The 123632-nt window shown below is 38.3% G+C and overlaps 4 protein-coding genes and 1 long non-coding RNA gene across 13 annotated transcripts in view; 3 read left to right on the top strand and 2 right to left on the bottom strand.

Moving 5' to 3' along the window:
• Window positions 1-1948: 1948 nt before the first annotated feature.
• On the top strand, window positions 1949-24676 carry PCF11 (PCF11 cleavage and polyadenylation factor subunit). 2 transcript variants are annotated; one of them, XM_019752544.3, is made up of 16 exons: window positions 1949-2455; window positions 6126-6251; window positions 8110-8298; window positions 8628-8825; window positions 9745-10856; window positions 11261-11441; window positions 11545-11635; window positions 12561-14122; window positions 16015-16114; window positions 18734-18853; window positions 19310-19415; window positions 20921-21104; window positions 21577-21732; window positions 22090-22182; window positions 22651-22686; window positions 23573-24676. In XM_019752544.3, exons 1-16 carry the CDS (start codon window positions 2264-2266, stop codon window positions 23786-23788), a joined length of 4662 nt encoding a protein of 1553 aa, XP_019608103.3. In that variant the 5' UTR covers window positions 1949-2263; the 3' UTR covers window positions 23789-24676. The 2 variants fall into 2 exon arrangements, with proteins under 2 accessions (XP_019608103.3, XP_019608102.3); XM_019752543.3 differs by having other exon boundaries at window positions 11545-12028.
• Window positions 24677-24997: 321 nt separating this feature from the next.
• On the bottom strand, window positions 24998-32193 carry LOC148755821 (uncharacterized). The gene is made up of 3 exons (XM_088789882.1): window positions 31753-32193; window positions 30094-30137; window positions 24998-29997 (listed from the first exon to the last, which is right to left on the bottom strand). The coding sequence occupies exons 1-3, from the start codon at window positions 32191-32193 to the stop codon at window positions 29970-29972; spliced, it is 513 nt and encodes a 170-aa protein (XP_088646008.1). The 3' UTR covers window positions 24998-29969.
• ANKRD42 (ankyrin repeat domain 42) lies at window positions 32033-81379 on the top strand. 4 transcript variants are annotated; one of them, XM_074335683.2, is made up of 13 exons: window positions 32033-33016; window positions 36884-37050; window positions 43271-43378; window positions 46277-46396; window positions 47258-47393; window positions 50646-50846; window positions 54427-54552; window positions 59055-59160; window positions 63997-64172; window positions 70856-70982; window positions 74185-74308; window positions 80106-80188; window positions 80278-81379. In XM_074335683.2, the coding sequence occupies exons 1-13, from the start codon at window positions 32959-32961 to the stop codon at window positions 80381-80383; spliced, it is 1638 nt and encodes a 545-aa protein (XP_074191784.2). In that variant the 5' UTR covers window positions 32033-32958; the 3' UTR covers window positions 80384-81379. The 4 variants fall into 4 exon arrangements, with proteins under 4 accessions (XP_074191784.2, XP_074191783.2, XP_074191786.2 ...); XM_074335682.2 differs by having other exon boundaries at window positions 32034-33016; window positions 74185-74329; XM_074335687.2 differs by having other exon boundaries at window positions 32051-33016; window positions 36887-37050; window positions 74185-74329; window positions 80106-81379.
• Window positions 81380-86616: 5237 nt separating this feature from the next.
• On the bottom strand, window positions 86617-101435 carry CCDC90B (coiled-coil domain containing 90B). Of its 5 annotated transcripts, none has more exons than XM_088791546.1 (9): window positions 101194-101435; window positions 98849-98968; window positions 97500-97603; window positions 94060-94161; window positions 93369-93410; window positions 93200-93271; window positions 93059-93112; window positions 91391-91505; window positions 86617-87168 (listed from the first exon to the last, which is right to left on the bottom strand). In XM_088791546.1, the coding sequence occupies exons 1-9, from the start codon at window positions 101255-101257 to the stop codon at window positions 87113-87115; spliced, it is 729 nt and encodes a 242-aa protein (XP_088647672.1). In that variant the 5' UTR covers window positions 101258-101435; the 3' UTR covers window positions 86617-87112. The 5 variants fall into 5 exon arrangements, with proteins under 5 accessions (XP_088647672.1, XP_019608110.2, XP_074191782.1 ...); XM_019752551.3 differs by having other exon boundaries at window positions 100955-101415; XM_074335681.2 differs by lacking the exon at window positions 101194-101435 and adding an exon at window positions 100955-101191 and having other exon boundaries at window positions 93059-93105.
• LOC148755820 (uncharacterized) overlaps window positions 101382-123632 on the top strand; it is a 95223-nt gene continuing 72972 nt past the window's right edge. The window contains exon 1 of the long non-coding RNA XR_016018736.1: window positions 101382-101510. This is a non-coding gene — a long non-coding RNA (uncharacterized LOC148755820). The remainder of the gene's footprint in view (window positions 101511-123632) is intronic.

The raw sequence follows: 123632 nt of genomic DNA, 5'->3' as shown, positions 1-123632 counted from the left end.
ATTGGCCCACGTGGGAATCCAACTGGCAGCCTTCGATATTAGGAGCCGGGAGCTCCAACTGCCTGAGCCACCAGGCTGGCCAGGGAGAAGTTTTATACATTCATTTGTATATTTAAAACTACGGATTATCTAGTCTGTCCTGAGGATATGAAGACAAAATATTTTTGTAGTATAGCACATGAATCGATTAAGATTGCTATCTCACTCGTGAGTTTTCCACATCCTTTGTGGGTACATAGATTTATCGATTTATATGCTAAGCATATATTGTTTACTCTGTGTGTAGTCTGAGGGTTACAAACAGAAGCTAAATCAGAGCTTTGAAAACTTTTTTTTTTTTAAGTGCACTTGGTGTTAAAAGGATTTAAAAATGACAGGCCGATATTTTCTATAATGAAGTTTAGCAAATTCACCTTTAAAATTATAACGAAAACTGTTAGAGGACTATTTTACCCCACCTATTTCCCTCCTTTATCTTAACTGAATAACTGAATATTATATCTGAATACCACCGTTAAAAATGGTATGAAATTATAGAGATCAATAATTCGACAACATTTTTTAGATTTAAATGATAAAAGACTAGTTTTCTTCCCCTGGCTTTAGTTCTCATTCATATGCAATATCACCTTAAGAAATGAAAGATACATGTCAAAATAATCTTGTATACTTTATGTGCAGTTTATTATACATCAATTAGCATCATTTAGCAGGTTCAATAAAGCTGCTAAAAAACCTAGAACAAAACAAAAATAGATTAAAGTTCTACTTTATATGGGAGAAATAAAGAATTGCTTCATTTAATTAAGAGCGGTTACTTCTGGGGAAGAAAGTATTTCTACAGAGCCTCGTAGTCTAAAAGGACAATGGTGAAGCAAATTTTATATAATTAATACCTATTTTATTTTAGCCTACACTTAGGTTACTCTCTCTACTCAATGCAAAAAGAAAAATCTTTATTGTGTTCCGCTGCAGCTCCACGGCAGAACTATTTGACTGCTTTGAGGACTATTTCCAGCTTCCAAATAGGCTTTCAGAAGCCTGGGAAAAGAGCCTTACAAATCAAATACACATTTCCTCGTCCCCCAAACAGCGTATTCGAAGGCTGTTTCTAAGGGCACAAGATTGAGAGAGGAGCTATCAGGTTGGGGGCTGGGTGTGGCTGTTGTGAAAAACCTGTCCAGAGATCTGAGTGGGCTTCCCAAAGATCTCCAAAACCCCAGGGAAAAGCCCCCCCACCCCCCACCCCCCGACACACAACCCCCAAATAAAGACATTTTCCTGGGAATTCAATTCAAAAAAGCCGGCCTAGGTGTTTATGTTCGTGAATGTGGGAAGCAGCGCGTTAGAGTCGACTCTAGCAGCTCTTGCCAAGGTGATGGGTAAATTCGGCATCTCCCTCCCGGTCTTGGTTCCGGGAGGGACAGTGGGCCCGGCAGTTGGACCCGCCCAGGCTCTCGGGAGCACCTGAGGCTCCACACGCGACGTGGTTGGGAAAGGCCCAAAGCCTCAGCTCCCATTAGAGCCCCCCCGCTCCCTCCTGGCCGCGGCGGCGGGAGGTAGGATGATTGACGGAGCCTCTCAGTGGCTACGGCATTGCAGAGGGAGGGGCGAAGAGGGGACGACTGAGCTTTCCCCTTAAACTGGTTGGGTTGGGCCTCGGGTCCAGCCTCTCCCAGGCCTATTGGCCTCTCTGAATGGGTTGTTATGGTAACAAATGACCGAACAGTCCCTTATGAATTGACCAATGAGAGGGGCCGTCTTTTCTACCGCACCTCTGAGCGGTAGGTGTTGCGAAAGCACGGGTAGGGCCCCGAGAAGAAGGCGGTGCCAGGATGTCCTGCGGAAGAGCTGGAGGAGGGGCTCGTGACGTTACCGGAGGAGCCAATCACGCCTGCTGTTTTTCAACGGCCCCGCCCTTTTACCGCACATTTCCCCTCCCCTAGCTCATTTCGCACGACGCAGCGGTTGGGAACACAGACATTTTCGGAGCTGGAGCCGCCACTGCCGCCGCCATTTTGTGTCTGTGGAGAAAGAAGCTTCTGTAGCGGCTGGAAGTGGACGGAGAACACCCGTGAGACGGCGGCGTTTCATACCCGAGGTCCCCCCGGTGTCGTCCCCCAACCCCCCTCCGCGGTCAGCATGTGGTGAAGCCGGAGCCGCGAGAGATCCGGGGAGAGGAAGAGGAGTCGGCAGGGAGGCGGGGTATCGAGAGCGGCTTCAGCTTCAGCTGCGGCGGACCTCGGAGGGGGGCCGCGGCGCAATGTCAGAGCAGACGCCGGCCGAGGCCGGTACTGCGGGGGCCCGGGAGGACGCCTGTCGGGATTATCAGTCGTCACTCGAAGACCTGACCTTCAATAGCAAACCGCACATCAATATGCTGACCATTCTAGCCGAGGAGAACCTGCCCTTCGCCAAGGAGATCGTCTCTCTCATCGAGGCCCAAACCGCCAAGGTTTTTATACACCCCGCAGCCTCCTATTCTTCTAATACTCCCTGATTTTAGGGTCAGCCTCATCCCAGGTCTCGCTTCCATCCAAAGGGGGGACAGTGTTCCTCCTCTCCAACCCTCCCCCTCCAACTCTGGCTCGGTCTTTGGCCCAGGCTTCGAGCGTGGGCCTCTCGGGGGGGGAGGGAGTGGGGAAGATAAAGGGTGGAGTCCCACTTCCGCTCACCAACTCCTTATTTAGGCCACCGCATTGTATATCCCGACACACACGCTTTGAATAGATCCCTTTGGGGAGGGGGGACTTAAAGGCAGTTTGTGGTGTGGGGAAGTAAGAGTTAATACCATTTTAACCCCCTGGGAAGGTGGGGAGTGGTTCTTCGCCCCTTTCCCCCCCAGTACCCTTTTGGGTAATTGTGTTTTGTGGGTTGGAAGGAGGTGAAGGGGGACCTGGGAGCGAGCTGTTGGTGGGTGGGAATAGGGAATTGGCCCCGAGTGGAGCAGCCGCTTGTTAGGAGCCCAACATGGCGCCTGAAAAGCACATGATGCAAAAGGGAAGAGAGAAGAATCCATTCCCTGCCAGCCAGGCAGCTGCTCACACCCGTCAGCCCCGTTTTGGGGTGGGGGCGGCTAGATACAACTTTTATTCTCCTATCGGAGTGTCTTAATTTGTCCCAAAATACGGGCAATTGGGGTCGAGGGTGGGGTTTGGGTGTGTGGGGGGGAGGAGATCTTATACAACCTGTAGGTGGAGAACTGGCCCACTGGGTAACAAGTACGTGTAGCTTTTTTTTTTGAAAAGTTCAGTCCCTCCTCTTCCTTTTCTCTTTTTTCCTCCCCTCCCTGATAGTGAAGACGTGCTTTCTTCACCCCTTAACAGAAGTGGTCCTCTGCCACCCTATATTTCCCTGTAGTCCTCTTCTGTGGATTCATGTGGGAGTAATATGTCACTTAAGTTACTGTTAAACTTACGTAGTTATCATAATGAGTTTTCATAGCTTTCCAGCACTACGTTTTATTTTTCAAGCTTGTACCTATGGTTTAGTTTTTTCTAGTTGTTAGTGTTTGAAATTATCAGGATGAGCCTCCTTTTAGTAGAGTGAACCCCTTTTAAAAGGCCACTTTAACAACAACCACCGGTATACTGTTTAGAGGCGGTTTCTGTCTAGTGTAAAACTGAGTGGTCTGACTCTAATAAATGGTTTTGAAATGTGTGACTGGTATTATAAAATTTGTGAATAAAACATATAAAATATGTATTTGTCTTTTTTATTTACCTTTGTAAGGTGTAGAATCTGCTTCCAAGTCTTATTTTTATCTACGTGGTTGTGTGTTTTAAACAAAAGTCTTTAAGTGACTTGGGTTCATTCTTTAGGTTCCATCCACTCTTGGGTTAATCTGTTCACAAGATACACGGTTTCAGGTGGTCCTTTCAAACCTTACTGTAAAGAGGACAAAAAGTTTCTTTCTTTTTTTTTTTTTTTTTTTAAGGGCCCAACAAGTTTGTCATGCTCAGTCTGACAGCTGAAATACAAGTCTTCATTCTCCTTTTCCTGTGAATGTCTGTGTGAAACAGCTATTGTTCTTTTTTTAAAGTATGAGATATTTAAAAAGGAAGCATTCCTCATACGCAACATCCTTTTTATTGCTACCACAAACATTGGACATGAAAACTTAGTTTTTTGCCTTGTTAAGGCTTAACTTGACATTGAATGCCTTTTTTAAAAAAACAAAACCACTTTTGTTTTTAAAAAAATAACATTGATTTTTAAAATAATTGCCTAGTATTTGGGGGATTACTAATGTTTCACAGAGCCTAATTTAGTAGCTCAGGTTGTCACTCAAAAGTTTCTTTGCTGGGTTTTAATGGATCCGGAAGACCTTCGAGAAGTGAAAAGTAAATGCTGAATATAGTGACCACATTAAAACTTGTATTTGTGTATGGCTACACAGAGTGGTGAAAATAGATGGACTATTGGCTGATAAAAGACAGCTGAAGTTTTTTGGCACACGTTTCCTGGTTATTTTTGTAAAGCCAGATTGTGGGAAAGATGTAAAAGTCACTTTGGGGAAATAACCAGGGTTGGGGTTGAGGGTGAGGGGAGGGATTTTCTGTTATTTGGTAGCAAACTGGCTGGCTTGGTTTTGTGTTTCTGGAGGTGAATGTTTGTGTCCTTATTCTCTAGCATCTCAATCAAGCATTACTAAACTTAAGGATTCACACCTATGTTGACTCTTCCCATGAGGCAGTAGTAGCGAAAAAAATAATTACAAGGATTCACTTGTACAATAAAAACTTAGCCTACTGAACAGATTTTGGTTTTAAAGAGCCTTTTCATAAGTACAACAATGACTAAAATGGTGTAAAACACGACATGGTAAGATAAAGACACAGCAATAAAGCATTTGACATAATATTTTCCCACATGCAGTGGCCTTGTGACCCGTTTTACTAGATAGTAGCGTAAAAAATTTTTCCTACAAGGTTATTCAAAGGTTTCCTTAGCCAACTTTGGTTGTTAGTAAAGGTGTTATCAGAATTAAGAGCACTTCCACACACTTGTATGGGCAATTGGTTTTGTGAAATACGGCATTGTGTACTGCAGAACTGAGCCTACCCTAGCTACAGATAGCTGGGTAAGTGTTGTTCAGGGTTAACATTCCTGTACACATGGGATGGGTAAATGGGGGTAATTTTTTTTGTTTTTGTTTTTAAATCATGGTTGCTCCTGTGGAGTCGGATTTAACACTTAGTTTTATTTATATGGTGTGTCTTAATGCTCCTCAGCAAGTCTGAACCTGCTGATGCTTTCTGGAAACTTGCTGTGCCTTCTAAAAGCCAGTGATGGGTAGGCGTTGCCGTTGAACTGGGGCAACATTTCTTTGCTTTGGAAAGGGCCACCTGTATCAGCACCACCACACTGGCTCTGCACAAATTTAGAACCCCTGGTTTGTGCATGGCAGAGGAAAAATATTTCGATTTCGACGGAGAGTCCGTGCTGTGAAGAAAATCTTCAGGACAAATCCTGGTTTCCAGAGTCAAGTTCAACCTGATTTACATGACTCAGCGGCTGTTCCATCCAGTTTTTCTTGTATCAGTAACAACTTGCACCTTCCTGCATGTTCATGTGCAAGTTTACAAGTGTTTTTTGCCATTAACTTCTTATGTGAAGTGTACTTAACTTTCTTTATTCATTGGATTATAGAGAAGTAATCCTAATGATTTTACAGGTAACAACTTCATAGACTTTAACATATAAAATATGCTTATGGAAATTAGGGTTTCTGCCAGAAGTCTGAAAACTACTTCATTGAGTGTAGGCACATTATAAGTTAATGTGGGTCACAAAGCTTAAACTTGGATTATAGAAAATAGCCCTTCCTGCCCCTTTTGGTCACTTAAAACAGGTCTTTAACCATATGAACCTGAAAATCCATTTGAGTGTTAAGTGAGTGTACTAAAGATTAAGGTTTTTCTTAATGGTGATTATGAGCTGCTTTTATATGCTCAATAAAGATCATTGTAAGTAATTGAACACTTAAAAGTTTCATAAAAGTTAATATTTAAAAGTATCAACAAAAATAGAGGTCTGTATTTTAGCTTTAAAAACTCACTTTAAAAAAGTAATTCTTTGGTGGCAATTCATTATACTAAACTTGTCAGTTTCTTTTTATTCAGGCTCCTTCCTCAGAGAAGCTTCCTGTTATGTACCTTATGGATTCTATCGTGAAAAACGTTGGACGAGAGTATCTCACTGCCTTTACTAAAAATCTAGTTGCAACATTTATTTGTGTGTTTGAAAAGGTATATATGCATTTAGAAACATTCGAATTTTTAAAAAATGTGTTCCTGATTAAATAAATACTTGTTTTTGTGTTGGGTTTTCTTGGGTGGTGAAATGTTTTATTTCTTTTGGACATTTATCAAGTATGGTAAAGTTAGTGTTTTATGTTAGATTTTGAATGCAGACTCTAGGGTTTTTACATTATCCATTCAAAAATAGATGCCTTTGTTTCTAGAATAATTTTTTTTCCTTGAGTTGGTTCATTTGATTGCAGATATGTTCCATCACTGGAATATGGGCAAAAAGATCTGAAGCTATCCAATTTCATTGTTTAGGTTTCTGGTATTAGGATGTTGGCTATTCCTATCTGGGAAAAAAGGCATAATCCTCCAGTGTGTCTCAACCTGTGATTGATGCTTGACACTTTTCTGTTTTTTTGCTGGAAGTGTTTCCTCTTGTTACTTTGTTCAAGTATGTTTTATAGGTATGTTCTAGGTATGTGTGAATGGTGGACCAGTTAATTGCCTTAGGTTATACTGGAAATATTTCTTAACCCCCTTAGTGTTTAGAAGAAAGGCTTGTTTATTTTCTATACCTAGCGATTGTACATTCCTTCCATGATGTACTGGAAATTTGGTACAGTATTATGTTGGGGAAGACAGGATTTGGTGGATTATCTTCCTCTCAGGCATTGTCTTTCACACTGAGCAAAAGGGCATTTATGAGATACTTAGGTTGAAAGATTGTTTCCTAACATAAAACATTGGTAGTTCTTATATTCTATAGATAATACCTGTTGTGTTTGGAGAAATCTTACAGTTGTCAGGCTTGGAGAATTGGGATTATTTTGAAAGAACTAGTATCAGATTCTGTTTGTTAGAACAGAAAATGTGTAGCTGCTACTTGAATAATTTTTTTTCATTTAAGTTATTTGAGAAAAGAAATACCAAGTAAGTATATGTAGAAGAAATTTGGAAAGCTATGTTTCAAATATAGGAGCTTGTTAATTAGTATATTGTAGACCCTTGCTAAATACTGATTACCTGAGGCTGTAGTCTTAAGAAGTTCACTTTGCATTATAGAAGTTGGGGAGCTAAACCAATCTCTTGGTTTCAGTTTGTCAGTATGTTCAAATGTGACTGGGCCTCAACACTACAGTTGATGAAAATGACCTTGTAGTAAATATAGTTATCTAAATACTTGAATACAGTCAAGGCTTTATTATCCTAAAGTTAAAATATCTAATAAAGTTTTCCTAAGTACTAGGTTTCTCTGATGGGTAATTTTAAAAATACTGTTCATATTATGCTCATTATACGTGTAAGCAGATAAGTTATCTAATACTAAAGCTCATCAGTGGGTAAAATTTTGTGAATTTTAGTTAGGGTGCCTTCCATGCCACAAATACCTTGTTCATAGGTACCAACTATATTGAATTGCAGAGGATTGGTTAGTGGTCTAGTTTTGCCTTAATTTTAACTTTGTACTGCCATGTAAATAACTTTAAAATTTAAGCCATCAGGTAAACTTTTCTAGTTTTATATTTTTGTCCAGAGTAAGAGTGACATTAGGAATGCTATACGAAGCCCTAAAATTTGGAAATATTTTGTACTTTTTTTAAAAGTACAGACTGGCCTAGTTGTTGACTTTCATGAAGACTAGGTGATACTGACTTTAATTTTTCTAAATTTTTTTTTTGAGGGAGAAATTTATTAATTTTGCAAACCAAATATATCTTGAATAAATTATTACTGTTGTATATGAATGAGCAGAATGTGTTATATGTGAAGTAGAACAGAGATTGATGTAGCTTTATATTTAATATCTAAAACATTCTATAGTAACTTAACAAGCCATAGAACTGTTCTGTTGTTCTAGGTGGATGAAAATACTAGAAAAAGTTTATTTAAGTTACGTTCCACATGGGATGAAATATTCCCATTGAAGAAACTTTATGCCCTGGATGTCAGAGTCAATTCGTTAGATCCTGCTTGGCCTATTAAACCTCTACCCCCCAATGTGAATACATCTAGCATCCATGTGAATCCTAAATTTTTAAATAAATCGGTAAGTTTTACATGAATGGTGTATAACTAATACTTTTAACTATCAAATTTCTTGCCAGAAAGAAATACCAAGAATAATACCCTGTGCTAAATCAGTTAAAAATTTTTTTCCTTCGGGTTCACGGTGCATTTAAAAATACATTCTCCTTGTTTAGGTGTTACATAATATACTTAATTTTGATTTTAAATTCCTGAAAAATTTGTGTGTTTAACTATGGTCCATTTAAAATTACGGATAGTATTTATAAAGAGATAAGCTAATAATTTTTAGTTCCCTCTTAGCTTCCTTTTTAGCTGTGATATTTTTTAACAAATTACTTTCTTTTATAGCCCGAAGAGCCTTCAACGCCTGGCACAGTGGTCAGTTCCCCTAGCATCTCCACTCCGAGTCCAATTGTTCCTGATATACAAAAGAATCTTACCCAAGAACAACTAATAAGGCAGCAGTTACTGGCAAAACAAAAACAGTTGTTAGAACTTCAGCAGAAAAAGCTGGAGCTTGAACTAGAGCAAGCTAAGGCACAACTGGTAAGTAGAGGAAATTTGCATTTTAAATATTTTAAACCTGTTCTTCCCATAGAGAAGTAATTATTTTGTCTTTCAATTGTATTGACATGTTGATTTTATTCAGTGTGTTTTCCCACTTGTATTTTGCAAATTATGGTGTTTATTAGCAAATTTTTGTATTGTAAAACTCACTTGAATGTAAACTACACTATTTTCTTTCAAATACTTTTCTGTGGGATTGCTATCTTATAAGATAGTACCTTAGTTTTGTTAACAATTATGTGCAGTTAATATCAGTCCCAGTAATGTCGGTGTGTTGTGAATGATTTTGCAGAGTCTTGAAACTTTTTTGTGCTTATGCTTCAAGAGCAGAAATCAGGTTCCTAGAAACCTACAAAAGAAAAGCCATCACAAACTGAAGGAGTCTAGGAAGATTACACATTGATATGCATGAATGACCTTATACCAAGTTATTTTCCGTAGCACTTGAACTTATTTGAGAGTGAAGGAGGTATAGGCAGGTTGAGTTTTATAAGTCATTAACAGTGCCACTTTAGGAGTAACTAAATTTTATAACAGAATTTAGCTGAAATAACTGACTGTTGTGCAGCTGGAGCACAGTGATTTATTTAGCAGTTTCTTAGTAGTAATCTGGCTAGAATCCTAAATAATTGGGAAGAGGGAGGATTTTTTTTTTTCATTCTACGTAGAGATTATATTATAAACCCCCAAAATAAAAAACTAAGAAATAACGGGCCACATCATGAACTTTCTCTTTTCACTTTAATCTTCACTTAACCATGAGAAGTATGCAATGCATATACAGTATTGAATAAATGGATTTCATTCAGTTTAATAAAGCATTATATTCTTTAGGTTTCAGCTTCTGACAATCTGCATATTTTACAGCATTAACATGAGCGTTTATTTTGTATTTCAGGCAGTTTCTCTTAGTGTTCAGCAGGAGACATCCAACTTAGGTCCTGGATCTGCACCATCCAAATTACATGTTTCACAAATTCCCCCTATGGCGGTTAAAGCTCCCCATCAGGTTCCTGTGCAACCCGAGAAAAGCCGTCCAGGTCCATCCTTACAAATGCAAGATTTGAAAGGTACTAACCGGGATCCCCGTCTTAATAGGATGAGTCAGCATTCTTCTCATGGAAAAGATCAGAGTCACAGAAAAGAATTCCTAATGAACACATTGAACCAATCTGATACTAAAACAAGTAAAACTGTACCCTCTGAAAAACTGAATTCCTCCAAACAAGAAAAAAGTAAATCAGGTGAAAAAATAACCAAGAAAGAACTTGACCAATTAGATTCTAAATCTAAATCTAAATCACCATCACCTTTAAAAAACAAATTATCCCACACAAAAGACTTGAAAAATCAAGAATCTGAAAGCACGAGGGTGTCTGATATGAGCAAGAGAGATCCAAGATTAAAAAAACATCTTCAGGATAAAACCGATAGCAAAGAAGATGATATAAAAGAGAAGAGAAAAACTGCAGAGAAAAAGGATAAAGATGAGCATATGAAATCATCTGAACACAGACTGGTTGGAAGTAGAAATAAAATCATTAATGGCATTGTACAAAAACAGGATTCAATACCAGAAGAATTGGAAAAACAGGGAACAAAACCAGGAAGATCGAGTAATAGAAAGCGATCAAGATCGCGATCACCCAAATCTCGATCACCAATTATACATTCTCCAAAGAGAAGAGATAGGCGGTCACCCAAACGAAGGCAAAGGAGTATGTCTCCAACCTCGACACCCAAAGTTGGGAAGATTCGCCAATCAGGAATTAAGCAGTCACATATGGAAGAATTTGTGCCACCTTCCAGGGATGAAAGAAATGCTAAGAGAAGTACTAAACAGGATGTTCGAGATCCAAGGCGAATAAAAAAGAGTGAAGAGGAACGACCACAAGAAACTGCAAATCAGCATTCTACAAAGTCAGGCTCTGAACCAAAGGAGAATGTAGAAAATTGGCCAAGTTCCAAGTCTAGTAAACGATGGAAACCTGGTTGGGAAGAAAATAAAAGGTAGGATGTTCACATTTTTAATCAAGTAGAATAATGTTTACATTTTAAAATATAGCGTAAACTTAAAAATTGGGTAATGCTCATTGGGTGCTATGATTAATGTTTTATTTCTCCATTTAATTCTTATAACCCCATATGTTAAATACCATTATTATTTCTATTTGACAGATAAGGAAACAAGTTTCAAAAGCTTAACTAATCTACCTTAGGCTATATAACCAGGATGTGTAAGAAGCAGAATTTATATCTGATTTTCCTGACTTCAGATCTTGTGTTCTTAAGCATTTAATTAACTTTTATGATTATATAGATTCATTTTAACCAGATGCTTTGAAAAGGATCCTTAAATATGGTCCTGAGTATTTAAAAAAATTTGAAATAACATACTGCTTTTATGGTTTCAGCTTACAACAGGGTGATGAACATAGTAAATCTCCTCATCTAAGGCATAGGGAAAGCTGGTCAAGCTCTAAAGGAATATTGTCGCCACGAACCCCAAAGCAACAGCATCGATTAAGTGTAGATGCCAATCTTCAGATTCCTAAAGAGTTAACTCATGCAAACAAAAGAGAATTACTTCAAAAGGTAGTTACCCACGATCCCATGTAATCATTATTCTCCTTTGTCTAAGTTCTGTAAGTACTTTTTATATTTAAAATACTTGATTTCTTTTTATCATCCTATGCAGACGAGTGAACGTTTAGCATCTGGTGAAATTACACAGGATGAGTTCCTTGTTGTTGTGCATCAAATTCGACAGCTATTTCAGTATCAAGAAGGTAAACATAGATGCAATGTACGGGATAGTCCTACAGAAGAAAATAAAGGTGGATTAAAAAAGAAACCTCTCTTATCTGATGCTGAATTAACCTACTATGAACATAAAGCAAAACTGAAAAGGACACAGGTTCAGCATTCATTTCCAAGACTTGATCTCTTAGATCCTGATATTTTTGACTACCCTTTGACTGATGCCTTGTTGTCTGGAATAGAATGTGAGCCATCCAAAAGTAAACATGCAAGTAGGAATAGTGGAGCGCAGTTTGACAGAAAAGAACAATTTAGTGAAAGAGCAAGACGTCTTTCTCCTATATCTGGGAGTCGTACTTATGCTGAGAATCTTGCACCCCATGAGGGCCGGAGAAGACATGACGAGCAAGTCTCTGCTAAAGGTAGAAAGTTAAATCAGATTATGCCTATTGAATCACACAGCAGTGAAGGGAAAATGAACAAGCTAAGTGGGGATGTAACTTTGTTACTGTTCAGACTACCTTTTTGTTTGTTTAGATTTGTTTTTTTCCCTCAGAGGGAAGGGAGCCAATATTTATAAGGCCAACTGTGTGTCAGGTACTTTACTAGGTCCTTTATATATGTAATCTGATTTAATTCTCACAACAACCCAATGAAATGTGTATTATCGCCATTTTACAGATAGGAAACAAGACCAGAGAGGTTAAATAACTTGCTCTCAAAGTCAAATAAGTTGGCAAAATGGGGATTTTTTTTTTTTAACCCGAGTGTGTCTACCCTAGAGGGCATCCTCTTTCTTACCTGCTGCTTGATGCTGTCTTTTCCTTCCCCTCTAGTAAAGTGAGATAGTTATGGACATTTTTTGGATAAACATTTACATGAATATAGAAAGATTTTAAGATAATTTGATATAAATTCAGATTCTGGGAAAATAATTTTTTTTCTTTTTAAAAGGTGTACGAGAAGAGCAGAGATCACCATTCAATGATCGTTTTCCACTTAAGCGACCTAGATACGAAGATTCAGATAAACCATTTGTAGATAGCCCTGCTTCACGATTCGCCGGCCTTGATACAAATCAGCGACTTACAGCTTTAGCTGAAGACAGACCATTATTTGATGGACCTAGTAGGCCTTCAGTACCAAGAGATGGCCCAACCAAGATGATTTTTGAAGGACCTAATAAATTAAGCCCTAGAATTGATGGACCTCCCACACCAGGTTCTCATCGGTTTGATGGGTCACCTGGACAAATGGGGGGAGGTGGCCCTTTGAGATTTGAAGGGCCACAAGGTCAGCTAGGAGGTGGGTGTCCTTTGAGATTTGAAGGTCCTCCAGGACCAGTAGGGACACCTCTGCGGTTTGAGGGGCCAATTGGTCAAGCAGGAGGAGGTGGTTTTCGGTTTGAAGGTTCCCCTGGTCTGAGGTTTGAGGGATCTGCAGGTGGTCTGCGATTTGAAGGACCAGGGGGCCAGTCTGTGGGTGGTCTCAGATTTGAGGGACATCGGGGTCAACCTGTGGGTGGTCTCAGGTTTGAGGGACCTCATGGTCAGCCTGTGGGTGGACTTAGATTTGATAATCCCCGAGGTCAGCCTGTAGGTGGACTTAGATTTGAGGGGGGTCATGGTCCATCAGGGGCTGCAATTAGGTTTGATGGACCTCATGGTCAGCCAGCAGGTGGGATCAGATTTGAGGGCCCTTTGCTACAGCAGGGAGTTGGAATGAGGTTTGAGGGCCCGCATGGTCAGTCAGTAGCTGGTCTAAGGTTTGAAGGACAACATAACCAACTTGGTGGGAACCTTAGGTTTGAGGGTCCACATGGTCAACCAGGGGTTGGGATCAGGTTTGAGGGACCTTTAGTCCAGCAAGGAGGTGGAATGAGGTTTGAGGGTCCTGTACCAGGAGGTGGCCTGAGAATTGAAGGGCCCCTAGGTCAAGGTGGTCCAAGATTTGAAGGCTGTCATGGTTTAAGGTTCGATGGACAGCCAGGTCAGCCATCACTCTTGCCAAGATTTGATGGATTACATGGTCAGCCAGGTCCTAGATTTGAAAGAACTGGTCAGCCGGGCCCACAGAGATTTGATGGACCTCCTGGACAGCAGGTTCAACCAAGATTTGATGGTGTACCTCAAAGATTTGATGGTCCACAACACCAGCAAGCATCAAGGTTTGATATTCCTCTCGGTCTTCAAGGCGCACGATTTGACAATCATCCTTCACAAAGGCTTGAATCAGTTTCTTTCAATCAGACTGGTCCATATAATGAGCCACCTGGCAATGCTTTTAATGCCCCATCCCAAGGACTGCAGTTCCAAAGACATGAACAAATATTTGATTCACCTCAAGGACCAAATTTTAATGGACCACATGGCCATGGAAACCAGAGTTTCTCAAATCCCCTTAACAGAGCTTCTGGACACTATTTTGATGAAAAGAATCTTCAGAGTTCTCAATTTGGAAACTTTGGCAATTTACCTGCTCCAATAACAGTAGGCAATATTCAGGCATCTCAACAGGTAAGTCTGTTACATTTATTCTGTTACGTTGTGTGGCGATATGAACCATTTTTAATATTACTTACTAGTGTTTGAGGAAGGTTTTTCAGGAGGTAGTTTACAGATTGGAAAGTTTTTAATGTACTCCAAAATCCCACATGCTACGGAAGTGGGAAGAGAGTCTTGGGGCTAAAAATTGCCCTTTAAATCCAAAATTGATTTGAGCTCTTCCAGGATCTAGAGAAGTCTGAATTTCTCCCCTCCTTCCTTCTCCCCCCTCTTAGCATACACACAGACTATTTTTTTAGTTCACTTTATTTTTTATTTTTTAGAGTAATTTTAAGTTCACAGCAAAATTGAGCTGCACGGTACAGAAGTTTCCCATATACTACTTGCTTCGCACATGTATAACCTCCCCATTGTTTTTTTTTGTTTTTGGCTTCAAAGCTCAAAGTGTTACACAATTGTGAGTGTGTTTTATAGATCTCTGCTACATGTAGAACTGTTGAGTCCTGATAAGCTTTAAAGTAACCAGAGAGCTTATTTTTTAGACTTTGTTTTTTAAAGAACTTTCTTAGTCTGAGTTGAACAAAGAAGAAAATCAGGTTGCCCATGCTTTTATAGTCTGTGATTCTTTTTTTCCCTCTCTTCTGACCGACTTTTCACCTCCTTTCCAGTCACTCCAGTCAAATAGAATTGTTTTGATACTAATGTCAATACAGCAAACCTATGAATTGCCTTCCAAATATATTCATTATATCACCTAAACATGTACAGTCACCTGTTGATACTCTTTTGCACTTGTTCTACATACATTTTAAAAGGCGTATGAAATAATTTTAAGCAACGTGCTTACAATTTGTCATTAATTCAGTTGATATTTATTTAATGACTACTACTGTTTGCCTGCTGAAATTCTCCTGGGATAAATTTAAATTTTTTCAGGTGCTGACACTTTTTTATTAGAACATGTTCATTTTATGCTAGTAACATTGCATGGAAGAAAATGTAAAACAAGAAGAAAGATTTTTTAAAACAAGAAAAACTGCTTTAGAAAGCAGTCTTCTGTTGATACCAATAATTTGAAAAAATAATTGTCCTGCCTAGTGAGATTTACTCTCTTGTATGTCCTTAAAAGAAGTGGTGGTGTTATTGACAGATACTCTATAATGGGACTTAATCATGTTTCCGACATAATACAGAATTGATGGGGTTTTTATTATGTACATACCACCAAAAGTTCACATGGATACTGAACCAGGCTTATAAATAGATACTTGTTTACACAGCAGCAATATGCACAAGTCTTACCTCACCCTGGGTCTGGACTGCAAATACAGTATTTGTATGCCTGTACAGTACTTGTTTCACAACTGTTTTATTTTTCAACATTTACTTGGTATCTTTTGCAACTCAAAATCTGATGGCCAAGCAGGATGATCACAAAGGAGTTCAGATTGCTGATGAAAATAGGCTTTTGACATCTGTGGTCTGGTCAGTTCTGATTTCATCACTGCTGTATACTAGCCATTATGACTATGTCCAGGTCACAGCTCTGGATGTCACGGCTTCTATTTGTAAAATAAGGCAAAGCACCAGCAGTGTAAAGTGATTTGCGTAAGGGCACACAACTAGTTGTTGGCTACCATATGCTTGCATGGTATCTGAAACTTTTCAAAGAAGCTTCACATCCATTCTCAGTGCCTTATAATTCTATGAAACGGATAAGGGAATGTATTCTTGTTTCTTTTTGTAGAAAGCTTAGAAGTGAAGTGACCCAGTCAAGTTACACTAGCAAGTCTTTATTATCATAAAAACCAGGCATTATCTCTGTGAATATTTTTATATGATTAGAATGTTAAAATTTTCCTTAAATGGAAAGGATGTTCTTAAAACCAAGGTTTCTCTTAAAGGTTATGACTGGTGTTGCTCAGCCAGTACCATTTGGCCAAGGACAGCAGTTTTTACCAGTTCATCCACAAAATCCAGGAGCATTTGTTCAGAATCCTTCAGGTATGTACTTTCTGAAGTTTATGTTTTTCAAAATACAAATAATTATTGTCTTGTTGAATAGCTACCTTGTTAATTTTAGAAAATGACAGTTTTGAGAGGGTATGTATAATTTAGAGAAATTTAATCTGGGTGAAATGTTTTGTTCTCTTTCTGGGTTTGTTTACATTGTTGATAATGTGTTCACATTGATCCTATTACCACTACAGATAGTTAGCCAGGACTAGGACACCATAAAAAAGAGGGAGAATGAAACCTATTGGGTGGATGCTGGAGGGTGGGGTATGACTGACATTTGTGTTGAAGTGAAATAAATGACAAATCTCAGAAATCTCATTTTGATATTTTGAGTTTTTGTTTTGAGTGTGTGTGTGTGTGATGATCTAATAAACATTAAGTAGATAAACTTAATGGGGATATTACCTTATAAAATTGATTCATTCATATGTCTTTGTGAGCACTCAAATAATAATTGTACCCAACGTGTTGAATAGAAAAAAACTTCTGTGATTCTGTAGCCAGGATCCCTGATAAACATCTTTGTTACTGTGGGGTGAGGCATAACAATATTGTTATAGGGGATGTGAGGGCTTGAAAAATGAATTTTAGTTTTAATATGTGAAAAATGGGAAATATATAAATTATGGCGATTTATAAAATGACTGCAAAGTTAATTTATCGAGAACTAGCCTAGCCCAACCAAATAATAGCGGTACTTGCTTTATTTCTGAATCTTCAGAAACATGCTCTAGCGTGGCACTCACTGTTCAGTTTACAAAGTTACCAAATAATAGCGGTACTTGCTTTATTTCTGAATCTTCAGAAACATGCTCTAGCATGGCACTCACTGTTCAGTTTACAAAGTTAGGGAGTTGTCCAAAACTTCCGAAGTAATGAGGTCCTAGCCACGCCCCAGTTTATGCATTAGTGCTTAAACTGTGTCATCATAAGTAATTCAGTTAATATGACAGCTTTTTATTTTTAATTTCTAGGTTGACAATTAGGATTAATTATTTTTTATGTTTTTATCATTGTAATGAAAAGGGAAGGAAAGAATTTGGGATCTAAAGTCAGAAGACCAGGGTTAGAATCTTTACTCTGTTGCTTTATAGGTGGGCAGGATATAAGCAGATACACTTTCTGGGGTTCAGTTTCTTCCTCTGTAGATAGAATATGCTAAAAGTCAGTATTTGCCTGGGAATTTTTTTTTAAAGAGAATCAAATGAGATCGTATATGCAAAAGTGCTTTGTATCTTGTAAAGTGCTATATTAATGGACTTTCCTTTAGGATTCACTTTTTCTTTTTGAGAGGATTTGTTGTAATGGGGTTGGTGGCATGAGATAGTGTGCAAATACTGCAAATTTTCTTTTTCTAAACATTGTATATAGTGCCAAATACCTCAGTGCCTTACAAATACCCATTTAATCCTCATAATAACCTTAGATAGGAACAATTATTACCCTTTTACAGGTAAAGGAAACTGAGGCACAGAGAAGCAACTTGATCATGTCACACAACTAGAACAATTTTTAATTAGAATCCTAGGAATCTGGTTCCATAGTTCATGCTTTTGATCACTAAATTTGGCTATCTCCGCAGACATGTGAATAGCTAGTTATGATTCTTAATTAAGACATATAAATAGCTAATTGTACTGAAATGTAAATGTTAAACTAATGGTGAAATACGATTATAATTGACTATTGAGGTTTGATTTGTTCGTTCATTCGTGTGTTCAGACACTTCAGCAGACATTAATTAGCCTACTGTGTCCAAGGCACTGTGCTAAGTGTAAAGAGTGTGCGGTGGTTAAAGGCAGGGATTATGTGTATTGTGGATGCAAATTGAATTTCTGCCATGAAGAGGAATTTTTTGTGGTTCAGGACTTTTTCTAGAGGTGTGCTGAGATGCATAATAGTGACATACAAATCATTGAAAATAGTATTTTTATAATTGAGTTAATGAATTATAAGATTAGTGCTTAGCAAAATATGCAATTGGATTGATTCCTCACCAGTGAGTTTAAGGACAAGATTGTTATCCTTGCCTCACGTATTCAAATTACTGATGCTTTAGTAAACCTCACACCTGTTCAGCAATAGCCTGAGCTGCTTTGCAAGGGCAATAATTCAGCAAAGGTCAGAGGGGCAGGTATACTGTGAGCCACATGGCTCATCTCCCTGCATTTGGGGGCAGTTATAGGAGAAGTACTTCCACTTAGGCTTTAGGTATTTATTTTCCTAGAAATCTGTACTAAGAGATGGTGATCTACTTCATCTATACAAAACTGCCTTTTCCAATATGGTTAGAAGATGAGGAATAGAAAATTAGAAAGGTAGAGAGTTGAACTAGAGGTGGTGTGCTGCTTCACATAGAAGGGAGTACGAGTGTAAAGTATCAGTGTTTCCAATTATTTGTCCTCGAATGTAATTTTTAATAGATGGTTTGTTTACCTGAACAGTTCATTTTAGTAGCTTTTGAGATAATTTACACTCATCCTGAACAAAAGTTTGTAAAATTTCTTGTTGATAGGGTATCTTGAATAAAAACTTTGGAAAATGCTTAATATAATTTGTATCTTTAAGTTCTACTTTCACTTTAAGAGTGTTATTTTTTTAAAGGAGCTCTTCCGAAGCCATACCCTGATAATCATCTCAGTCAGGTGGATGTAAATGAATTATTTTCAAAACTGCTAAAAACAGGAATTCTCAAATTGTCCCAACCTGATTCAGCTACAACACGTAAGTATGTTTCCATACTTCATGTCAACAAAGCTCTGTTAAATTATGAAAATATATGATATGATACAGTGATGTAAGTATGGTAAAAGTTCTTAGGATAATTGAATTCATAGGTATCCATTTTTTTTTTTTGAAAATCTCATAATTGGTTTATAATGAAATTCTTTTTAAATTTTCTAAGATGGAATTATTACTTCTGTAGTGGACATTGTTTCAATTGACTAACATTCCTGCAAATATCATGTGTGGCCGTTTTACTAGTTTTACTCTTAAGAGATCAGACCTCACATTACTCATCAAAGTAAAGAATTGCGTTAGGTTCTTTGGCCAGTAAATGTAAGATTAGAAGCACTGAATAGACAAGGTGGGGTTCTCTGTATGCTGTTAACACATTCCCCTATAAAGAATACATGGAGAATGGTTCTGAGAAATGGGTATGTTTCTTTTCAATTAAAGAAATAAATGAAGTTGCTGCTCAGCCTCCCCCCGAGGAGGAGGAAGATCAAAATGAAGATCAGGATGTTCCAGATCTTACCAATTTTACAATTGAAGAATTGAAACAGTATGTAATCTAATTTTCTTTCTAATTTTCTAATTTTCAAAGACTTTACTAACATTAGACATTAGTGTGGTAGTCATTTTACTCCTCTAAACTGTTTTTAAAATTTAGGAAGCCTGTTTTTTTTTAATGTAAAATACATATAATATAACGTAAACTTTAGGAGAGTTAAGAAAATTAGATTTTCCTAGTTTTTAAAAATTTTTAAAAAAATCTATTTTCACTTTATAAGTAATGCATGTTCATTGTGGAAAATTGGAAAATACAAATAAAATCAAGAAAATAAAATTACCTATAATTCCTACTTTACTGATAACCACTGTTAACATTTGATATATATCTTTTTGTAATTTTGTATTGCCTGTATAACAGTAAAAAACAAAAACATTTAAAGCTGCTTTATGGATTCATTATAACCTTGAGTACTTTCATAAAAAATAGAACAGCTAATGTTTTTCACCCTTTTAAAATCTTTTTTCAAAGTAATATTTTCACATAAAGCTTTATAATGAAAGTCTTATAATAAAGGCTTATAATAAAAAAAGATGGCATTCCTTTTCCTAGTACTACTCCTCACTCAGAGGCAAGTATTTTTTAACTCTTTTCTTTGGTTCCTGACATTTATTTCACTATTTCTTAAGATACATATTTTTCTAATTTATCATGCTTCTTGATTTATCACGTTTAGAAGTCTCTTGACTTTCTGAAAGTGATTTAGCTACCTCTACTGTTCTACTGACTTCCCCCATATAGTTATGTAGCCATTTTTCATTATATCATTATTCAGTATTCGTATTATGAATCTAAATACTTGTTTGCTGTTAATAAAAAGTACTAGTGTACTGTCCTTTGCTTTATTCTGTGTAAAAAGTCATTTTGGAGTTAACAACTGCCCTATTTGTTGATTTACTTGGTCTATACAATTTTTCCAAATAAGGAGCCTAGATTTTTAAAAAAATGTTTATTGCTGACCTCGATTTCCCATTAGTCTTCTAATTTTTCTTTTTAGTTATCCATACAATTATTTCTTCTTCTGTACTTCTTTCACTGTTCTTTAGACCAGGACGGGATAATTGAGTTATTGAGAACTGCAAAGATCTGGAGAGGTGAAATCTAATTATCTGCCATATCCACCTGCTGTGTCCACCTTGATATTGACACTAGTCTAAGAACAGGCCAACTATTACCTTATTAGTTAGCAGATGGTCATTCCATTTTTAGCTGGGAGGAAGTAAGTAACTGGGCCAGGCCTGTCAATAAGAGGACAGACTTTATGTTCAACATTTACCAAAGTTCGGGAAAAGAGGGTCAATGATATACTATTAGAGAATAATATTGATCTTTGGGTATTGATAGCCAGCTCTTGGCTAAAACATTATTTTGTCACATAATAATGGCTTCCCCTTTATTAAAATGGGGAAAATTGAAATGTTTGTAACTGCCTTTTTTTGTTTATTAAGCCATGTTATCAAAACTAAAGATTATTTCTTTTTTTTTTCTCAAAATAGACGTTATGACAGTGTTATAAATCGACTGTACACTGGTATTCAGTGTTACTCTTGTGGAATGAGGTTTACAACATCACAGACAGATGTATACGCAGATCACTTGGACTGGCATTATCGGCAAAATAGAACTGAAAAAGATGTTAGCAGAAAAGTCACTCATAGACGTTGGTACTACAGTTTAACAGTACGTAATCCCTATGCCTCTGAACTGGCTTTTAGCTTTTAAATTACATCATTCTAAAAGTGTAGTAAATAATTGCTGAGAGCTAACTTGTGAGTTTTTTGAATAAAATTTGATTCCTAGAAAATAAATTTGCACAGTATGTATTTGCTTTTTGTTGAGATTAGAGTAGGACACAGGTATTCTTCTAGGTCTAAAATTCCAAGTTGCTATGACTGACTTTTTAAAAAAAATTATACATAAAATTTATCTTGTTTAAATTAGTTGTGACTGTAGAGGTAATGGAAAATTAAGATTTTAATTGTTAATTCGTTGCTTTATGTTGTCTGTTAAGGGGCTCAAAGAGGAACGTATAGTTTTAAATAATAAATTATATTGTATAAGAATGTACCTTTACCTTTAAATGACTATATTGAAGATATGCAGTATAAGTTTAGAAACAAGTGAAAATATTCTTCTTGAAACAACTTTTCAGGACTGGATAGAATTTGAGGAAATAGCAGATCTTGAAGAACGCGCCAAGAGTCAGTTTTTTGAAAAGGTGCACGAAGAAGTTGTGCTCAAAACGCAGGAGGCTGCTAAAGAAAAGGAGTTCCAGAGTGTGCCTGCAGGGCCAGCGGGCGCAGTTGAGGTAAGAGAAGAATGTTAAATATTCTATACCCGTCATGTCCTTCACTTTATTTACATCCCTCTTTCAGTGAGTTTAAGATCTCTTATAAGCTCTGTTCTTCAGTTGTACTCTATGATCTGGCTATGGGTTTTATAACCATTTAGTTACGTAATACTGGTGATCAACAGCAGTGAAATGTTAACTATTTTTACAATGTAAGAATGCAAAATCCTTAGGACTTATTTTTTATCTGTATATAATGAACAGTTTAACCTTTTGAAAAACTCTTAAGCCTTCTTACACTTCACAAAATGTTTTAACTTATTGGGATTAAATGTGTTCTATTATTAAATTTCATTTTATATGATTCTATTTTAGAGTTGTGAAATCTGTCAAGAACAATTTGAACAATACTGGGACGAAGAAGAGGAGGAATGGCATTTAAAAAACGCTATCAGAGTAGATGGAAAGGTAATTTTCAGTCTTTATAAGGAAGTTTTAAGATTAGTTTTTTTTTTCCTCCACTCTGAAAATGTTTTTGTTTCTTGGTTTTAATAAAAAAAAAAGATATTTCTAAGGTATTGGAATTTAGAGTCAGTGTTTGAGTTGGAAGGGATCTTAGTAGTCATCTGGTTCTGTACTCATTTTATGTAAGAGGTTGCATAACTAGTTAATGATAAACCCAGAACTAGGTCTTCTGCATCTAGTCTTCTTTCTGCCTAACCACACTATTTTGATTCTGAATTTATATGTCATCATCAAAAATGTTACTGTCTTGAAAACATACATTATCTACTTAAATGTAGAAAGCCAAGTTCAAAGAAGAATCGGAATGAAAAATTTTTATCCAGTTTTGTGACCAAATGATTTTCGTCTCCTTTCTAAAGATTAGAAATAAATATGCATGAATATGTACTTACTTTTTTCTTTTTACTTCAGATTTATCATCCATCATGTTATGAAGATTATCAAAATGTAAGTTTTTGGGTCACTGTTGTCATTTACATTAATAAATTTTGTTATTGTAATCTTGATATTGAGCTGTTTTTGTTTTGATACAGCATTTAGGTTCACTAAATATTGGTGCTAGATTGGTAGACTGATTTAAATTTTGAAATTACTGTATTATTTGCGTTCTATTCACTTGAAACTAGAGCACTAGTCCTACAGAAATGTGAAGGAAACTGAAAAAGATGAGAAGGATCATGATGGGAATAGGTTCAGGAGTTATGGGTAGCATTTACTGCTTTTTTTCCCCTTACATACGCCACTTAGCCATGTAATATAGGAGTAATTTTTAAATGATCACACATGAAATCTGAAAAAGACATCAGTCTGTTGCCCTTAGAAATTCAAATTTTCTATTTGTAGTGACCTTTTTTTTTTTTTTTAAAACCAAACAATGGAACACAATGCCTTTCAAAGAATGTTTCATGGGTTCAAGAGGCAGTTTGGTAGATATATTTAGGTCATCAAAAGACTAAACTTTCTAGGATGTTTTGAGGGTTTGTGGGGATTTTTAAAAATCCTCAGAGAATTTGAAATTAGTCACAAAAATCCCAGGATATATGTAGGGATTACCATCTAGGTGGGCTTAAATATAGAAGCAGTCTAATCAACTTCTTTTGGCCTTTTTTTGGTTGCTGCTGTTCTTAGCTTAGCTCATTGCTGAGTACACATTAAATGCTTAATATACATTTTATTACTTGGCAGCCTTTATGGCATGTTGTGTAGGGAAGCAGGTATTTTAGTTGCACTTGGCATGCTTCTTTGCCCATACAGTGGTCTTACAAAATTAAATGTATTTAATGTGATAACTTTTGAACTTTAATCAGTACTTATAGGGCTTTTCATTTTGTAGACATCTTCATTTGATTGTACACCATCTCCCAGCAAGACACCAGTTGAAAACCCCTTGAACGTTATGTTGAACATTGTCAAAAACGAATTGCAGGAACCTTGCGAAAGTCCCAAAGTTAAGGAAGAACAAGTTGATAACCCACCATCTTGTACAGAGGAAAGCATAGCAACACCCACTGAAATTAAAACAGAAAATGATACAGTCAAGTCAGTTTAAATAAAGTGAGAAAGGTATGTTTTTCTTTTTTAAAAAAGCTGCTGTTGGATCTAGAAAGTGAAGAATTTTTTATGTATATATAGACATATATCTATATAAATTGTCTAGCTGAGGCAGGGCCTTCAGCTATCATTTGGTTAATAAATACATTTTAGTATTTGCATTTCCTACTGCCTGCACAGTTTCAGGTGCTTGTTGTGTGAAAGTTCTGTAGATGTGTGCAAATTTAACAAAATGAAATTGTAAGTGTAAAAATGTACGATTTTCACTTGTGAAACTGTAAATTATAAATAAAAATATTTTTGCTATCCATGGAGTGTAATATTTATGCACACCATCAAATACAGTGTTTCTGTACTTTTTATTGGGTGAAAATGGAATTTAACAGCAACCTCAACATAATATTTTTTTCCTAGTAGTTTCCCATGATTAAAGCAAAGTCTGAAGTTAGTTTAATCCTTCAAAAGAGGGTTGTGAGAGTGCTGTAGCACTTTGCTCAAATAGAAAAGCCAGATTTGAAAAAATTTTAAAAACAAAATAGGACATATTTGCATATATATATCTCCAGCTATAGAGAACCATTTAGATGTCCATTTTTGAAAAAGTATCTAATGAAGCAACTTTTATTCTTGAACTTGAGACACTGATGGCATCAAACGATTAACAAATATATTTAAGTACTAAAAGTGATTTTTTTTTTAATGACATTTTTCAAATTTGTCATGATTTATTGCAGATGAACATACTTCTATCTTAAGTTACAGGGGATCTGTAAGAATGTTCATTTGAAACATGGTTAATCTTTTTCATTTGTTGGTTTTGACTGAATTAGATGGATACCATGAGATGTTAATATTCATACATGTAATAAATAGAATGAAGAAGAAACTTTCAGTTTGTGTCTCTTTATTTCTTGAATGGCTTTAGATTGTGACTTTTTTCTTTCACCTCTTTAAAATATGAACATGGCACCTGCTATGAGCCAGGCACTCTGAGATAATCTTTTCTGCCATCTACTGGAGAAGATAGGCATATAAAACAATGAAAATCATAGTCTGCTGAGCACTTACCATGTGGGTAGGCATTGGCAAACTTTTTACATCTATTTTCTCTGGTATTTACCAATAATCCTCCATGGTAGATGGCACCACCAATTTATAGGTGAAATCAAATCACCTACTTAGAAAATCACAGAACAAGAATGTGAAATGTGGCTTTGCTTCCTTTTATTCCATACTATTTCTACAATTTAAAAAAGCACCCTAAGATAAATGCTTGGCTAGAAAGAGGCACACCAAACTACCTGAAGATTGGTTAAGCAAGACTATAGAAGTGGCAATATATGAGTATTGGAAGATAACTAGGAGTGGAGTCCACATTGGTGGCAAGGGCATCTAGAGAAGGAATGAACAGCAAATGTAAAGGCTTAAAAATACTTCATGTTTTCAAACATTTTTATGTTTAAAACCCAGTAACTTGGAATAGATTATGGAGTCATCTTGGTCATGCTAAGGAGTTTGTATTACACTGATGACCATGGGAGCCACTAGAAATTTTAAACAAGTAATAGCCTATCTGCATCTAAGGTTGACCTTTTTTTAAAAAAATAATAAATTTTGCAGAAATCAGCAAATGCTAGAAAGCTCCAGTAAGAAAACTGGTTGTGTCCAATGGATTTGAGTTATAAACACATGTGATAGCTGAACTTATGAATATATATATATAGTTACGGAAGAAATGCTGGGGTCTGAATCCAAAAATGTAGAAAAAATTGCCTGTTGTGCTTTTGGGGGAGACCATCCATAGTTTTTATCAAATGCTTAGAAGTATGTGACAATCAAAAGAAAGGTGACATTCAAACCTACTAGTACACCAAGAAATCTGTATAGAGGAAGAAACCAAGCACAGGTCCCTGGGGAATAAACATTTAGTCATAGGTGGGACGGCAAGAAAACACTACGGAAGTAAAATAGGAAAACCAGCAACATAGGGTAGTCAAAATACGGAAGATTGAGAAACATCCCTTGTTGACTGAAGTTAGTTTTGAGTATGGGTGCGAACACCAGTTGCAATGGGTTATGTGAGTGGTAGGTGACAAAAAAGTAAGAGCTAGAGCTACTCTTAACAAAATTTAACTGGAGAGATTTAATTGTAGTTGAGATGAATAGAGAAGTCACCATGTTAAAAGCTCACTGGAAAGAGGTTGGAGATGACAGACAGCTGGAAAGACTTAATAGCATAAGAATTAGCTGAGGAATAGAGGGTCACAGGTATTGGACCTGGAGGTTCGATGTCATGTAGTGATTTACATGTGTGGCCTCCAAATTTGGCTGTGCATTAGAATCACTGAATGTTAACAACAGATTCCTTGAGTCATTTGGCAGGTTCTCATTTAGAGACACCTGTATTTAAGACACACCACAGTTAAACATTTGAAACTACTTATCAACTTTATCAATAAAAAAAGTTCCATACTTGATTCTAATGAACAGCCAGATCTTGTAACTGATTTAGAAATCAGAAACGCTGAATTTTAACCCCAAAAGATGGTACAGTTATAGTCCACACATAACACTGGGAACCAGAACTAGGCATCTGTACTGCAAATGGCAAGGAGAGCTGAAGGGAGCATGAGAGAAGATGGAGCACTGTCTTTTGAAGTAAGAATTGAGTGTGTGAGAACAAAAAGGAATACTGTATTTCCTGAAAACTACAAATTTCATTGTTTATACCCTTTTCAATGTTGGCATTTCAACATAACTTACCTACTTAAAACTTCCGTGGTCTCAAAAAGACTACAAAGTAACATTATTTACCGAAAAATAAACTTCAGGGAGAAAATAAGGATATAATTACATATTAAAAATTTAAAGCTTCTCACATGACAGCTTAACCTAAAACAGAGAATTCTAGATTCTATTTTCCTGGCTGGCTTTCTTTACAGCCTATTTTAGTGCCTAATAAATGCTCTGAAAGGTTTCTACAAAATAGTCAGGAAAAGGTGAGGAGGCATCTAACCATGTCTTCCAAGTGGAAGATTTAGCTGAATCAAGAGGTTAACTTGGAGGTAGAAATGGAAAAGCAGGCTATTGTCAGGGACTGAACTTCTACTGGAGAAGCAGTTTTCTCCTAATCTTACATGGATAGGGGCAGCTCCCTGTGTTGGGCAGGTGGGAAAGAGCAAAAAATGAGAGGCAAAAAGCACCAGTGAGGTGCCCTGGTGAGGGTTTGGAGGCGTGTACCAAAGGGAGAGCAATGCCTGGAAAGCGGAGAGTACGTAGTTGGCAGAAAGTAGAGATGGTTACCAAATCTATTTAGTTCAAGTTTTGGCCTAGGGTCAGCCCTGCTCCCTTTGGAACTAGATGCAAACAGTTGATTTATGGGGGATTATGAGGACAACCGATTTATAACCCACTTTGGAAAACCTGAGGTAGAGGTGGAGGACTAGCCATTTTTACTAATTGGAATCATAAGCTTCCTACTTATAAAGGGTTCCAATTCTTTGGCATGCCGATATACCCACCTCAGTGTGTGTTCTAAAACTTGGTTCACTTGAGAAAATGTCAGTCCCTCACTTACCTTGAAATCCTGTGCAATCTGGTTGTTACATTTTGACTATTTCATTAAAATTGCTTTCCAGAGTATTAACCAATGACTCCTTGCCAAAACCAGTGTGCTTTTCTTAGCCTCTTAATATCTCCTGGCCCCATATATTCCTTAAAAGTATACTCTTTTGCTCTACGTGACAGTGCATGTTTTCCTGTGCTTCTATTTTCACTTAGAAAGAACTTTAAAAATCAAATACACGAAGTATAGAAAACAGTCTTTCACATCTTTTTCTATAAAGTAACCAGTTTGGTTAAGTTTGGTATAGATCTTTCCTCAACTGACAAAAATTCTTTTACAAAGTAATTTTCAGAAATTGAGACCACATATGTATTGTTTTGCCTTTTTCTGTATCTGCAATTCTTTCCATGTTGATTAATGCATGTAGATCTGCATTTCTCTCACTGTGTAATATTTCATATTATGCATGGAACATAATTGAGCCATTCTTTCACTGATGTATATTTACAAAGTGTTGCAATGACTATCCTAGTACATACATCTAAGCAAGTGATTTTGAAGACTTTACAACTGGATAATTGCTGGTTCAAGAGTATATTTAGAACTTTGATAGATACTGCCAAATTGTCCTTCTTGGGTCACATCACTCTAAGTCTTTCACCATCAGGGTCTTCAGAGTGCTTTGTTGAGACTTCTTCTGACACTAATTATCCATAATCTTTTGGTTTTTATCATTGATGTGCAGTCTTTGAGTACCCTTTTGTTAATCTGCTCTTGATATCTTTATCATGGTTTTTGCTCATTAATTATTCTATTTAGTCTTTCTCACTTAAATTTTTAGAATAAACATTAAGTCTTCTCTGATCTCGACTTGTGTAGCCTTTTAAATGTTTACATATTACACTTTTTCCTCTCTGGTCTCGGGGGCTTGTCTTGCTTAGGACGGCCTTCCTAAGATTTGTAGAACAAATTTTCTGCATTGTCTTCTAATACTTTATGTTAATATCTTGAATTCTGAAGATTTTGTATATGAAAATAGTGAAGAGCCTATATTTCTCTATTTGAAAAATTCCACCTCTATAATAAACAAATACATAGGGTTATTTCTGGACTCTAGTTTGGTTCCACTAATCTACTTGTCTAGTCCTGTTCCAATACCACAGCTCTATAGTTCTAATATGTATTTGGGTAAGTCCTCATTAATTCTTCTTTTCAAAAATGTTTTGGTTAATCTTACACATTTAATCTTCCAGATAAACTTTAAAATCATCTTGCCAATGTCCACTAAAAATTACATTAGAATTTTTACTTGAAATGCACAAATTTAGTCTCAGGAGAATCCTATCTTTACAATACTGTGCTTTCTCACACAGGGACATAGCATATTTTTCCATTTATTTTGATCTTCTGTAACATCCATAAAGGAAGTTTTATGGGTTTTTTTTAAATGTAGGTTTTGCTCACTTACTAGGTTTATTCCTAGAATATTTCACCACTGTTGCTGCTAATATGAATGACCTCTTCCTTTACATTTAAAAATTGATTCCATCTAGTTTATAGGAAGTCTTCTGTATGTTGCTATGATAGTTTACCATCTTACTGAACTCTTAATTCTAATATTTCAGTTTCTTTGGTTTTCCAGCTAAACAATGATATCATTTGTCTTAATTTCTTCTTTTCCAATTTCATACCTTATTTATCTCATTACACTGCGTCCAAAATGCTTAGGATGATGCTGAATTATAGGAATGATAGCAGATAACCTGGACCATGACATTAAGTGTGCTGTTTATTTGTTCATCTAGTTAAGCAAGCTTCCTTTTATTACCTAATATGAATTTTATTTTCTTCTTTTTGAATCAGTAATAGACGCTAATTTTTCAAGTGCTTTTTCAGTTATCAATTAAGAACGTAGTTTTTCTCCTTTATTAAATTAGGAAATTTTCATTACTATACTATCTAGTGTTGTTAACCCATCCTTGCACTGGTAGGATAAACCTAACTTGGTTATGGCATTAATTCTCTAAATGCACTGCTGGCTTCAGTTTCCTTAGGATTTTTGCAGGTACATTTACAGACTGAGCTGTTGTTTGGTTTTTTTTTTTTCACTATCCTTGTTTAAATTCTATTAGGGTTATGCTACCTTCATAGTTGGGAAGTATCCCATTATTTTCTATGCTTTGTTCCTGGTGACTTCTGTCAGGGACACAAGTCACTCTTTTATGACTATCAGTTTAAGATATTCTAACTCTTGAGGCCAGTTTTTTGACATTTGTATTTTCCTAGAAAATTGTGCAAATCAATTTTCATGATTAGTATCAGTTTACACTAAATCATTAGATTTTCAAATACTCCATCCCCCACCCCAGTATCTGTACTGTATTCCCTTTGTTTCCAATATTGTTTTTTCTCCTTTTCGTCCTCAGATTTGCTAAGTGTCTATTTATTATTTTTAAATACCAGCTTTTATCATTTTTACTTTCTATTTCATTAATTTGTTTTTTATTTTTAAACCCTTTGACATTTATTTTGGGAGATTTTACTTTTTCTGCTTGTCTGCTGTTTGTTTCCTTTTCTGATGCTTCCCGCCATGCATGTATTCTTTAATGATGTGTTATCTCATTCCCTCAGTGAGTTTATCCCTACAACATAGCAAAAAAATAAAGCCTTTACCATTATAACTGGCTACAAGCACTGTATTAATTTGGAGTCACTTATAGTAGATTCTAATTCCCCACCTCCTAATTAGGTGATCTTGGCCAAATCTCAGTGGTTTCTTTATCTGTAAAAATAGAAATAATACAGATTACATTTGAAACTATTTGCAAATCATTTAGCACAGAAACCGCCCCATATAAATGAATTAATTCAACAGATGTCTGGTGAAAGGACTCAGTTGCCCTATTTCTGAAAATGAGGGAATTGGGATGACTAATCCCCAAATCCCTTCCAACTATAAAAAACTTTACTTTCAGTCTATCAGTTCATGCACCCCACAATCACTCAGTCAACCTACCCACTCATCTACACAATAGTTACTAAGCCCTTCCCCCTGAACTAAGTATTTTAGATATCAGAAATTCCAAGATGAATAATGAAATAGTCCCTACCTCCCAGGAGCTCAGAGTCCTTGGGGGATAGGGGTGAGGACAGTTAACACACTGTTTGTGGGAAACGAGTAAACTCGTCATATCGCCTCTGGTTGGAACCGGCAAAAATTTTGCAAAGTAAATAGAGACCTCTTTGTAAACTAAAACACTGAAAGTTTCATAGAAAAATATCAAATAGATCGAAAGATATGAATATTTTACGGAAAGTCTAATTTTGGCGAGAAAATGTCAAAACCCCGCGTTACGACGCGATTTGGCGGGAAAATGCCCGCATACAAAGTGTTAAAAAACGTAATTATAATGCAATGTGAAAAGTTGTCTAATATAAATGTTGTGGGAATTCAGACTTTGAGAAGTATGTGCAGCAAAATCAAAGATCTAGGTAGAAACCCTAATTTAGGTAGTTACTACTTACTAGCTGTATTTTCAGGCTCTTTACTTGGCACTTTATTTGTAAAAAGAATAGTAATACTGTCCTGGTAGGTTATATTAAGGATCAAATAATAAGATTAATATAAAGTACTTAGTACAGTGCCAGACTCATAATATGAACTCAACAAATGACTGCTATTAACATTACAAGAGGTTATGAAGTTAAAGAAAGGCAATTTACTGTATTTCAAGAGAGGAAAGGTAGGGTCACCGGAATTTCCCAAATGTGTTCACAGCACAAAACCTATGGCAAAGCAATAAAGATGGAAAAAAACAGGGTGAGAGGGGAATCAAGGTGGGTGATGCCCTTGGAGGGCAGAGAATTCTAATTTCTGTATTCTCAGCTGCTAGCACAAAACCTGACCCATACCTTTGCAACAAACAGTGAATGGAAAAATACAGCTTAAGCAATAAGGTTGGAGAAAAATACTTGGGCCAAACTGTTGAAAGCAAACATTTTTACAGCGAAAGGAACCTTCAATTTGAAGTCAGGAGACCTGGAGTAGTCTTTTGACTAATGACCTGTGTTTTTATACTGGCTCTACAACTTACCTGTTCTTGGCCTTACCAAATTACTGATACCTTGAATCTCCTCACCTGTAAAATGGGGATTACACCTACCTTACAAAATTACTGAGAATTAAGTACCAAGCGATTATCAAAGGGCCGGGCACTAACAAGCACTCAATAACGATAGCGGCTGCAGCTGCTATCTTCTCCTTCAGGCCTTTTTCCATACTTGTGATAAGATAGGGTAAGAATATCTCTCCTCCAACGTTCGGACCAGCACTGAGAAATACTAGGTTTGCCAAGGACGAGAGGCCCCGCCCGGCCCGCGCCACACAGGTCACCTACGCAGACTGCAGTCCCGGAAGCCTCCACCTGCGCGCTGAGCCGTGGGGGGCGCGACCGCTGCCAGCCGTTACAGACACGGGGCCTAGATAAGGCTGGGCGTAAGGACGAGCGGAACTTCACCGAAACCCGGTCCCTACCACCATCCGATTCCTCTAGAGGCGAAGCCTTGGAAAAGGTGGAGGAAGGGGAGCCGGAAGTGACGCCAAGGCGTAAGGAACTGGAAATGACCATAACACGCCGGAAGTTTATTCGTTTCCAAGGCGACGGCTCCGCCACTGCTCCAACCAGGTGGTGGGAGTCGGGACGCTGGAAAGCGACTCCGAGAAGAAGGTACTCGTCCACGGCGGCCGCCGCCACAGCGACTCGCGGGGAGTAGCAGCCGAAGACGGCGGCCGCCGCACTGGCCCTCACGCGTGGAGGATAAACAGCCGACATAACCATCGCGGCAGCCAGTCAAGGGAAAGAGGTAGCGAAGACAGGGCAAAAATCCGTGGAAACGACGACCACTGCTGCAGCGTCTCTACGGGCAGCGTAAGTGAGGACCTCAGCTTCTCCCGCAGGGACTCGAGGAGGGTCAGTGAAGACCTGGGCCTCCGCCGCAGTGGTTTTCCGGACAGAGTTAAGGGACATGGTGGCGGCCACGGTCACAGCAGTTCCTGGGAGAGACTAAGGGGATACCATGGCTTTCGCAGCAGCATCGTCAGTTTAAGTGAAGTCGGCGGCCACCAAACTAGTGACTCGGTGGGAACCGTCAGAGAAGCCCGCGGCCTCCGCCTCGGTGGTACTTGGGAGGAAGTCAGGGGAGTCGGCGGCCGCGGAACCAGCCACTCGGGGGAGAGGGGCAGTGACGACCGCAGCCGCCACCTCAGTGGCTCTTGGGAGGGAGGGAGTGTCGATGGCGGCCACAGCCTCAGTAGTGGGTGGGAAGGAGTAAGCGACGACGGCGGCTACACGGCCAGCGAATCCTCCGCGGTGAGCGTCAGCCAAGATTCCAGCCCCCACCTCAGTGGCTTCTGGGAGAGGGAAAGTGAAGACGCGGGTTCTGGCTGCAGGGGCTCTTGGCAGAGAGCAAGGGAGGACGGCGGCCCTGGCCGGAGTGAAGACGAAGACGGCCGCTGCAGTGGCTCGTGGGTGACGGCAAGTGAAGACCGCCGCAGCAGCGGGGGCCTGGATTCAACTCCTCCTGGGAGCCCGAGAGATCGCACCATGCCCGGGGTGCCCCATTCAGGCCCCTCCACCTCCTCTACGGAGACTGCAACCCCTTGTGAGTCAGATTACATCCACGGTCCTTGTCTCTGCCACACTACTTTTCTCACTTCTGTCCCCATCAGTCTTATCCGTGCTGGCAGGTCCCTTTCTCAGCTGTCACTCATTTCCCCTAATTGACCTATTTTCAGTGGGTCTCAAAGCTGTTCACCTGTGCCCTATCCTCCCTCAGTTTAGCTTTCCCTCCGTTCTTCCCATCGCCATTCCTGAGACTTGTTGCCCAGACTGACATCAACCCTTGTTAAATCTTATGGACCCTTTTAAGTTTTTACTTGGTTTCTCTGCCGCATTGGACCCTGTGGAAATGACACTAGACTTACCTATTTTTTTCCTTCCACTCTATCGACTCCCTTTTCTTTGGTGACTTTTCTTCCATCTTCTCCTTAAGTGTTTCTTGTTTTTGTTTTTGCTGACTAGTGCTGTCACTGGTGCTTTTTTTCTTGTCATGTACTATGACTTCAACTCTACTGAGAACCCCCAGATCTGTGTTATTCATTCAACCATCCAGTAAATATTTATTGAGTGCCTAATATGTGCTGCATATTAAGGATATCAATAAAGAAGACAGGCACATTACTTTCCTTCTAGTGGGGAAGATAAATACTGAGCATATAATCACTAATGTGATTAATATTATACAGAAGAGAAGAGTGCCATTGGCTCCGGTATGAGGTGAGGATGGGTGTCTGATAAAACTATCAAATACTGAGATATACTTAGCCCTGAGATCTGAATTCCAGATCTCTCCTCTGAGCTGCAGACTCATATGTACAAGTGCCTTCTGGAATTCTTCCTTGGGCACCTCAGCATCAACATGTTGAAATATAATTTTGTACCCATATGCCCGCTCTGCCCGTCAGTGTTCACTCTCTCAGTGGCATCACACCACTCGGGGAACTAAGCCAGATTCCTTGAAGTTATCCCGTTACTCTTCCCTTATTTCACCCACTGTATCCATCCAAGTTCAGTTCAACCTCTTTCCATAATATTTGTTGAATCTGTCTCCTTTTCTGTTCCTAATGCCATTCTCTTAATTGGGAGGTCTCAATGTTTCTGGTATTGACTCCTGTAGCTATTTTCTTACATGGTCTCCCTGAATCGCTAGTGTTGCATTTTTGCTCCTAAATGAATTCCCCTCACTGCAGGCCAACCCTGTAAACTCAGCATTACAAATCTGATCATTCTTCTTCTGTTTAAAATCCCTCAGTGACTCCCCATTCTCTGCTCTAGCCAACCAAGTTCTACCATAGCCTATCTCTTGTCTAATTCTAGCCTCTTTTCCTTCCAGTTCAGCAATAGGGTGCATTTTTTTTTTCTTTTTTTGTGGTTTCTTGATCACATCCTACTGTTAATGCTGTCCAGAATGCCTTTCCCTGCTCCCATTTTTTTTTTGTACAGATTTTTTTCTTTTTGTATTGGGGAAGGCTAACAGGACTTTATTGGGGAATAGTGTGTACTTCCAGGTCCAAGTCAGGTTGTTGTCCTTTCAGTCTTAGCTGTGGAGGGTGCAGCTCAGCTCCAGGTCCAGTTGCTATTGTTAGTTGCAGGGGGCGCAGCCCACCATCCCTTGTGGGAGTCGAACCCCCAACTTTGTGGTTGAGAGGATGTGCTCCAACCAACTGAGCCATCCGGGAGCTCAGCTCAAGGTTCCCGTGTTCAATCTTAGTTGAGATTGCAGGGGGTGCACAGCCCATCATCCCTTGCAGGAGTCGAGGAGTCAAACCAGCAACCTTGTTGTTGAGAGCCTGCGCTCCAACCAACTGAGCCATCTGGCCACTTGGGAGCTGAGTGGCAGCTCATTGAGTTCATTCTAGTTGGGGAGGGCGCAGTTCTCTGGCCCATGTGGGAATTGAACCGGCAGCCTCGTTGTCCAGAGCTTGTGCTCTAACCAACAGAGCCACCCGTCCGCCCCCTCCCTACTCCCATTTTACCTGGCCAGCTCCTGCTAGTCCTTGAAGATTCGTCTTAGATGTTACCTCCCCCAGAAATCATTTTTTGTTTCTCTTCCCTCCTGCCCCAGCTGAGTTAGAAGTCTTCTGTGCTTCTATAAGTTCTTACGAATATTTTGTCATTGCTCTTGTCATATTATTGTATAATTTGTGTTTGTATCTCTCTGTGACTTCCTTGAGGATTGAGACCATGTCTCCTTCATCTTTTTATCTTTTTGATCGACACCAAATTAATTTTGGGTGGATGGATGGGTAGATGAATGAATGAATTGGCATGGAATGTGGTGAGAAAAAAAGGCCATAAAATTAGATGGAGCCAAATTATGGGCGGGCTTAGACTGTCATACTGAGGGTTTGGACTTTGTGCTCTCTACTAGCGGACTTGGTTCTCTATACTAGTGGTGGATAACTAGAAGCAGTTTGGTCTAGAGGCATGAAGTGCTCAGGATTGTCTCTCTGTTTATATGGGTAGAACACCATTTGTAGATCTTGCTGTACTGGTTTAAAGGAGAAGAATGAAGGTTAACCTAGGGGGTTGACATCATTAAACATATTAAGTGGTGTGGTTTATATTTTGGTGCCTTTCTTGCTCCTTTCCCGGTATGCATATATCTTTTAATTGTTTTTCCAGGTCTTGCTCAAATGTTTCCTCCTCCTCAATTTTACCTGTACTCTCTTAGGACAGTACTGTCAGGTTTTTTGTTTCATTGAATTTCTCCACATAGATTTTATAAGTTTTAAAGTGTTGGCGGAAAGAAAATGTGTTAATTCCGTGTCCATTTCCCATTATGTTATCATAGTCCTGGCACATGGTAGATACTCATAAAAGATTTTTGGGTAAAATGTATAGCATTTTGCTAAGAGTTGGTGTAAGATATGATTCCAGTGTAAAATATGGTACCAGCCCTCAAGAAGTTAACATTCTAATTATGGAAAGAGGATATATTTGTACATAAACGGTAGTACGAGATTGCATAGATTGTCTGCCAGAAGTGTTGGTGAGTTCTTTTCAAAACAATTTGAGGTCAGGAATCGTGCCTGTCTGTTTTGTTTAGGAAATATTTTGATTGAATTCTTCTTATCCCGTCCACTGTCTGTTCATGCTTAGATACCTGTATTGCTTCTGGTTCTCAACGCACATTAAAATATCTTACAGTACAGTGAGCCTGGCAATGCAGTCTTTATGTTTGGTATGTTAAATTATAAAATATAAGACACTAACTAGAGTGTGTGAAGTACAAATTGTGACCTGCCCTTCCTTTCTTAGTGTCGGACATATGAGAAAGATAAGAAAAATATTGATAAACTATGTCTGCCAATGTGAGATAAGGCTCTAGTAAAGTCTTTTTCACTGGAGAGTAGTCCTTTGTTAAAGAGTATGCACTGGGTATTTTTCAGAATGGTTACTTTTCCCCTCCCCTCACCAAAAACACGAGTTGATTTTTCTTGGTGTTTCGCAGTGATAACCTGGTGGTGTTCTGAAGGTAAAATCTATGAAAATGTGGGGTTCTCTTAGCAATTTGTCAAAATTATCATTTAAGTGCTTCTTGCTGTTTATGGCTCCAGTAGCTTCTGCTCCAGGGAAGCTGAACTTGACTGTATTTCTCTGTATTTGCCTCTCTTTCCAGATTCATGGTGGCAATTTGTCCTGAGGCCTCAATTCTTTGATCAGTCCAAGAAAACGCATTGATTTTGAGTTTGTTGAGCTTTTCTCCTGTAGGTATGGGAATCACAGCTTCCATGCTCTTTGCGTGTTAGAACTGAAATGGAAGTCTGATAAGATGTTAATCACAAACATCTCTGTCATAAATTATTTGGAAAGCCAAAGTGATTTTGTGTTTTCCGTTGAATCATTGCTTTAGTGTTTTGTTTTGTTTTCAGTTTTATAATATATTTTAAGCAAATTGGTTTTTCAGTAGGTGCCAGGAAGAAGGTACATTTTGGGAGCATACATGATGCAGTGCGAGCTGGAGATGTAAAGCAGCTTTCAGAAATGGTAGAACGTGGAGCCAGCATTAATGAAGTTGACATTCTCCATAAATTTACCCCTTTACATTGGGCAGCACATTCTGGAAGTTTGGAGGTAAGAAGCTATATAAATGATCAAACTGGGGTAAGTTTACAGATGTTAGCAGTTTTATAAATTTAACAAACAGGATGGAGGCCTTATGCTAGGCACTGCAAATATAATATTTTCCTTTTCAGTTCAGTCTAATATTGGGTGTTTTGGTTATCTCAAAACCTAGTGGCCTAAAATAACTGTTTATTTGTGCTCAGGAGTGAACCAGAAATTTGGATCTCAAGGACAGCTTGTCTCTGCTCCACGATGTCTGGGGTTTCAGCTAGAAGATTGAAAAGCTGGGGCTGGAATCTTCTGAAGGCTTATTCATGCAGATATCTTGTGATAGAGGCTGGCTGTAGGCTTGGCATCTTAATTCTTCTCCATGCAGGCCTGTTTGTGAGTTTTCTCCCCCTGGGCTAGTTTGTGCTTCCTTACAATGAGGAGACTGGGTTCCAAAGGCAAGCATCAAGGGTAACTTACAGAGGACAGCATAATGGATACCTAGCTCTATGCAATCCTAACACTTTTGCTGTAGTTGCTTCAGATTTTTAGAAAACAAATGGAATATTACTGGTACAGTTGAAGTCTCTGAGCACCCGTCCCAGGTGCCATTTCTCTCCTTCCAACTCCAGAGATAAATTTACCCTAAATTTGGTGTTTATTATTCCCGTCTGTTATATACTGTTATTACATATGATTATATCATTGTTTTATTTGACATATTTTATATAAATGACATCATATTATATGGATTGCCCTGCAGCTTGATACATGTGGTTATATATAGGTACTCTAGTTCATTTCTTTCAGCCATCTGGTAATAGTCTATGCTTAGACTAATATCAGAATTTATTCATTGTTTTAAATTGAGGGTATTTAATTGGTTTCAATTGTTAGCTAATACAAGCAGTGCTTAGTGAATATTTTTATGCAAAACTTCTTATTCTTGGGCTGTGTGCAATGCCAACTGGAATTCTTCTCATGATTTAAGATTGTGTGCGGGGAATTTATTTTAGCTGCTACGTTTCCCCAGGCTGTAGGCTGCAGTAGGTCTAGTCACTATGCAGTCTCGTTTTTCAATCCCCTGCCACACAGACTGCTTCCTATGAATATGGCTTCTCTGTATGATTTCTTGTTTGGGCTTCTCTGCCTCTTGGAACCGAATCTCATTTAGAGACTCTCTCTCCACCAGTTTGTGTGCCCCACTTGTAAACAATGATTTTCCCTTTGGCCTTTTAGTGACTTCCTCTCACCTGGAAGAAATGTGCCTTGACAGGTATTTCTACACATGTAGCCCTGGGTGGGTATTTTCTCTGCTGTTTCCTCCCATATCACTGTTTGATCTATACTTGGGCAGCTTGCCAATCTGTTTTGTGGTTTGTGGTTTAAGTTTCAGATGACTCAGTTTCATCAAAGATAAGGTTTTCTTCCTGTTTTCCTTCCTCTCTCTCTCTCTCTCTCTCTCTCTCTCTCTCTCTCTCTCTCTCTCTCCCCCTCCCTCCCTCTCTCCCCCTCCCTCCCTCCCTCCCTCCCTCCCTCCCTCTCTCTCCCTCTCTCTCCCTCTCTCTCCCCGCCCCCGGATGATTTTGAAGAGATGAAATACTGATTTTTACTCTGCCCTATTCCAATAGGATAGTACTTCTTGATATGATGTTTATTTCATCTCTTTCCTGGTATCCTTTCCTGAAACCTGTCTATTCGATAACTATAGGTATTGTTTATACTTCTGCCAGTGGTCTTCTCTCTCCTACTTTACACTTGCTTTCCAGGCAGTCTTTTAGACTTACGTGGCTTTATCAATTCTGGATAATAATTCATGAATTTGCTTTTTCTCCTGAATTCTGGCGTATGCGTCAGGTGCTTGGTCAACAACTCATGCATATCTCACCAGCATCTCAAATTTAATTGCTCTAAAACTAAACCATTATTCTTTTCTATCTCTTTCTTAGTTTTCCAGGCTAATGGCCTTTGAATCATTATTGAGTTGTCTCAATTGTTTTCACCATCTAAAGTATTTGTTTAATAACAACAACAGAAAAAAAACCCCACAGAACTATTGTAAAACAGTATTTTCAGTTAGTGATCATTGTAATATACAATACAAAGCAATTAATTTCCTCAGAAATCTGACAAGCACCAACCATGACCATTTTTAAAAATGTCTGCTTGAGTTGTCTCAATTTTTTACAGAAGCAAAACACATTATCAACATTTGTCAGGATGAAGGTGCACATCGATGCAGTAAGAACTGATCACTGGGTCAGTTGATTCCAGTCCATCTTTGCCTTTCAAATTTATCTTCTTCATCCTCAGAGCCACTGCTTTCGATCTAATTGATTTCCTTCTTTTCCTGTCTCATCTGTGTCTGGTTCATAATCTGTATACAAGGTTACCACTCTAATACTAAAATCTGTTATTACTTAAAACCCTCAAGTCCCCATAGTGACTATCCCCTACAGGGTAAAGTTTAAACTACTTAATATGGTAGCCTTATCTCTCCAAGCTCATCTCTCATCATGAGTGTTTTTCCCTGCAGTACTGGTGACTGCTATCCCAAATTAGTCTACTGTTTCATAGTACCATAGACTTTGCATGTGCTGTTTTATCTGCCTGGTCTCACTTCTTTCCCGCTGGTTACTTGGTTGAAATCCAGATCAGGCAGCAGCTGTTTAGTAAAGCCTTCTGTGTTTCCTCTCTCAATATCCTCCAACTAGCTACTTCCTCCTCTGATACTTCTACATCTGATTCATAAATTTTTATTGTACTTATCACATTGAATTGTATTCTATATTAGATTTTGAGCTCTTTGAATGTACTATTTGAGTCTGATTCATCTTTTTTCCCTCAGTGTCTAGTATAGTGTCTGGCATAGTGGAGTCACTTTGTATGTTCTCAATAAATGTGTTTGTTGAATTGCTGAATTTGTTGTTAAATTTAATTTATATTTTTAGTGTCTAACAGTGCATAGCAGATGTTCAAGAAATGTTTGTTGAATTTTAACAAACACAAATCTAAACCAAAAGATTTTAGTGCATTTCTCCCTTCTCCTTTAAAGATCATGTAATTCTCTGAGTACTGCATTAGCGCCCTTACATTTTGTTTTCCTTTCTGAAGTTTCTTATGACTTCTGGTACTTATGTTAGTTGTGTGAAATAGTCACTAAATTAACACTATATTAACAACTTGTGAAAAGCATGCTTTATTAGATTTTGTTTTTTTCTTCTGTCAGATGAAGTTAGCTATTGAGCCCCCGTAGTGAACTTTTTATTTCAGATACACTTTTCACCTTCAGAATTTCCATTTGGCGCTTTCTTTTTTTTTTTAAATATAATTTCTATCTCTTTATAGTTTCTATTTGATGGTCATTGTCATCGTACTTTTCTTTAGTTTTTTGAACATAAATTCCTTAAAAAATAGTTTCTTTTAGTTCTCGGAAGCAATTTATCATAGCTGCTTTTTGAAGTCTTGCTAAGTCCAACATCTGAGCCCTTGCAAAGATAGTTTCTATTGATTACTCTTATTTTCCTGTGTGTGGGTTACACATTCTTATTTTCTTTGTATGTCTCACAATTTTTTAGTTTGACTGGACATTTTGGAAACTGGACATTTTAGATCACATATTATAGCAACTCTGGAGTCTGTCCTACTCCCTCACCCATGCCCAGGGGTGGTTGTTGGTTGTTGCTGTATATTTGTTGACTTGCCTGAACTAATTGTGTGGAGTCTGTTTTCCTCACAATGTGGGGCCACTGCTCAGTTCTTATACTTTTAACTCTTATTTTCATTTTTAAGCCTGGCTTCCTAGGGGTCCCCCCGGGTCAGCATAGCTTAGTGGTCAGCCAGTGACTTATCAGAGCATGTGCTTAAATACCCTGAGCCAATAAGGAATAAGGATTTCATCTTTTACTGATGGGTCTGTATGTGGCTTGGGGAATATTTTCAAAATCCAAGCAGCTTACAAGTCAGCCTAACTTTTTTAAAAATACGTTTGCAAGGCCTCATGTTTAGCAATGGATGTCTAGCTAACTTGGGCCCTCTTCAGTCTTTCCTGGGTATCGGCAGCCTTGTACATGAGCATAGCCTTTTAAATCACAAAGGATAAGTGGAATCTTACTGAGGTCCACTTTGGCCATCTCATTTCTAGGATTTTCCTATTAATTTTCTAGGTGGTCTTTAATTTTGTTTCTTGCCGCAACCAGTATCATGACTTCAGGCTAGCTCTGATGTTGGCTTTCTCAGAGAGTTGGCCACCGAGGAGTGGGATTGTTTTTGACAATGTGCCTGAGCATGGAATTTTCTGTGTTCAACTCCAAATAAAGTCCATCCTTCTAGCAGGGCGATGGTGCTGTCTGCCCAAGGAGAACTTCTGCACCATGCAACTGGGAAAGGGATTGTTGTACCAGTCTCCTTCTTGTTACTGAGATCCAGTAGATTTTCTTGAATAAATGCCTCTCATTTTGTTATATGCCTTTGGTCAATTTCCAGAGTCTTTAAATTGTTGTTTTTGACAACTTGGTCTAGTTTTATTATTGTTTCTTGGAGAGGATTTGCCATGCTCCTTACTTAGCCATTTCTGAATTCCCGCTTATTTGTAAATTGATGTTTGACAAAAATGCAAATGCAGTGTAGTGGAGAACAGATATTGTTTTAATTAAATGGTACTGGCACAATTGGACATTCATATGTAAAAAATAAACCTTGAGCCATACCTGGCACCATATGCAAAAATGTACTGAAAACAGATTATAGGCAAATGTGAAACTTAACCGTATCAAACCTATAGAAGAAAACAGAGGGGAAAATATTTGCAAATCATATTTGATTAAGAACTTGTAAATAGGATATATGAGACTCTTACAATTCAGTAGTAAGTAAACAAACACAACTTAAAAATGGGCAAGTGACTTCAATAGACACTTTCTCAAAGATGATGTGGATGGCAATTGAGCACATGAAAAGATACTCAACATCATGAGCCATTAGGGAAATGCAAATTAAAACCACAATGAGATGCTATTACACATATATTAAAATGGAAAAAAAAAAAAAAAAAATCCAACCAAGAAACTAAACAAATGACAACATGGAGTATTGGCAAAGCTGTGGAGCAACTGAAACGCTCATATTAGGTTGGTGCAAAAGTAATTGTGGTTTTTGCAATTATTTTTAACCTTTTAAACCACAATTACTTTTGCACCAACCTAATACATTGCTGGTAGAAGTGTAAAATGATACAGCCACATTGGAAAACAGTTTGGCAGTTTCTTATAAAGTTAAACATTACCTATGTTCCAGCAGTCTTACTTCTACATATTTAACTAGGACAAATAAGAAAACCTGTACATGAATGCTTATACTGGTTTTATTTTTATGTTCAGTACCTGATCGGTGATAGTATGTAGTAGTCTCTCCCTAAATATTTGTTGAATGAATGAATGACTCACTGTAATATTAGTGAGGTTGAGCTTTTAAAGAAGTATATTATTGGTCACTAATCTCTCTGAGAGGCAGGTGATACCTAAATGGTAAGCCTTTTCAACAAATGACATTGGTGTGACTGATTTCATGGTGTGTCCCAATGATACAATCCTTTTTTTTTTTAAAAAAAAGCAACTTCTTGAAGGTAGAGTCTACCATATGTGACACAGACCTCTAAGTACTATATAATAATGAGACTGAGGATAATTTTTAAAAATCTTAAGTGAAGATGCATTTGATTTCCACTCATCCCCCTTTTTTATATAAACCACTTGTTTGTTTGTTTTTTTTAGACACTACCATCAGAATAACAATGTTTGCTTTTATACAGAAGTTTCTGGGCCCATTTAGAAATCTGTGGCAGAGGCTGCAAACTGGCAGCCCTTCAATAAATTTGGCTCACAGATGTGTGTTGTTTGGTTTGTACGGTATTGGTCAAACATAAGATTTGGATTAGCATTGCCCTCACAGCCACAGCTGGCTGGGATTGAATAACATCTGTACCTTATTGACAAGAAATATGGTCTCCAGTTTGCCACAGTTCCCACTGCTCCCTATTGTTTACCCAACAGTAAGCCCAAATGTTGGTTACTATCAACTGTGCTTGTGCTTTTGTTTTTCTTACACCTGGCCCCCTTGTGCACTTGTGATGCTTCTCAGGCTGCAGTGAGTATTTCATGATGATGGACTAAATTTAAAAGATATAAAAATATTGAAAATAGTTGCTTTATCACTTGTTAACATGGCTATTTTCTTAATTTAGTGTCTTCATTGGCTCCTCTGGCATGGAGCTGATATTACACAAGTAACTACGAGAGGTTGGACAGCAGCTCATATAACTGCAATCAGGGGTCAAGATGCTTGTATGCAGGTAATAATAACTTTAATTTTTAAAAATTCAATAAGTTTAATTACTTTGGCACAGTTCTGTTAAGCTATTGTTTTTGTTCTAATAATTTGATCCCCATAGATTTACTTCTATATTCTAAACAAGAATTTACTGGATTCCATGACTTAGATATTTTGGTATCAACTATCTATTTAAATAAATGATATAAGAGACCCTTTTCTCTTTGAAGTAGTTGGTTATCGTTGTTTTAAAGAATATCAGTCATCTCCTTTTTAGCTTGCCATGCCTAAAATTTATTATTTAATACATTTCTTGGCCAGAATAACACATTCATATGTGGCAGGATCTACTTTATTAGAGTAACTGGATTTAATTAATGTATTAAAATAGACTGGTATTTGGAGAAATACAAAAATAAGCGAACAGTTCCTGCCTGTAAGAAGCCTGAGATCTATTTGGAGTGACAGGGGCTCTACCCCGTGAGTTAGAAAACAATACAAAGCACAGTTTATGATTAAGGTTCTAATGAAAAGTATAGATGAGAAGAATTATAGAATTTAGGAGGAGGTAGAAGAATCATAAATGGAAGAAATTAGATTTTATCTAAGCCTGAAAGAATGAGTTGATTTCAAGGAGGTAAGTAGTAAGGAAGCATTGCAGGCAGGGAATATGTGAGGAGCAAATAAAAATAATGATTATCATTCGTTGAACCTTTTTAATGTGTCAATCACAGTCTCCCATGCATCACCTCATTTAATGCAACAATCTTATGAGTTCCCCTTTTTACAGATTAGGAAACATATTCAGAGAGTTAAGTACTTTGCTAAGTAAGTAACAAAGCAAGGATTTGAACCTAGACTTTGTCCTGTTAACCTCTATGCTATAATTTTTTGTGAAGTCCCTGAAGTAGAAAAATAAGGTGAGTTCAGAGGGTATGCTATTATAAATTTGACTGAGTGTAGATAGTTTGTTGTGTGGACCGTTATGAAGTTTGGATGAACTAGATTTGTAAAGTGTCTTTGAAGTAGAATAAAGATTTTAAATTTACTTGTATAGGAAAGAGAGGTTTTATATACATACTACATATATAGATATACCTATATACATACATGTACACACACATACCTACATGCATATAGACATTAACAGGAGAATGAGGTAATGAAAGGAGTATTGCAGGAAATTATTCTAGTGAAATGTATCCAGGACTACCTAGAACGAAGAGAGAGTTTGGAAGCAAGAAGGCCAGTAAGACACTTTTGGTATAATCACTAACCACAGAAGGTCAACTTAGGTAGTGGCAGTAGGAAAGCAAAAATGATTCAGGACGTCTTCCAAAGCAGTCATTGACAGATTGTAGTGAGAATTTAAAGTTCTGAGCCAGAATGACAGATAATTTTGAAACTATAACTAGGGGAATCTGAAAGGCCGGGGAGACTTGGGAGGAAAGATGTTTAATTTGGCACATTTTGAGTTGATGGGGCCTGTAGGTCATTCATGTGCCAGAGGTCCAGGCTGTTGAAAGGGGGCTGGAGACAAAGATTTCAGGAGCAATAAAGTATAGAGAAGAGTATAGAGTACTGAGGATTGAATGTTGAAGAATGTTGCTAGTAAGGGTGAGAGGAGGCAGAGAAATGAGTAAAGCATTTGGAAGAGGAATTCAGAAAAGAGAGCCAGGATCCATTAGGGCTGTGCAAGGAAGAAATTTAAGAATTAGGCAGAGTATTAGTTACAGGATACAACTGAGGGGAATAAAGCTTAAGGAAATGCCACTGAACTTGAGATCTCACTCTAGGGGGAGGTTGGCTGTATTTCTATGTAATGGTGGGGATGGCACCCAGTTTGCAGTTGGATGTGAAGTTGAGGTGTTAATTTGAGAAGTAGGCAGTGAAAGGAAGGAGAAAATACAATAGTAAATTTAGGGGACAAATGAATCTTTACGTGATGCTTTCCTTCCTTTAAGCATTAGTTCAAGACGTTTTCTCTGCCTTGATTGTCCTTTCTCACAAAGTGATCTCTTTCTTCTCAGAGCAGTTGTGGTGCTGTTTTGGTATTATACTGTGTAGTCGTTGCTTATCAAAGACAGCTTTGTATAGTTGATTGTCTTTGTCTCTACAATGTCTAATTCCCTTAGCTGATATGTCTTCATATTTTTTGTAGTGACTTTTGAAACACAGTAAGCACTTAATATATGATTTGTGATGATAATTAAGTAATTTGTCAGACAAAATCATGGAGACTGTTCTTCCTAAAATAGGAATTATGACTGAGTAAACTTTTGCTGATAAACGTGGGCTGGTTAAAAATGAAAAAAGCCTGCGGTAGAAAGAAACCAAAAAAAAAAAAAATCAACTCGTAATTCTTTTAAAGCAATTACTCTGTATATTATATAAAGGGTTGTGCTGTATATATGGTGTAACCCATATACGGAAATTGGGCCAGTTGTAAATTCAGATGGAATCTCCTCAGATGCAATTAGAAATTTGATTTGGAGCTTAGAACTAGTTACTTTAATAATGAAATCCTTTTATTGTATTCAAAACCCAGTTAATAAAAGATTCTGCTTTTGAAGTAATGGAAATTTAAATTTCAGTTTTATTAGTTTAGCATTAAAGTAGTTAGTGGTTGTTGAAGATTAGTGGTTATTAATCAGTGCTCATGAGAAGTGTGCCTTATAAATTGTATATACATGCTCAAATCAGAATATGAAATCAGGTGTTATAAATGTCTCCTAGGCAATGTTAAAAAGGATCGCAAACATTTTCTTAGGATTAGCTAAGAATTTCTCACACTTTGCCTGTGGCACATATATAAGAACATATATAATAATTTAGTTAGGGTAATAAATTGCTTGCCACAGATAATCTGCATTTATGATTTAACATCTATAGTCATGTAAACTCATTTCTCTATTTTTAGGCTCTTATAATCAATGGAGCAAATCTGGCAGCTCAAGATGACTGGGGTTGCACACCTTTGCACCTTGCTGCAACACACGGACATTCTTTCACCTTACAAATAATGCTTCGAAGTGGAGTGGTGAGGGGTTCCTCTTGAGATGTGAGAGTGTGTAATCATATAGATGGAATAGCATTTGATAGTCTGGTTATCTCTTCCTGACTTTTTAAATCCCTTTTATGACTTTGGGGAAGTCTTTTGATCTCTGTCTTTAGCTTTTCCATCTTTAAACATAGGGGCAATAATTTACATAAACCTTCAAAAAAAAACCAGTTTAGTAATACAAACTATTTGAGAGACTCTGGGTTCTTCATGTCAGCGCAGAGTTTAACTGGAGGCTTCCAAACATATTGACCAGTGATTATAAATCTTTCTGAATTTCTGTGTGTAACTCTTATTTCATATAATAATGTAGAAGGTGATTTATATCTCCAGACATTTCATTTATTATGATATTTATTTTTAATATTATCCCGTGGTTATAAAAATTATCTTCTTATCTGAAAAGAACTACCTATGCTGAAGACAACACTATGGTTAAGAGTTGGTGTTTCTATAGTTAGAGAAAACGTGAAAAATCTTATTAAATATTTTTTTATTAACTCCTTATGCTTCTAAGGATATGATTGGATCATTTGAGTCCATTCCTTTCATTTTATTGGTCAGGAGCCTGTGACTAGTAAAATGAGTAGTTAGGTTTCTTTTTAAAAACTATTTTTATGTGACTAGTTATATTCTTTTTAAAAAGACTGTTTTAGAAAATTTCATTAGGGTGTTATTAACTTGTATGTTCAAATCAGTGGTTGCAGTACATTTTTCTATTATATTTAGTATTTGCCCTATAGTTTTAAGAACAACTTCCAAGTCTCATTTGCAGAATTAAGCTTAGTGTTTCCCCTACAAAAGGGAAAGAAACTGAGTCCTTGTGAATGTTACCTCTAGGATCCCAGTGTGACTGATAAGAGAGAATGGAAACCTGTGCATTATGCAGCTTTTCATGGACGGCTTGGTTGTTTGCAACTTCTAGTTAAATGGGGATGTGGCATAGAAGATGTAGACTGCAATGGAAACCTTCCAGGTATTCACAAAAGCAAATATTTTGGTTTTTCATTAATGTAAACTCTTCAAATGTTGGTCATGCTTAAGAAATTTAAACCGTCAATATTCTAACAGTCCTGCACAAAACTTTAAGTTTGACATGAACATTTTCATCTTATGCCTATATTACGTACCTGTCATGTGATTGATTTTTTTTTTCTGGAACTATATCAGCAAAAGAAATTAGCAGTAAACTTGCATTTGCTTTTCCAGCCAGATGTTTCCTTCATCTGTCTAGTGTTATTATTTTTTAAATTCATACATTTCTGTCCCACAGTCTACTTTAAAAAATAATAGTATAAATAGTGGACACTAGTGTACTTGAGTTAAGTTGCTAACTGCAGTTGTCTAGCCTGTAATCAACTGGCCAGTTGAGATCTATACTCTAAATATCCCGTCTTCTAAGAGGTGCTGTAGAAATTCAGAAAAGGGATAGATCACAGTGAGATTGGGGTGAGGGTCACTGAAAATGATACTTGAATTATGTCTTAAGGGAATCTTCAGCAGCAAACAAATGAATGAGAAGTCGAGGCAGAATGGTATGAACAGGTTTGATCAAATCACTTTTCTGCTTAGAAACTTCCTAGATCCCTGTGGAGTTCTGTTCCCTTAGCTTCATTATTTGGCTCTTACCTACCTCCCTGGTCTCACCTTCCACTCTGTTACACTGCTATCTGGGATTGTTTTGCTTCTTTCTGAAGTACATCCTTTAGTGTTCATTTAGTGACGGTCTGTTAGAATGAACTTTTTCAATATTTGTGTAGCTGGAAATGACTATTGTGTTCTCATTCTTTTTTTAAAAATACACTTTTGAGTTTATTTTTGTATATGGTGTAAGAAAGTGGTCCAGTTTCCCCAACACCGTTTATTGAAGAGATTGTCCTTTCCCCATTGTATATTCTTGGCTCCTTTGTCATAGATTAATTAGCCATATAAGTGTGGGTTTATTTCTGGGCTCTCTGTTCCATTGATATAGTAATATGTGTCTGTTTTTGTGCCAGTACCATACTGTTTTATGACTATAGCTTAGTAGTATAGTTTGAGATCAGAGCGTGTGATACCTCCAACTTTGGTTTTCTTTTTCAAGATTGTTTTGGCTATTTGGCGTCTTTTGTGGTTCCAGATAAATTTTAGGATTGTTTGTTCTAGTTCGATGAAAAATGCCATTGGCATTTTGGTAGAAATTGCATTGAATCTATAGCTTTCTTTGGGTAATGTAGACATTTTAATGATATTAATCCTTCCAATCCATGAGCATAGTATATCCTTACATTTATTTGTGTTGTCTTCAGTTTCCTTCATCAAAGTCTTACAGTTTTCTGAGTATAGTCTTTTACCTCCTAAGTTAAATTTATTTGTAGCATTTTATTTTTTTTTTATGCAATTGTTTTCTTAATTTCTCTTTCTGGTAGTTTGTTATTTGTAAAGTCTTAATTTAAATGTAAGACCTGAAACCATAAAACTCCTAGAGGAAAACATAGGCAGTAAACTCTTTGACATTTGTCTCAGCAGTATTTTTTTTTAAAATATGTCTCCCTGGGCAAGGGCAACAGAAGCGAAAATAAACAAATGGGACTACATCAAACTAAAAAGCTTTTGCACAATGAAGGAAATCATTAACAAAACAAAAAGACAACCTATTGAATAGGAGAAGATATTTGCAAATGATATATATGATAAAGGGGTAATATCCAAAAGAGCTCATAAAAGTCAACATCAAAAAACCCCCAAACAATCCAATTAAAAAATGGGCAGAGGACTGCAGTAGACATTTCTCCAAAAGTACATACACAGATGACCAATAGACAAATGAAAAGATACTCTCTCTGACTCACTAATCATCAGGGAAATGCACAATGAGATGTCACCTCAGATCATCTGTCAGAATGGCTATTATCAAAAAGTCAACAAATAAATGTTGGTAAGGATTGTACACTGTTGGTGGGATTGCAAATTGGTGCAGCTACTGTGGAAAACAGTGTGGAGGTTCCTCAATATATTAAAATAGAACTATCGTACGACCCAGCAATTCCACTTCTGTGTATTCATCCGAAGAAAAGAAAAACACTAATTTGAAAAGACATATGTATCCCTATGTTCATTACAGCATTATTTACAATAGCCATGATACAGAAGCATCCTAGTCTATCGACAGCTGAATGAATAAAAAGAATGTGGTATACATATAACAGAATATTACTCAAAGAGGATAAAAATGGTACATGTAACCATATGATAAGTAAGCAGTAGTGGAGTCTGAAGTTTCAGGGAGAGTTTTTCAGTGGAAGGTTCAGCTGAGAAAGTGTAGAGTAGCGTGTGCCAGCAACTTATCTTTTGGGCATTGTGACTTCTTGTTTTTCCAGAGTTATACTGGTCACTTGGGCACTGCCCTACTTCTCCAGAGGCAAGATTTGTACATTGATTGGGCTATTTCCCAAATAGTCACTTCTCAAGAGATTTTAAAGGCTCTCTTGTTCTTTGTAATAATTGCCTCTAAGCTTGTAATACCCTAGAACCATCCCTATTTTTTGCAGATTTTGGGTGTGGCTCTCTCTCAGTCTGAGTCAATGCATTATCTTTCAGGGATTCCTTAACATTTCTTGTCCATTCATGGTGTTCTTATTTGTTTTCTAGTCCTGTAAGGCTTTAAAAAATATCTTTTCTATTATTTTCAAGGATTTAGAATAGAAATGGTGAGGTAGTGTGTGTGCTTAGTCTGCAGTTTTGATCCAATTTTCTTGTTTATAATAAAAATAATGTTTATGGAAAATAACATAGTGATAAAAATAATATTCGTATTTACATAGTGACTATTTTTGTTTTTTCTTTCACTTTTTCCCCCAAAATATTAAACTTATCTATATGTCTGTCATCTATCTATCTTACATAGCAATATTTTCTCATGTAATAATAAGCTGAATAATTGGGATTTCACTTTCCAAGAACATTTTCTGGGGCCCGCTCCTTGGTGACTCTTATCTGGCCTTTCTACATTCACAGTAAGTGTCTAACTAATCAACCATTTAGTCTATTGCTTTGGCACGACTAGAAGGCTGAGTAAGGACATGTAGGCTGAAAAAAAGGTCTGTTATTCTTGCTGAGAGTACGTCCTGGTATAGGGCAGGGATAGTCAACTCCCTGTGAGGATTAGAGACAGTGTCTTATTTCTTTTTTTTGATTATTTTATTGTCAATTGAAAAAATTAAGTTCCTTTTTTTTGTCTCATCTATAGTTCACTTAGCAGCCATGGAAGGCCACCTTTACTGTTTTAAATTTCTGCTCAATAGAATGAGCAGTGCAACACAAGCGTTAAAAGCCTTCAATGATAACGGAGAAAATGTACTGGACTTGGCCCAGAGGTTCTTTAAGCAGAACATTTTACAATTTATCCAGGGGGCTGAGTATGAAAGAGATGATCCAGAAGATCAAGAAAGTAAGTAATAAACCTGAAATGTTCTATCATTTAATAGGTAGAGTAAATGGAAAAGGGAAAGAAAGAAATTGTAAGTTAAATGTTATATTAAAATATGTTACGTGTAATTATCCATATATTCATTCAGATTTTCTTCTTTATTACAAAATATTTTAGGCAGAAATATTATAGAGATTAATGTAATATAATGAACAATCTTTATAACACTGTATTTAAGCATAAAATATAGATATAGTTGAAGCTTTTGGGTCTTTTCCCTTAATACCACCCATTCCCTTTTCTTCCTCCTATTGTTTTGGATTTACAATTCCATTCTGTGGCTTTATATTGACTATATATGTACTCACAAAAATATGCAGTATTGTGTATTTTTAGAGTAAGAGACTAAACTGCTGTAACGAAGAAATCCTAAAATTCAGTGGCTTAAATGATATAGAAGTTTATTTCTTTTCTATGACAGCTTGGGTTGAAGAGTCAGTTTGTTCTATTTAGTCATTCAGGGACCTGCTGTCTGCTCAACTAACTTTCTGTAGTTGTTGCTAATCCAGCAGTAGGTGGGGAGGGAACTAGAGATTTTCAAGGTCTAATTTGCACTCATTGCTTCTGCTAACATTCCATGGGCAAGAGTGTTGTGAGATAGCCATGCTTAGCTACGAGGAAGCCTGGAGAATTCAGTACCGAGCTGAGAAGCCTCCTCTCAGCTGTAACTATTACTTCTGAAGGAAGGGGACTTTAATTTGTAAGCGGGCATTTTCCCGCCAAATCGCGTCCTAACGCGGGGCTTTTTTGACATTTTCTCGCCAAAATTAGACTTTCCGTAAAATATTCATATCTTTCGATCTATTTGATATTTTTCTATGAAACTTTCAGTGTTTTAGTTTAAAAAGAGGTCTCTATTTATTTACTTTGCAAAATTTTTGCCGGTTCCAACTAGAGGCGATATGAGGAGTTTACTCGTTTTCCGCAAAAAATGTGTAGACAACTAGGAGTCTTTGACACTTCTTCTAAAACTGCAAAAATGGCATAAAAGCGTATGTATCCTTCTATGACTTAACCTTCTGTGACTCATGTTTTTGAGATTATTAGGTTGATAGATGTATCCTAGTTTATCCTTCTTAAGTGTTTATATAGTGTTACATTTTATACAGACCATTATTTACCCATTCTCCAATTTGACATTTACATTGTTTACAGTTTTTCATTATTACAGTCAGTGTGGTAGTGGATATTCTTGTCCATGTCTCCTTATGTACATGTATAAGAGATTTCTTTAGAGAAGTGCTTTCCTGCCTTTTTCACACATAGCCCACACAGAAAATGATATTTGTATGGCACACTGGGATCACTGAGTGAGGCTTCTTGAGGTACTGCCTGTCTTCTCTGAAGACTGACAGTTAAGAGCTCTGCTCTGGTAAATAGCTGAGATACTCTACTTTAGGTTTTGCTTGATGTGATATGCCCACCTTCAGTATTTATAGGTATTGCTGCATCCTCCATCAGTGTGGTTGCAGAAATTTACACTCTCATCAGTTGTGTTTGCTGAGAAGTTAGAGAAATAATATTTGCCAATTGGTTGAGTATGCAAAGGTTTAATTTGTGTTTTGATTTCCATTTTCTTGGTTACTTATGAGGTTGAACATCCTTTTGTAAAATTATTGGCTATTTTAGTTTTCTGTGAATTGCCCACCTATACCTTTCTTTCTCCCTTTTTAAAAATTGTGTTCTTTGTCCTTTTCTAAATAATTTGAGTTCTTTCTGTAGTCTCAATACCAATCCTTTATTAATTTTATCTGATGTAGATATCTTATCCCACATTGTGGCTTGATTTTTTTACTTTGATGATATCCTTTTTTTAAAAAAAAAAAAACTTTATTAAAGTATGATTTATATACAATAAACTGTTCATTGAAAGTATGCAATTCAATGAGTTTTGACATAGGTGTATACACTCATGAAACCACCACCACAATTAAGATAGAAAACATTTCCATCATCTCCAGGGATTTTTCATATTCCCTTGAAGTTCATCCCTCCACTGATTTGCTTTCTGTCACTATAGATTAGTTTGAATTTTCTGATGGAACCGTTTTGAATTTCTTCTATGTTAATGTATATTAGTAGTTCATTCCTTTTTATTGCTGAATAGTATTCACTGTATGGATGTACCATATTTTAGCCATTCTAATGGGTGTGTAATGTTATATTATTGTGGTTTTAATCTACATTTTCCTGATAACTGACGATGTTGAGCATCTTTTCATATGGACATTCGTATATCTTCTTTTATGGTGTGTCTATTCAGTTCTTTTGCCCATTTTTTGATTGGGTTATTTGTCTACTAATTATGAAATTTTGACAGTTCATTATGTTTTGCCAGATATACGTATTGTAAGTATTTTCTCCCATTCTGAAGATTGCTTGTTTTCTTAGTAGTGTCTCTCAAAGAGCAAAAGTTTTAAATTTTGATAAAGTACAATTTATCAGTTTTTTTACAAGTTATGTTTTTTTGTGTCCTATCTATGAAATATTTGACCTGAAGGTCAGCAAGATATTCTTTTATGTTTTTTAGATGTTTTACACTTTTAGCTTTTTAATTCATATCTTTGATCTCCGTCAAGTTAAATTGTATGGTTTGAGTGAAATAATGTTGATTAATTTTGTTGTTGTTAATATATAGCCACTTGTCCTAGCACCATTTTTTTTTTTAACTCCTTTCTTCATTGAAATATCTTGGCAGCTTTGTCAAAAATCAGTCATCTATATATGTATAGGTGTATTTCTGGCCTCTGCATTCTATCTTACTGATATGTCTGTTTATTTGCCAATACTACACTGTCTTGATTACTGTAGCTTTATAGTAAGACTAACAACCAGGTAGTGTAAGTCTCTAACTTTGATCTTTTTAAAATACTTTGGCTATTCTAGGTTGTTTCCTTTCCATGTGTGAGAATTAGAATAGCTATATCTCAGAGTTATTAAGAGGGTTGAATGTGGCAGCCCTTAAACTTAAAAGTGCTTACAACTGTGCCTGACATTCGTTAAGGTCTCAATATATGTAGTTATCATTAAAAATATTTTATCAAGTATTTACTATGTGCCAGGTACTAGGTCAGGTACATTCACACATATATACTTGTGTGTGTGTGTATGTGTGTGTGTGTGTGTGTACATACTTTATCTGTTTCCAGATTATTTTGCTTTCTTCACTTCCTTGCAGAGAGAGAGTAGTCTATGCAAATGTAGGACTTGAGACCAAGTATGTCTGTATGCAAAGGTTGAAAGTGACCATCTCCTTGTGTTTTGTGGTAGCCTGAGGGTAAAAGGAAATATGACTAACAATAGTTCTGATATAAGACTACTTCTGGCATGTTTGAGGTCCTGAGGAATGGAAGGGCTGCATAATTAATAATATTATTATTTTATGGTTCTCTTTTTATTGCTTGTCATTGCATCAGCCGAACTAATTCCAATATAACATTCTCAAACTTGAGTTAATAATGAAATCTAAAATGTGTGACTGTTTAAGGCAGGGAAAAAAATGACCTCGTGTTTCCTGAAATGCTGATTTTTTAATTCATAGCTTTGGCATTTCCGGGTCATGTGGCTGCCTTTAAGGGTGATTTAGAAATGCTTAAGAAATTAGTAGAAGATGGCGTAATCAATATTAATGAACGTGATAATAACGGATCAACTCCTATGCATAAAGGTGAGTTATGATTCCTGCTTCATTTTCAGTTCTGACACAAGTGCTTTTGAGTTGTTTACCTTTTAAAATAATTATCCATCAGAAACACATGAAAATGCATGGCATATAAAGTGCTTAATTTTCAGTGTAAGTGTGGTATTCCTTTTATGATGTCAGACATTCATACATTATCACATTTGAGGGTAATTCCAATAGAAAATCTCTTTTGACATTGTCATGTAGCTAAGATGTGAAATTCACTGCTAGAGAAGTTTATTAGGACTAACGTTTTCTTTGGCCTAAAAATGACCTATTAATTCATGCTAAAACAGAAACCATACTCATCTGTCTTGAAAAAGGTCTAGCAGAATTATCTTCTTTCTTATACTCTGCAAAAATTTGTACTTCCATAGACATATCAATGAACATGATATGAACACAGTTTCAAGATGTCTGTGAGTTTGCTCTGTAATCTCCTTCCATGTGGAATTCTAAAATATTAATCAGTTTTTTTTTTGTTGTTTTCTAATCAGACTTTTCAAATTGTCAACTCAGTGTTGGGAGTATATACTCTAGGATTTATTCTTGCCAGTCTTTTATATATAAAATCAAAACCAAATCTTTAACCTATTGCATCTGAAATTTCCATTCTGCTTCATTTGTGGTATTATAAGTTTCTTTAATCTGCTGGTAGTTAATTCTTGTAAAAATACAACAGTCATGTTAATACCTAATAATTATGGTTTGAAAGTGAATAAAAGAAAGAAGTAGATTTAACAATCACTAAATGCCTCAATAACAGACACTGCAGCTTATTTACTGAATCAAAATTAAAATGAAGGTAAAAGAAGCAGATAGATTGACAAAATGTGAGAAATGTGAAGTAAATTATAAGAAAACGTCAACTTTCATTTACCTAATTTGGGCATGACCTAAACATAGACATGTTTAGGTGGTTGAATTGGACTTTATTTCATAAATAACTTCTGGCAATCAATCCCAATCACAGATGATGTTCCTGTTGGTTAGGTTCTTGACTTGGTCATTAAAGTTTGTTTAATTCATAATGTATCTCAAGAATCTTAAGCACCGTGTGTACCAATAGTTTTATGAGAGAGAGAGAGGGTGGATGGGGCAGGAAGAAGGGTAATGTGAAGGGGGTTTCTCTTACACATAGAGATGTCCCCACTTTGATAAACACTACTCTATACTTGGAGAATCTCACTCCATCTATCTCTGCTGGCTGGCTAGGCATTAAGCTCTTCACCGTGGGGTTTGTGAATGGGATAGAAGCGTAAAATGTGCATAAAATATTGTGTTTGTTTTAAAAAGGTGCCACTCTGGAGCAAAGCTCCCATTTCATAACCTAGGTATAACCGGTTTTCATTCCTAATGTGTATGTGGGGTGTCATGTCTGAGAGCAAAGGATAGGCTCACTCATGGTGCTTATAATGCATCTTCAGAGCAACGACAAATTAAAGTCAGCTTTATTGACAGATGGTTTTCAGCCTGTCTCAGTCATTTCTTCACCAGTTGAACTGAGATGGAAATGAAGGATCTGGAAGAAGGTTCTAAAGAGATTGATGTCCAACAACAGAGTGTTTGAGATATCGCCCTTGTGAGAAGGTGGGAGGGTGAAAGTGAAGAGGAACCAGATCGGTTTGTCCTTCATCCCTTCTCTTGTCAGTCTGTCCATGAAGGACCGCTGGGGTCAGGAGAGGATCAAGTGGTGCGGTGATAAGTGACCACAGCTGGGGGAGGGGTATCTTTGTGTACATGAGCCTTTTCCTAGGGGAACATCTGTATGTTTAGGTCATGCTCAAATTGGGTAAATGAAAGTTGATGTTTTCTTATAATTTACTTCACATTTCTCACATTTTGTCAATCTATCTGCTTCTTTTCCCCTCATTTTAGTTTTGATTCAGTAAATAAGCTGCAGTGTCTGTTATTGAGGCATTTAGTGATTGTTAAATCTACTTCTTTCTTTTATTCACTTTCAAGCCATAATTATTTCAAATACTTTTTTAAAAATTTCTAGCTACTGCATGATTTTATCTTGTTCTCTTATAAAAATTGATCAAATTAATTAACATTCTAATCAATATACAATAAGGATCTTGGGTAAAAATCCTCTTATTGTATGTCATTGTAGATAAATTACTTAGCCACCTTCCCACCGCTTGTAACATTACCTGTGTAATAAAATGGAAATGTTGATTAAGCTCATTCTGTCTTATGAAACTCACCATTACTCAGGATTCATAAATATGATTTTGTAGCAAAGAGAGAATATGTTGCAGTTTTTGTGGAAAGTGGGATTATTTCTAGAGGTCTGGGATATTCTGTAGTATTCTCTGTTAGCTGGCTTTGGATTTGGTGTGAGAGAGAGAGGCCCCAGAGAGAAGCCTCAGGAGCCAACTCTGAGTTGGGCGGAAGACTGTGAGTCAAGCAGAGAGGGACAGGACGAGACCGCTTACGGACCCTTCAGAAGCTGGGCTAGAGGGTTATGGTGATGGGGTTGCTTTCTCACTGGCTCTGGCTTTGTGTCCTCTCCTCTCTGTTGCCAGTATTGGAGGTGGATTCGCTTTTCAAGGCTCCAAATTCACACCAAAAGTTCATACTCTGATTTATTTTACAGAGACACATATATATATATATATATTCAGCACCAACCATATGCTCTTACAGTGGAGACAGTGTGAGATCCAAACCTTACTGTTAAGGAGCTACATACTTATCCACGAACAAATGGAGATTTGTTTAAGTCAGGATATAACAAAGGGCAAAAAGTATTTGGTTGTTAAACTATATGCAGTAGGAATTCAGGAGTAGAAATTGAACAGAAGAAGTTGCTAAGGGTTAAATTATTGACGAAGTGTTCATGGGAATTCAGAAATAATACCTTGTGTGTATGTGACACCACGGGATGTAAAACTGTCATTATATTTAGTCCTTATTGTAATTTTAGGAAGCAGCAGTGTATTCTCCTTATAAGTATGAAATCATCTCCGTAAAAGATGAGGAAATTAGGTCCATTGGGGCCAGGTTTTTTGACCGAGGTTGCAGAGCTGGGAAGAGCAGAGCTGAGATTTCATTCATTTTTTTCTTCCTTCATTCACTCTCAACTCTATAGACATTTATTGAGGGTCTGTGTGTGCCAGCCAGTTGCTAAGTTCTGTCTTGTCCTACAGTCTCATTGCTTAGCAGACCTAAATTCAGATCTTTTAAGTCTATTCGGTTGTTTCCCCCATAGCTTCCCTTAGTCTCAAGATGGACTCAGAAGGACAGGCAGAGGGTAGATGAGCAGGTGGTTGAGTGATAGGCACTAGGTGAGAAGACACACAAGCAGAGTTGTGGAGGTGAAAATTAATACTCAGTGCGTGTGTTTTGAGGACAAGATTTAGAAAACGGTGGTAAAGAATTTAGGTAATCAACAAGGGGGGGGGCCTGTAAATTTTGAGTTGTGAGGGTCAGAGGAATAAGCTGTTTATACGAGGATGGAAAATGAAGTTGGTGAACTCATCCTAGAAAAAGTGCTACACACCTCATTGCCGAATATCACCATGGTCACCTTTGAAGTACTCCCCTTGGGAAGCTATGCACTGATGCCAGTACTTAGTCCACCCTTCAAAGCAATTTTGGAACTTTTTTTCTGGAATGGCCATCAGAGCTGTTGTCGTATTATACCCTCGATGTCCTGAATGTCATCAAAATGTCTTCCTTTTAATAATTTCTTTATCTTCAGGTAAAGAAAGAAGTCATTGGGGGCCAGATCAGGTGAGTAGGGAGGGTGTTCCAATACAGTTATTTGTTTCCTGGCTAAAAACTCCCTCACAGACTGTGCCATGTGAGCTGGTTAATTGTCCTGATACAAGAACCATGAATTGTTGGTGAAAAGTTCAGGTCATCTAACTTTTCAGGTAGCCTTTTCAGCACTTTCAAATAGGAAACTTGGTTAACTATTTGTCCAGTTGGTACAAATTCATAATGAATAATCCCTCTGATATCAAAAAAGGTCAGCAGCATCATTACAACAAGTTCTTGAACTTAATTCTCAGACCTCTATAAGGTGACACAGGATTTTAAAAGTCAATGTGGGTCCCTAAGGCTGGATCGCACTCACATTCTGCTGTGATAAAAGATTGGCCAGGAGCTATACGTAGCAGCAGATAAGTACTGGATAAGGATTAGAAAAACCTAGATTATAGTTTCAAATACATTACTTACTAGCTGTGTGATGTTAAATATATAACCTTATTGAGCCCCAACTTTTATATCTCTATGTAAAGTTCTCTGTATAAGGGCTGAGCACAGTAGATACTTGATTAAATGTCTATCTAATGAATGAGTAAATGACATAGAAAAAACAACATCTGCCCAACCTATTTTTCTTGGTGATTGCAAGAATCAATACTTAACGAAAGTACTCTCTGACAATACTGTCCAAAATTTTAGAAAATTGTTACTAATAACAGTAACTCTTTCTTGTGTATTTTCTGGTTATTATTATTACTTTTTTACAGCTGCTGGACAAGGCCACATAGAGTGTTTGCAGTGGCTAATTAAAGTGGGAGCAGACAGCAATATTACCGATAAAGCAGGAGAGAAACCCAGTGATGTGGCTAAGAGGTATCTCTATCTGGTTTGCTCCTTTCTTTTGTTTTTGAAGTTTTGCATATACTCTCTTATACTCAGAAATCTCTGAAGATTTAATGGAATTATAGGACTCAGTCCAATGCTGATGGAATGACAATTTGCAAGCTGAATAGACATCTGACAATATATCAACTCTTTCTGTAAAGCAGTGATTCTCAACTGGGAGTTAGTATTGTCCCGTTTCCTGGGGGAAAAGGCATTTGGAAATAAGTGGGGTTTGTCACAGTGACTAGATACCGTCGCTAATATTTAGTGAAGTCCAGGAATACTTAAATGCTACACGTTTTACAGTACTCAGGATGGTGGTGTACAACATAGAATTGTCCCACCCAAATGCTCATACCTGTTGAGAAATATTATGTGATAAAAAGAAGTAATCAGTAGGAGTCACATGGATTTTGAAACAAATTTTAGTACTTGCATTTGAATTAAATATAACACCTATTATTGAACACCTCCAGCTCATTCAGGTCAGATCCTCAAAGAATATTTAGTTCATCCATTTGTTCATTTGTGTTTTTTTAAATTCAATTTTCTGTATAGTTATCCTGTTCCAAGTGTGACAGCACTAGGATTACAAAGGTAAAAAAACACAGTTCTTCCCCTCAAAAGAGCTTTTGGTCTTGTGGAGAGACAAATATGTAAACATTATTATTAATTATAATCATTATTTCATAATACATGTTATGTATAAGGTACAGTAAGAACAGGAGAAAAAGTGCCCAAGTCTTTCTGTTTGAAAGTTGTGGGGGAGAAATATTAACACAGATGATAAGAGTAATGAAAGAAACTGCTGGGGGACAGAATTTTTTTTTTTTTTTATGGAGGGCACAGGTCACAGTGGCCCATGTGGGGATCGAACCAGCAACCTTATGGGGGACAGAATTTATATAGAGGTCAGAGAAAACTTTTCTTTTGGAGGAAACAATATTCTGATACTTGAAGGAGGAAGAGTTGTAACACTTGTGTTTTTGAGGAACTGAATGTGGTTTAGAGCTGTATCTAAAGTGGGAGTGGGAGCTAAAAGTTGCAAATGAGGCTTGAAAAGATGCAAGGATTCAATCATTCATTAAGTTGCCATGCAAGTTTTGTTTGTGATTGCATGTTTCTTAAACTTTGGTCTGTGGGATTTCTTTGAAGCCTTGGAGTGATTTTGTTGTACCAGGTACCTAGGATTATGATCTACTGAGGCCCATTTTATTTTTTTAAAAGGCTTTATCAAGGTATAATTGGCGTGTAATAAAGTGCACATACTTGTACCTTACACCCTAATGGATTCTGATATATGTATACACCCATGAAACCATCACCACAATCAAAATAGTGAACATATTCATTACCCCAAAAAAACTCCTTGTGCTTTTTTATAATCTCTTTGCCTCCCACTGCTCCCCACTGCCCCTTCCCCAAGCAAACACTGATTGGCTTTCTGTCACTACAGATAAGTTTGCATATCTAGAGTTTTATGCGAATGGAATCATACAGTATGTACTGTTATATATCTGACTTTTACTCTGTATAATTATTTTGAGATTCATTCATATGTGTTTGTAGTTGATTTCTTTCTTATTGCTGAGTAGTATTCCATTGGATGTAAAATTCCACAGTGTTCCATAGTTTGATTATCCATTAACCTGTTTTTTTTTTTTTTTAAGATTTTATTTATTTATTTTTTTTATTGGGGAATGGGAACAATGTGTTTCTCCAGGGCCCATCAGCTCCAAGTCATTGTCCTTCAATCTGGTTGTGGAGGGCGCAGCTCAACCCCCAATCCAGTCACCGTTTACAATCTTAGTTGCAGGGGGTGTAGCCCATCATCCCATGTGGGAATTTAACTGGCAACCTTGTTGTTGAGAGCTCACACTCTAGCCAACTGAGCCATCTGGCCGCCCCTCCGGCAGCTCAGCAGCAACTCCTTGTCTTCAATCTAGTTGTGGAGGGCGCAGCTCACTGGCCCATGTGGGAATCAAACTGGCAACCCTGTTGTCTAGAGCTTGCACTCTAAACAACTGAGCCATCTGGCTGCCCCTCCACTAACCTGCTGAAGGACATCTTGACTGCAACCATTTTTTGGTGATTATAAATAAAGCTGCTATAGACATTCATGTACAGGTTTTTGTGTGAAAATAAGTGTTCAGTTCACTTGGGTATACTTAGGAGTAGCATGGCTGAGTCATTTGCTAAGGGTATATTTAACTTTATATAAACTGCCAAGGTGCCTTCTAAAATGACCATACCAATTTACATTCCCTCCAGCAATGGATGAGAGTTTCTGTTGATCCTTATCTTGTCAGCATTTGATATTATCAGGTTTTTTGTTTTTAGTAATTTTAATAGGTGCATTGTGGCATCTCACTGTGATTTTAATTTGCATTTTCCTCATGAAAAATGATTTTGATTTTGAACATCTTTTCATATACATATTTGCCATTTGTATATTTTCATTTGGTGAAGTGACTGTTTAGATCTTTTGTCCACTTTAAAAATTGGGTTGTTTTCTTATTGTTGAGTTTTAAGAGTTCTTTATATATTTTAGATGTTAATTCTTTCTTACATTTTTTTTTTGCAAAGATTTTCACGCAATATGGCTTGTTTTTTTTTTTAAACATTCTTTTCGCAATGTCTTTGAAGAGCAGAAGCTTTTATCAGTTCTTTTATGGATTATGTTTGGTATCACATCTAAGATATCATTGATTAACATAGAGTCACAAAGATTTTCCTGTTTTCTTTTAGATGCTGTATACTTTTAGGTTTTGCATTGGTCCATTTTGAGTTAATTTTTGTATATACTGTGAGGTATGCATCCAACTTTTTTTAAAATATGGATATCCAATTGTTGTAGCTCCTTTTGTTGAAAAGGCTGTGTTTCTCCACTGTATTACCTTTGTGTCTTTCTCCAAGTCAGTTGTCCATATATGTGTGGACTTATTTCTAGACTCTGTATTTTGTCTATTAATCTATTTGTCTATCTTTATAGCAATATCACATGGGTGATTTAGTACTATGGGTGTATCTGGAGTTATTCGTAATTTCTGGCCCATATTTCTTTTGTCATTCATGCACCAAAATGCTAGGTGTGAATGTAGTGTTATAGAAATAACCTTGAATCTGGCATAAAGCAAGATATATCATTAATGATTTGCAGTATCTGGTGACAGGTAAAGAAATATGTGTACATATGCATGCCATTATGTAAGCATGTGAAAAAAAATAGAATGTGAGGTTTTTGTGTTTAGTGAGTAATTCTCCATGTCCTAAGAGAAAGCATAAACATTTCAATTAGTAAAACAATGGAAAAAATATGTAGATTACATGCATTCACAACCACAGCTCTGAAACCAAGAGTTGGAAGCTTCATAGAGATGTGGTCAAAGAAAATAGATAATGTTGATGAAAAGTCATTTTTCCTTTAATTTCAAAACCATGCCAAGTGTTTTGGGTTGAGGAAGAATGAAGATTAAGGGGGCTAAAGCTATGGTTAGCCCTAAAACGAGAACCAGAATGAATCCTACAATCTAAATTAGGCCATCAGATGGACATGTGTCCCATTTGGGAGACCACCTCAGGGATGATGTAGATGCCTGATCTCTGCACAGTACACCTGAAGCTGAACAATACTGAATGACAACTATAATTTTATATAAATATATATATGTATGTATATTTATATATTTGTATGTATATTGTTACAGGAAGCCGAGTACAGCATTAGGAATAGAGACAGTGGAAATGTATTGGCTCTGTGCGAGGTCAGAAGGATAGTGGATAGGGGGAGGGGGGTTTACACAGTGTGAGGGATATAAATGATAAACGTCTAAGTTTTGCTTTGTCTTGTGCACCTGAAACTAATAAAATAAAAAAAAGAAATAGCATCACAATGAATATGATCCAACATTTTGATTTGCATTCAGAAATTCAATTGTTAAAAATATTATCTAACTGAAAATGCATGTTCAAGTGAAATTATGATTCAAAATTTTTTTTTAGTATCTACTTGATTGTTTTCATAATGGAAATGATTAAATTAGAAAATAATGGATCAAATGAATGTTGTTTTTTAGATTCAGATAATAATGGAGAATTGCAAAGAAAATAAAATCATCCAGAATCCCAAAAAAAGAAAAAAAAGTGATGAAAGTGAACTGGCATCTTAAGATGATTAACCATAGAGCTGGAAAGACCATGGGTGGAGCTGGGCCCCTTGTTAAATCTTTAGTCCTGACTTTATGTTAAACTTTGTGGTAACTTCTGGGGGAGAGATGCTAATAGAGAAGCCATCTTGGAATCGGAGCTTTTTGCATGTGTGTGGTCAGTTGGAGCATTGGTCGGAAGTGTGCATTCACACACTACTTGGGTGACCTCGTTTCTTTTTTCTTTTCCCGAATAAACTGCTCTTTTGGTGGAAAAAATAAAAAATAAAAAATAAATAAATTAGGCCATCAAAAAAGGTAGTAAGTGCAGGGAATCAAGTAGGGTGGTTCTGGGCTTTCTGTCCAGTTGAGCAGCTGTGTTTGGGGGCACACGTTTTTGATATTGGGTCTCCTCTTCCAGTTGGTTTTTTGCCAATAAAAATTATGGAATCAGTCTTTAATATGACTGCTTGTCCTTAGTGTGTAGTAACTGTTTGAGTTTCCCATGTAGCTGATATATTGCATCAAATTGTCACCGATCTTCAGATACAGTTTTGCTACTTTACTGGTGGGTGGGTTGGTGGCATAATGTATAGAGTGTAATTCCCCAAATTAAGTGCAAACTGCAGTTTTAATTTGATGATTGTAGATCTTTTTAATTGTTGATTCTTTTCTACAGGTTTGCTCGTCTAGCAGCAGTAAAGCTATTGGAGGGGCTACAGAAATATGATATAGATGATGAGAATGAAATCGATGAAAATGACACGAAGTTTTTTATAAGACATGGTGTTGAGGGAAGCACTGATGCCAGGGATGATTTATATCTTAATGAGTCGGATAAAACAGATGCTAGAAGTAAGTGTGCAAACTCTGTTGTGATTTATTCTTTAAGAAATACCATAGCCCATTTTTACCACAAATCTGGGAATTAAACCTAAAGACAATTACCATATACGAAGTAAAATACTTTGATTTTAGGGGGGAACCAGAACTAGTACAATTTATATAGTAAGGGTTATTGGACATATAAAATATGTAAGACATGATGTCGGTCCTTCAAGGAGGAAAATGTTATACAAGAGGCAACATTATTTAAGTGGATCATAGGAAACGGAAAGAAACATCTCAAGGATTTGCATGGCTAGTTGGAAAATGATTTTTACAGATAATAATAGTGAATATTTATTGAGTGTCTACTATGTGCTAGATACTATTGTAGGGATTGGAGAAACAGTGCACAATACCAAATCCCACCTACCACCAGGAACTTACATTCTGGTTGTTGTGGTGGTCAGGGAGGGTGATAGATAATTAATTAGAAAACAGATACTAAAGAAAATAGAGTAGGGTGATCCTCTAGATAAGATAACTATTAGAGGAGGCGTCTCTGAGCGGATGACACTTGTGAAGAGATAAATGATGAGAGTGAGCTGTATGAAGATCTCAGAAGAATATTCCAAGCAGAGGGGGCAGTGTGTGTAAAGACCATGAGGTGGAATGGAGCTCTATCAGTGTGGCTGGTGTAGCATCACCAAAGAAGTGGTGGCAAATAAGGTTGGTGACAAAAGCAGGGGCCCAGGCAAATCAAATAGGGTCCAATAGGGTTTTTGTGTTTAGATTATATTTTAAATAGAAAGCCATTGGTGGGTTTTGAGGGGGGGATTTTGTGATCTGATTTATGTTTATAAATAATACCACTCTAGTTGCTGGGTAGAGAATAGACTGGGAGGTCGGGGAGAGCATAGCATTTCAGATGCGTTAGGAGTAGGTGGGAAGAGAACGTACTCACCTGCCAATATAAGGTTAGAAGAAGTTCCTGATAAGATTTAAATTTGCCAATAATGCTAAATTAGAATTGTAGAAGAGCAGGTGCAGACTATCTGCACACATTTCCTGGGCTTCTAGCGTCCCTGATGTGGGCCTACAGCTGCCAGTGATGCTGGGACTCCTCGTTCTTGGTTTGCTTCAGCCTTTTTATACTGAAAGCTTTCACCACCCTCCCAGAATAGCTTGCATAAACATCGGTTTATTTCCCTTTAAGGTAACATTTATATAAGGCTTTTCTGTTTCTTGGTTCAGATCCAGCATTAATAAGTCCATACTTTATCTGGAGGGTGGTGTGGGCAAAAGCCGAATCAGGGCCCAGTTGGCCTTGACTGTTTTTGCCTCTAAATTTCCAGTGTTGTGGGAAGCCCATTTCCCTTCACAGGACAAAAGTAGAAGCAGGGAAATCAGTTAGGGCGCTGTGACCTTAGTTCAGGAGAAAGTTGGTGATAGCTTAGACGCGGGTGAGAATGATGGAGATGGTGAGAAATGATCAGATTTGGGTGTATTGAGAAGATAGAGCTGGTAGGATTTGGATATAAGATGTTAGAGAATGAGAGTAATCATGTTTGATTCTTAGACTCTTGGCCTGGACTATTAGGTTAGGTTGTGAGTTTACAAGGACTGTTCACTCAGGATAGAGTAGCAGAGAAGGCTTTTCAGAAGTGGAATTTGGATTTTTCCTTAAAAGATGGCCAGGATTTAAATAGGCCAAAACAGATAAGGAAGGCATTCCATTCATCCAACATACATTTGAATACATGCTGTGTGTACAGCCCTGGACTAGGACTATAGCAGTGCATCAGAAATGGTCCTGCTTTCTGGAATTCAGAAAACATGCTCAACCTGCTCAATATATTATTTTAAAAGAAGTGACTGAAATTTTACATCATCAATTTTTCTTACTCTCTTCCCACTCCACATATGTTTATTGCGTACCTATTACATGTCAGATACTGTTCTAGGTGTTATGGTTACATTGGTGAACAGACACATCATTTTTCCATATTTGCTTGTTTTCCTAAACTGCCTGGTTTTTTATTTTTTAAAGCTATAAAAGTCTTGATCATCTGCTCTTTGATTCCCACAATAACAATGTTAATAACCTAACCATATTTGTTAGTGGGATATCCTAAAGTAGTTTTGTGGGTTTATAACTAAATAAAAATTTATAACCAAATAAAAAATACTTTTTGTTTTTTTCTTTTATGTTAGGTTGGTGCAAAAGTAATTGCAGTTTAAAAGGTTAAAAAAATAGCAAAAACTGCAATTACTTTTGCACCAAATTAATACAAATTGCATTATGGAGACATGCCAAAGATTTAATTCTCATAATTACCAGGGAAGATTTTATTTCATGAAATGGTGTCTTAATATGTTTGGATTGCCATTACAAAATACCACTGGAAGTCCCAGCTCAATGTCTGGTGGGGTCTGTTTCTGGTGAGGACTCTGTTTCTGGCTTGCAGATGGCCATCTTCTCTCTGTGTCCTCATGCAGTGGAGGGAGAGTGAGCAAGCTCTCTGGTGTATCTTCTAAGGGCACCAATCCCTGTGGCCCCTGGCCCCAGTCTCATGACCTTATCTAACCCTAATTACCTCCCATAGGCCCTGTCTCCAAATACCATCACACTGAGGGTTAGGACTTCAACTCTATGAACTCTGAGACACAAACACTCAGTCCATACCAAAAGGTTCAAACATTAAATACTCCACATTAGTGAGAAAAGTGGGAATGTTTCTGTCTCTTAAGGGGACATGTGATTAGGTTGATGCAAATGAATATCCAGGAGCCAGCAGGACACTGGCTTCTCTCAGTGTTACATTTATTATTGAACAAACTGGAACTAAACTGAAGCCTAGTAATTGGTGCAAATTTTACTTTCTGTAGAATTTTAATGATGGCACAGTTGGAGCATATAACTTTCCTGCTAGAATTTTTATTCTCCAAAATCCTAATAATAATGGTTTACACTTCTGTAATGTTTTATAAAGTTTACAGAACACTTCCACATATATCATTCACAGTAAGCCCATGAAGTGGGTAATATCTCTGTTTTTGATCTCAAAAAAATGCTCATTTAGTATAATATCCTTTGATAGGTAAAGAGCCTGAATTCCAAAACAGCTAAGTTACTTGTCCTAAGTCACACAGTGACTAGCGCAAGGCTTTTGGATTTCCCTATATGGAGCCCTTGCCAACACACACATTGTTTCCTGAAAGACTCTTTTCTTGCCACATAACCCTAATTTTACTTCTCACGATGCTTGGTCAGAGAGCCGTGATTCATACGAACGGATGAGAACTGTTTCAGTGGCGCTCTTTCATAGAAGGTGAGAAGGATCTGTTTGAACTGAGGCTGTAGTTCAACAAAGGCAGCTGTAGTACAGTGAGTAGAGCTTGGGCATTGGATTCAGATAATCAGAACTTCATTACTTTCTGAAAAGTATTTTCAGTTATTCTGGCAGGAAGAACTGGTTGTACTATCTTCTCAAAGGAAAATTGCTAATTTATGTATAGATTAAAAAAAAAGTTTTTAAGAGCTTCCAGAACATTGTCAGGCAGAGCCTTCCTCTCCAGGGAATGGCAGAAGCCTCTTTTCTGGTGAATGCAACCAAGGGCAGACCTGATGATGCTGATATCAGGGGCTCCCAATAAATAGTTACCTACATCACCTCACAGAGAGGTTCAGAGTTAATGATCCCTTCAGAATTTACTGACAGCCTTATTTTAAATAGCTTTATTGAGATATAATTCACATACCATTCTTTTACCCATTTGAGGTATACAATTGAATGCTTTTTAATATAGTCACAGCTTTATGCAACCATTACCACAGTAAACTTTATAACATTCCCATCACCCCAAAAAGAAACCTCACAGCCATTAGTAATCATTTCCCATTACCCCAACCCTCGCCTCCCTTCCCCCGCCAAACCCCATCTCTAGGCAACTGCTAATCTACTTTCTATCTCTATAGAGTTGTCTGTTCCGGGCATTTCATGTAAATGGAATGATACCATATGTGGTCTTTTGTGACTCTCTTCATTTCACTTAGCACAGTGTTTCTAAGGTTCATGCACGTTGTAGCATGGGTCAGTACCTCATCCTTTTTACTGTCAAATAATCTTGTATGGTTATAGCACATTTTTTACATCCATTCATCAGCTGATGGGCATTGGAGTTGTTTCCACATTTTGGCTGTTATGAATAATGCTGTTATGAATGTTGTCGTACATGCTTTTGTGCTGACATGTTTTCATTTCTTTTGGGTATATACCTAAGAGTTGGAATCCTGGGTCATCTGTTAACTCCATGTTTAACATTCTGAAGAACTTCCAAACTGTTTTCCAAAGTGACTGCACTATTTTACATTCTCACCAGCCGTGTATGAGGGTTCTAGTTTCTCCACATCCTTTTCCCATACTTGCTATTGTTTGTTTTATTGATTATAGCTATTTTAGTGAGTGTAATGTGGTATCTCATAGTTTTGATTGGCGTTTGCCTAATGAGTAGTGATGTTGAGTATCTTTTCATGTGCTCATTGACCACTTGTATGTCTTTGGAGAAATATCTATTCAAATCGTTTGCCTATTTTTAAGGTGACTTGTTTATCTTTTTATTACTGAGTTGGAAGAATACTTCCAGCCATAAATCCCTTATCACATCTATGATTTGCAAGTATTTTCTCCTATTTTATGGGTTGTCTTTTAACTTTCTTGATGATGTCCTTTGCAGTGAAAAGGTTTTTAATTTTGATGAAACCCAATTTATCTAGTTTTTATTTTGTTGTTTGTGCTTGGATTACTTTCTGTTGGTTGCGTACAGAGTTAGCAAAGACTTAGAACTGCATAAAATGAGCAGTTGAATTGTAGAATTTCAGTTTTTTTCAGAAATTATTTAAGTAAGAGATACCTCTGAGGCGGATCATTGTCGATGAATTACAAAAGTTTAGAAGATATTTCAGAAAGGACCAAGAACATGACTAGAATAGTTTCCTTCTGTGGTGTGTTCGATACAAATGCACTCTTACACCTTTGTCACATGAGTACAATACGGCTCACTGGTGCCCAGGTGGGATGCTATACATGAAGTCATGTGTTATTTTCTTGTCCCTACTTAATTTTATTCCACGGCGAGACCCAAAGGACTATATGACCTCTTCTTGGGACACTAGGTTTTGCCAGAGCATCTTACCCGAGATGGGTTGGATTTCTTGTCGTCCCAGACTTCCTGGAACTGAGCCTCAATTCAGAACATTTTGTAGTGAATTATGTTCAGGACCATGGTATCATACATAGCACCCTATAACCTTCTGACATTCGACTCCTGGCTCAACATCCCTGTCACATGTCAGCGTCCACTTAATCACCTTTAGTGACAAGATGCTCACTATTGCCCAGGGGTCCATTTCCATTTTTTGATAAGGTTCTTGTGAGGAGAGAAATGTATAAGCACTTAGTGCAGTGTGTCTTGCATTTCCTAGGCACTCCACAAGTGCATCATAGCTCTTACTGGTTTTGTTGAAAGGTTTTTCCTTCTTTGAGTTTAAAATCTCTCTTCCTTGAACTAATCCCAGTTCATCCTGGTTCTTACCCCTGATGACCCCCCATAGAACAGCTCTTTCAAAACATAACCTTTTAAGTAATAGAGAATTATTATATAAGCTAAATAGCCACAGTTCTTTCTATCGTTTCTTTTATATAACTTTTTTAAAAAATCCCCTCTACTCACTTGCTAGTAGATTCAGTGGTTCCCAAACCTGTCTGCCCCTCAGAATTGCCTGAGGAGTTTTTACCAAATACTGATACCGGAAGTTGTAGCTCTAGTATGAGGCCCAAACATGTACATTCTAAGAAGGCACCCCAGTTGATTCTGATGTATGCAGTTTGGAACCTGCGGCTCTAATCTATTGAAAGATAAGTCAGAGAGATGTTAGGGAGTAGATGCTGTAATTTGCTTACCTGGTTCCATAAAGCAGTATTTCTCAACTCTTGCACTATTGACAATTTGGGCCACAAATTTATTTGTTGAAGGGGACTCTCTTGTATATTTTAAGATGTTTAGTAGCATCCTGAGCCTGTAGATGGCAATAGCCTGTTTTCTTACACCCACCAAGTTGACAAGCAGAAATGTATCCAGTTGTTGTCAAATATCCCATGGGGAGAAAATCACCTCAGGTCAAGAGGCACTACCACAAAAGATAGAAAAATCATAGGTTTGGTAGTGGAGAATAGCTAAAAGCAGTTCTCAACACTTCCTTCTCTCAGTATCCTCTTGCATAGATATTACAAGTAATAACCATAACATTTGGGGACTGGGTTAGTTTTTGTTTATTTTAAATAAATCCAGCATATCTCAGGTTTTCCAGTTTTCTGACATACAGATTTTGCAGGGTCCTGTAATATACACTAGTCCTAAAACACTGCAAGTCTTCTTTAAACCTTGTTTATGGTATTAATAGTCATGACTATCTGATACATCTTCTAGTACTAGGAAAAGAATCCTTCATTTAGGGTTTTCATTGCTTGTTCATCCTAATATTCTGTCACTGATATTTATCCTTCTGTGCATATGCCACTCTCCATCTCTCCCCTTCCCCAGACCACACAGACACTGGCTCTAGAGGAAGAATATGCTGCAGGACCTGCATCCTGTGAGCACAGGAGCTGTTACCTGTCTAAACAACATGCGTATTCAATTCTGTCTTGCAGTCAGAGCTTACAAGAAAATTGTAGAATTGAGACACCTCCTGGAAATTGCTGAGAGCAACTATAAACACTTGGGAGGGGTAACAGAAGAAGATCTAAAGCAGAAGAAAGAACGACTCGAGTCTGAAAAGTAATGTCCTCAAAACTTGAATGGTTTGTTTTCAGTTATCTCTCTAAATGCCATGTGAGGGTTTGTTGACCAACAACTTGTTTTTTTAATCCCTATCAAAAGGTTTAAGATTCTATCCTGTTTTCTTCCTAAGCCCCCGATGGAGAGAGTGTTAAGATTTTTTTATTGTGGTAAAATGCACATAACATAAAATGTATCATCTTCACTGTTTTTAAGTGTACAATTCAGTAGTGTTAACTATATTCACATTTTTGCACAACTGTTCTCCAGAACTCTTTTCATCTTGCCACACTGAAACTCTGTAAGGAGTTAAGATTTTTTTTTTCCAGACCACAGCTACTTTGAGCTTTTCAACCAACAGTTTCTAACCATGATTATCAAATTGGACTGCTTGCTCACGAATCTGAGACTCACTCCTGTGTTCCCTGACTGTAATACCCTATCAGAGAATGCTTTCATGTCCAGAGGCAGTGAGCAGTTGCATCCTGTCCTTTCCGTACCCTAAAGTGGCTCTCTGAACATTTGGTGCCCTCTAATTGGCTGCTGGAATAGAGGGTGCCTTGTGCTGATTTATTTTCTCCCATGGCCTCTCTGCTTTTCTATTTCAGAGTGGACAGGGAGCAAAGGGAGACAGGAGAGGAGACTTTTGGTGTAATCAAAACTTGGATCTGTAAAAAGCAGCACACCTGGATTCTCCTTTTCCACTGCTTTCTCCTTTGCTTGAGTCTCTTTCCATCATAGTCTTAGAATCTCCTCCACCCTCTTCTGAATCTAGACTCAGTAAGATGTCTGGTAAATATATTCAGAGTAACATCTAGATCTTTGATAAGGATTAATATGTTATCCTTTCATGAGTACTTGGTAGTTTGAACAGAAAACAAAGCCTTAAGCCAAAATACTCTATCTCTTAGTGGGGTTTTAGACACCAAGAAGCTATGGCAGATCAAATATATTCATCAGGGGCCTTCTTGGTGTCTCACAAATCACATAATATAGCCATCCATTTCCTCTATATTGATTGCAGTGTTTTGAGATGTAGAATATTTTTAGTAATGGCCTTTTCCAAAGAGCCTAGCTGAAAGTTTTTAGATTCCTTTGTAGTCCAGAAAAGTACTTCACAGGGGAGCAATTCTTTCCTACTAGATAATGAGCTTTACATTTTGGTTTCCTTTGTTTCTCTTCTAAGGAGATTACTGTTGTTACAGCTGCTTGTATTATTTCTGAGCACTACCATATGCTAGGCTCTAGATAAGCCTCTTACATACATTATCTCATACAGTCTTCACAGCTCCAGGAGCTCACTATACGGATTAGGAAACCAAGATTTAATATACAGGTTAAGTTCCTTGCATAAAGGGGGTGGGGGAGAGTACCTGAACCCGTCTATATGACTCCAAACCTGTTATCTAGGATCATTATGATTTTAATAGTCCTTAAATGGAACTTTTAACCCTGCTATTCACATTTCAGTATGAAATGGTTATACTATTGATGTGATTTTTGAACAGAATTTTATTTTAAAAGATTGCTTTAGCTTTTATGCCAGAATGTAGTTTCATGTAAGCTGAGACTGACGTGTTTCTTCTAAGTAAGCTTTAATTCTTCTCTAGTATTTGTTCTCCACTTTGCATTGAGTGCATCTTAAGACATTTATTCTTTGTGTATAAAATCCTGACCCTAGATCTAATTGTAAAGGAAAACTGGGTAAGTACTGGTTTGAGGGATGTCCTTTTGTTTTTGTTGTTATCCATTAGCTCAAACTCACAATACAACAAAATATGGTTGTATTACTCTGTCCTGGGGATGATTTGCTGAATCTAGGCATCCACAGTGGACATTCTTCTTCCCTATCCCTAGGCTTAACCCCACTCACTTCCCTCCCAGAACTACCACTGTATTCTCTCTCCTTGCCTTCCTTGGCACCTCCTTGGTAGCCAACCCAGCATGCCTTGGGAATTCTCTTCCCCTCATCATGCAGCAATAAGGCCAGAGGAAAAAATACTCTGTTCAAGTCACATTATCTTTTGCCTGCATTTGTTTTAACATCTTCCTGATAATGTCTCCTAGCTTCCTGTCCCTACCCCCTAATCCTCTGCCTCCATACCCTGCATTCTGTTCTCAACAGAGCCTCCAGAGTAATCATTTTAAAACCTAAGTAAGATAAATCTCACATACTGCTGACTGAAAGAAGCCAAGCACAAAAAAGTATATGTACAATTTCACTTATAAGCATAGGCAAAACTAATCTATCATGATAGATGCTCAGAACTGTGGTTGCCTATGGAAGTGAGGATTGCCTGGGAAGGGCATGAGGGAACTTTTGAGGTGACGGAAGTATTCTATATTGTGGTAACCGCGGTAGATACAAGGGTATACACGTTAATCAAAACTCATTGAATTCTTCACTTGATATTTCTATATTTCACTCAAAGTAAATATTATATCATTAAAAAAGCAAAAGCAAATCCAAGCAAAACAAATCTAAGTCAGATTATGCCATTTCTCTGCTCATACCCTCCAGTGGCTTCCCATTTCACTCAGAGTAAAAGCCAAGTCCTTGCTATGACTTATAAGTCTCTACTTTTTCTGGATCCCTTTTACTCTCCCTTTTATACTTTGAACTACTCCAGCCACATTGGCCCCTGGTTTTCTTGCAATGCACCAGGTATGCTTTTGCCTTGGGGCCTTAGCACTTGCTATTCCCTCTGTGTGCAGTGCTCTTCCCCTGGATGTCTACTTGATTATCTCTCTTATTTCCTTCAGGGCTTTGCTCAGGAACCCCCTTCTCAGTAAGGCCTTCCCTGGCTACTGTGTATGAAGGGTTAACCCCCTCTTCAGTAACATTTTATGTTACTCTTTCTTGCTTTGTTTTTTCTCCCTAAGCATTTATCACCTTCCAGCATACCATATTTACTTATTTACTTTCTTTACTGTCTTTCTTCCTCCACTGCTGAGGTTAATCCCCAAGAGGGCAAATTTGGCCTGTTTTGTTCACTGTATATCCCCACTGTCTAGAACAGTGCTGGTTCATAGTAGACTCTCAGTACATATTATTTTATTCATATTATTTCTTAATACACAATGAATAAACAATTAATTTTTTAATTTGCCTTAAATACAATACATGGATACTTTTCACTATTAGGGAAATAATATTTAGTTCATCCTGGAGATTGATTGAAAACAAAATCTCTTTTGACAGAACTATCCAAGAGCTGCAGAGCCAGCTGGAATATGAACGAGTACGTCGAGAAAAATTAGAATGTCAGCTGGATGAGTATCGAGCAGAGGTGGATCAACTCAGGAAGACCCTGGAAAATATTCAGGTCCCCAACTTTGTGGCTGTGGTTGGTGTCCTTCTTAACACATTTATCTTTCTCAAGAAGTAGTATACAAGAGTAGCTTAGCTAAGACTACAAGCTTTGGACTGGGGCTATTTGGATTTGAATTTTTTGTTTTGAACAAGTCATTTAACCTGTCTATGCTTTAGTTTAGACCAGTTGACAACCTGTCTGTGCCTTAGTTGTAAACTGGAGATAATAATTTATTCTTTCTAGAATGTTGTAAGGATTACAACACGCACACACACGAATATGAAAATATATATACACTATACAAAAATATAACTATAAAACTTTATACACACATACATACGTATATATCTATTTACATATTGGTTAGAACAGCAGCCTGGTTCATAAATGTGTAGTAAGTGTTATAATTGTACCATATAAGGAAAAAATACGTTTTTATAAACAAATTAAGAATTTTAAGACAGAGAGTATATGTATTTTAACATTTTAAATAGCCAGAATAAAGTGCTTTGAATGGAATCCGTGTAAGAAAGTTTCAGCTCCTCAAAAGAGCAGTTTTAAGAATAGAAAGGAGCCATCATGGCCATTGTCATAGCATCCCTTTGTTCCGATTATAGAGTAATAAAAACTAACGTTTGTAACACTTTACAAAGTTCTTTCACATGTTATCGTATGTCATTTGATCTGCCCTCATTTAACATCTGAGGAAACTGAGGCTCAGAGAGGTTAAGTGACTTGTCTAAATTCACACAACTAGTAATGGTGGGATCGGTATTCAATCTCTAACTTTTGACTCCATAACCTTAACTCTTTTTTATAATTCTCAGCTGGAATTAGGAGTTTGGGATTCAGAATATAGCTGTGGACTATAGAAAATGCTTAGAGTGATAAATAAAAAGGATAAATATGTAGAAGGAAGCTAAAAAGAAACTGATATGAGAAACAGAAACAAAGAACAAAAACAGAAGTGCAGGTGGAGTATAGAAAACAGAGTTGAAAGTACAGCAAGAAACCGCAGTGGTACTTGTATCTCAGGCCATGTGGTCTCAGAGTAGAAGAAGCGGAAAGTACACTGGGGAAACTTTGACCCTTACTCTCTTCTGTGAGTGTAACAGCCATGTTGTGGCCCTTGTGGACAGCTCATGTGACACAATGTAGGGATTCAGGTACATTTCATATTTTCTTTCCAGAGGGAAATTTTTTCTGTAGTCATAATGGGTGAGTGAATTCTCTTCCAGCCTTGTATCACCTCAAATCTGATCTACAATGGAAACTTCTTGGCTTTTTATTTTTTATTTTGCACAAACTAATCATTAGTCTTTTTAATAACCACTTTTAAAATAATAAAATAGTACATGTGCTTGTAAAATATTAAAAACAGTTCAGACATTTTTCTCCATACCGAGTTCCACTCTCCAGAGGAAGCCACTGTTAACGATTTAGTATGTCTCATCTTAGATGAAATTCTATTCATCTACAAACACATACGTGTATTTCTATGCATATACAAATGGAAGCACTTTCTCTGGGTTTTGGTTGTCACCAATGCTTAAGTTTCCAAGCGATATAATTAATTATAAATAAATAATCAGTTCTCTTCATTTTTGCGATGTTCGTCTTGTGCCACCCTTTGCCCCTGGGAAACTTGATTAGAGGGGCCAGCTTGTGCAGCCATGTCGTGTTGGCAAGAGGAATAGAGGGCACATACTTCTCATAAACGACCACTTGTACTCCAGGCGTTCCCTCTCCAGCTAGTGGCAGGAACTCTGCTGACTCTCAGTCTCTTCAAAGGCAGAAACTTGATGTTCTCTAGCTGCCTAGACCTTTTGGAGATCACCAAAGCTGTGCACCTTTTGAGTCATTCCACATTGATTGTCTACTTAGAAAATGTTAGGTTTTTTTGCTATTTAAAAATATTCTTTTCTTGCCCAGAAGCATCTGTTCTACGGGTGGGGTTTGATTTCATGCTGTCCACCACATCCTCCCTAAAACCTTGCTCTCTAACAACAGGTTTTCAGGGGAGCCACCTCAAGGTCCCCGTACTCTGGGCCTGTTGTTTTGCGAAGTCCTGCTTTAGGTTATCCAATTTTTGTAAATGAGCAAATGTCACTGACTTCTAATGGCAGCTGCAACCCAGGCACTGCTTATTTTTTCTTCTGCAAGAGCTCCTGGGTCTCAATTTCCTCATCTTTAAAAGGGGGATAACATCTACCTCATGGCATTGTATTGATTTTAAAGGAAATACTGTGTAGAAATCCTGAGGTATTTTCTGTGTAATAGTATTCATGGTGTTACACTCTCCCCTCGTCATATCCTTTTCTCCTTTTTCCATTTTCTGTATTTGAGCTGAATAAGCATAGTCAGTAGATATATAAATGTGTAGAGCCCTCTGCATTTGAGAGTAGAAGGGATTGATTTATTTTGGAGTCTACATATATAAAGTATAAATAAAATTAACTTTTCATTCAGTACTTATTTATGTAGATTCTTCTAGAACCTCTAACTAAATCTTTTGCCTGCCACCTTCTGGTCAGGACCTATGATTAATTACAACTGTACCTTTAAGACTTTTTCCCCTTTCAAAGAATCTGGAATAGTATAGTTTTTATCCAGAAAACAAATTCTTAGGATAGTTTTACATATATTATGCACTTAAATAATTTTTTGATAACAACACAATAATAGTGATAACTGGTTTTGGTAATAATAACTTTATTGTGCTTTCTCACATATTATCTCATCCTAGCCTGCATTAAACCTCACCAGCCCTATTTTTTCTGTTCTCCTACATATAACCTGTCTTTTCTGATCTTGCCCCATCACCAAGCCCTTGTTCATTTTGTCCATATACCCTGAAGGCTCTCTGTCAACTCTGCCCCTCAAAATCCTCTAAGAACCATCTCGTTTGTCAACCCTGATCTAATCCCCCGACCACGTATGATCTCTCCTTCTTTCACCAGGCACTTTGTACTGTTCTGATGGCACTTCATCATTTAATTGTATTGTAGTTTAATTGGGTACTGACGTTTAAATGTATTGTAGTTTAATTGGGTACTGACGTTACCCACAGTACCAAAATTCAAGTTCAATGAGATCATCTAACTAATAACATCTTCATCGTCACCAACAAGTTGCTGAGTACTTGTTTTGTGTTGGGCTCAGTGCCAAGGACTTTGTATCCGGCAGCTTTCCCAAAGTAGTGTCATTTAGGAAGTCATTGGTTCAGTGCATTGGGCCCTGTTTGCTAATCAAGAATGGCCAACACAAACTGGTAATATTCTATGATTACTTTCATGTTTAACTTACCCTTGTTTTCTACTTACATGGAACTGGGTGGGACTTTGCTGTGATCTCTGCTGGGCTTCTCTCTGTCCTTTGACATTCTAGCCTATGAACCTGTAATGGTACTTGGAGCAATTGGAGGGCTTGAGTGAGCTTATCCAAGCTGAGCTTTTAGGCTAGAGAAGTTCGAGACGTTTGTGATCTCTCTGTCTCTACTGTTTTGACACTCTGTTAAGAAGAGTCTGTTCTAGTAATCAGGAAGGTGGGATTTATCTCCTTTTACTTCATATGCTTCCTGGAATTTCTCAGATTGCATGGAATTTTTAGAAAACAAGAATTCCATATACCCAAGTAATAATTTGGAGATACACAACCTCTGTCAACCGTTTTATGTATAGTAGTATTCATCACTTCCTCAAAACTGTAAATTCTTTCAGAACAAAAATTACTGGTTTTTATTTAAAATACATACATTTTCACACAGGAGTTGTTTAATTTTGTTGCAGTAGTAGACTGCATTTACCCCGAGAATTGCTTTTGGTGCCAAGGCACCATAATTCATATATTCACTGTCTCAATAGTTCTCTGTCTCTGAGTTTAGGAGAAAACACATATTAGGGCGAAATTTGTTTCTCTGTATAATTTGTGGTGAAGAAATGAGTAATTTTGGTGAAAAGTATTCCCAAATGCAGGAATTTCTGGAATTTGAAAGTTTGGAATTTTCAACAAACACTAGAGGCCTGTAGAGTGCTAAGCACATATTTTCTTCTGAAGTAGTTATACTCGTAAGGTTTGGTTTGATGGAAGAAGTTACATATTTGGTGTTAGTAGCGGATTCGCTATATAGTCATTTCTAGGTATTTCGAATTTTATAAAACCTCTTTTTGGAGTTAACATATATGGAAAGTAAAGGAAAATAAATATTACTGTTTCTGGAGGTCTTGTAATTCTGTTAAGCACTAGAAAATTGGCTACCTGACCAGTAGCTACCTCTCTTTCCCTACATTTTCTGTGTTCTTTCTCTAATTTCATATAGTTCGATGAGGTTAAAATCCTGCCCTACCTCAGTGTTTTTCTTTCATGGACATCTTTACATCTCCATCCCCTAATGATCTTGAACAACCCCCGGAATTGAGCACTTTCTCTTATTTCTGTTACTCCACCACAGACTCCTGAGTAGGGACCAGATCTTACTCCGTTTTGAATACCTGCAGTATAGTATATACAGGACAGTTGTACGAACTGAAAGTGTAAGCATGCTTTTTGTTGTTAGGTGTTTTTTGTTTGTTTGTTTGTTTTTGCTGGAAGACAGGTTTGAGGAATGGTAATAGCATGAACTTTGGTGTCAGACAAAATTTAGATTTGAATCCTACCGTTTAATTAGTTTTATGACCTTTGGGGAAGTTGTTTAACCTCTTTGACTTCTGCTGACATCTATAAAATAGTGGTAACACTTCCTACTTCACCTTGTTTTATATGCAGAGTATGAAATACAGACACCATATGCCAAGTCCCAATGAAAAGTTTGTTGTTACTGGTCTTCAGATTAGTTGGTATGCTTTTTCAAGGGAAGAGACCATCTGTATTTCCCTGTGCTCACCAGTGCATTGCAACACTATAAGGGAGGGCTACCAGATTTGCTATCTAGTCGTCTCTCAACTTTGCAGCTGAGAGAGGGGAGGGAACAGACCTGTGGTTTTGTCAGGTGGTGTTGGAAGAATGGCAGCTTGCTACCATGTTTGTAACACTACCACTTGAGCTAAGCTGGCTGACCTGGTTCGTGAAGGTGTGGCAGGAACACCTGGGGAATGCTGACTCCAGCCATGGGCTTTCCCTGTGGACACGTGCCTCGTGCTGTTCCTGGAGCGTCTGCATTCAGATCTGTCCTGCCTGACTAAGTGCAGAGCATTTGGGACTGGAAGCATTGTTCAAAGATGATTAACATCCAGTGAGCGTCTACTGTGATTCCAGTCTCTCTTGCTCCTTCCAATAGCATTTATTGAGTGAAACTTCTGTGCTCGATCCTGGCAATACCATGATAGGTAAGAAATACTCAGAAACAGTGGATGGAAGGACAGAGTGGAACATGAGACAAGAGCAGCAGAGGGATGTTGTGTGAACACAGAGGAGGGAGTGGAGGAGCCAGGAGATACGGCTTCTAGCAGGTGGAGCTTGCAAAGAATCCAGGAGATGGCCTACTAACACTTTGCATTTCAGTTAGCAACATGTTGGGAAATGTTATTCTAAGATAGAAGCAAAAATTTACAAGATGTCCTCTTTTGGGGATCTATTACGTAGGGAGAGTACTACATGGTTTCTTTCTCAAGGTGCCTCCCAGCCTTATGAATTAGCATGATATGATGCACTGATACTTCAGTTTTAAGAATTTATTTATTCAAAATCCTAATAGAAATTTAATTCAGAGTTGAAAATATTAGTATCATTAAGTTATTTTGGAACAGACAGTGTAGAAAGATGAAAATGTGTCTAAGATAGAAATCTTACTTGGCTCTTCCTTTGTTTGTAGGAAGATGACTGTTCCTGTGAGTCAAGCAAACAGAAAAGGGGAGTGAAGAAAAAAGTGTCTTCTGGGGGAGTTTTTGTGAGAAGGTACTAATCACTGAAATAACTTTAAATAAACCTGATTTTTCTCTTTTATTTAAAAAATTGATATAAATGTTTATATAAATTATTCTCAGGATTACTCTGATGTGCTATTACTCCAGTTCTGAAGACAGAAACATGTTACATAACATCAAAGGGATTGTTAAAATTCCATGGACTCAGTTGTACTCCCCCTCCTAACACACTCTTATGTATTTATGTAGATAAGTCAAGATTCTAGATTTATGAGTATTAATTTTGCAAATATTCACATAAGCTTTGAAATATAATACAGTACAGTCGTAATCAAAAGAAATCCAGTTTTAAATATTAAAAATTATTCTAGACATTAAAAGTTATTTAAAAATTGTGGTTTCATAATAGAATTATATTTTTTTTACTTTCTAAGAGTACTGTTTATTACTACTAGTGTGGATACGGGTTTTCGTTTTACTTTCTAATGATTTGACTTTTAAAAAGCATCTGGACTTGGGAGAAAACGGAACATAAGACCAGCAAGTTTTAGAAAAGTACAACTTTACAATAACCACCAAATATCTCACTCATGAGAGTTGGTTTTAAAAGGAAAAAAAAAAAATAAATAATAATAATGTGGGCCGGCCCGGTGGCTCAGGCAGTTGGAGCTCCGTGCTCCTAACTCTGAAGGCTGCCGGTTTGATTCCCACATGGGCCAGTGGGCTCTCAACCACAGGGTTGCTGGTTCAACTTGAGTCCCGCAAGGGATGATGGGCTCCGCCTCCTGCAACTAAGATTGGACATGGCACCTTGAGCTGAGCTGCCTCCCGGATGGCTCAGTTGGTTGGAGCACGAGCTCTCAAACACAAGGTTGCCAGTTTGATTCTTCAACTCCTGCAAGGGATGGTGGGCTGCGCCCCCCTGCAACTAACAACGGCAACTGGACCTGGAACTGAGCTGCGCCCTCCACAACTAAGACTGAGAGGATAACAACTTGAAGCTGAACGGCACCCTCCACAACTAAGATTCAAAGGACAACAGCTTGACTTGGAAACTGGAAGTACACACTGTTCCCAAATAAAGTCCTGTTCCCCCCCAAAAAAAAAAAAAATATTGTGTGCTTGCAAAGAATACTCATTTAAATAATCTGCTTTGGAATTCAACCATTGCTCTGTCTTGCAAGCTCTATAAGGAATACAGAGATTGGACAACAAAAAAACACATGGTTTTATTATTGTTTCTTCCCTTTTCCCCCTTGACTTTGCTGACCAAAAACAACCACAGTGTTTCATTTCAGTTCTGACTTCAATTCCTCCCTTTTCCTACCCACCCCCGTCCTCCTTAACCTGGGAAAGATTTGTCACTCTCTTGGGGCAGTTGCCTAGAACCTGCCTCCCTCTGAAGATCTGATTGCTAGCTTTGGGCTTTGCCAGCAGCAGTCTTCTTGCCATACACCAGACTGCCCACCCTCCAGGCCCTGGCATGTACCTTACTTACATGGATGCAAAAGGACATTTTGATCCAGTATCATCAGAACCAGTTAGCTCTGACGTGAGTGAATGCGATTGCTAAGACCAGTATAAGCTGGTTAAGGGCCTGTAAGCAAGTGTTAAAATCCTTTTGATCACCTTTCTAGTCATTATTGTTAGTTTCTCTGTGGTTTCCAATAGGCTTTCATGCTATTGTAATAATAGTTGTCAGTGTTTATTGGGCACTTATGTGTGAGATCTGTGCCAAGTCCTTGACAGATATTCTCTCAATTCTCACAACAGCTCTGTGATACATACATTTTATACATGGAGAGTAAATAATGTGCCCAGAATCACAGAGCAATGTGAAGTCAGGATTCTAATCTTAACAAGGCAAGTTCAAAGTCTGCATTCTTCTTACCCACGCACGACTGGAATTCCAAAGTTCAGCAGCTCCTCCACCTTCTGGGACTCATGGCTTCACTGTTTCCTTCTAGCCTGGTGACCCTCGAGTTCATCCCAATCCTGACTAGAGTTTGTTTGTGATACTTGCTCCAGTTTTCTCAAGGCCACATCTTTATAGTCTCTCTACCAGTGAGGCAGGAAATACCAGAAGAGTGTTGTAATAGAAGTATGCACTCTTGTGGCAGAGGTTCCCTGGTCGTCCCCCAATTACTGTTCTTCCCCTCTTCTATAATATCAGCATTTACTTGAGCTTGTGGCTGCTCAGGATACGGTCTTACTTTCCAGCTTCCATTGCATCTAAGATACCAAGTTTTGGTCGATAGAGTGTGAGCAGAAATGATGTGTATAACCTCAGGGTCATGCCCCTAAGGGGAAAGCGTTTGCCCACCTCTTGCCCCTTCCTTCTTCTGGATGTAGATGTGGTGGTGAATCACTGGACCTTGTGAATGAGGGCACCACCATCCCAATAAGGTAAGTAGGAGCCTGGTCCCCAACACTTAGAGCTGACATATTAGCCCTGGAATGCTTACACTTGGATTGTAGGTAAGAGAGAAATAAACCTCTATATTATTTAAGCCACTGTTATCTTGCATTTTATTGTAGCAGCTAAATCTAAATTGTAATACAGCCCCCAAATTATGTGTATTTAATTACAAAATCACATATATGTATTACTGTCATGTTATGTGTGGTGTTTTCCAACACTAACAACCAAGTGTCTGATTTTTCCAGACACCAACTGGGTGTTCAACAATTCAGTTCTGTCACTAACTGCAGAGTTAGTGTCAGACTCCACAGGTTAAGGACTCAGTCTCTCAAAAGTGCCCCCACTTTAGACACCATTCACAAGTCCCGGCTTGTCACTGATACTTCTGATTGATTGGCTGTACATTTGGGGTTTCCCATAACACCCTATTCAGGTTCAATCACTCAGTTCTAGAATGACTCACAGAACTCAGGAAAACACTTTACTTACTATTAACCAGTTTATTTAGAAAGGATGCATCTCAGGAACAGCCAAATGGAAGAGATGCATAGGGCAAGGTATGCAGTGAGAGGTGGGTGGAGCTTGCAGACCATCTCTGGGTGTCTACCCTCCAGCACCTCTATGTATTCTATGTTCACAGGGCTGGCCATTGGTGATTGAACTCAACCTCCAGCTCCTCTCCTTTACTTTCCCCTCCCTGGAGGTTGAGGTAAGGGGTGGGGGAGACTGAAAGTTTCAACTCTGTAGTCATGCCTTGGTCTTTCTGGCAACCCGTCCCCATTCTGAAGCTATGTAGGGGCTCCCAACCACCAGTTATTTCAGCATACAAGACACTCTTTATCACTCTAGAGATTCCAAGGATTTCAGGGGTTGTGCACCTGGAAAACAAAAGCTCCTTATCACCTCTATCACTCAGGAAATTACAAGGGTTTTAGGCGCTCTGTGCCAGGAACTGGGGACAAAGACCAAAGATGTATTTACTGTGCCACATTATATTAATGAAACACAAAAATACAAGTGAAAAAGATGTTATAAAGAGATGTAAGTAGAAATTCTAGTATTTGCCCCCATGCCTCAGTAGATTGTCCATCTCTTGAGATAGAGGATTCAACTTGGAGGTTACTGGGGTGTTGAGTAAGAGCATGAGATTTAAAGTCTGGTCTCTTATCTACTGTGTGACCTTGACAAGTTACTTAACTTTGATTAGCTTGTTTCTTCAGCTGTAAAATGAGGACACCACCTGCTTTGAAAAACAGGTGAGTTGATACATATTTTTTTCTCACTGTTGTATAGTCAATAGTAGGTATTCTGTAAAATGACTATCACTAATCTGTGTTGATGCCTTTTCCACTGCCTCATTTTTTTGTATTAAAAAATATTTAAAACATAAATATTTAAAATTGAAGATGTTACATATCTAAAGTCTTAAAAGATTGACAAACTGGGCATTATAAGCTTTGAATTGTTTTTCAAATATGGTGAAAGGTTTTTACTGACTCTTGACTAGTCCTTACATAATCTGCAAAGCAGTAATGGGCAAGTTAATTTCTAGTCTCTGCCATAAACAAGGTGAAGATAACTAATCCTCTTAGAGACTTACCATGTACAGAAAACACCCAGAAGTTTTAGTGTTCTTAGCACACCCATAATAAAATATTTAAAAGTTTGGATTAAGGGCAGTTGAACTCTGTTCATATCATTTATTCCATGGGCATTTAACAAGTACCTCATATATACTTAGAGGCCTTCTGGAAACTCATAGTATAGGAAACAGACATACACAAAAGAAGCTATTTTATAGTGGGTGTAAGTACAGGAATAGAGATGTATTTTTTTTTTAAATGATTTTATTGGGGAAGGGGAACAGGACTTTATCGGGGAACAGTGTGTACTTCCAGGACTTTTTTCCAAGTCAAGTTGTTGTCCTTTCAATCTTAGTTGTGGAGGGCGCAGCTCGGCTCCAGGTCCAGTTGCTGTTTTCTAGTTGCAGGGGGCACCCGGCAACCTTGTGGTTGAGAGGATGCACTCCAACCAACTGAGCGATCCGGGAGCTCAGCAGCAGCTCAACTCAAGGTGCCGTGTTCAACTTTAGTTGCAGGGGGCGCTGCCCACCATCTCTTGCGGGAGTCGAGGAATCGAACTGGCAACCTTGTGGTTGAGAGGATGCGCTCCAACCAACTGAGCCATCCGGGAGGCAGCTCAGTTCAAGTTGCCGCGTTCTCTTAGTGACAGGGGGCAGAGCCCACCATCCCTTGTGGGACTGGAGTTGAACCGGCAACCTTGTCGTCGAGAGCCCACTGGCCCATGTGGGAATGGAACCGGCAGCCTTCGGAGTTAGGAGCATGGAGCTCTAACTGCCTGAGCCACCGGGTCGGCCCTAGAGATGTAGTTTTGAGGTACAGGCAACACAATCTTCTCCTCTTTCATTTCAGGTATTTCTATTCCCTAAACAAAACAAAAAATCTATCTAAATCCTGTAACTAACACCAAAATGAAGTCTCCATGGAAAAGATAGGATCTAGAAATAATGGATATAGGGTAAGGTATGATATTTCTCTGTTCTTCCATTATTGGATGCAAACCATTTCACTTGCTGAATCCCTAGAGTGAATAGCAGATCTATTTTATCATTAATGGTTATGAACTGGGAATATACATCTTTATTTGCTGAGGTTAGATGAGATCCAATAAATGGGACCTTTCCTTCCCATCTGGGTTGTGAATCTAATTGAGATGAACAAATGAACTGATATATAGAGTCCTTAATAGTACCAATATTTATTGATAAAACTGATACTGGAGAATATGGTTTATATTTTCAGTCCAGTATCCCAGTATCCCTGTCACTGAATCCCAGAATTGGACACTTATTCATCCTGCCCCAAGCGTCACTGGACCAGGGCAGGTGTCCCCTGCAGAGGCTGAGCCTGATCCCACAGGGACAGAATGAATAGACAGGCTGGTCTCAAACAGGAGTGGGGAGGAAGTGGCTGGGCTGCTTGGGCCTTGCTTCTCCTTTCACTTCACTTTACCTGAGGCAGGTTGGATATGGGGAGGGAGACTGATGATGGTGTTAAGGAACTTCCTTCACATGATGAAGGAAGTATGTCCTCTCAGTATTTTAGCATATTTTAAATTTAAACCAATAATTTACTTGTTTACTGTCTGTCTTCTCCACTGAGGTTGTCAGTTCCATGAGAACGAAACCGTGTTCACTTTTGTGCATGTTGTCTGGCACTTAGTAGACATTCTTACTTATTCAGTGACCAAAAGCATTGTAGTTTGTTACAATGGAACCTCTTGGTCCTTATTTATGAATCCAGTACAAATTTACCCACAATGTCCCAAGGATTTTCTTAGGCCAGAGGATTGAGATAGAAATGAATCAGAATGTAACAGGATGTTAAAGTAGAGTTGTTTTGGAAACAGCTCAGCAGTTAGATCTTTGTAGAAAATTTAGTTGGAAAGCCTGATTCTTACTCACTGGACCATATATGGGTCAGTCTTTGACTGCTTTGTTCTTCAGATTCCCTATTTATAACTAAACAAATGATGGGGTTATTTTTAATATATTGAATAACAGATTATCAAACTTTTAAAGCTATTGCCAAGGCCTTATGAAATTTTTTGTAATGTTTAGTATTTCCTGGCCTTCACTTCTTAATCTGGATAAAACTAAAGGTCTGAGTTGAAAATAATTATTTTTACTTTCCTTGAAATTACACGTATACAGTTAATAGATACTATTATATAAGGAAAAATATATCTGTACACCTAATAACAATAAAACAAAAGTGTGAATTTCCCCATGATTTTCTTGAGTAGGACTTATATATAGATAGATGTTTGCTGAATTTAAGTGTCCTAAGAGAAAGCATTATTTTATGCAATAAACTGAAGATGAGTTCCTGAGAAGCAGGGATAAACTGGTTTTTGTGAATAAAAAAATTTAAAAATATATATAGTAATCAGGGCTCAAGATTTAGCAACTCTACAGATTTCATATTAAGTGTCATACACTTGCACTAGGACACACATTTTAAATTTTAAAATTTATTGTTTTATTGTTCATTACAAAAAAAAGACAACCCAAAATAGTCTCCAGCTACATGGTAAGTCACTTGTAAAATCCAAACAACTTTGCTGTTTTTATATGAAAGGTAATTATGCAATAGTTGTCAGGAATGTTGAATAAAATAAAGTATGTAGGCAGCAGATACCAAAGAAATCCTATATGGTTACACAGTTGTTCAGGCAAACACAAGAAAACTCTGGTTCAGTTTCTATGAACTATCAAAAGGATAAAGACAAAATTAATCAGGCATTGAATGGCAGCTTGTCAACATAATGAAGACACATAAACAGACAAAATATACCTTCTCATTCTAAAACATTTCTTTTTTAGTTTGTATGTACTTTGAATAATCTTGTATTAAGTTTGCTGCAACTTTCAATGTTCAAAGTAAATCTATCCTGGTGAAGGTTCTAAGAAGTCGACAGCAGCAGCAGGGGCATAATACAGTCCTTTCACTGCTATTTCCAGATTCTATAAAATCCCAATGCTATTGCCAGGCAAGTAAACACGGAGGCTGTGAACAGAAGAAACCATGTTACAGGTCATGGGTTTATGATTATTTTGCAAAGACAAACAGAATAATCTCATCTTCAATTTAAATGAAGAACAAACACCAAAAGGAAATCCAACCAATTTTTCTAGCTTAGGTTTTCCATTCCCTAGAAAATTAATCTAAAGATAAAGGATATCCTTTAGGGCAGGATTAACACCAATTCTTGAAAGCTTCCTGTATTTTAAACCAGATAAGGATAACAATAATTTTAAAATGTAGGTCATATGTCAGCATCTATACTATTTAAAGTCATCATTACCATTAGCATTATTAATAATGACTAAACAATTATGAACTCTAATTTCAGATCTTATAAGTGAAAAAGTACCTTACGTATATTAAAAAATTCTAGTTAAGCTAGTAAAATAGACATCATCCATGAGAAAAAAATTTTAATTGCCTTTTCAGTATATTTAAAAATAATTTTTCTCATAATTTAAACACCTGCAAATAAAAAAATGAAATTTTAATGAAGACCCTTCAAAAAAATCTCTGAGAAGAAAAGGTGTAATAACAAGCATCAGGTTTCTTTAACAGTTAATATACTACCTGCTTTGTTACATTTTGACAGAAAACCTTTGTGTTCTCCTTAAGAAGCTGAACACGGGTGAGGCATTTGGGGACTCCCTAGTTTCTAGTTTGTTTAAACAGCCATCATTTTTAAACTAGAGAATCTGAAATGAAGGGCAAAAATCGCTTGATTAAAAAAAGACATAAGAAACAGCCTTTCATAATAAAGCTATCCTAATTTTAATGTATAAATTTAATTATACATTATCCCATTTTATCCCATTCCTAACTGAAACTTGGTTAATAACAAGGTCATTTCCTTAACTTTTTTTTTAAGGAGGGCACAGCTCACAGTGGCCCACACAGGGATCAAACTGGCAACCTTGGTGTTATTAGCACCACGCTCTAACCAACTGAGCTAACTGGCCACCCCCTCATTTCCTTAATTTTAAGAAATGGGATTAGGTCTCTCTAAGACACACAGGGAAGTAGGACCTTTGAGAAGAAAGAATAATACTGAGTTTCTTATCTTGGTCAGTTACACATTCTCCCATCTGGTCATGCTATTTACCCTGTTCCAGGCAGGGTGCTGAGCCATTACATACATTACCTTATTTAACCATAATTAAAACCCTGTGAGGTTGGTGATACTATTCCCACTGTACAGACAATAAACCCAAAGTTACATTGCTGCAAGTGGTGAAACCAGGACTCAACACTACATGTACTGACTCCAAAATTGTTGTTTTTAAAACTCATTCTGTTATCCTTATTTATCCCTTATCACCTGAAGGACTCAATATGTCCTTTTTTGAGGTGGTTATATTCTTTGCTAACCCAGATAGCTGATTAATTGTCTTAGGCTACTGAGCACTTTACTGTGAGGAAGGAGGAATTCCATTCATTATAATACACAAAACAATAGTAACTGTATTTAAGTTTCTCATTTCTGTTGTCAGCTGTTACTTCCAATGGCTGTCATTGTACCAGCCCAAATTGCTTTCATATGTATTTTCTATGGCCTGTCTAGGACACTTTACATATGTGTGTGTGTATAATATTTATGTAAATATTTAATATATAGATGTAAAATATTCAGGTGAGCATGTGCCTGGTACATCCTCTGTCTTAGATTTTGTTATTTATCTGCCCAGAACAGAATCTGCCACATTAACTGTACAGATTAAATGGAAATTGCCATTATGTTATAGCTCGTGCCTCCTTGGCAACAGTGATCTGGGTCAAAGAGTGGTGTATGACCCAAGATGGGCCATTCAAGCCCCTTCCCTAAAATTTTCTGAACTGGAACCAAGGCAAGGGGTAATTTTACTTCGTTGGTGGAACTGGAATGAGTCTGGGAGCTACTGGTGGCCATGTTTCTAATCCACGGAGGATTAGCTGGTTTAAGAAAATGAGGCCGATATTCAGAGACAGGACACAGAGTTAAGTTGTGATTCCAGTTATCCCTGTGGTCAAGCTATACCTCTGCCCTTCTTCCATAATTCAATATATAAACCAGTAAATTTCCCTTTCTGCCTAAGCTAGTTCAAGTTGGAAGTATGATACTTGAAACTAACAGAGCATCGACTAATAGATGCTGGGAAACCAAATCACCAAAGTGATTAAGATTTCTAGTTTTATAAGGATTTCTTCTCTAAGGGAAACACGATTTTTAATGCTGGGGCTTTATTAGTATTTTTTCCTTGTACTCATCATTGAATTCAATATGTGAATTTCAGATAAGTGTCTTACTGGCAATATCTCAACATCTCAGATATTATAGCGGCCAGTGGATCCACTCATGACATTAACTTCCTGCTGAGAGTATGGGATTCAGATTTCCTAAAAGGCAGTAACAATAGCAGTAAAGGATAAGGAAGGAGAAAGAAAATGCCTTCAGAACTGTTGGTTGCAAATCCTCAAAGAAAAAAGATAGCTTAGGAAAGGTATTTTTCTAAACAATGACTTGCTAATTTCTTTTGCCACTGCCATTAGGTCTATTGGAGTCAGCCTTGTATATGTATCTACTACTAACTGAAAGCTTTCTGGAGATCGTGACCGTCTTCAAACTGAGGAAAGAAAGGATTTAATTAAGTATTTTTATAATTTATTTGAGCCAGAGGATACACCTGGAAACAATTTCTCAACACACTGAGAAACATGCTTCTAAAAGGATTTTATTTTTAAAACTAAGATATTGATTCTTTAGGTAAATACTCTAGAGAAAGGTAACTGGAAACTATTCCTAACCTGGTTGCTTTGAGATCTATTTTGAAAGTGGGAATGAACACTCCAAACTGGGATGTTTGGAAATTTCCCGAGCATTACCATTGAACTAATCTCCAGTTCCTGAGACTTTGCTAGAATAGGGGTTTTCAAAACCTGTTGTAGCCTTAGAACCCTTTCTTCAAAAGACTCTCTAGCAGAAACCCAATATTTTAAATAGAAGCTGAGCCATTCAAGTTGAAGAGATGACGGGTGTGCATCACTGAGGGCTGGGGGCTCTATCTTTGCTCTGGAGTTACTGCCACTTCAACATAACTAGTGGCTGCCCAGAAAACCACTGATGGTATAAATCAGCAATTTTCATACAATTCAATAGTATGAAAAACTTAAAATGTGCATGTCTTTTTGACCTAAAAGTTTAGATGTGCACAGCAATTTATTATACAGAAATACTAGCATGAGGGCATAAAGAGGTGTGTGTAGGGGTGTGTGTGTGTGTGTGTTTACTCAAACACAAACAGGGCTGTTCAGAGCACTATTTTTAATAATGAAAAATTGGAAGCAGAAGGTCAGTAGAGTTTTAGATAAATAAATTACAGCAATTTCATACAATGGAGTACTATGCTTTCTAGTAAAAAGGTGTCTATTGATATGGAAAGATTCAAGACATTTAAATTTTTAAAAGGTGTAATCTGTACAGTATGACTAGTTATTACTTAAAAAATTTGTAATGTTTATATAAAGAAGAAAAAGCCTAGAAAAATACATGTTACTAATAGTAAACACCTACGAGGAGGGAGTGGAAGGCTTTTACTTTTATTATTTTTGAATTATATGAAAAATTTATAATGAAAATACATTACTTTAAAAAAAAGAAAAGAAAAAAGTACTACTTGGCTAGGGCCTTCTTCCTACTCCTTGGTACCCTGTAATTGAGTCAGGTGACTTGGTACTACGGTGCTCAGTATAGGACAGTCTAATTTTGGGGTAGTATCTGTGCTCAGGCAGTTGGATTCAAGGTAGGAAGTAATTTTTTCCCCCTTTGCTTGCTATTTCTAGTGACCTCTATTTTAGTTTGTTTTCCCTGTAAGTCCACTCAAATCCTTATGGAAGAGCACAGGAATAAAAATAAAATTTTCATTTTTTTCATTGTAGAATACTCAGTTTATCTTTGCATCATTTTGTACTTGTGTTTATATATTTCTTTGATATCCATAAGCTTTTTCTTGTTAGTAAGTTGCAGAGTTGCCTGTTAAACTTATATCCTAAACTTGTTGTCTTTTTAAACTTAGATTCTTCACACACTGCAGGGCACCAAGCAATAAATGAAACCTATTACAGCTCCTCTGTTTTTTCTTCTGTGCCAGCCATGGTTACCTTGGGAGGTAGGACCTGACAGGTCTGAAAATATTACAGTAATTCTTTTCTCTGACAAACACAGCCTTACCTGCAAGATAACGAATTGTCTCAAGCTTGTTAGATTCCATTAGTGTTTTTAAAGACGCAATTTCAGTGTCAATTTTATTACTGGTCTCTGAAATAATACTTTTGATTTTGGTATCCTATAGTAAATAAGAATAAATAAGACAATTAAATTTTGTCCTTATGTATTATGGACAAAAATACTTGTATTAGAAACCCCTACTTATGGGCGAACTATGTATTACAAAAGTCTTAACTGGGGAAACACAGTAAAAACTGGTATATAAAAAAAAGAACCATTACATGAACATTATAAACTGACAAAAAACATTCCTTCTACTTTGATATTTGGAGGCCACTTCTTAGGATTATCACATTCTGGGCAAATTCTACTAAAAGCTTCATAGTAAGATATCTGAGACCTAAATCTGTAAGAGGATAAAGACAAAAAAGTTTAGTCAAATAACTATCACTTTATGTGTATAAAGTCCTTGGGATATCATAGTTAAAACTTTAAATATATGTTGCAAAAAATATAAACCCAGCCAGGTTTATAATATGAACTGGCACCAATACCAAAGGAAATGGCAGAAATGCTTGTTGGGTAACACTGAATGTTACGTGCACAGGAGCTAAGAGACAGGAAGAAAGAAAAGATGGTACTTAGATCTCAGAAATTAGCTGTGAGAATTTTTTTTTATTAGTTTATTGGGGTGACAATTGTTAGGTAAAGTTACATCGATTTCAGGTCTATAATTCTGTAATACATCATCTATACATCACATTGTGTGTTCACTACCCAGAGTCAGTTCTTCCATCACCATATATTTGATCCCTTTTACCCTCATCTATCACCCCTCCCCACTAAACTATTGTCTGTGACAATTTTTTAATTTTCTTATCTCCTTTATCTGGCCAAAAAGTAAGAGAATAGGGTGCTTAGAAGGACAAATGGGACCTTCCCTTCTATTTAATTAGAAGCAAGAAAAAGTGCTGTGTCTTCTGGTAGAATGTAGACCAAATGGCTTTTAATTTTTAAGAAAAGGAGTAGGCTAAGCCAGAAAGCTGGTTTTACTCGTGCTGTAGAGATTAATGATTACACTTTAGGATTACTGAAACGTAACTAGTAGTTTTGAGTATGGGGTGTAAAACCTAGGTTCATAACCCGGCTCTCCCACTTATTAGCTGTGATACCTTAACCTCCCTATGCCTCATTTTTTTTTGAAATTGATGAAGGGGGAGTAAGACTGCCTGCTTCAAAGAGGCTGATATGAGGATTAATTAATAGACAGAAGAAAAGCAAATAAAACAGTATCTGATATATAATCACTCAGTAAATATTTACTATTATTTTTTTAAATTTAAAGATAATTAATTGATTCTTAGTTATTTAAATACTAATTGTGACCCCATGTCTTTTAAAAAATAGTTCTTTTTAATACAAAGTAATTTAGTTTGAAAAAAGTATGCTACTTGGAAAGCTTGATTCTGACTCAGAGGTCACAGCTCAGGTACTACCATCCACCTGGTGGCAGTTTTCCCCACAGTGCTGGTTAACTAATGGCTATGAAGCGATCAGCGATTCCATAGAGCGAGCTCTTTAAAGTCCAAGCTTACAAAATGATACACGTAAAAAGCAGTTATACAAGGCATGAGAGCTGTACAAAAGAGAAATTTTTATATACTAGCTTACCTTTCTGGTAAATTCTGTGGTTGCTTCCATAAGTTTCTTTTCTTGATCTGTAAACTAAAGGACATGATGCATTAGGAGGTTAACAAAAAAGACTAAAAGTAATTAAAAAGGAATAAGTAAGTACATTTAAAAGAACATTACCATATCTGTTACTCTGCTCCTTTCTAGGTTGATGTCCAGTTTATTATCTGCTCTGATTCGACTAGTTTCATTCTTTAAAGAAAATAAAAATATTTAAAAAGTGATTTTAATGAATATTTGTTCTGAAATTAATAAAATATTCTGAAATGGGAAAAAAAGTTTCACTTACTATCAGTTGTTGTTTAACTTGTTCTAATTCAATTTTCATTTTCTAGGTATAAGAAAGATCATATACAATTGGCATTAAACCAAAAACCCATATTATGATTTATTCATAAAGTCTGAAAGCCTAGATTAGCAAAAATTAGACAACCTATGATTTCTAATACAGAATTTAGTTTAAAATAAAGGCAAAAAAGAATAGTTCATCCTATTCAGAAAATAATTCTTATGAACAAAACGTTAGAAAATGTATGTTGCAGTATTCTGTTTTTTAAAAATGATTGATATTCTAAATTTAAAAATATTTAAGCTGGTAGATAACAAAATTCTGACTGAATTACAAAAACACATTTTTCTCTTAAGTGACAAAAGTAATTAGTGCAGATCAAATAGAATGGAAAATGCCACATTACTTTCAGCTCAGAACATTATGAGTTATACTAAAATTTTATATAATAGAGCTCAAAGATTTTTGTATGTGACTTTTATACATCTGTGATACAACTCTTATTCTTTACGCAAGAAACTATGCTTTATACATAGGAAGATTAGGTATGGTTAAACATATAGTATATTTTTATCAAAAAACTTATAATTATTTAATAACCACATAAAATTTTTATTTGGTCAATTATTCACCAAGTAGGCTACTTGAGAAACCAGTTATTTTATTAGTAATAAATTGAAACTTGTATCACCTCATTCTCTGCCCTCAGATTTGCAAATTCGCTTTTCTCTAGGATGACCATATCTTTTCTGATGGCGTCCAAATGAGCCATTAGCTGTTGTACTGTTATTTCCTAGAAAACAAAATACAATAACGTAGTGACCTATGGAATGCCATCCCCTTACATGAGTTTCTTATGTTACAAGATATAGTCGCTTAGCTAAGTAAAAACAAAACATATGATACCTACATATCTGAAATATCAAAATGAAAAGGAACAGGACATTCAAGGAAGAAGTATTTCCCAGTGAAGAGAAATCAATGTCTAGAAAGACTTATGAAAGAATCCCAATAAAATGATTATTTAACATCTAAGAGCTCCTAAACAAATACTGTTTTTTTGTTTTTTTTTCAAATGCCTACATGGAAAGGGCTTTGTTATCTTTTATTGCTTTAATTTTGAGGGATTTTCTACCACTGGAAAATTCCAGGGTACTGGATAAGACTTAGAAGTCAGGTAGTAAAACAAAATAGGAGGAAGTATGGTTTAAATAACTACCCTTGTCAGCATAACATAATTAGTGTTGTTTAAATTTCTGGGTATCTTTCCTATCTTTGACCCTATCTGACAGATATATATAAGCTTTTGCTTTGCTAGGGAAGGTCATTTTTGTAGAAATGATTTAAGGCAGCTTTACAAAGAAAACATAACTTTTAACACTAAACTTCTTAAAACAGGTAGCTTGTTGACTCATCCTTTATCCCTTTTTACCTAAAGAAAAAGCAGATGAGGGTGTGACCTTGAAAAGGACCCTCTATAACAGGGTTTATAAACAAAACAAAAAAGGCCAAACAGGAACGCGATCACTAGTGGAAATTCCATTTTTTGGTCACAATTTGTGGCCAGCAATGTGTTGTTCAGTTATTGTCCTCCACTGACCAATATGGGTGAGAAAGACTATTTCAAAACTGACTTGACTTTTAGAAAACAGGCTGTAACAGTTCCAGATGCATGACAAAGAAATGAGTCAGTTTTCAAAGGGTCTGGAAAGCACAATCTTTTCCAGTAACTCTCAGATGGCAGAGATACTTAAAGCAGAGGTTAAAAATGTGAATTCTGGAGTCAAGGTACCTGAGTTTGAATCCAAACACTGCCATTTACTGTGAGACTTTGCGCAAGTTATTTAAGTTCTTTGACCTCTTCATTAGTAAAATGAAAATAATAGTACTACACCTTAGAGTTGTTTTGAGAATTAAATGAGATTCTGCACATAAAATGCTTAAAATAATACTCGGCACATGGTTAGCACTCAGAGAATGTTAGCTACTATTAATATTACCAGAGACAGATCTAATGGCTAAAGCAGGACAGTGTGACTGCAATGTTTTGAATGTTTTGATGTGAGGAACTTTTGCCTTAAATATTACTACTATCATAAAAAAAGTATTTTTTACTATGTACAATAGACATCCCTGTGTCTAATGCCTTCCTTTACCCTCATCTATATTATTGGGGATGGGTTCATTTTATTTTATACAGTACTCCTTGAAATATTCATGAGAATTAGTTCAGAAGTCATGTAGAAATTGCTCTATGGTTTCTCAGTCCTGTCCCCCGAAAATGTCACTATGAAGGAGTTCTAAGACATTAAATGTAATGTTATCTTTATTTAAATCTTTAATAAAATGTTATTACTGAGATTACATGGAGAATAGTTAAAAATTCAGTTACAGATTTCTTGTGCAATCTAAGAATAAGGAATTATAATTGTGACCCTAAAAGCCTCTTTTTATCTCCATTTCCTCCTGTAAATAAAGGTTGTGACTCAAAAAGGTCTACAAAACACCACAGGTGTCCATCTTCAAAAACTTTAAGTGGAAAAGTATAATCCAGCATTAAGTAGTCAAATCTATTAAGTGTAATCATTGAAACTATTGTGGAGCCACCAGAGAATATGAATATAATTCAGATTATAAATGAATTCAGAATCTAACTGTATTCTCAGATTGGGCAGACCTGAATTAGTATGGCGCTTCCTGAAGTGATGGAGTACAAAGCTTGTTTGTCTGATGTCACCGAGCCTCAGCCCCATCTTTCATGACATCTTTGTGCCTTATTCTATCCTAGAGGTGGGGTCAGCAAGGGGAACAGGCTCAAGGATGGAGTGGGATTTTAATTTTACACACCAGTAATAAAAAAACGAAAGTTTAGTATAATAGCAATATTTCTACATCCAATCCTCATTTTGAAATGTGTGATTAAATGGTCCTGACACTATAAAAATTTCTCAAACCACAGTTTTAATCCTCTGTTTATATTATAGGTAAACTTAATGTGATTTAAGAGTAAATTACTTTATTAAAAATGTCAGTAACTCCATTAGCTCTTGGACAGCTCAGAGATTTGGGGGAATTAAATGATTGGGTTTTTCTTTAGTGGATTTAGTAGTCTGTTATGATTCTGAATAAATTAAGCTAAAATAATGCACACATAAATTTATAGGTAAGTTAAATCTAGGGCTTGAATGCTTTTAACTCTAAATGTCTAATTGGAAATTATCATAAAAATCTTTAAAAAGCTTTCAATCCTTCATGCCCTTTAAAGTAATGAAATTTTATGCAAGAGCTTCTAATTTTATGTAAGAAAGAAATCCTAATTTTTATGCTGTGAAATATTTATCTGAGGAAGCCTAAATATGAAAAATTTAAAAAATACAACCACAGGAAGAAAACAGATTCTTAAACGTAGTGAATTCATGATGACAGACAATGAATTATTCCACAGTTATGCTTTTTGTCCATAGACCACAATGACAACTCTTGCAAATTATTCAACCTCTCTGATTATCTCTTCAGTAGCATTACAGAATAATTCTACCTCCTTTTCAATCTTGTGAGAGAGGCTAAATAATACATAAGAAGTCCCCAGCAATGTGCCCCTCACATCTTAAGTTCTTAACAAAGGGCATTATTTGACTTAAAGGATTTGTATATCCAATCAAATTAAAGCATCTTAGCCAGGTGATTTATGAAGTCCTTCCCAGCTTTATGTAAGTCCCTTCTAGCTTTCTAAGTTTGTGAAAATTAAGCAGAATATACACATGACTGCAGTAAAATATTTTCATTATATAGAAGGGTCAGCCTTCTGTGGTGGGCTTTCAATAGGGGAAAAGTTGTTTCACTAACAATCTACTATCATATCATGACTTTAATAATATAATCATTTCACACAATGAAACAACTGACAAAATTTCATTGTTACCATAATTCTGTTACGATTATTCTATCTAACTCCTTCATCTCTCTAGATACTGACTTTACATGAAACGGTTTTTTGTTTGTTTTTGGTTTCTGTAGAGAGAATAAGAAGGAAGATGTAGGTGTGTTTGGGAGGTGAGTGGGTAGACTGAGTTGCAGTGATAAAAAAGACTGTTTAATGAAACTCAGAAGTGGAAAAAATGAAAATATTACCTGTTGAGCTTGAGTGACCATCTCCTTATAGACAGCATCCAAGCTGATATTTGATAAAGTGGTTAACGCTGATACAATTGTTTCTGCTTGTGCTTTGTCAAATCCTGTAGGCAGCAAATAAGTATTTATATTTTTTAAAAAGTGCACATCCTTATCAGAATAGACAGCTGGAATAACTTTCCTTATAGTTTAAATTGTTACACTCTTTTAAAAAAAGTTTACAATTAAAATCTTGACAGATTATGCTAAATTACTATCTAATAGCACGCTACAATTTTAACTCCCACTGATCCATTTCCCCAGTCTGCACCAACACTGGATATTACTAGTCCTTTATTATTTATTTTTGAATGTACAATTGTCATAAAAAATGGTACTGCATTATTATTTTAATTTGTATTTAAAATTGGCATTTGCTTGGTCAAGCATCTTTACATATACTTATTGGTTATTTATATTTATTTTTCTGTGAGCTGTTTGTTTATAGCCTTTGCCCATTTTTGTATAAAGTTGCTGAACTTTCTCTTATTAATTGATATGAACTCTTTGTATATTAAAGCAATGGGCTTATTGTCATGTGTGTTGCTAACATTTTTAACTTTATGGATACCCCTCTGATATGGATTTAAATATTTCTGTAGTCACATCTGTCAGTCTTTCCTTTCATTGCTTTTGGGTTTTATGTTTTGCTTCCTCACTCTAAAAATCTAAAAAAATTCTAGTCTAGTATTTTTGTAGTTTTTCATTTTTTACATTTAGTTTTTAATCAATCTGAAATTTATTTTTCAGTAAGGGGATCTAATATATTTTTCCCAATGGCTAATCAGTTATCCTATCTCATTTATTAAATAGTCCTTCCTTTCCCTAATTTGTAATGCCTTCTTTATTGCTTGCTATACCCACAGATATGTGTTTCTGAATCCCATTCTATTCTATTAGTCAACATTTCTATTCCTGTGGTATCATATGATTTAAATTACTGTTTTGATCTCTGGTAATTTTTTGTGCTTTTTTTTTTGCTATTCTTAAACATTGTCCTTGAACTTCTGCGTGGACTTTAGTATCATCCTAGAAACTCTAGTTTTTTCATTTTTACATAATTGGAATCATTCGACACATGTAATTTTATATAATGCTATTTTCACTTAACATATCTTGAGTATTTCTCATATCAGTAAATATTCTTTAAGCAATACCATTTTTAAGACTGTAAAACATTCCACTGTATGGATGGCATTTATATTTAAATAGTGACTCCTAATTGTTTTTAATAGTGATATTGTCCTGACTAGGTAATTAATTATAACTGTGTTAATTTTCTTCTTTCAAAAGGTACCCATATTTCTCACCATGAGTTTCCAAGTCCCGAACCAATGCATGGGTATCAAAAGTTAATTTCCTTTGTTCTAAAGGAGTTATGTCCACTCGCCTCATATCAAATCCTTCCTTGGTTGTGGTGGTTAAGAAGTCTGAAAAGAGAAGACAATTTTTCATCTTGCAGTAACTAATGGGAGCATCACACACATTAGCTTCTAAAGCCTTTTCCCCCATCTATTTATAGTACAGTTCCAGCTCTTCTACTTAGGAATTCTCTAATTTCAGATACCATAACTGATTCTTCTGAGCCCTTGACTCCTTTATCTGAAAAGTCTCTAACACTGTCCTGCATAGCAAACATTCAATACATTTTTCCTTCTTTTAGTATTCAGCAAGTTCTGTTTGTTACCTTAGTATAAAAATATAATATACGTCGAAAGCTTTGGATATCGCTGTTACATCTCTAATAGTTGGAGAACAGAAACTGCCCATCTCTCCTCAGTGCTCAGGAATCTTTCATACAGCTACAAGAATTTTTTATAGCTATATTTTCATCTAAAGTAGCATTCTGTCCTCCCACTCTTACATAGCTACAGTTTATTTCCTACATAGTCCTCAGTTCTCATCTGAAACTATCTTGTTTACTGTTTGTCTCTCTGAACCAGCATATAAGCTCCATGAGGCCTTGACTGTTTTTCATTACTGTATCTTTAGTACCTAGAACAGTGCTTGGCTAATAGTTGAGTCACAATATTTTACTGTTGAATCAATCAATGAATTTGACTTTAAATGCTGGAGTACGGTATTTACTATTATCAATACAAAAGCCCTAGGAAAAGTTTCACGTTTTTGAAATGTCCTGTTTCGATAAATTCCCAATTTTTAAGGCACAGGGTATGAGCTAAGCCACATGTAACTGATGTTTTCATTGACTTTATAGACTAGTAGGCAGGAAACAAATATGTATATATTTTTAAATCTAAACATAAAACAATTCAAATGACGGAAGAGTAAGCGGCCACTTAAGGTTTCTCCAAGAACACTCAGATTCAAGGTGGGTAACTCAACAAATATGTTGAGACATTATCATTTACTTAGGATGATGAATTTTCCAGTATTACATGTACTTCAAAACTCAGTGTTTAAAAATGTTTAATATTGTTTTCATTTGACTATGTAAACAAAGTACAAGTTTACAAAGTTAGGATTGAGATTGGGTTTCTTCCCAGGTTTCAAAAAATGCTACCTCCTTTTTGTAAAGTTCATCATGTGTATGTGTGTCAAACACCTAAATATGTAACCAAAGATGTTGTGAAGGACCCTGGCAGCTAAACAGCATTCCTATAGATGGGGACTCAACAACTGCAGTCTTACTGTGTGAATAAAAATGAAGCAATGAGCAAAACAGCACAAAGTACAGTGGGTACCGGTTAGCTCATTTCACCTGGCACTGAGGATTCAAGGTGAACAGAGCCTGCTAAGATTATTACCAAGTGCCTATTCTGTGGACAACCTGAAAGAGTTTAAAAATTGGGGGTAAAATTCTGAAAACATCTCTCAGAACAAAGTTACATGTCCTTCAGGACACGCAGGGATGCTAGCTTGTTGGTTCCAGCGTTCATGTTTTGTTTTTTTGAATGACTACTACGTGATGCAGACGACTGAAATTACAGCGGGAATAAACAGGACATGACCTGAAGTACGCTGCACTTTACCAAAAACCTAGGCTCGAGGCCAGCACCCACCTAATACTGTCTAAGTTTGAACAGGGAAAGGAATCAGGGCTCCCTAGACACAAGTTACCTTACAGTTGCTCCTGACACTCTTACGAGAGGGCGGGGACTATCCGCCGTACTTGACAGTAAAAAGGAAACAAGGGCTCAGAAAGTAGCCTGGCGGGGCTCTAGTGGTGGAGGCAGGTGGGAACCCCAGACCTTCAGAGGCGAGCTCTCAGAAGAGGAAGGCGGTCCTCTTCGCAGTCCTCGCCCTTCCTGGGAGAGACCGGCAGCAGGGTCTCCAGAGCCAGGCGCAGGCTGGGGAGGAGGGCGTGGCACCCTTGACTCCCGCTCGCCCGAGCGGGCACGAGCATCGTCTCCCTAGAGCGTACTCAGGCATCGGTGACACGGGGCCTTTCTCACCTCTCCGCAAGGCCGGCGAGAAACGCCCGCAGGGCATTAAAAGCCGGCAGTCCCCACTGCTTTCCGACAGCAGGAGACGCCAAGCCCCGCGACTCCACATATCCTCAGTTTTCCGGTGGGCAGGAGGAAGCGAAAGGCTGGATGAATCACGCTCAGGCTTTCGGGAAAGGTAGTTCTGGCACCGCGCGGATGCTGGGAAATGTAGTTTTTGGATTGTTGCAAGCACACCTTCCCAGGGCCTGCTGGAAGTACGGTTCTGCAAAAGTGGGCCTCTTCACAGACGGACCCACAGTTCACTAGCATGGTTCGGAGCAGCTCCGCTTCGCCCACCGCCCCGTCCGAACCCTTGCACGCTGTTACCGCCCTAAGAAAGAAAGATCTTGTCTGAGAACCTGCCAGCGCCCGCTTCGTGTCAATGAGAGACCATGTTTAACAGCCGAATCACCGTGGGTAGCCAGCAGCCCTTGCGCGTTTTGGTCGATGGGAGACAGTCACATGTAACCTCACAGCAACTTGGGACTTGAAGTCCTCAGCGGCTGAACATTGGGAGGTAGAGGTAGGGAGGTAGGGGGGGTGTGTGTGTGTGTCAGGGGGTGGGGGGTGGGGGGGGTGTCACGTAGAAACCTGGGAGATGTAGTCCAGCGAACCCCTCATTCTTGCTGCTTCATATTCTGCAGCTTCGCCCTCTGGTGTATAGGAGGACGAACTTTAGTTGGTTTAGTCCCTCTCCTCAAGGAAACTGAATTCTCGATTTCTAGAGTAGACCTGATTTTCATCACTTACTCCTCAGATCTGAATTACTCTAGACTTTGCTCTAAATAGTAAAATGCTGAGAATAGCACAGTAGTTGTGGGGCTAACACATTTTTTATAGGTCCTAAAATGGCACACAATCGTTAGTTTTCAGTGGTTTGATTTTCCTCACAAATATGTAAATAGTTACCACTAGATTTTCCTATTTGTTTTCCAAGCTTTGTGAGTCAGCTACTGTAACAAGCACCATTCTAAGCACTGAAGCACATTAAAAGAACAATACTTGATTCCTGCCAGAAAGACTTTAACACATAATTCATGGAGAAGAAATATAAATGGCTATTTAAAAATTAAGAAAACGAAAAAGAAAGGATAAATAAATCTCGCTAATTAAAGAAAGCAAAACATAAAGATGTACCATTTTTGCCCATTAAACATTTTTTTTAATGTTAATTATCAATGTTAGCAAATATGTCGTTAGATAGGGCCTAGTTAGATAGGGCCACTTCACGCTGCTGGCAGTAATATAAATTAGTACAATATATTTAGAAAGCAATTTAATAATGTGCGAGGTTTGACCATTAAGTTCACGAACTCATTGTAGAACAAGTGCTACATACCTCATTGCTGAATATCACTATAGTCACATTGGAAGTACTCCCCTTGAGAAGCTATGCACCGACGCCAGCACCTAGTCCACCTTTCAAAGTAATTTTGGAACTCTTTTTCTGGATTGGCCATCAGAGCTGTCGTCATATTATCCTTGGTGTCCTGAATGTCATCAAAATGTCTTCCTTTCAATATTTATTTTATCTTCGGGTAAAGAAAGAAATCATTGGGGGCCAGATCAGGTGAGTAGGGAGGATGTTCCAATATAGTTATTTGTTTACTGGCTAAAAACTCCCTCACAGATAGTGCCCTGTGAGGTGATGCATTGTCGTGATGCAAGAGCTCCTTTGGGACCATTTTTGCACACACCTTTCTCATGCGAAGATTTTCAGTTAAGATTTTCCTAACTGTTTCTGTATTGATGTTTACTTGGTCTGCTATGCTTCTCACAGTCAGCCAATGATTTTGATTCACTTGCAATGTTTTCGTCAGTTCTGTTCATTACTGGCTGCCCTGATCTCTCTTCATCAGTGACGTGTTCTTTCCCCTCAGAAAAACGTTTAATCCGTTTGTACACAGCCGTTTTCCTCATGGTTAGTCCCATAAACTTGGACTAACGTGTCCCTGATTTCACTTCCACTCTTGCCAAATTTAACAAGAAATTGAATAAAGGAATCCCCAGGTGGGAAAAAAATAGCTTGCTGAGTGGTGTTCATTTATTGTTGTTGCATGGTTTTGTGTGCTGTTGCAAGAATGTCTGAGCTTGAATTAGAGCAACGAACAAATATTCAAAAACTTTTTATTTTTATCTTCTAAATTGCTGACTCAGTCCTCTGCTTCATCTAGTTGGTTCCTTCTAATGTATTCTTCATTTCAGTTATTGTATTCTTTATTTCTGATTGGTACTTTTTTATGTTTTCTATCTCTATTTTTATATTTCCTATCTCTTGGTTGACGTTCTCCCTGACGACATTGAGCATCCTTATAACCAGGGTTTGGAACTCTGAGTCTGGTAGATGGCTTGTCTCCATTTTGTTTAGTTCTCTTTCTGGAGCTTTGTTCTATTCTTTTATTTGGAAAATGTTTTTTGTCTCCCACTTTGGCTACCTCCCTGTGTTTATTTTTATGTAGGGATGCTACGCCTTCCAGTCTTAGTAGAGTTGCCTTATGTAGTAGTTGTCCTGTGGGACCTAGTGGTGCAGTCTCCCTGCTCACCAGAACTGGGTGCTCCAAGTGTGTCCCTTGTGTGGGTTGTGTGTGCCCTCCTGTTGTGGTTGAGACTTGATTGCTGTTTGCATATTAGTGGGAGGAATTGACCCTCGGGCTGATGGTTGTGAGGGCTGGCTGTGACTACAGTGGAGGAGCTGTTATGCAGGGCTGACCCTACAACAAGGTTTACTTTCGGGGGGCTCTGGTGCCTGCCCAATCTGCTGTTTGGGTGCATCGTACTTGGAGATGGCCGGGTGATGCTCCAGCCCAGTCTGAAGCTGGCCACTGGACCTGCTAGCCCCAGAAGCTCCTAAGAGGGGACGTGATGCAGGACAAGTTCAGCTGCAGTCTGTCCCTGCCCAGGGCCACCTGGCATGAGCCACAAAGCAATCCAGAGATGGCTGCTGCCTGAGCTGTGCTTGGAAGTGCCCGAAGCTGCAAACCAGTGTTGGCTGTTGCTAGTGACAAGCGTAGGCCTGCTCAGCCAGAGGTACAGGACATGTCAAAGCCAGATGCTGCTTGTTTGGGTTTTGTGAACCTTTGAGAGATTTTAGGGAATTCCACAGCATGAGGCAAGGCAGGCCATTTATACAGAAAAGCCACTGGAAGGGCTTAGGTGTGACTGAAAGTTGGGTGGGGCATGGTCTCAGGGAATCACTAGGGCAGGGCAGACAAAAGGTGATAGCCAGTTGGATGGAGATTCAGATATGGCAGCCACATGCATCTGCATGCTGGGAAAGGGGAGGGCTCAACAAAGAAACAATGGCTTCTGTCAGCTCTTCCGTCCGGTTGAAATCTGCCCCTCCAGCCCTTACCCTGAAGCTGAACAATTCAATTCCTTGCTGTATATCCCTGGTGCCTTTCAAGCTGCTGCCCCAGCACTGGAGTTCAGAGCAAGTGAGTCTATCAGTGAGTATGTCCATGAGTGGTCCCTTTAAGCAGAGCACCAGGGAGTGCAGCTGCCCTCTGTCTCACTCAGCCACAATCTCTGCTGGTTTTCACAGCCAGAAGTTATAGGGACTTCTCTCCCTGGGACTGAAACCCTGGTCTGGGGAAGAGCTGGGACCCCTCACTCCTCAGGGGGGAATCTCCACAGCCAAGATATGCCTTCATATTTTTAATGGTTACACGCAGGTGTGGGAACAGCCCATTCCATGTCTCTGCCCTTCCTAGAAGTCTCAAGGTGGCTTCTTCTGTATGTCCATAGTTGTAGGGCTTCAGTTTAGCTAGACTTCAGGCAATTCTCAGTAATGGTTGTTCTGTGGTTTAGTTGTAGTTGATGTGGTCAGGAGAGGAGAGGAGCACAGCATTTACCTACTCCGCCATCTTGACCAGAAATCTGAAAGAGTGGCTATTTTTATTAATAATTCCTATTGATTTTGCTCAATGTTGAGAGATAGTTCTCCATGGATCCCTTATGTTTCCGCATGCCTCACACACACAGGCCCTCTCTGCCTTGTTGTGGACTCTCTCTTTAAAGACCTTTGTGTAATGAACAACCTTGAGAAATATAGTGTCTCCCTCTGGAGTAAAAGGCCTCATGCTTACTGCCTACTATAAAAGACTTGAGTTTTCCTAGTTCACGGTCCTCTCTATAATGCAATCTACTGAACACTCAGACAGACACCTGGGACTATCTGCATCACCCCAATGAGACTCAGGGGCAAAGGAACTGACACAAATATGCTGATGCTCATGCTTCTTGCTGTGCCAAGAGTAATCACATCCTTTGTCTCTGGCCAAGGAGCCTTGTGTCTTCTGCCAGCCTTTATGCAACTATGATAAGCTAACTTGTTAGCTTGCAAATAGGGTAATATCTAAGACCCTTCACAGTTGTTCTTCTTCCAGATTTTTTTTTTTGACACTTCGGTGTTTATTTGACCCTTCAGAGTTCTTAACAATCATTGCCCTACTTTGGACTTTAAAAAATTTTGTTTCATCCTTTGAATTTCAGTAACAGAAGTATCTGAGTGCCAGCTAGGTTTAAGCCTAGATATGAGGAATGTAAAGAAATACAATTCAGTCCAACAACTATTTGCTTTCCTCCTATATGCAAAGATTTCTGCTCTCCAAGAAATTGTAATATAATTGGGAGAATAGAACAAATATAACTATAGCTTCCAAACAAGGCAGTGGTAGATAAGTGTCATATAAATGTTACAGAAAATAAACCCTTTAGGTAAGTTGAAAATGATGCAGTTTGGTCATGATTATGAGTGAAAATAAGATTTAAGCCCTGTTCTTAAGTTTTTTTTTTGTCTCCAACACCTAGCATAATGCCTGGCTCATAATGAGCCTATGGTAAATAGTGGGGTACCAAAAAAATGTATACAAGTGAATACTTTGGTCACCGTTGCTCAAGCAGTAGGTCGCTGTAATCAAAGTGTCTGGACACTGATGGTAACCACTGAGCACCTCTTGTAATTGCAGAAGTCAAACGTGACTTGTATTCATCTTTTGTTATTGGTATATATTGAATATTACTATTTTAATAGTTTTTTCCTTTCTTAAAATGTGTATACATTTTTTTGGCACCCTCTGTATGTGATGAACGAATGAATAAATGTTCAAAACATAGTCATAGCTTGATGAGGAGATCTGACAGACAGGACATAAAAGTCATTTGGAGGATTGGGTGGACTTAGGAGAGAGAAAACTGAAGAAAAATAAAAAAGAAAAATGACAAAGGAATTTGAGTTTCGTACAGTAGATTCTCAGGAGACTTTAAAAGTTTTTGAGCAAAACTGAAAAATGCCAGTTTGAGTGCCTTTCTAGAAAATAACTATTTGCCATTCACTAGCACAGGCTAATGAATCATCACTCCTCCAAATGTCCAATGAGGTGGCCTGGCCATGGGAAATGCTCCCTCTCTGAAAGCAGCCTAGTTTATCCATACCTCAGAGGCCAATAGGGTAGCAGAGAAGTGGGTCCTGTTTTTTTTCATTGAGAAGGACCACTTTTATTATTTTTTTACCCTTGTGAGACCCCCATTTAACATATCTTATACTCTTTACCAACCACGTGTATGAAGCTATTACTTATTTTCCTATGTTCAATTAATTCAAGACATAGATAATTACCAGTTAACAAGTGGGAAATAAGCAATAAGCAGTGCTAATTCCAACACCAAACTGATAAATTCCAGCTGAAGGCAAAGACACTTGCCTATTTCTTTGGAGGTTTCCAATTTCATCTCCAGTGATGGTGATGGAGGAATATTTTTCCTGTGATTCCCCAAATGATGTAGGTGATGTTGGATCTGCTGGTAGTTTCTGGGTGTAGGCCGGATCCTGTCTCCTGAGACCGAAGAATGGAAACATGGACCTAGGAGAAGCAAAGAGTTTTAGAAAGAGGATAGTTTATTGAAAGCAAAGAGTCAGAGCTCCCGAGCAGGAGGGGGTCCTGAATGGGGGTGGCCCCCTGACTGAGGCAAAAGCTCTTACTTTTATACCTTCCCTTGCCTGCTTGGGGAAGGAGAGCTGTTTGAAGAAGGGAACTGGCACCTTCAAATGAAATTCGTGTACCAAGTTTGTTCTGCTTTCCCATCCTGAAGGAATTAGCAAAGTAACCCATTCTTATCTATCAGATCTGCTCCATTTGTCAGGCCACAAGGAATTTTATGATTAATCTCAAGGCCTTGTTACATTATGTCCTGGAGTGAAGGAGTGATTTCAAAACCTGGAGTTTTAGGATATGGCTGTCTTTGTTTATTCCACCAGGGACCGCCCTGTCTACCTAGGGACATGCTAGCTAACCTGTCTCAATGGTACAATGCCCTTAGACATTTTGAAATGCTAGAATCCTTTCAAGGACCCTAGTGCTCTTTCCTCTGATGCCCAGAGGGTTGGGGACTCAGGTTGGACACAACTGCACGAGATGGCCAGGGGCCCTCCACCACTGTCACTGTAGCGCTGGTGACTTCAAGGAAAGAGGATGCAGCCTGGACCACTCACATGGCTCAGTCCTTTTCTCTTGGAATAGGTGATGTGAAGAAATCCCAAGGTATTTTTTTAAAGCAGGTGAATGAAGCATTGAGAGAGAGAGACAGCAAGGATCCATTTCCTTCCTTAGTTTACTTGGAGTTATCGACACTAGAGGGAGTATGTGGACAGAACAGGAGACAGTCCTTTGCTCTTAGTTCTGCAACTCATTTTAGACTTTTTGTGTAGTTCTTGAGTCAGAGGAGCCCACTGTCACAAAGGCTTTGTGTGACTTTATGTTCACATCAAATTGATCATGGCTTGAAACTAACCATCAACCATTATTCCCTGCAAATCTGGGGAAAACCTTTTTTTTCTGAATTGTACTGGGGGGCTGGCAACAACAACCCTTAAAAGTTTGATGATTACAGTGAATTAAAGGAAAGAATGACTAAAAGGAGCAAAGAAAAAGAACTGTTAAAACGTTATCTACTTTGCAATGTTGTATCGTATCTGATAGTGTCTCTCATTGGTTATTCATTTATTCCTTAAGTTAGTACTTTTTGAACTCTATTTGTGGTACCAAGCGTTGTGCTGAGCCATGAGGTTATAAACAGAAGACACAGCCCTGCCCTCAGGTTTCTGTCAGTATAACTGCAATCAATAGTATGATAGAGGGAAGCATAGGCTGCCGAGGAAATGCCTGAGAGAGGATTAGGCTACCCACAGCGGGGAGCTTTAGTTTGGAGGGATGACTGGAAAAGGAGTTTCGTTAAATGGATTTGGTGTGGGGTATGTTGTGTGCAAAAGGCAAGAAGTGTGTGTGAGAGAGCCGGGCTCATTTGGGAACCGAGAGAATGGCTGAGGCGATGGGTTGAGGGCAGAGGGATTCAGACAGGGAGATTGGCAAAGGTGGGGCTGGCCCCTCAAGTTCTCTTTGACTTTAGCGGTGGGTAAAGGGGATCGCTGACGGGTGTTAGGCTGGGGAGTGCACTGAAGAGAAAGGGTCTTTGCCTGCTCTTCGCTCAGTCTTTCTCTCTGGACTTTCAGGAGTCAAAGTGAAATATTTCGCCTAAGTCCCCTGTCCTAGATACTGAATTGGGGGACCTTTGAGTGCCTCTCTCCTGGCCGGGGATGATCCCTCCCCTGGCAGAGCCCACAAGGAGTCCAGAGAGTCCAGCTTACATCGTGGTGCCTGATCAGAGAAGCCTTCCTCCCTGTACGTTTGGCTGCCTCAGACCTCACAGGGACCTGCTGGGAAATAGGATTTTGGGGTCTCTTCACTTGAGGGGCCCAGTTTCTGCACTGAGTTATAGTAGGAGAGCTGGCAAATCTCATCAAAGCCTTGCCATGGCCTGTGTCCTCCCCTCCCCAACCACAGTTCTTTCCTGAAGAACTGATATACAGGTGTTGCTTTATCTCTTCATATGAGCTCATTCATAAGCATTAGCTCCTGTAAACTCCTTAGGAACTCCATGAGTTGGGTAGTATTGCTCCTATTTTACAGATGGGAAAACTGAGGTTCAGAAGGCTGAAGTGACCTGTTCCAGGTCACAGAGCAAGTGAGTGGTAGAGCTCAGAATTGAACATGCTGCACGATATATAGAGAAGTCACCTCTCTTACTCTCCCTCCACTATTTATTTTCACTGGGCGCCGGGCATAAATTGTAAAATCGTGACTACTGTTAGGGACACATGACCTCTCATTCTCCAAGAGGCTGTTTTATTTTTATTATCATTATTGTTGTTATTATTATTATTATTATTTGTTCAAGAAAACAAAACATCTAGTGTAGGGGTGGCAAATAGGTATCATCTCCATGACAACTCCCTTCGATTGACTGCTCAGAACAAAGCATTGAATTGTGTGAGGCCACATCCTGGCACAGTAGGAAAGAATATCACTGTTGATTGGCACTGTCTGTATGGATGCAGGAGAGGAAAGGGATAGCACATATGCCATTTCTAGCACACTGAGATCATATGGTTCCCTTGGGCTTTCATGATCCGGTGCTAGTCACGATATTTCTGCTGGCACACCTTCACCCCCAGCACCCATTTTGCTCACTTTCTCTTATTCCTTCTCTCCCCTGCAGGAACTGTTCTGCCCATTTAATAATACCATGTTTCCCTGAAAATAAGACCTAGCCAGACAGTCAGCTCTAATGCATCTTTTGGAGCAAAAATTAATGTGAGACCTGGTCTTATTTAACTGTAAGACCAGGTATAATATAATGTAATATATTATAATATAATGTAATGTAATACAATACAATACTGGGTCTTATATTAATTTTTGCTCCAAAAGATGCATTAGAGCTGATTGTCCGGCTAGGTCTTATTTTTGGGGAAACAGGGTAGCTTCAATTTTGCTGAGCACGTAGTATGCACTAGACACTTTGCATATGCTATTGCCAGTTCTCACACCAATCCTGCAAGGTAGGTAGAAAGAAAAACAAGATTTAGAGAGGCGAACTTGTCCAAGGGCACACTAGGAGAAAACTGGCCTGTGAACCCGGAACCGCAGAGAAAACCTTGCAGTTTTATGTTGTGCAATGAGTATTTCATAGTCACCATTTGCTTTAAGTCTCACGATGGCCCTGTGAGGTGGTTCTCTGGGTTTGCAGCCGAGGGAGCTTGAAGCTCAGAGGAGAGCTGCCTGCTCAGAGGCAGAGAGCCTGGACTCCTAACTGGCCTCTTCCTGCTGTGACCTCAGGCTATGCAGAGGCCCTGGACTCCACAAGCCATCACAGATAGCTGATCTGTACTACTTTGGGGAGAATTTAGGGACTCTTGATTGATTTTACTCTTTCCATCTTTACCCTGTTTTCAGCTCTTATAATCAAGGTCTTCCTTTTATTGTAGCTCCCTCTGTAATTTAAAAAATTAAATTTCTTTTTAAAAAGAAATCACTTATTTTTTAAAAATTAATTCGTTTAAAATCAAATCAAATTAATTAATTTTAAATGAATTACTTTTTAAATAAATTTAAAAATAATTTATTGAAATAAATTTACATAGCATAAAATTAACATTTTGAAGTGAACAATTCAGTCGCATTTAGTACATTCACAATGTTCTATGACCACCACCTCTATCTAGTTCCAAAATATTTACATCACTCCAAAGTAAAACGCTGTACCTTTTAACTAGGTTTTCCTCATTCCTCACTGTTCTTAGCCTCTGGCTACCATCAGTCTGCTTTCCGTCCCTATGGATAGATCTACTTAATATAAATTGATTATACAACAAGTAACCTTTTTGTCTGGCTTCTTTCACTTAGCGTAACATTTTGGAGGTTCATCCATATTGTAGCATGTATCAGTACTTCATGACTTTTTATGGCTGAATAATATTCTGTTGTATATAGTTACCATAATTTGTTTATTCATTCATCTGTTGATAGACATTTGGGCTGTCTAGGTTTTGGCAATAATGAACAGTACTGCTATGACCATATGTGTACATGTACTTATTTGAGTATCTGTTTTCAGTTCTTTGGGTTATATACCCAGGAGTGGCATTGCAGGGACATATGGTAATTGTATGTTTAACTTTTTGAGGAAAAGTCCATTTCTTTTTGAAGTGGATGGGGGTGCACATTTGCTTGTGGAAGACCTAGTGATGACCAAGGGTGTCTTCTACAGATTTACAAGATCATGTGTAGGCTAGATATGCGAGAATTTACAATGAAGAAACTGCAATACTCCAGACTGCTACAGGCAGGAGGGGATGTTTGTGAGACATGAGGAGTAGCCTGGGGTAGATGACCTCTGGGAGGTGGGAGACTCCTGAAGATGGCACTTTGTTTGGAGGTGGTGCTCATCCCTCTACCGAGGGACACATGTAACGCTGCTTGGCTCCAAGCAGCTGCAAAAAGGCCAGCAGGATTGTAAACCTTTTTAAGTTTGAGCATTTTGTGGATATTCACGTTGGTGTGTTAGGAATAATGGCCACTAGAACCATAAAAATATTGACACAGTGATTCTATCAGCACTCAAGTCATGAACTTGAAACTACTGGAGATTGACTGAGAATTGTCAAGACCTGCAGACCAAGAGGTAGTTATTAAAGTGGACCATGGGCCCTGTGGGACTTACAGAAGGATCATTATGCAGAATCGAGATGACAAGTGAAGACCTTCTGGACAGGAAGAGGACAGAAACGCTTCTTTAGATATACCTGGTGGAGGGTCAAACGGTTTCACTGTTCCTGAACATACCTTCCTATCCTACTATGGTGGTTATAATTGGTTTTCTGTATAGTTATGCTTAAATAATATGCATAGTAATCTGTATATCTCATAGGTTGAGTTTGTTTATTCTCAACTTTTTGCAGCGATGATAAGGTTCCAAACCTTGAATCGTGCAGATAATATTCTGATGTCCAGACTAGGCAGGCCAGGTGTGCCGCTTACAGATACAACTGTGATGTGACTATAGCTTTTTATCTGTATTCAAGGCCTTGATAGAGACACAGTTTATTTTTCCACCTTGGTCAAATGGATGCCAAGATGTCAGTATGGTTTCTGACAAGACAGCTCTTAAGCGGATGGGCACATGCAAAGGTTTAGTTCTTTTGACTTAAATTATCTAGACAATTGCCTTGGCTCAACCTAAATTTAGCAGCACAGTACAAAAGAGAAACTTTATAGCTTATGTTTTTTTTGGTAAGGCAGGCATTGGAAGACATTCACATCTGGATCTGAAATATGAAGCTGGTGGCCCTGGAACATAAGCAGTTTCCTCACAGAGAGTTCCAACAAGGAAGAGAAAATCTTGGAACCAATCTTCCCTTTGCTACAAAATGATCAAACTGTAATTATCGCATTTAAAGGGTAATTGTTCCAATTATACCAGAATGGGATGCTCCAACCCTCTTTCTTCTGCTGACACAAATAGAATTGCTATGAAGATGGAACAGTGTTTCCAGAACAATTTGCTTTGAGCTTGTTCTTTTTATAGTGACTCTAGGGTCAGGGAAAGGCGCTGTGTGGGCAGACCCTACTGGGCGTGCTGGGGTGTCAGTCTCTGAAGCTCCTCCCTCTCCACAGCCAGGCCCTTTGATGCCCACCTACAGCCACAGCCACAGACCCAGACCCCAAAGTAGCACCCACCTTATCCTAAAGCATCAGGACTTGAGCCATTCTCGTTGGATCCCAGGACTTGGACAGGAGGTCCGACAGTTCTCAGATATACCACAGGACAGATGAAATGGGGAGTCTGTCCTGAGATGCTTTCATGTGGGCAGGATGAGGACAACAGCACTTCAATAATAGGGTTCCCAGGAGAGGAAGAGAGGACGGAAGGAAAATATCACATACTGAGCAACTACCATGATCTAAGCACGGTGCAGGGTACTTTCTCATATGTCATTTCAGTCAGGTAGCAGAATCCCAGATAGTTGAAGCACAGTGGACAGAAATGATGGGGGTACAGTGTTTGGAAGTCAGCCAGGTGAGCAGTCCTTATCTGGGAGTGCTAAGGTCTTAAGCTTCTGTCTTTGGCCTTCTGTCTGAAGAAGGCAGGGTAGCAGGACCCAAAGCAGACACCAACCCTGAGAACTACTTGTGAGCAATTAGGGCGAACTTAGATAAAATCGTGATAGGGTTGGTGGAGGAGAGCACGTGGGAGCCCAGGAATTGATTTTTCTCCCTCTAGTTGTAGATGGCCTGGGAAAGGGGCAGGGGCAGGGCACTGGTGAGAAATTAAGCAGGAGCAATACCCTGGAGGTATTGCCTTTCTCCTCGGGCACTGGAAGGATACTGGAGGGTTTTAAGACTATGATATCATGTGGAATTAGAATCTCACCTTGGCTGCCCAGTTGAGAGGGGAAGAGTAAGATGCAGAGTAAGAAGGCTGCTGGTGGCCACCATGCCACGTGCTGGGGAGATAACGGTCTTTGTCAGGAATTTTTTGGTTGCTAGTGACAGAAACTCACCCTGAGAACCAACCCTATGAGTATGTTGGTTGCACACACGTCCTCCTCTACAGACACAGGGCGGAATAGTCTAAACAACTGGAACAAGAATTTGAACATGACCAGGCCTCTTGCCATCTCTCATGGCTACTCCCTTTTGCCTGCCAGCTCTGCAAGGTGGTGTAGTGGTTAAGACGACGGGCTCTGGAGCCAGATGAACTTAGGCTTTGTTATTTACTAGCTGTGTCACATTGAGCAAGGTACTTCATCTTGCTTTGCCTCAGTTTCCTCATTTGTAAACAAGGATCATCATATTTACTTCCTGGGGTTGTTGTGAGAACTAAATGTGTTACTACACATAAAGGCCTTGCCATAGTGTCTGGTTTAAGCACATAGAAGGTGATTAAAAAGTGTTAGCTGTTAGTACTGTTCATTCTATTATATCATTTGAGTACAGACTGACTTTTTCCATAGGGTAGGAAAACAGCCTCTGACAGCCCATCTAACTTTACCAGTAGAGAAAGGCTGACTCAGTTGCCTCTGGTTCCAAGTTGAAACATCCGAAGGGAAAAGATTCTCAGGTCATGTTGAATTCAATTTCACTCCTGGACCAGTCAACATGGTCAAGTGGACCAGTGCGATGATTGCTTCACTTTGATCTATGGCCCCATAGATAGCTACAAGGACCACGTGGACCTCCTGGACAAGGTCTCTGGCCAGCCTAGTGGAGGAGAAGGCAGGATCCCCAACTGCCCTAGGTGCTGGGTGCTGTGATGGAGGCTCTCCTCAAGTCCAGTAGGCGTTCACATGTCAGAAGCTACAAACCAAGGCCTTTGGGCCCTCTGTACTTGGGGAATGCCCTATAGCTTCATAGTCTCCCACAGGATTCGGGAAAAAAATATAACAGAAATATTAGTCTCGATCAATAGATATAACAAAGGACTATGGAAATACGATGCTTGGCTCCTGGGTACCTGGTAAGTTCTCTGGCCCTAAGGCCATGAGCTCCTGCCTGACACCTGGTGTCTGAGCCCCGCTTTCTACTCAGCGGTGTTTCAGTCCTGCTCCCTTGGTCCTCAGCCTTTATTCCTATAGAGCCTTCATCTTTCCCCTTCTTAGGGGGTCTAGCCTGCATCTCCTGATGCACTTTTGCTGGGATTCAGGAACTAGATTCAAATCCCTTACCACCCCCTTTTTCTCAAACAGAGTAGGCTAAAGGTGAGGATGGAAATAAGAAGCGCCACCATTCTCCATAACCTGTAACCTCCGTAATACCTAAACTTGTCACCACCCTGTGACACTTTCTTGTACACCAGCCTCACAGCAGCTGTGACTCAATTTCTCTTCTTAACAAAATTCCAAATTAGTCCATGCCTTGGACTTTTAGGGTGATTTGAAAATGTTCAAAGTGGAGAATGTTAAAATCTGTAAATGTCAAGGGTCTACGGTGCAGAGGTAGAACAAGTTAATCCTGTACCGAGGGTTGACTGAAGGCTTTGTGGTGCAGGTGGCAGCCAGCTGAGCCAGGGAGGATGGGTAGGATTTTGACAAGTCAGGTGAACAGTTTGGAGGATTAGAGGGAGACAGGGCAGGTCATCTTTTGGTGGAAGATGGAAGTTGAGATGTGCCTGAGCATCAGGATGAATGAAGAGATTAATGAATAAGAGCTAAGGTTGGAATGGCGCAAAGCCCTTGGAATCGCAAGACAAGCAGCATTCTTTTCCCCGGCAGCCACGTGTGGGTAAGCTTTTGAGTGTCCCGTGCACTGTTGGAAGCAATGAGCAGGAGCCCTTATTATGAAGAACCAGGGTACAGGGGGTGAGGCATGGGTGTGTTTTTGTCCTTAGGCAGTCAGCCTGACTGTGGCGAACAGCGGTGTTTGCAAATAGTAGATTTAAACATCCCTCCTCTCATAAAATATTTACTGGTCCTCATTCCACTTTCCAAAATATGCTCAGAGTAGTGCTCAGTGAACACTTGTGGAATGGAGATAAACTGCCTTCCAGCGCATATCCCAGAACATACGAGGTCTGACAATTAAGTTCGTGAACTCATCCTAGAAAAGGTGCTCCATACCTCATTGCTGAATATCACTACAGTCACTTTCAAAGTACTCCCGTTGGGAAGCTATGCACTGATGCCAGCACCTAGTCCACACTTAAAAGCAATTTTGGAACTCTTTTTCTGGAATGCCCATCAGAGCTGTCGTCATATTACCCTGGATGTCCTGAATATCATCAAATGTCTTCCTTTCAATATTTCCTTTATCTTCAGGTAAAGAAAGAAGTCACTGGGGGCCAGATCAGCTGAGTAGGGAGGGTGTTCCAATACAGTTATTTGTTTACTGGCTAAAAATTCCCTTACAGACAGTGCCGTGTGAGCTGGTGCATTGTCGTGATGCAAGAGCCACGAATTGTTGGCAAAAAGTTCAGGTCATCTAACTTTTCCACGCAGCCTTTTCAGCACTTCCAAATAGTAAACTTGGTTAACTGTTTGTCCACTTGTACAAATTCATAATGAATAATCCCTCTGATGTCAAAAAACATTAGCAACATTTTTGCAACAAGTTCACGAACTTAATTGTCAGACCCCTTACGTGGCAAAAAGGGACTTTGCAGATGTGATTAAATGAGGATTTTTGAGACGGGGAAATTACCTGGATTACCCAGGTGAGCCCTTTCCTTCTAAGGAAAAGAGGGACGCAGGAGAGTCAGACTCAGAGAAAGGATGTGACTAGGAAAGCAGAGGTTGGAGCGATAGATTCTGGCTTTGAAGATGAAAGAGGACTGTGAGCTGAGGAATGTGAGTGGCCTCTAGAAATCGGAATGGGGGGGAAATGAATTCTACCCTAGACACTCCAGAAGGAACACAGCTCATGACTTTAACCCATTTTGAGCCCGTTTGAGACCCATTTTAGTCTTCTGTTCTCTAGGACTGTAAGATAATAAATGTGCATTAAGTCATTAAGTTTGTGGTAATTGGTTACAGCAGTGATAGGAAGTGAATACATTTAACTATATTAACTCTATTAATCCTCAAAATAACCAATTTTAAAAAAGAGGAAACAGAGGCTGAGGTTAAACAATTTGCCCAAGGTCATACAGCTGGTAAAAGGTACCTAGGTGAGATTTGAACCTAGGTAGTCTGTCTCCAGAGGCTTTGTGCTTAACCAGTGTACTATATGCCGCTCATGTTAATTGGTGGGTTTTTTTCCCCAAATATCTTTTCTGCAGTTTTTCATGATTTTAAGGGGGAAGTTAATGTGTGTGCTCAGTCTAATATTTTGGTCTCATCTTGGTATATCCCTCATGAATGCTAATATTCTACCTTACAAACCATTAGAGTATAGGGGTTAAGAATGGAGCTAAGCCTATCCTGGTATTGCTACTTACTAGCAGAGTGATAGTGTGAAAGTTATTTCATACAGCATTAATGTTCTCATTTGTAAAATGGGGAAAATAATATATTTACTATAGGGTTGTTTTAAAGTGAGATAATGTATATAAAGCATTTGCACAGTGATGAACACAGAGTAAAAGGGTAATATTTATCAAGCTGTTATATATTAATAGCTAATAATAATAATAGCAGTGTTAGAACTAATAACATGGCATTACTAGAATTATTATTATATTTTTATTAGGGAATAGTGTGTTGCTCCAGGGCCCATCAGCTCCAAGTCGTTGTCCTTCAATCTAGTTGTGGAGGGCGCAGCTCAGCTCCAAGTCCAGTCGCCATTTTCAATCTTAGTTGCAGGGGGCGCAGCCCACCATCCCATGCAGGAATTGAACTGGCAACCTTGTTGAGAGCTCGCACTCTAACCAACTGAGCCATCTGGCCGCCCCCTAGAATTATTTGTATTTACCACATCTGCATATTTCAGGCCCACCCAGCCCAGCTCAGAACCTAGAGCTTACACAGCTGTAGAGAGGAAGAGGCTTATTTGGTTTATGTCCTTTCCTAGGCTTCTGGAATATTGCTGATGCCAGACCTGGGTCCTGTCATTTAATGAGAAGAGAGCTGGAAGCAGCCTCACCCTGGTGCCCTTTACTACCATTTAAAGCAAAGACAAAGGACACTCATCCAACGAGAAAGATTAGATTAGGCAGTTTACCAGTTCATGGAATTCATTCCACTCTTTCTGTCCTTTTCCTTTCCAAGGAGTCGCGTGCCCACTGCCTTCTGCAGGCAGTCCCTGGGCAGGCCAGCCTCAATGTCTGCAGAATTCTCTGCTGTGGGAGAACCTGCTCAGCCCCAGGGATGCCACTGGAACTGAAGGTGAAGGGCCGTTTTTGCAGTTAGTTGATATACTTGCAGTCCTGTCCCTTCTCATTCTGGTCTCAAAAAGGCAGCCTTGAAGGGTAAGAGAGAAAGGCAGAGGGTGCTTTTGATGTCAGAGTTCTCCTGCCTCCCTACCTCCCTCCCCACCTGTTCTGTTGCACTCCCCCCGCCCCCCCGCCCCCCCCCCCCCCCCCCGCCCCAGCCTCAGCAAAAGAAGAAGGGCTGTGATTGGCAGCTGGGAGGAAGCAGCAGTAAGAGGTGTGCATCCCTCATGAAACACCAGCAAAGAAGCAGGTTCTAGCTTTTGTAGCCTGTGAATAGCTCCGGCCTCATCTTCCAGAGCATCCCAGTCAAGAAGTGGGAGAGGAGACGGGGAGGCTTCCGTGTAAAAAAAGAAAAATAACACATGTATTTTCTTATAAACAAATTGCTTGTTTAGAAAGAAATAGTATGGGCATCCATGGAGTTCAGAATGGAATTCTTCTTTAATACCACGTCCAAAAGGTAACCACTGTAATAATTTGGTGCATTTCCTTTCCATTGAGCTGCAACTTGCTTTTCTCACATTGTTACATCTCAGACATCTTTCCAAGTCAGTACATATAGGTATTTTCATTCTCGTTAGTAACTGAACAGTATTGCATGGGATAGGTAAGACATTTTCCTTTTAACTGGTGTTCCTACTCATGGATACTTAGGTTGTATCCATATTTTTCTATCATAAACTAAGCTGAACTGAACATTTCTCAGAACCATACATATTCCTCAGTGCACGTGTGTGAGAATGTCTACAGGAAGACTTCCTAGTAGAACTGCTGAGTCAAAGAGTCTGCACATTTAAAGTGTTGTAATACATTGTACTCAGAAATGTTTCGCTGATTTGTATACTCTTATGAAGGTGTCCCTTAACTGTCAATATCTCTGACCAGCATGCAACATGTGAATTGCCTGAAATCAATAGCTCCTGAATTCTCCGGAGATTTGGATAACCCTCAACAGCTCTTTCAGTGCAGGTCAACACACTTTTGTGTGCCTGCTACAGACACTATGGTAGGCATGGCCATTTGAGGATGTCTAAAGGTTGACTAACACCCCATACTCATCTTAGAGGTGTTTACAAGTGGGAGAAGAGACACGTAAATGAAAATTAAAAGATAACGTGCCAGGTATCAGGCTATAAATAAAACACTGAGAAAGTATGGAGGAAGGAGTAACTGCCTGTTTCTGGGGCCTTTAGAGAAAGCTTCCCAAAGGAAGCGGACCTTGACAGATGAGTAGGACTTCTCTTGGTAAAGAAGCAGGGAAGGGCCTTCTAGGCAGAGGAACTAGATGAGCAAAGGCCCAGAGGTGGGGCGGTTCCTGTGCTGTCTGGAGAATTGTTTGTTTGTAGGATGATTTGGAGGAGTGGTGAGAAATCAGTTGGGAGAGGTGGACCACATGCTGAAGGACGTTGAGCGCCACAGGACGGGGGAAATGTTCAGATCTGGCAAAGGAAGGCTGGAGAGGAAAGAGCCTGGAGCCCAGGAGAATGATGAACAGACTGTGCAGAAGTTCAGGCAGAAGCAATAAAAGATGGGATGGGGGTGGTGCTCAGGACGCAGAGGAGGGGGCTAGCGTGGAAAAATACGTGGATACACTCCTTCGTATGCCAGACTCAGCCTGCATTGGTGAGAACCGGGCCTAGAGGCTGTCATCTGGGGCACATTTGTCACACTGGATGGTTAATAAAACTATTGATTTCATTTTGTTTTGTAACAAGAAATCTCTCTGCTGGGAGAAATGTCAAATCTGATGTGTCAAAGGGGAATCAACAATAGAACTGCTTAGCTTGGTCCAACTGAAAACTGCTGTCTCAGGACCAGAACTGCTTGTCCTCTGCGCTGGCCTGGGGTGAGGCCTTCCTTGGGCTGTAATATCCTGCTTGATTAGGAGCCCTGACACTGACAGCGGCTAGAGAGACTGGAGAGGATGTAGGGGAGAAAACCAAAGGTGAGGGCAGTGACCTCGTGACAGATAACACCGGGCATTAGTGTGGACGTTCAATCATTCATTCATTCATTCATTCCTCAAACCTGTACAGAAATTTACTCTGTGCCCAGCAGAGTGTTGGCCATTAGAGACTTCAAGTCCCTGTCCCCCAGGGACCTGGTCCAGGACCAGAGCCCAAAGACCTTGCAAATGAATTGGCTTGACATGGTGAAACCTCATCTTCAATAAACCAATGGAGTTTAAGATGTTTGTCCATGATATTAGGTTTATGTATCATTCTTGTTCTCAGCTGACTGCCAGCTCATTCCCATTAAAGCATCAACTAATAATCAGAGCATTTCCAATAATGGTTTAAGGCATGATCCATCCTGAGCTTTCTTTCCCAATGTGTATGAGAGAAAGCCTGGGAAAATATCTGGTCTGGGTTCTGGCTGGTCCCAGCCTGACTGCTCACTAGCTTTGCGACTTTGGAAAAATCATTGAGCTTTTCTGAGGTTTCTATGAGTCATCATAGTTCCTGCTCCGCCCTCCTCATGGGATGGATGGAAGGCTCCATAGGCTGTGGATGTGCTTTGAAAATTGTCAAGTGCAATGCAAGTGCAATACAAAAATAATTACTCCCTGTGTTCTCTGTTGCTTGGAAACAGAGACCTAGGTTGTTACTGCAGGGTGCTCACAATTCACAAGCTGCCCCTTTCTTTATCCAGCTCTCAGGGGAGTGAACACACTTTGTTTCATCTTTCACATTCAAAGATGGTGGCCTCTGGGGCTAGTGAAGTTGAACAAATTTCCCCCGATAAAAATCTGTGGAAAAGGTAAGGTGAGTGCAACTTAAAAAGGAATTCCTGTAGATGACAGGATAGGAGCAAATCAGCTTGAATACAGCAGGAGAGATTAGATCAAACAATGGGAAGAATAAACCTGGTTTTAAGGGTTGGGAGACACCAAACTGCATGACTTTGGAACTTTCTAAGACCAAGGTGTTGTCCCTTCAGACCAACTATGTGACTTTGAGCAAGTTACCAAGGTTCCCAAGGTTACTATTTACTGTTATCATGGGTCTCTGGGCCTCAATTACTTCCTAGGGTTTGTATTGAACTAATATCATGTATATTATGCCAAAATGTGAACCGAATTGAATCTCCTTTTCTGGAACTTGTTCTGATATCAAAGATGGAGGCTGCTCTTATGTATAATTTGTGGGGCAGGAGGATAAATTAGGTAACTAGAATCCTGCAAAGTCCCTATGGAGACTTCACATTGCAGATAACATACAAAGTTGGTGAAAATCTAGTAATAATTCTGAATGAATGTAGCTGTTCAACTACTGAAATGCTATCGTTTCTGTTCAGTTGGAGGAGACAAAAAGAGACATTTAGCAGGCTGCATGCAACCGTCTTGAGCTTCTCCCCACAAAATGTTTGGCAAACAGAAAATTCTACTTAATTAGCTAGGACAAAGGGATGTGGGAAGGAGTTAGAGAAGTCTGACTTAAATATGAGAAAGCTGAATTTTCTTGCTGCTGATAAGCTTATCTTAACGGAAGGGAAACAAAGGTTTCAGTTGATTATTCACACCAAAGAGAGAGGCTGCTGTCCTGTCTCTCACTAGGAGCATTTGTGCTGACACCTTCCCAAGTCAGTCACTGAGTGACGGAACGGAGGACACGTCACGAAAGGTGATGACAAAGATGGTGTTGCTGGTGAGGGGAGCTGACTTCCTCTGGAAATGTCCCATGTGCTGGCCCTGCGCTAAGTGCTCCAGAGGGATTACCTCACCGAATTCTCATCACCACATGAGGCATTATTACCCTCACTTTACAGATGCAGAAACTGAGGTGAGTGAAGATCAATATCTCTCTCAAGCTTGCTTCTCTAGGAAACGAGCAAACCCAGGCAATCTCACCCAAGAGCCAATGACTAAATACATCGTTTCCTAATTTGAATTAGTTCTTAGCTCCTGCTGTAAGTTATACGATCTTTGAATTAAATTCAAGCAGTATACTGAGATTTCATTTATTTTAATCTGCCAGATGGCTGAGTTTTAAACCTTGAAGAGACTCTCTGAGCTTTCAAATCAAGGCATCTTATTCCTTGCAAGATACCTTACTCTTAATTTTTAAGACAATCTCTCAGGTGTAGGTACTGTTACCCCATTTAACAGGTGAAGAAATTGAGACTTAGATAATTCAAGGCATTGTGCCTTGACCTTTAATGGATATAGAAGTCCGCTGGGGATCTTGTTAAACTCAGGTTCTGCTTCAGTAGGTCTGGTGTAGGGTTTGAGAATGCATTTCCAACAAGCTCTCGGGTATTGCCAAGGCTGCTAATCTGAGGACCACTCCCTGAGGAACAGTGTAAATCACCTGCTCGGGGTCACATCACACAACGGAAGGAGATCCCTACAGCCTAGTCTCTGAAGACCCTCTGGCAGCTTCGAAGGGGTAGTACTGATGGAAAATACATGGCTGCCTGTTTTCTGGGGGGACAGGCAGCTGGACAGCAATCCAGATTTGACTCAGGGCCCAACAGCTCTGCCTCTTGATCATGATCTATTCTCGTTCTAAGCCTCAGTTTTCTTTCTACATACAAAGTTGGGGGTGAATTACATGATTCTAAGATGTCTGAATTCCAGGATAAATCATGAAGAGAAGTGCCTGGGATACAGGCTGGAGCCCTGGATGGAAAGATGTTTCCATGAGATAGGAAGATTGAAAGGAGTCACCTTCGAATACAGATCATTTTTGAGAAAGCTTCCTGCCCAGGATCAGTAGAGAAAACATTTTATCCGCGAGAAAGAGAAATGATGAACACCTCTCAGTGTTGATTTTCTAAGGGACTGTGATTTAGCACCAGAAACTTAGGGAGCTGGAAGGTCAGACTCTCCAGACTGTTATTTAAACAGTGGGGAGGGAGCAGCCATCTCCGTCAATCTGTGTGGCATGCTGGCTGTCCTGAGCTTTCAGCCCTACCTGAGAAAGTAAAGATTTCCTTCTCACCAACCACACAAAGGCAGGCTGCCTCATCTTACATTCAAGGTAGATGGACTGTCCACTGAGGTATACAGTAAGTGCTCAAGTGTTCAAAATTCTCTTGTGGAGAGGAAGATGGTGTTTTTAAGGAACTGATAATGTCCAAAAAATTTTTCCTCTTTGATTTATTTCTCACTAGAGATAACTGGGAAGGGTAGTCTCTGGGACTGAAGCCAGATGGGGAAAGCCCATTTGTATATCTTCTTTGGAGAAATGTCTATTTAAGTCTTTTCCCCATTTTAAAAATCAGGTTATTTTGAGTTGTAGGAGTTCTTTATATATTCTAGATATTAACCACTTATCAGATACACGATTTGCAAATATTTTTTCCCATTCCATGGATTGCTTTTTTACTCTGTTGATTGTATCCTTTGATGCACAGAGATTTTTAATTTTAATGTAGTCCAACGTATCTCTTTGTACTTCTATTTCCTATATTTTTGGTGTCATATCCAGAAAATCATTGCAAAATCCAAAGTCATGAAGTCTTTCCCCTAAGTTTTTTTCTAAGAGTTTTATGTCTTACATTTAGGTCTTTGATTCATTTTGAATTAACTTCATTCTTTTGCATGTAAATATTAGTTATCCCAATACCATTTATTGAAAAGACTGTCTCCCCTCTCCCTCCTCTCCCCCCCAATTGAATGACCATGGCACCCTTGTCTAAATTTCTGGACTCTTTATTTGATTCCATTGGTCTATATGTCTGTTTTTATGCCAGTACCACAATGTTTTGATTACTGTAACTTTGTAATACTTTTTGAAATCAGGAATTATGCGACATCCAACTTTGTTATTTTTCACTGTTGTTTTGGCTCTGCAGGGTCCCTTGAGATTCTCTATGAATTTTATGATGGTGTTTTGTATTTCTTTTTAAAAATGCCATCGGGATTTTGGTAAAGATTGCATTAATTTGTTTGGACTGTATTCACATCTTAACAATATTAAATCTTCCAGTCCATGAATGT

The sequence above is a fragment of the Rhinolophus sinicus genome, chromosome 14 (genome assembly GCF_057876585.1).
Source record: "Rhinolophus sinicus isolate RSI-liver-muscle chromosome 14, RSI-T2T, whole genome shotgun sequence".
Taxonomy (NCBI): domain Eukaryota; kingdom Metazoa; phylum Chordata; class Mammalia; order Chiroptera; family Rhinolophidae; genus Rhinolophus; species Rhinolophus sinicus.
Note: the sequence above shows the minus strand (reverse complement) of the source record. Positions and strands in the feature narration are given on the sequence as shown.

Bases quoted from the DNA above. Each gene is read 5' to 3' on its own strand.
- PCF11 (XM_019752543.3), top strand. From the start codon at position 2,264: ATGTCAGAGCAGACGCCGGCCGAGGCCGGTACTGCGGGGGCCCGGGAG. The intron at 11,442-11,544 runs GTAGTTACCCAC...CATCCTATGCAG, and splicing joins AAAGAGAATTACTTCAAAAG to ACGAGTGAACGTTTAGCATC. The intron at 14,123-16,014 runs GTAAGTCTGTTA...TTTCTCTTAAAG, and splicing joins ATATTCAGGCATCTCAACAG to GTTATGACTGGTGTTGCTCA.
- LOC148755821 (XM_088789882.1), bottom strand. From the start codon at position 32,193: ATGGTTATGTCGGCTGTTTATCCTCCACGCGTGAGGGCCAGTGCGGCG. The intron at 30,138-31,752 runs GTAGGTGACCTG...CTATTTTTACAG, and splicing joins CTTCCGGGACTGCAGTCTGC to ATAAAGAAACCACTGAGATT. The intron at 29,998-30,093 runs GTGGGGAATTAG...GCTATGTTGTAG, and splicing joins CAAGATCACCTAATTAGGAG to GGATAAACTCACTGAGGGAA.
- ANKRD42 (XM_074335682.2), top strand. From the start codon at position 32,959: ATGCCCGGGGTGCCCCATTCAGGCCCCTCCACCTCCTCTACGGAGACT. The intron at 64,173-70,855 runs GTAAGTGTGCAA...TCTGTCTTGCAG, and splicing joins GGATAAAACAGATGCTAGAA to TCAGAGCTTACAAGAAAATT. The intron at 74,330-80,105 runs GTTGGTGTCCTT...CTTTGTTTGTAG, and splicing joins TCCCCAACTTTGTGGCTGTG to GAAGATGACTGTTCCTGTGA.
- CCDC90B (XM_019752551.3), bottom strand. From the start codon at position 101,054: ATGTGGAGTCGCGGGGCTTGGCGTCTCCTGCTGTCGGAAAGCAGTGGG. The intron at 93,272-93,368 runs GTAAGTGAAACT...TTTTCTTTAAAG, and splicing joins AAGTTAAACAACAACTGATA to AATGAAACTAGTCGAATCAG. The intron at 87,169-91,390 runs GTAAGGCTGTGT...TTCTGTTCACAG, and splicing joins GACAATTCGTTATCTTGCAG to CCTCCGTGTTTACTTGCCTG.